At 45.2% G+C, this 143,390-nt stretch overlaps 27 non-coding genes across 27 annotated transcripts; 15 read left to right on the forward strand and 12 right to left on the reverse strand.

Moving 5' to 3' along the window:
- Nucleotides 1–48,587: 48,587 nt before the first annotated feature.
- On the reverse strand, nucleotides 48,588–48,661 carry trnan-guu (transfer RNA asparagine (anticodon GUU)). The gene has a single exon. It is a non-coding gene; the product is annotated as a tRNA-Asn (tRNA).
- Nucleotides 48,662–48,789: 128 nt separating this feature from the next.
- On the forward strand, nucleotides 48,790–48,871 carry trnas-aga (transfer RNA serine (anticodon AGA)). The gene has a single exon. It is a non-coding gene; the product is annotated as a tRNA-Ser (tRNA).
- A 1,703-nt stretch (nucleotides 48,872–50,574) lies between these two features.
- On the reverse strand, nucleotides 50,575–50,648 carry trnan-guu (transfer RNA asparagine (anticodon GUU)). Its single transcript has one exon. It is a non-coding gene; the product is annotated as a tRNA-Asn (tRNA).
- Nucleotides 50,649–52,561: 1,913 nt separating this feature from the next.
- trnan-guu (transfer RNA asparagine (anticodon GUU)) lies at nucleotides 52,562–52,635 on the reverse strand. Its single transcript has one exon. It is a non-coding gene; the product is annotated as a tRNA-Asn (tRNA).
- A 128-nt stretch (nucleotides 52,636–52,763) lies between these two features.
- On the forward strand, nucleotides 52,764–52,845 carry trnaf-aaa (transfer RNA phenylalanine (anticodon AAA)). The gene has a single exon. It is a non-coding gene; the product is annotated as a tRNA-Phe (tRNA).
- Nucleotides 52,846–54,750: 1,905 nt separating this feature from the next.
- Nucleotides 54,751–54,832, forward strand: trnas-aga (transfer RNA serine (anticodon AGA)). Its single transcript has one exon. It is a non-coding gene; the product is annotated as a tRNA-Ser (tRNA).
- A 1,703-nt stretch (nucleotides 54,833–56,535) lies between these two features.
- On the reverse strand, nucleotides 56,536–56,609 carry trnan-guu (transfer RNA asparagine (anticodon GUU)). Its single transcript has one exon. It is a non-coding gene; the product is annotated as a tRNA-Asn (tRNA).
- A 128-nt stretch (nucleotides 56,610–56,737) lies between these two features.
- On the forward strand, nucleotides 56,738–56,819 carry trnaf-aaa (transfer RNA phenylalanine (anticodon AAA)). The gene has a single exon. It is a non-coding gene; the product is annotated as a tRNA-Phe (tRNA).
- A 1,702-nt stretch (nucleotides 56,820–58,521) lies between these two features.
- trnan-guu (transfer RNA asparagine (anticodon GUU)) lies at nucleotides 58,522–58,595 on the reverse strand. Its single transcript has one exon. It is a non-coding gene; the product is annotated as a tRNA-Asn (tRNA).
- A 2,116-nt stretch (nucleotides 58,596–60,711) lies between these two features.
- Nucleotides 60,712–60,793, forward strand: trnas-aga (transfer RNA serine (anticodon AGA)). The gene has a single exon. It is a non-coding gene; the product is annotated as a tRNA-Ser (tRNA).
- Nucleotides 60,794–62,495: 1,702 nt separating this feature from the next.
- Nucleotides 62,496–62,569, reverse strand: trnan-guu (transfer RNA asparagine (anticodon GUU)). Its single transcript has one exon. It is a non-coding gene; the product is annotated as a tRNA-Asn (tRNA).
- Nucleotides 62,570–64,483: 1,914 nt separating this feature from the next.
- Nucleotides 64,484–64,557, reverse strand: trnan-guu (transfer RNA asparagine (anticodon GUU)). The gene has a single exon. It is a non-coding gene; the product is annotated as a tRNA-Asn (tRNA).
- Nucleotides 64,558–64,685: 128 nt separating this feature from the next.
- trnas-aga (transfer RNA serine (anticodon AGA)) lies at nucleotides 64,686–64,767 on the forward strand. The gene has a single exon. It is a non-coding gene; the product is annotated as a tRNA-Ser (tRNA).
- Nucleotides 64,768–66,470: 1,703 nt separating this feature from the next.
- trnan-guu (transfer RNA asparagine (anticodon GUU)) lies at nucleotides 66,471–66,544 on the reverse strand. Its single transcript has one exon. It is a non-coding gene; the product is annotated as a tRNA-Asn (tRNA).
- A 128-nt stretch (nucleotides 66,545–66,672) lies between these two features.
- On the forward strand, nucleotides 66,673–66,754 carry trnas-aga (transfer RNA serine (anticodon AGA)). The gene has a single exon. It is a non-coding gene; the product is annotated as a tRNA-Ser (tRNA).
- A 1,905-nt stretch (nucleotides 66,755–68,659) lies between these two features.
- On the forward strand, nucleotides 68,660–68,741 carry trnas-aga (transfer RNA serine (anticodon AGA)). The gene has a single exon. It is a non-coding gene; the product is annotated as a tRNA-Ser (tRNA).
- A 1,702-nt stretch (nucleotides 68,742–70,443) lies between these two features.
- On the reverse strand, nucleotides 70,444–70,517 carry trnan-guu (transfer RNA asparagine (anticodon GUU)). Its single transcript has one exon. It is a non-coding gene; the product is annotated as a tRNA-Asn (tRNA).
- A 128-nt stretch (nucleotides 70,518–70,645) lies between these two features.
- trnas-aga (transfer RNA serine (anticodon AGA)) lies at nucleotides 70,646–70,727 on the forward strand. Its single transcript has one exon. It is a non-coding gene; the product is annotated as a tRNA-Ser (tRNA).
- A 1,904-nt stretch (nucleotides 70,728–72,631) lies between these two features.
- trnas-aga (transfer RNA serine (anticodon AGA)) lies at nucleotides 72,632–72,713 on the forward strand. The gene has a single exon. It is a non-coding gene; the product is annotated as a tRNA-Ser (tRNA).
- Nucleotides 72,714–74,579: 1,866 nt separating this feature from the next.
- On the forward strand, nucleotides 74,580–74,661 carry trnas-aga (transfer RNA serine (anticodon AGA)). Its single transcript has one exon. It is a non-coding gene; the product is annotated as a tRNA-Ser (tRNA).
- A 1,905-nt stretch (nucleotides 74,662–76,566) lies between these two features.
- Nucleotides 76,567–76,648, forward strand: trnas-aga (transfer RNA serine (anticodon AGA)). Its single transcript has one exon. It is a non-coding gene; the product is annotated as a tRNA-Ser (tRNA).
- Nucleotides 76,649–78,559: 1,911 nt separating this feature from the next.
- trnas-gga (transfer RNA serine (anticodon GGA)) lies at nucleotides 78,560–78,641 on the forward strand. Its single transcript has one exon. It is a non-coding gene; the product is annotated as a tRNA-Ser (tRNA).
- A 1,703-nt stretch (nucleotides 78,642–80,344) lies between these two features.
- Nucleotides 80,345–80,418, reverse strand: trnan-auu (transfer RNA asparagine (anticodon AUU)). The gene has a single exon. It is a non-coding gene; the product is annotated as a tRNA-Asn (tRNA).
- Nucleotides 80,419–80,546: 128 nt separating this feature from the next.
- On the forward strand, nucleotides 80,547–80,628 carry trnas-gga (transfer RNA serine (anticodon GGA)). The gene has a single exon. It is a non-coding gene; the product is annotated as a tRNA-Ser (tRNA).
- Nucleotides 80,629–82,329: 1,701 nt separating this feature from the next.
- On the reverse strand, nucleotides 82,330–82,403 carry trnan-guu (transfer RNA asparagine (anticodon GUU)). Its single transcript has one exon. It is a non-coding gene; the product is annotated as a tRNA-Asn (tRNA).
- Nucleotides 82,404–82,531: 128 nt separating this feature from the next.
- Nucleotides 82,532–82,613, forward strand: trnas-aga (transfer RNA serine (anticodon AGA)). The gene has a single exon. It is a non-coding gene; the product is annotated as a tRNA-Ser (tRNA).
- Nucleotides 82,614–137,145: 54,532 nt separating this feature from the next.
- On the reverse strand, nucleotides 137,146–137,217 carry trnat-cgu (transfer RNA threonine (anticodon CGU)). Its single transcript has one exon. It is a non-coding gene; the product is annotated as a tRNA-Thr (tRNA).
- Between the last annotated feature and the right edge of the window lie 6,173 nt (nucleotides 137,218–143,390).

Consider the following 143,390-nt stretch of genomic DNA (forward strand, 5'->3'; position numbering starts at 1 on the left):
TGTAAAGTGTGATAAATAAAACCTGACGCATTGAGCCTGAAATGTATCATAATTATAAGAGGAGAGAACAATAGGAAAAGTTTGCCCAGCGAATCACAACTTCCTCAGACTAATGGTATGAAAAACACATCTGACTCACATCCTGAAGTCAGAGTCCAGATCCCACCCACCCTTTTTTTTACAGAATGGATCTTCTCTTAACCATGTCTTAATGTAACTTTCACTGTCTGGATAGGTTAGATTGAACAAAAGATACTCGTGTTACATTAATCGGATTGGAGCACAGGAGCAAATGGGAGGGGCTGTTGAGCCGGCAAGATTGGAAGGGCGAACGGGGAAACGACGGAGAGATGGTGGGTGCGAGTTTGACAGCAATGGGGGGCGCGGTCGGTAGATTGTAAGAAATGGAAGAAACTAAATTGTAAAAGTGGTGCATATCTGAATAAGTGAGAGGCAGCAGGTGTGGAGACGAGTGAGTGAACGAGCTGAATTCAGTTGGTTGGGTGGCGGTGTTTGTCGTGTTCGGGACGGTGTTCAGGCCAATTATGCACAAGCGGAAATTCTGCAATCAGATCTATCTGCCAATAACAACTGAAGGAAAATGTGACATAATACTGAACAAAACCGCCCTGCCTGCACGGTTTGCGGCTGTTGTCCAAGCGACGAAATTTACAAATGCCGGAATATCAGGCAGTAGTGGGATTCGAACCCTCGCCCCCGAAGAGACTGGAATCTTGATCCAGCGCCTTAGACCGCTCGGCCACGCTACCACATCAAAGCTCTCTGGAATCTGAAACTAGTGACTGGTGATTGAAAAGTGGCTTGGTCTTGTAAGTAAAAGGGGAAACAAAAGGAAATTAAATTCGTGATCGGCAATCTCTCTTCTGATGCAACCCACTAGATCAGAAGAAGCTACCTGTTCACAGGGCAACACTGACAAATAGATCTTTGTTGGAACACACCCTTTGTAAATTTAATTAATAATTTATCCCTGTTGTGTATTGCAAGCAGGAAGTTGTTGTAAGTAAAGTGTGATAAAATCAGTGCGATTTGATTGTGTGTAGCAAAAGAGGTTTTTATTGTTGGTGTAAATAAGAATGCTAATAGCAGAGGATGGTTTTGGTCCATCGATCACTCGGTTACTAGCCCAGCACGCTTCCGCTGCGCCACTCTGCTGTCGGCTGGTGCAGAATGCCGGCTGGTGTTTAGCTTCCGATGCCCCACGGTGCTGTGTGTTAGCGAGACAAATTTCAGCTTCCAGGCTGTGTTGAAAGCTACAGCATGGCCGTCAAACAGCCCAGAGACCCGGACCCCGCAGCACCCGTGTTGGCAGGCTCACATGGCTGCGTAATTTCACAAGGACACTCAGTATTACTCCACCGACAATGGGACAGACACAAAATGACACACAGAAAACTAGCAAGGGTCTTTCTCGCCACACAAAGGGAGGGATAGAGAAATACACTGAATAAACAAGAGAGAGAGAGAGAGAGAGAGACAGACCGAATAACACAAGGGAGAGACAGAGACTGGGGGAAATCCGAGACTTCGAGAGAAACAGAGAGGGTTTGTAGACAGACAGGGAAACGGAGACTGAGATGATGAGATAGACTTGCATGAAGGTGCTTTCTGCTGTGTAAAGAAATTCCCTGTTGTGTAAAGATGTTCCCCGTTATATAAAGTTGTTCACTGTTGCGTAAAGATGTTCTCTGTTGTGTAAAGTTTCTCCCTGTTGTTTAGAGATGCTGTCTGCTTTGTAAAGATGTCCGATATTGAGTAATGTGTTTCCTGTTGTGTAAAGGTTCTCCGTGTTGTGCAACGGTGTTCCGTCTTGTGTGAAGGTATTTCTTGTTGTGTAAAGGCCTAAGACCACCATCTGGTGCTGGAGAGGCGGCGCTGCAGGAATGCGTTGAGAGAAAGGGGAAGGCCAAGGCTGCTCCAAGTTTGCAGCATTTGCAGCTTATGTTGGTGCGAATAACGTGATTAGAAAGTTGTGTGGCAGATTCTTGTGTTTACTGCAAGAAGGAAGTTGCTGTAAGTAAAGTGTAAAGTGTGATAAATAAAACCTGACGCATTGAGCCTGAAATGTATCATAATTATAAGAGGAGAGAACAATAGGAAAAGTTTGCCCAGCGAATCACAACTTCCTCAGACTAATGGTATGAAAAACACATCTGACTCACATCCTGAAGTCAGAGTCCAGATCCCACCCACCCTTTTTATTACAGAATGGATCTTCTCTTAACCATGTCTTAATGTAACTTTCACTGTCTGGATAGGTTAGATTGAACAAAAGATACTCGTGTTACATTAATCGGATTGGAGCACAGGAGCAAATGGGAGGGGCTGTTGAGCCGGCAATATTGGAAGGGCGAACGGGGAAACGACGGAGAGATGGTGGGTGCGAGTTTGACAGCAATGGGGGGCGCGGTCGGTAGATTGTAAGAAATGGAAGAAACAAAATTGTAAAAGTGGTGCATATCTGAATAAGTGAGAGGCAGCAGGTGTGGAGACGAGTGAGTGAGCGAGCTGAATTCAGTTGGTTGGGTGGTGGTGTTTGTCGTGTTCGGGACGGTGTTCAGGCCAATTATGCACAAGCGGAAATTCTGCAATCAGATCTATCTGCCAAAAACAACTGAAGGAAAATGTGACATAATACTGAACAAAATCGCCCTGCCTGCACGGTTTGCGGCTGTTGTCCAAGCGACGAAATTTACCAATGCCGCAATATCAGGCAGTAGTGGGATTCGAATCCTCGCCCCCGAGGAGACTGGAATCTTGATCCAGCGCCTATAGACCGCTCGGCCACGCTACCACATCAAAGCTCTCTGGAATCTGAAACTAGTGACTGGTGATTGAAAAGTGGCTTGGTCTTGTAAGTAAAAGGGGAAACAAAAGGAAATTAAATTCGTGATCGGCAATCTCTCTTCTGATGCAACCCACTAGATCAGAAGAAGCTACCTGTTCACAGGGCAACACTGACAAACAGATCTTTGTTGGAACACACCCTTTGTAAATTTAATTAATAATTTATCCCTGTTGTGTATTGCAAGCAGGAAGTTGTTGTAAGTAAAGTGTGATAAAATCAGTGCGATTTGATTGTGTGTAGCAAAAGAGGTTTTTATTGTTGGTGTAAATAAGAATGCTAATAGCAGAGGATGGTTTTGGTCCATCGATCACTCGGTTACGGGCCCAGCACGCTTCCGCTGCGCCACTCTGCTGTCGGCTGGTGCAGAATGCCGGCTGGTGTTTAGCTTCCGATGCCCCACGGTGCTGTGTGTTAGCGAGACAAATTTCAGCTTCCAGGCTGTGTTGAAAGCTACAGCATGGCCGTCAAACAGCCCAGAGACCCGGACCCCGCAGCACCCGTGTTGGCAGGCTCACATGGCTGCGTAATTTCACAAGGACACTCAGTATTACTCCACCGACAATGGGACAGACACAAAATGGCACACAGAAAACTAGCAAGGGTCTTTCTCGCCACACAAAGGGAGGGATAGAGAAATACACTGAATAAACAAGAGAGAGAGAGAGAGAGAGAGACAGACCGAATAACACAAGGGAGAGACAGAGACTGGGGGAAATCCGAGACTTCGAGAGAAACAGAGAGGGTTTGTAGACAGACAGGGAAACGGAGACTGAGATGAAGAGATAGACTTGCATGAAGGTGCTTTCTGCTGTGTAAAGAAATTCCCTGTTGTGTAAAGATGTTCCCCGTTATATAAAGTTGTTTACTGTTGCGTAAATATGTTCTCTGTTGTGTAAAGGTTTTCCCTGTTGTTTAGAGATGCTGTCTGCTTTGTAAAGATGTCCGATATTGAGTAATGTGTTTCCTGTTGTGTAAAGGTTCTCCGTGTTGTGCAACGGTGTTCCGTCTTGTGTGAAGGTATTCCTTGTTGTGTAAAGGCCTAAGACCACCATCTGGTGCTGGAGAGGCGGCGCTGCAGGAATGCGTTGAGAGAAAGGGGAAGGCCAAGGCTGCTCCAAGTTTGCAGCATTTGCAGCTTATGTTGGTGCGAATAACGTGATTAGAAAGTTGTGTGGCAGATTCTTGTGTTTACTGCAAGAAGGAAGTTGCTGTAAGTAAAGTGTAAAGTGTGATAAATAAAACCTGACGCATTGAGCCTGAAATGTATCATAATTATAAGAGGAGAGAACAATAGGAAAAGTTTGCCCAGCGAATCACAACTTCCTCAGACTAATGGTATGAAAAACACATCTGACTCACATCCTGAAGTCAGAGTCCAGATCCCACCCACCCTTTTTATTACAGAATGGATCTTCTCTTAACCATGTCTTAATGTAACTTTCACTGTCTGGATAGGTTAGATTGAACAAAAGATACTCGTGTTACATTAATCGGATTGGAGCACAGGAGCAAATGGGAGGGGCTGTTGAGCCGGCAAGATTGGAAGGGCGAACGGGGAAACGACGGAGAGATGGTGGGTGCGAGTTTGACAGCAATGGGGGGCGCGGTCGGTAGATTGTAAGAAATGGAAGAAACAAAATTGTAAAAGTGGTGCATATCTGAATAAGTGAGAGGCAGCAGGTGTGGAGACGAGTGAGTGAACGAGCTGAATTCAGTTGGTTGGGTGGTGGTGTTTGTAGTGTTCGGGACGGTGTTCAGGCCAATTATGCACAAGCGGAAATTCTGCAATCAGATCTATCTGCCAAAAACAACTGAAGGAAAATGTGACATAATACTGAACAAAACCGCCCTGCCTGCACGGTTTGCGGCTGTTGTCCAAGGGACGAAATTTACCAATGCGCAATATCAGGCAGTAGTGGGATTCGAACCCTCGCCCCCGAAGAGACTGGAATCTTGATCCAGCGCCTTAGACCGCTCGCCCACGCTATCACATCAAAGCTCGCTGGAATCTGAAACTAGTGACTGGTGATTGAAAAGTGGCTTGGTCTTGTAAGTAAAAGGGGAAACAAAAGGAAATTAAATTCGTGATCGGCAATCTCTCTTCTGATGCAACCCACTAGATCAGAAGAAGCTACCTGTTTACAGGGCAACACTGACAAATAGATCTTTGTTGGAACACACCCTTTGTAAATTTAATTAATAATTTATCCCTGTTGTGTATTGCAAGCAGGAAGTTGTTGTAAGTAAAGTGTGATAAAATCAGTGCGATTTGATTGTGTGTAGCAAAAGAGGTTTTTATTGTTGGTGTAAATAAGAATGCTAATAGCAGAGGATGGTTTTGGTCCATCGATCACTCGGTTACGGGCCCAGCACGCTTCCGCTGCGCCACTCTGCTGTCGGCTGGTGCAGAATGCCGGCTGGTGTTTAGCTTCCGATGCCCCACGGTGCTGTGTGTTAGCGAGACACATTTCAGCTTCCAGGCTGTGTTGAAAGCTACAGCATGGCCGTCAAACAGCCCAGAGACCCGGACCCCGCAGCACCCGTGTTGGCAGGCTCACATGGCTGCGTAATTTCACAAGGACACTCAGTATTACTCCACCGACAATGGGACAGACACAAAATGACACACAGAAAACTAGCAAGGGTCTTTCTCGCCACACAAAGGGAGGGATAGAGAAATACACTGAATAAACAAGAGAGAGAGAGAGAGAGAGACAGACCGAATAACACAAGGGAGAGGCAGAGACTGGGGGAAATCCGAGACTTCGAGAGAAACAGAGAGGGTTTGTAGACAGACAGGGAAACGGAGACTGAGATGAAGAGATAGACTTGCATGAAGGTGCTTTCTGCTGTGTAAAGAAATTCCCTGTTGTGTAAAGATGTTCCCCGTTATATAAAGTTGTTCACTGTTGCGTAAAGATGTTCTCTGTTGTGTAAAGGTTTTCCCTGTTGTTTAGAGATGCTGTCTGCTTTGTAAAGATGTCCGATATTGAGTAATGTGTTTCCTGTTGTGTAAAGGTTCTCCGTGTTGTGCAACGGTGTTCCGTCTTGTGTGAAGGTATTCCTTGTTGTGTAAAGGCCTAAGACCACCATCTGGTGCTGGAGAGGCGGCGCTGCAGGAATGCGTTGAGAGAAAGGGGAAGGCCAAGGCTGCTCCAAGTTTGCAGCATTTGCAGCTTATGTTGGTGCGAATAACGTGATTAGAAAGTTGTGTGGCAGATTCTTGTGTTTACTGCAAGAAGGAAGTTGCTGTAAGTAAAGTGTAAAGTGTGATAAATAAAACCTGACGCATTGAGCCTGAAATGTATCATAATTATAAGAGGAGAGAACAATAGGAAAAGTTTGCCCAGCGAATCACAACTTCCTCAGACTAATGGTATGAAAAACACATCTGACTCACATCCTGAAGTCAGAGTCCAGATCCCACCCACCCTTTTTATTACAGAATGGATCTTCTCTTAACCATGTCTTAATGTAACTTTCACTGTCTGGATAGGTTAGATTGAACAAAAGATACTCGTGTTACATTAATCGGATTGGAGCACAGGAGCAAATGGGAGGGGCTGTTGAGCCGGCAAGATTGGAAGGGCGAACGGGGAAACGACGGAGAGATGGTGGGTGCGAGTTTGACAGCAATGGGGGGCGCGGTCGGTAGATTGTAAGAAATGGAAGAAACAAAATTGTAAAAGTGGTGCATATCTGAATAAGTGAGAGGCAGCAGGTGTGGAGACGAGTGAGTGAGCGAGCTGAATTCAGTTGGTTGGGTGGTGGTGTTTGTCGTGTTCGGGACGGTGTTCAGGCCAATTATGCACAAGCGGAAATTCTGCAATCAGATCTATCTGCCAAAAACAACTGAAGGAAAATGTGACATAATACTGAACAAAATCGCCCTGCCTGCACGGTTTGCGGCTGTTGTCCAAGCGACGAAATTTACCAATGCCGCAATATCAGGCAGTAGTGGGATTCGAACCCTCGCCCCCGAGGAGACTGGAATCTTGATCCAGCGCCTATAGACCGCTCGGCCACGCTACCACATCAAAGCTCTCTGGAATCTGAAACTAGTGACTGGTGATTGAAAAGTGGCTTGGTCTTGTAAGTAAAAGGGGAAACAAAAGGAAATTAAATTCGTGATCGGCAATCTCTCTTCTGATGCAACCCACTAGATCAGAAGAAGCTACCTGTTCACAGGGCAACACTGACAAATAGATCTTTGTTGGAACACACCCTTTGTAAATTTAATTAATAATTTATCCCTGTTGTGTATTGCAAGCAGGAAGTTGTTGTAAGTAAAGTGTGATAAATTCAGTGCGATTTGATTGTGTGTAGCAAAAGAGGTTTTTATTGTTGGTGTAAATAAGAATGCTAATAGCAGAGGATGGTTTTGGTCCATCGATCATTCGGTTACGGGCCCAGCACGCTTCCGCTGCGCCACTCTGCTGTCGGCTGGTGCAGAATGCCGGCTGGTGTTTAGCTTCCGATGCCCCACGGTGCTGTGTGTTAGCGAGACAAATTTCAGCTTCCAGGCTGTGTTGAAAGCTACAGCATGGCCGTCAAACAGCCCAGAGACCCGGACCCCGCAGCACCCGTGTTGGCAGGCTCACATGGCTGCGTAATTTCACAAGGACACTCAGTATTACTCCACCGACAATGGGACAGACACAAAATGACACACAGAAAACTAGCAAGGGTCTTTCTCGCCACACAAAGGGAGGGATAGAGAAATACACTGAATAAACAAGAGAGAGAGAGAGAGAGAGACAGACCGAATAACACAAGGGAGAGGCAGAGACTGGTGGAAATCCGAGACTTCGAGAGAAACAGAGAGGGTTTGTAGACAGACAGGGAAACGGAGACTGAGATGAAGAGATAGACTTGCATGAAGGTGCTTTCTGCTGTGTAAAGAAATTCCCTGTTGTGTAAAGATGTTCCCCGTTATATAAAGTTGTTCACTGTTGCGTAAAGATGTTCTCTGTTGTGTAAAGGTTTTCCCTGTTGTTTAGAGATGCTGTCTGCTTTGTAAAGATGTCCGATATTGAGTAATGTGTTTCCTGTTGTGTAAAGGTTCTCCGTGTTGTGCAACGGTGTTCCGTCTTGTGTGAAGGTATTCCTTGTTGTGTAAAGGCCTAAGACCACCATCTGGTGCTGGAGAGGCGGCGCTGCAGGAATGCGTTGAGAGAAAGGGGAAGGCCAAGGCTGCTCCAAGTTTGCAGCATTTGCAGCTTATGTTGGTGCGAATAACGTGATTAGAAAGTTGTGTGGCAGATTCTTGTGTTTACTGCAAGAAGGAAGTTGCTGTAAGTAAAGTGTAAAGTGTGATAAATAAAACCTGACGCATTGAGCCTGAAATGTATCATAATTATAAGAGGAGAGAACAATAGGAAAAGTTTGCCCAGCGAATCACAACTTCCTCAGACTAATGGTATGAAAAACACATCTGACTCACATCCTGAAGTCAGAGTCCAGATCCCACCCACCCTTTTTATTACAGAATGGATCTTCTCTTAACCATGTCTTAATGTAACTTTCACTGTCTGGATAGGTTAGATTGAACAAAAGATACTCGTGTTACATTAATCGGATTGGAGCACAGGAGCAAATGGGAGGGGCTGTTGAGCCGGCAAGATTGGAAGGGCGAACGGGGAAACGACGGAGAGATGGTGGGTGCGAGTTTGACAGCAATGGGGGGCGCGGTCGGTAGATTGTAAGAAATGGAAGAAACAAAATTGTAAAAGTGGTGCATATCTGAATAAGTGAGAGGCAGCAGGTGTGGAGACGAGTGAGTGAGCGAGCTGAATTCAGTTGGTTGGGTGGTGGTGTTTGTCGTGTTCGGGACGGTGTTCAGGCCAATTATGCACAAGCGGAAATTCTGCAATCAGATCTATCTGCCAAAAACAACTGAAGGAAAATGTGACATAATACTGAACAAAATCGCCCTGCCTGCACGGTTTGCGGCTGTTGTCCAAGCGACGAAATTTACCAATGCCGCAATATCAGGCAGTAGTGGGATTCGAACCCTCGCCCCCGAGGAGACTGGAATCTTGATCCAGCGCCTATAGACCGCTCGGCCACGCTACCACATCAAAGCTCTCTGGAATCTGAAACTAGTGACTGGTGATTGAAAAGTGGCTTGGTCTTGTAAGTAAAAGGGGAAACAAAAGGAAATTAAATTCGTGATCGGCAATCTCTCTTCTGATGCAACCCACTAGATCAGAAGAAGCTACCTGTTCACAGGGCAACACTGACAAATAGATCTTTGTTGGAACACACCCTTTGTAAATTTAATTAATAATTTATCCCTGTTGTGTATTGCAAGCAGGAAGTTGTTGTAAGTAAAGTGTGATAAATTCAGTGCGATTTGATTGTGTGTAGCAAAAGAGGTTTTTATTGTTGGTGTAAATAAGAATGCTAATAGCAGAGGATGGTTTTGGTCCATCGATCATTCGGTTACGGGCCCAGCACGCTTCCGCTGCGCCACTCTGCTGTCGGCTGGTGCAGAATGCCGGCTGGTGTTTAGCTTCCGATGCCCCACGGTGCTGTGTGTTAGCGAGACAAATTTCAGCTTCCAGGCTGTGTTGAAAGCTACAGCATGGCCGTCAAACAGCCCAGAGACCCGGACCCCGCAGCACCCGTGTTGGCAGGCTCACATGGCTGCGTAATTTCACAAGGACACTCAGTATTACTCCACCGACAATGGGACAGACACAAAATGACACACAGAAAACTAGCAAGGGTCTTTCTCGCCACACAAAGGGAGGGATAGAGAAATACACTGAATAAACAAGAGAGAGAGAGAGAGAGAGACAGACCGAATAACACAAGGGAGAGGCAGAGACTGGTGGAAATCCGAGACTTCGAGAGAAACAGAGAGGGTTTGTAGACAGACAGGGAAACGGAGACTGAGATGAAGAGATAGACTTGCATGAAGGTGCTTTCTGCTGTGTAAAGAAATTCCCTGTTGTGTAAAGATGTTCCCCGTTATATAAAGTTGTTCACTGTTGCGTAAAGATGTTCTCTGTTGTGTAAAGGTTTTCCCTGTTGTTTAGAGATGCTGTCTGCTTTGTAAAGATGTCCGATATTGAGTAATGTGTTTCCTGTTGTGTAAAGGTTCTCCGTGTTGTGCAACGGTGTTCCGTCTTGTGTGAAGGTATTCCTTGTTGTGTAAAGGCCTAAGACCACCATCTGGTGCTGGAGAGGCGGCGCTGCAGGAATGCGTTGAGAGAAAGGGGAAGGCCAAGGCTGCTCCAAGTTTGCAGCATTTGCAGCTTATGTTGGTGCGAATAACGTGATTAGAAAGTTGTGTGGCAGATTCTTGTGTTTACTGCAAGAAGGAAGTTGCTGTAAGTAAAGTGTAAAGTGTGATAAATAAAACCTGACGCATTGAGCCTGAAATGTATCATAATTATAAGAGGAGAGAACAATAGGAAAAGTTTGCCCAGCGAATCACAACTTCCTCAGACTAATGGTATGAAAAACACATCTGACTCACATCCTGAAGTCAGAGTCCAGATCCCACCCACCCTTTTTATTACAGAATGGATCTTCTCTTAACCATGTCTTAATGTAACTTTCACTGTCTGGATAGGTTAGATTGAACAAAAGATACTCGTGTTACATTAATCGGATTGGAGCACAGGAGCAAATGGGAGGGGCTGTTGAGCCGGCAAGATTGGAAGGGCGAACGGGGAAACGACGGAGAGATGGTGGGTGCGAGTTTGACAGCAATGGGGGGCGCGGTCGGTAGATTGTAAGAAATGGAAGAAACAAAATTGTAAAAGTGGTGCATATCTGAATAAGTGAGAGGCAGCAGGTGTGGAGACGTGTGAGTGAGCGAGCTGAATTCAGTTGGTTGGGTGGTGGTGTTTGTCGTGTTCGGGACGGTGTTCAGGCCAATTATGCACAAGCGGAAATTCTGCAATCAGATCTATCTGCCAAAAACAACTGAAGGAAAATGTGACATAATACTGAACAAAATCGCCCTGCCTGCACGGTTTGCGGCTGTTGTCCAAGCGACGAAATTTACCAATGCCGCAATATCAGGCAGTAGTGGGATTCGAACCCTCGCCCCCGAGGAGACTGGAATCTTGATCCAGCGCCTATAGACCGCTCGGCCACGCTACCACATCAAAGCTCTCTGGAATCTGAAACTAGTGACTGGTGATTGAAAAGTGGCTTGGTCTTGTAAGTAAAAGGGGAAACAAAAGGAAATTAAATTCGTGATCGGCAATCTCTCTTCTGATGCAACCCACTAGATCAGAAGAAGCTACCTGTTCACAGGGCAACACTGACAAATAGATCTTTGTTGGAACACACCCTTTGTAAATTTAATTAATAATTTATCCCTGTTGTGTATTGCAAGCAGGAAGTTGTTGTAAGTAAAGTGTGATAAAATCCGTGCGATTTGATTGTGTGTAGCAAAAGAGGTTTTTATTGTTGGTGTAAATAAGAATGCTAATAGCAGAGGATGGTTTTGGTCCATCGATCACTCGGTTACGGGCCCAGCACGCTTCCGCTGCGCCACTCTGCTGTCGGCTGGTGCAGAATGCCGGCTGGTGTTTAGCTTACGATGCCCCACGGTGCTGTGTGTTAGCGAGACAAATTTCAGCTTCCAGGCTGTGTTGAAAGCTACAGCATGGCCGTCAAACAGCCCAGAGACCCGGACCCCGCAGCACCCGTGTTGGCAGGCTCACATGGCTGCGTAATTTCACAAGGACACTCAGTATTACTCCACCGACAATGGGACAGACACAAAATGGCACACAGAAAACTAGCAAGGGTCTTTCTCGCCACACAAAGGGAGGGATAGAGAAATACACTGAATAAACAAGAGAGAGAGAGAGAGAGAGAGACAGACCGAATAACACAAGGGAGAGACAGAGACTGGGGGAAATCCGAGACTTCGAGAGAAACAGAGAGGGTTTGTAGACAGACAGGGAAACGGAGACTGAGATGAAGAGATAGACTTGCATGAAGGTGCTTTCTGCTGTGTAAAGAAATTCCCTGTTGTGTAAAGATGTTCCCCGTTATATAAAGTTGTTTACTGTTGCGTAAAGATGTTCTCTGTTGTGTAAAGGTTTTCCCTGTTGTTTAGAGATGCTGTCTGCTTTGTAAAGATGTCCGATATTGAGTAATGTGTTTCCTGTTGTGTAAAGGTTCTCCGTGTTGTGCAACGGTGTTCCGTCTTGTGTGAAGGTATTCCTTGTTGTGTAAAGGCCTAAGACCACCATCTGGTGCTGGAGAGGCGGCGCTGCAGGAATGCGTTGAGAGAAAGGGGAAGGCCAAGGCTGCTCCAAGTTTGCAGCATTTGCAGCTTATGTTGGTGCGAATAACGTGATTAGAAAGTTGTGTGGCAGATTCTTGTGTTTACTGCAAGAAGGAAGTTGCTGTAAGTAAAGTGTAAAGTGTGATAAATAAAACCTGACGCATTGAGCCTGAAATGTATCATAATTATAAGAGGAGAGAACAATAGGAAAAGTTTGCCCAGCGAATCACAACTTCCTCAGACTAATGGTATGAAAAACACATCTGACTCACATCCTGAAGTCAGAGTCCAGATCCCACCCACCCTTTTTATTACAGAATGGATCTTCTCTTAACCATGTCTTAATGTAACTTTCACTGTCTGGATAGGTTAGATTGAACAAAAGATACTCGTGTTACATTAATCGGATTGGAGCACAGGAGCAAATGGGAGGGGCTGTTGAGCCGGCAAGATTGGAAGGGCGAACGGGGAAACGACGGAGAGATGGTGGGTGCGAGTTTGACAGCAATGGGGGGCGCGGTCGGTAGATTGTAAGAAATGGAAGAAACAAAATTGTAAAAGTGGTGCATATCTGAATAAGTGAGAGGCAGCAGGTGTGGAGACGAGTGAGTGAGCGAGCTGAATTCAGTTGGTTGGGTGGTGGTGTTTGTCGTGTTCGGGACGGTGTTCAGGCCAATTATGCACAAGCGGAAATTCTGCAATCAGATCTATCTGCCAAAAACAACTGAAGGAAAATGTGACATAATACTGAACAAAATCGCCCTGCCTGCACGGTTTGCGGCTGTTGTCCAAGCGACGAAATTTACCAATGCCGCAATATCAGGCAGTAGTGGGATTCGAACCCTCGCCCCCGAGGAGACTGGAATCTTGATCCAGCGCCTATAGACCGCTCGGCCACGCTACCACATCAAAGCTCTCTGGAATCTGAAACTAGTGACTGGTGATTGAAAAGTGGCTTGGTCTTGTAAGTAAAAGGGGAAACAAAAGGAAATTAAATTCGTGATCGGCAATCTCTCTTCTGATGCAACCCACTAGATCAGAAGAAGCTACCTGTTCACAGGGCAACACTGACAAATAGATCTTTGTTGGAACACACCCTTTGTAAATTTAATTAATAATTTATCCCTGTTGTGTATTGCAAGCAGGAAGTTGTTGTAAGTAAAGTGTGATAAAATCCGTGCGATTTGATTGTGTGTAGCAAAAGAGGTTTTTATTGTTGGTGTAAATAAGAATGCTAATAGCAGAGGATGGTTTTGGTCCATCGATCACTCGGTTACGGGCCCAGCACGCTTCCGCTGCGCCACTCTGCTGTCGGCTGGTGCAGAATGCCGGCTGGTGTTTAGCTTCCGATGCCCCACGGTGCTGTGTGTTAGCGAGACAAATTTCAGCTTCCAGGCTGTGTTGAAAGCTACAGCATGGCCGTCAAACAGCCCAGAGACCCGGACCCCGCAGCACCCGTGTTGGCAGGCTCACATGGCTGCGTAATTTCACAAGGACACTCAGTATTACTCCACCGACAATGGGACAGACACAAAATGGCACACAGAAAACTAGCAAGGGTCTTTCTCGCCACACAAAGGGAGGGATAGAGAAATACACTGAATAAACAAGAGAGAGAGAGAGAGAGAGAGACAGACCGAATAACACAAGGGAGAGACAGAGACTGGGGGAAATCCGAGACTTCGAGAGAAACAGAGAGGGTTTGTAGACAGACAGGGAAACGGAGACTGAGATGAAGAGATAGACTTGCATGAAGGTGCTTTCTGCTGTGTAAAGAAATTCCCTGTTGTGTAAAGATGTTCCCCGTTATATAAAGTTGTTTACTGTTGCGTAAAGATGTTCTCTGTTGTGTAAAGGTTTTCCCTGTTGTTTAGAGATGCTGTCTGCTTTGTAAAGATGTCCGATATTGAGTAATGTGTTTCCTGTTGTGTAAAGGTTCTCCGTGTTGTGCAACGGTGTTCCGTCTTGTGTGAAGGTATTCCTTGTTGTGTAAAGGCCTAAGACCACCATCTGGTGCTGGAGAGGCGGCGCTGCAGGAATGCGTTGAGAGAAAGGGGAAGGCCAAGGCTGCTCCAAGTTTGCAGCATTTGCAGCTTATGTTGGTGCGAATAACGTGATTAGAAAGTTGTGTGGCAGATTCTTGTGTTTACTGCAAGAAGGAAGTTGCTGTAAGTAAAGTGTAAAGTGTGATAAATAAAACCTGACGCATTGAGCCTGAAATGTATCATAATTATAAGAGGAGAGAACAATAGGAAAAGTTTGCCCAGCGAATCACAACTTCCTCAGACTAATGGTATGAAAAACACATCTGACTCACATCCTGAAGTCAGAGTCCAGATCCCACCCACCCTTTTTTTTACAGAATGGATCTTCTCTTAACCATGTCTTAATGTAACTTTCACTGTCTGGATAGGTTAGATTGAACAAAAGATACTCGTGTTACATTAATCGGATTGGAGCACAGGAGCAAATGGGAGGGGCTGTTGAGCCGGCAAGATTGGAAGGGCGAACGGGGAAACGACGGAGAGATGGTGGGTGCGAGTTTGACAGCAATGGGGGGCGCGGTCGGTAGATTGTAAGAAATGGAAGAAACAAAATTGTAAAAGTGGTGCATATCTGAATAAGTGAGAGGCAGCAGGTGTGGAGACGAGTGAGTGAACGAGCTGAATTCAGTTGGTTGGGTGGTGGTGTTTGTCGTGTTCGGGACGGTGTTCAGGCCAATTATGCACAAGCGGAAATTCTGCAATCAGATCTATCTGCCAAAAACAACTGAAGGAAAATTGTGACATAATACTGAACAAAACCGCCCTGCCTGCACGGTTTGCGGCTGTTGTCCAAGCGACGAAATTTACCAATGCCGCAATATCAGGCAGTAGTGGGATTCGAACCCTCGCCCCCGAGGAGACTGGAATCTTGATCCAGCGCCTTAGACCGCTCGGCCACGCTACCACATCAAAGCTGGCTGGAATCTGAAACTAGTGGCTGGTGATTGAAAAGTGGCGTGGTCTTGTAAGTGAAAGGGGAAACAAAAGGAAATTAAATTCGTGATCGGCAATCTCTCTTCTGATGCAACCCACTAGATCAGAAGAAGCTACCTGTTCACAGGGCAACACTGACAAATAGATCTTTGTTGGAACACACCCTTTGTAAATTTAATTAATAATTTATCCCTGTTGTGTATTGCAAGCAGGAAGTTGTTGTAAGTAAAGTGTGATAAAATCAGTGCGATTTGATTGTGTGTAGCAAAAGAGGTTTTTATTGTTGGTGTAAATAAGAATGCTAATAGCAGAGGATGGTTTTGGTCCATCGATCACTCGGTTACGGGCCCAGCACGCTTCCGCTGCGCCACTCTGCTGTCGGCTGGTGCAGAATGCCGGCTGGTGTTTAGCTTCCGATGCCCCACGGTGCTGTGTGTTAGCGAGACAAATTTCAGCTTCCAGGCTGTGTTGAAAGCTACAGCATGGCCGTCAAACAGCCCAGAGACCCGAACCCCGCAGCACCCGTGTTGGCAGGCTCACATGGCTGCGTAATTTCACAAGGACACTCAGTATTACTCCACCGACAATGGGACAGACACAAAATGACACACAGAAAACTAGCAAGGGTCTTTCTCGCCACACAAAGGGAGGGATAGAGAAATACACTGAATAAACAAGAGAGAGAGAGAGAGAGACAGACCGAATAACACAAGGGAGAGGCAGAGACTGGGGGAAATCCGAGACTTCGAGAGAAACAGAGAGGGTTTGTAGACAGACAGGGAAACGGAGACTGAGATGAAGAGATAGACTTGCATGAAGGTGCTTTCTGCTGTGTAAAGAAATTCCCTGTTGTGTAAAGATGTTCCCCGTTATATAAAGTTGTTCACTGTTGCGTAAAGATGTTCTCTGCTGTGTAAAGGTTTTCCCTGTTGTTTAGAGATGCTGTCTGCTTTGTAAAGATGTCCGATATTGAGTAATGTGTTTCCTGTTGTGTAAAGGTTCTCCGTGTTGTGCAACGGTGTTCCGTCTTGTGTGAAGGTATTCCTTGTTGTGTAAAGGCCTAAGACCACCATCTGGTGCTGGAGAGGCGGCGCTGCAGGAATGCGTTGAGAGAAAGGGGAAGGCCAAGGCTGCTCCAAGTTTGCAGCATTTGCAGCTTATGTTGGTGCGAATAACGTGATTAGAAAGTTGTGTGGCAGATTCTTGTGTTTACTGCAAGAAGGAAGTTGCTGTAAGTAAAGTGTAAAGTGTGATAAATAAAACCTGACGCATTGAGCCTGAAATGTATCATAATTATAAGAGGAGAGAACAATAGGAAAAGTTTGCCCAGCGAATCACAACTTCCTCAGACTAATGGTATGAAAAACACATCTGACTCACATCCTGAAGTCAGAGTCCAGATCCCACCCACCCTTTTTTTTACAGAATGGATCTTCTCTTAACCATGTCTTAATGTAACTTTCACTGTCTGGATAGGTTAGATTGAACAAAAGATACTCGTGTTACATTAATCGGATTGGAGCACAGGAGCAAATGGGAGGGGCTGTTGAGCCGGCAAGATTGGAAGGGCGAACGGGGAAACGACGGAGAGATGGTGGGTGCGAGTTTGACAGCAATGGGGGGCGCGGTCGGTAGATTGTAAGAAATGGAAGAAACAAAATTGTAAAAGTGGTGCATATCTGAATAAGTGAGAGGCAGCAGGTGTGGAGACGAGTGAGTGAACGAGCTGAATTCAGTTGGTTGGGTGGTGGTGTTTGTCGTGTTCGGGACGGTGTTCAGGCCAATTATGCACAAGCGGAAATTCTGCAATCAGATCTATCTGCCAAAAACAACTGAAGGAAAATGTGACATAATACTGAACAAAACCGCCCTGCCTGCACGGTTTGCGGCTGTTGTCCAAGCGACGAAATTTACCAATGCCGCAATATCAGGCAGTAGTGGGATTCGAACACTCGCCCCCGAGGAGACTGGAATCTTGATCCAGCGCCTTAGACCGCTCGGCCACGCTACCACATCAAAGCTCGCTGGAATCTGAAACTAGTGGCTGGTGATTGAAAAGTGGCGTGGTCTTGTAAGTGAAAGGGGAAACAAAAGGAAATTAAATTCGTGATCGGCAATCTCTCTTCTGATGCAACCCACTAGATCAGAAGAAGCTACCTGTTCACAGGGCAACACTGACAAATAGATCTTTGTTGGAACACACCCTTTGTAAATTTAATTAATAATTTATTCCTGTTGTGTATTGCAAGCAGGAAGTTGTTGTAAGTAAAGTGTGATAAAATCAGTGCGATTTGATTGTGTGTAGCAAAAGAGGTTTTTATTGTTGGTGTAAATAAGAATGCTAATAGCAGAGGATGGTTTTGGTCCATCGATCACTCGGTTACGGGCCCAGCACGCTTCCGCTGCGCCACTCTGCTGTCGGCTGGTGCAGAATGCCGGCTGGTGTTTAGCTTCCGATGCCCCACGGTGCTGTGTGTTAGCGAGACAAATTTCAGCTTCCAGGCTGTGTTGAAAGCTACAGCATGGCCGTCAAACAGCCCAGAGACCCGGACCCCGCAGCACCCGTGTTGGCAGGCTCACATGGCTGCGTAATTTCACAAGGACACTCAGTATTACTCCACCGACAATGGGACAGACACAAAATGACACACAGAAAACTAGCAAGGGTCTTTCTCGCCACACAAAGGGAGGGATAGAGAAATACACTGAATAAACAAGAGAGAGAGAGAGAGAGACAGACCGAATAACACAAGGGAGAGGCAGAGACTGGGGGAAATCCGAGACTTCGAGAGAAACAGAGAGGGTTTGTAGACAGACAGGGAAACGGAGACTGAGATGAAGAGATAGACTTGCATGAAGGTGCTTTCTGCTGTGTAAAGAAATTCCCTGTTGTGTAAAGATGTTCCCCGTTATATAAAGTTGTTCACTGTTGCGTAAAGATGTTCTCTGTTGTGTAAAGTTTTTCCCTGTTGTTTAGAGATGCTGTCTGCTTTGTAAAGATGTCCGATATTGAGTAATGTGTTTCCTGTTGTGTAAAGGTTCTCCGTGTTGTGCAACGGTGTTCCGTCTTGTGTGAAGGTATTCCTTGTTGTGTAAAGGCCTAAGACCACCATCTGGTGCTGGAGAGGCGGCGCTGCAGGAATGCGTTGAGAGAAAGGGGAAGGCCAAGGCTGCTCCAAGTTTGCAGCATTTGCAGCTTATGTTGGTGCGAATAACGTGATTAGAAAGTTGTGTGGCAGATTCTTGTGTTTACTGCAAGAAGGAAGTTGCTGTAAGTAAAGTGTAAAGTGTGATAAATAAAACCTGACGCATTGAGCCTGAAATGTATCATAATTATAAGAGGAGAGAACAATAGGAAAAGTTTGCCCAGCGAATCACAACTTCCTCAGACTAATGGTATGAAAAACACATCTGACTCACATCTTGAAGTCAGAGTCCAGATCCCACCCACCCTTTTTTTTACAGAATGGATCTTCTCTTAACCATGTCTTAATGTAACTTTCACTGTCTGGATAGGTTAGATTGAACAAAAGATACTCGTGTTACATTAATCGGATTGGAGCACAGGAGCAAATGGGAGGGGCTGTTGAGCCGGCAAGATTGGAAGGGCGAACGGGGAAACGACGGAGAGATGGTGGGTGCGAGTTTGACAGCAATGGGGGGCGCGGTCGGTAGATTGTAAGAAATGGAAGAAACAAAATTGTAAAAGTGGTGCATATCTGAATAAGTGAGAGGCAGCAGGTGTGGAGACGAGTGAGTGAACGAGCTGAATTCAGTTGGTTGGGTGGTGGTGTTTGTCGTGTTCGGGACGGTGTTCAGGCCAATTATGCACAAGCGGAAATTCTGCAATCAGATCTATCTGCCAAAAACAATTGAAGGAAAATGTGACATAATACTGAACAAAACCGCCCTGCCTGCACGGTTTGCGGCTGTTGTCCAAGCGACGAAATTTACCAATGCGCAATATCAGGCAGTAGTGGGATTCGAACCCTCGCCCCCGAAAAGACTGGAATCTTGATCCAGCGCCTTAGACCGCTCGGCCACGCTACCACATCAAAGTTCTCTGGAATCTGAAACTAGTGACTGGTGATTGAAAAGTGGCTTGGTCTTGTAAGTAAAAGGGGAAACAAAAGGAAATTAAATTCGTGATCGGCAATCTCTCTTCTGATGCAACCCACTAGATCAGAAGAAGCTACCTGTTCACAGGGCAACACTGACAAATAGATCTTTGTTGGAACACACCCTTTGTAAATTTAATTAATAATTTATCCCTGTTGTGTATTGCAAGCAGGAAGTTGTTGTAAGTAAAGTGTGATAAAATCAGTGCGATTTGATTGTGTGTAGCAAAAGAGGTTTTTATTGTTGGTGTAAATAAGAATGCTAATAGCAGAGGATGGTTTTGGTCCATCGATCACTCGGTTACGGGCCCAGCACGCTTCCGCTGCGCCACTCTGCTGTCGGCTGGTGCAGAATGCCGGCTGGTGTTTAGCTTCCGATGCCCCACGGTGCTGTGTGTTAACGAGACAAATTTCAGCTTCCAGGCTGTGTTGAAAGCTACAGCATGGCCGTCAAAGAGCCCAGAGACCCGGACCCCGCAGCACCCGTGTTGGCAGGCTCACATGGCTGCGTAATTTCACAAGGACACTCAGTATTACTCCACCGACAATGGGACAGACACAAAATGACACACAGAAAACTAGCAAGGGTCTTTCTCGCCACACAAAGGGAGGGATAGAGAAATACACTGAATAAACAAGAGAGAGAGAGAGAGAGAGAGAGACAGACCGAATAACACAAGGGAGAGACAGAGACTGGGGGAAATCCGAGACTTCGAGAGAAACAGAGAGGGTTTGTAGACAGACAGGGAAACGGAGACTGAGATGATAAGATAGACTTGCATGAAGGTGCTTTCTGCTGTGTAAAGAAATTCCCTGTTGTGTAAAGATGTTCCCCGTTATATAAAGTTGTTCACTGTTGCGTAAAGATGTTCTCTGTTGTGTAAAGGTTTTCCCTGTTGTTTAGAGATGCTGTCTGCTTTGTAAAGATGTCCGATATTGAGTAATGTGTTTCCTGTTGTGTAAAGGTTCTCCGTGTTGTGCAACGGTGTTCCGTCTTGTGTGAAGGTATTCCTTGTTGTGTAAAGGCCTAAGACAACCATCTGGTGCTGGAGAGGCGGCGCTGCAGGAATGCGTTGAGAGAAAGGGGAAGGCCAAGGCTGCTCCAATTTTGCAGCATTTGCAGCTTATGTTGGTGCGAATAACGTGATTAGAAAGTTGTGTGGCAGATTCTTGTGTTTACTGCAAGAAGGAAGTTGCTGTAAGTAAAGTGTAAAGTGTGATAAATAAAACCTGACGCATTGAGCCTGAAATGTATCATAATTATAAGAGGAGAGAACAATAGGAAAAGTTTGCCCAGCGAATCACAACTTCCTCAGACTAATGGTATGAAAAACACATCTGACTCACATCCTGAAGTCAGAGTCCAGATCCCACCCACCCTTTTTATTACAGAATGGATCTTCTCTTAACCATGTCTTAACGTAACTTTCACTGTCTGGATAGGTTAGATTGAACAAAAGATACTCGTGTTACATTAATCGGATTGGAGCACAGGAGCCAATGGGAGGGGCTGTTGAGCCGGCAAGATTGGAAGGGCGAACGGGGAAACGACGGAGAGATGGTGGGTGCGAGTTTGACAGCAATGGGGGGCGCGGTCGGTAGATTGTAAGAAATGGAAGAAACAAAATTGTAAAAGTGGTGCATATCTGAATAAGTGAGAGGCAGCAGGTGTGGAGACGAGTGAATGAACGAGCTGAATTCAGTTGGTTGGGTGGCGGTGTTTGCAGTGTTCGGGACAGTGTTCAGGCCAATTATGCACAAGAGGAAATTCTGCAATCAGATCTATCTGCCAAAAACAACTGAAGGAAAATGTGACATAATACTGAACAAAACCGCCCTGCCTGCACGGTTTACGGCTGTTGGCCAAGCGACGAAATTTACGAATGCCGCAACATCAGACAGCAGTGGGATTCGAATCCTCGCCCCCCGAAAAGACTGGAATTTTGATCCAGCGCCTTAGACCGCTCGGCCACGCTACCACATCAAAGCTATCTGGAATCTGATACTAGTGACTGGTGATTGAAAAGTGGCTTGGTCGTGTAAGTGTAAGGGGAAACAAAAGGAAATTAAATTCGTGATCGGCAAACTCTCTTCTGATGCAACCCACTAGATCAGAAGAAGCTACCTGTTCACAGGGCAACACTGATAAATAGATCTTTGTTTGAGCACACCCTTTGTAAATTTAATTAATAATTTATCCCTGTTGTGTATTGCAAGCAGGAAGTTGTTGTAAGTAAAGTGTGATAAAATCAGTGCGATTTGATTGTGTGTAGCAAAAGAGGTTTTTATTGTTGGTGTAAATAAGAATGCTATTAGCAGAGGCTGGTTTTGATCCATCGATCTCTGGGTTACGGGCCCAGCACGCTCCCGCTGCGCCACTCTGCTGTCGGCTGGTGCAGAATGCCGGCTGGTGTTTAGCTTCCGATGCCCCACGGTGCTGCGTGTTAGCGAGACAAATTTCAGCATTCAGGCTGTGTTGAAAGCAACAGCATGGCCGTCAAACAGCCCAGAGACCCGGACCCCGCAGCACCCGTGTTGGCAGGCTCACATGGCTGCGTAATTTCACAAGGACACTCAGTTTTACTCCACCGACAATGGCACAGACACAAAATGACACACAGAAAACTAGCAAGGGTCTTTCTCGCCAGACAAAGGGAGGGATAGAGAAATACACTGAATAAACAAGAGAGAGAGAGAGAGAGAGACAGACCGAATAACACAAGGGAGAGACAGAGACTGAGGGAAATCCGGGACTTCGAGAGAAACAGAGAGGGTTTGTAAACAGACAGGGAAACGGAGACTGAGATGAGGAGATAGACTTGCATGAAGGTGCTTTCTGCTGTGTAAAGAAATTCCCTGTTGTGCAAAGATGTTCCCCGTTATATAAAGTTGTTCACTGTTGCGTAAAGATGTTCTCTGTTGTGTAAAGATTTTCCCTGTTGTTTAGAGATGTTGTCTGCTTTGTAAAGATGTCCGATATTGAGTAATGTGTTTCCTGTTGTGTAAAGGTTCTCCATGTTGTGCAACGGTGTTCCGTCTTGTGTGAAGGTATTCCTTGTTGTGTAAAGGCCTAAGACCACCATCTGGTGCTGGAGAGGCGGCGCTGCAGGAATGCGTTGAGAGAAAGGGGAAGGCCAAGGCTGCTCCAAGTTTGCAGCATTTGCAGCTTATGTTGGTGCGAATAACGTGATTAGGAAGTTGTGTGGCAGATTCTTGTGTTTACTGCAAGAAGGAAGTTGCTGTAAGTAAAGTGTAAAGTGTGATAAATAAAACCTGACGCATTGAGCCTGAAATGTATCATAATTATAAGAGGAGAGAACAATAGGAAAAGTTTGACCAGCGAATCACAACTTCCTCAGACTAATGGTATGAAAAACACATCTGACTCACATCCTGAAGTCAGAGTCCAGATCCCAACCACCCTTTTTTTTACAGAATGGATCTTCTCTTAACCATGTCTTAATGTAACTTTCACTGTCTGGATAGGTTAGATTGAACAAAAGATACTCGTGTTACATTAATCGGATTGGAGCACAGGAGCAAATGGGAGGGGCTGTTGAGCCGGCAAGATTGGAAGGGCGAACGGGGAAACGACGGAGAGATGGTGGGTGCGAGTTTGACAGCAATGGGGGGCGCGGTCGGTAGATTGTAAGAAATGGAAGAAACAAAATTGTAAAAGTGGTGCATATCTGAATAAGTGAGAGGCAGCAGGTGTGGAGACGAGTGAGTGAACGAGCTGAATTCAGTTGGTTGGGTGGCGGTGTTTGTAGTGTTCGGGACGGTGTTCAGGCCAATTATGCACAAGAGGAAATTCTGCAATCAGATTTATCTGCCAATAACAACTGAAGGAAAATGTGACATGATACTGAACAAAACCGCCGTGCCTGCACGGTTTACGGCTGCTGGCCAAGCGACGAAATTTACGAATGCCGCAATATCAGGCAGTAGTGGGATTCGAACTCTCGCCCCCGAAGAGAATGGAATCTTGATCCAGCGCCTTAGACCGCTCGGCCACGCCACCACATCAAAACTCTCTGGAGTCTGAAACTAGTGACTGGTGATTGAAAATTGGCTTGGTCTTGTAAGCAAAAGGGGAAACAAAAGGAAATTAAATTCGTGATCGGCAAACTCTCTTCTGATGCAACCCACTAGATCAGATGAAGCTACCTGTTCACAGGGCAACACTGATAAATAGATCTTTGTTGGAGCACACCCTTTGTAAATTTAATTAATAATTTATCCCTGTTGTGTATTGCAAGCAGGAAGTTGTTGTAAGTAAAGTGTGATAAAATCAGTGCGATTTGATTGTGTGTAGCAAAAGACGTTTTTATTGTTGGTGTAAATAAGAATGCTAATCGCAGAGGATGGTTTTGGTGCATCGATCACTCGGTTACGGGCTCAGCACGCCTCCGCTGCGCCACTCTGCTGGCGGCTGGTGCAGAATGCCGGCTGGTGTTTAGCTTCCGATGCCCCACGGTGCTGTGTGTTAGCGAGACAAATTTCAGCTTCCAGGCTGTGTTGAAAGCTACAGCATGGCCGTCAAACAGCCCAGTGACCCGGACCCCGCAGCACCCGTGTTGGCAGGCTCACATGGCTGCGTCATTTCACAAGGACACTCAGTATTACTCCACCGACAATGGGACAGACACAAAATGACACACAGAAAACTAGCAAGGGTCTTTCTCGCCACACAAAGGGAGGGATAGAGAAATACACTGAATAAACAAGAGAGACAGAGAGAGAGAGACAGACCGAATAACACAAGGGAGAGACAGAGACTGAGGGAAATCCGAGACTTCGAGAGAAACAGAGAGGGTATGTAGACAGAGAGGGAAACGGAGACTGAGATGAGGAGATAGACTTGCATGAAGGTGCTTTCTGCTGTGTAAAGAAATTCCCTGTTGTGTAAAGATGTTCCCCGTTATATAAAGTTGTTCACTGTTGCGTAAAGATGTTCTCTGTTGTGTAAACGTTTTCCCTGTTGTTTAGAGATGTTGTCTGCTTTGAAAAGATATCCGATATTGAGTAATGTGTTTCCTGTTGTGTGAAGGTTCTCCGTGTTGTGCAACGGTGTTCCGTCTTGTGTGAAGGTATTCCTTGTTGTGTAAAGGCCGAGACCACCATCTGGTGCTGGAGAGGCGGCGCTGCAGGAATGCGTTGAGAGAAAGGGGAAGGCCAAGTCTGCTCCAAGTTTGCAGCATTTGCAGCTTATGTTGCTGCGAATAACGTGATTAGAAAGTTGTGTGGCAGATTCTTGTGTTTACTGCAAGAAGGAAGTTGCTGTAAGTAAAGTGTAAAGTGTGATAAATAAAACCTGACGCATTGAGCCTGAAATGTATCATAATTATAAGAGGAGAGAACAATAGGAAAAGTTTGCCCAGCGAATCACAACTTCCTCAGACTAATGGTATGAAAAACACATCTGACTCACATCCTGAAGTCAGAGTCCAGATCCCACCCACCCTTTTTTTTACAGAATGGATCTTTTCTTAACCATGTCTTAATGTAACTTTCACTATCTGGATAGGTTAGGTTGAACAAAAGATACTCGTGTTACATTAATCGGATTGGAGCACAGGAGCAATTGGGAGGGGCTTTTGAACCGGCAAGATTGGAAGGGCGAACGGGGAAACGACGGAGAGATGGTGGGTGCGAGTTTGACAGCAATGGAGGCTCGCGGTCGGTAGATTGTAAGAAATGGAAGAAACAAAATTGTAAAAGTGGTGCATATCTGAATAAGTGAGAGGCAGCAGGTGTGGAGACGAGTGAGTGCACGAGCTGAATTCAGTTGGTTGGGTGGTGGTGTTTGTCGTGTTCGGGACGGTGTTCAGGCCAATTATGCACAAGCGGAAATTCTGCAATCAGATCTATCTGCCAAAAACAACTGAAGGAAAATGTGACATAATACTGAACAAAACCGCCCTGCCTGCACGGTTTACGGCTGTTGTCCAAGCGACGAAATTTACGAATGCCGCAACATCAGGCAGTAGTGTGATTCGAACCCTCGCCCCCGAAAAGACTGTAATTTTGATCCAGCGCCTTAGACCGCTCGGCCACGCTACCACATTAAAGCTATCTGGAATCTGAAACTAGTGACTGGTGATTGAAAAGTGGCTTGGTCGTGTAAGTAGAAGGGGAAACAAAAGGAAATTAAATTCGTGATCGGCAAACTCTCTTCTGATGCAACCCACTAGATCAGAAGAAGCTACCTGTTCACAGGGCAACACTGACAAATAGATCTTTGTTGGAGCACACCCTTTGTAAATTTAATTAATAATTTATCCCTGTTGTGTATTGCAAGCAGGAAGTTGTTGTAAGTAAAGTGTGATAAAATCAGTGCGATTTGATTGTGTGTAGCAAAAGAGGTTTTTATTGTTGGTGTAAATAAGAATGCTATTAGCAGAGGCTGGTTTTGATCCATCGATCTCTGGGTTACGGGCCCAGCACGCTCCCGCTGCGCCACTCTGCTGTCGGCTGGTGCAGAATGCCGGCTGGTGTTTAGCTTCCGATGCCCCACGGTGCTGCGTGTTAGCGAGACAAATTTCAGCATTCAGGCTGTGTTGAAAGCTAAAGCATGGCCGTCAAACAGCCCAGAGACCCGGACCCCGCAGGACCCGTGTTGGCAGGCTCACATGGCTGCGTAATTTCACAAGGACACTCAGTATTACTCCACCGACAATGGCACAGACACAAAATGACACACAGAAAACTAGCAAGGGTCTTTCTCGCCAGACAAAGGGAGGGATAGAGAAATAGACTGAATAAACAAGAGAGACAGAGAGAGAGAGACAGACCGAATAACACAAGGGAGAGACAGAGACTGAGGGAAATCCGAGACTTCGAGAGAAACAGAGAGGGTATGTAGACAGACAGGGAAACGGAGACTGAGATGAGGAGATAGACTTGCATGAAGGTGCTTTCTGCTGTGTAAAGAAATTCCCTGTTGTGTAAAGATGTTCCCCGTTATATAAAGTTGTTCACTGTTGCGTAAAATGTTCTCTGTTGTGTAAACGTTTTCCCTGTTGTTTAGAGATGTTGTCTGTTTGTAAAGATGTCCGATATTGAGTAATGTGTTTCCTGTTGTGTAAAGGTTCTCCGTGTTGTGCAACGGTGTTCCGTCTTGTGTGAAGGTATTCCTTGTTGTGTAAAGGCCAAGACCACCATCTGGTGCTGGAGAGGCGGCGCTGCAGGAATGCGTTGAGAGAAAGGGGAAGGCCAAGGCTGCTCCAAGTTTGCAGCATTTGCAGCTTATGTTGCTGCGAATAACGTGATTAGAAAGTTGTGTGGCAGATTCTTGTGTTTATGTCAGTTATACTATAGCTAAGCTTTGACCTTGTATATCACTTGGTCCACTTGTAGCTTACATCAATCGGCATAGTCGGCAGGATTGTAGACACTGGCCGATCCCACACGAAAGTTGAGCTAGAAAGGATGAGTACATTTAATTTACCACCCATAAATTCGAAAGCTCACAACGTCCTGTGAGAATCGGTAGGTCTGCGATTAAAAGCACATAGGTAGACAGACTCGAGAAAGGGGTGCAGTCTGATAAGCTTGGAAGGTGCAAAATCCACTAAGCCGGGGAGGCAGCAAAATCCTCTAAGCCGCGGAGGGGGCAAAATCCTTTAGGTCGGATAGGTGGCTAAGTGGCCGGTAAAGTCCTATGAATATTGAATCCTTGGGAGTCATGGGGTGATCGACATGGACAAGGATGGCTGCCTATCCCAAACCCCTAGCCTGAGCCCGAATTAAGAGGACATAGTCACACGTGATGGCCAGGATCATGTAGATGTAGGGAGCTAAACACACAACAGAATCATGATCCCGTGATGAGTGAGTGCGCAAAATAATTGTGTGTGGGTGAATGATAGAGAGACATAAGAACCATTGAGAAGTAGGTCAGAAGTTATATAGAATGCCTCAAATGGATGCAGAGATAGAGGAGGAGGGACTATCCCCTTGGGGAGATCCTGACTCCATCACTCACTATTTAGCGGACAAAGATCAAAAACTTATCGAAACTATGAAAAAAAAGGGTGGGATCCCGAAGACAGTGCAGAGAGCCAAAGGGCTTGGTGGAGAGGACAAACCAAAGATAAAGAGGGAAAAGGGTGAATGGGGAATCTTAGTTTGTTACCAGAAACAACGTAAGGAATTGAAACAGAAGGAAGAGATAAAGAAGTAAAAAGATATAATTTGCAGGCTAACGAATCTGAAAACTCAGCAAAGGAAGGGGAAAAAACACGGATTTGGAAAGCCAGGCAAAGCTGCTGAGTCACTGATTTAAAAAGGGGGAAAAAAAAGAGCGACTTAAATTTTTACCGACATGGAAGTTATTAACGTCTGTGCCGAGGCAAATAAAACCCAAGATTGCTGAGTGAAAGGAACCCTAAACAAATGCTGGAATTTCAGTTTGTATGCAAGTGTGTGTTAAAGTGTGACAATTTTCCTGACTGAATTTTTTAGAAATTACTGTATTTCATTGTCTGAAAGTCTGTCTTTAAATGAAAGATTCTGTTATGAGTGTTTTAGCTCCACCCACTTCTCTATTAAAAACGTTTAAAACTTTTGTCTTGTCTTGGATTTTGGAAGTTTTAAGACTGCGTGAATAAGATTGTGCCCCCAGAATTGAAAAAAACGATTACAATTTAAGATAAGCTGGTGTGTAAAAAACTGAGAAGAACAAAAAAAGTTTGATGAAGAAAAGATTAAATTTTAGTCGAAGATTTAACCTTGGAGTTGCGGCTGCTATGGTGAAAACTTCTAAAGCAGTTTGATTTGCTTAAATGTGAAAAACTAATTTTTCTCCAGTTATATTCAATTTTTTTTTACAGTATTTTGGAAAGACACCTGAAGAAAGGAAAATAAGAAATATGACGTAATTTACTGTTTTCTGCAAGAATGTGCTATTTTGTTTTGTTTTATCTGTTCACTGTTTTACAAAAGATAAGCTTCAGCCTTGAAGTTACAGTTGTCAATGTGCCTGGAAGAAAATGAATTTGAATATTTACAATGCATACGTGATTGCTTCTTTGTTAAAAATGGTTTCTTTCGTTCTTTTCCAAGTGATACTGATTGGTAAAATAAAATTGATCTGGATCAAATTGGAGTTATGAGGATAATTAAACTATTAATACCAGACTTTCATTGTGGCCAGGGTGAAATTCTAATTGGTATAAATTGGTGAAGTCCGAATTGAATAAGATAACTCCAGTTTGCAAGAACATCCGATATTGGCAGGTCCCGCTACAATACTTAATTGACTACGGTACTGGAAACCCTACAGAATGTGGGACTAAAGGTAAACTCTGGAAAGATACAGGTAGGGAAGGATGGAGTAATCTACCTAGGATACAAAGTATAATAAATTAAAACACACAAGAAGATTACTGACCAACACCAACAGGGCAATGCATGGGCAGCCAGGGCAGTCAAGCGGGCAGCTGAGAAAGGGAATCTGACCAATGAAGCCCAAGTGTTCGTGTTTAGTTAAAGTGTGAAAACACAACTGTCTATTTCGATCAGGAAAGTTTTCTTTAATTTATGTGAAGTGACGCAATTGCGTGCAGCTGAAAATGTTTCGCTCCAGCTTCTTAAAAATCTGCAAAGGAGTTAACCCTTTCCACAGACAGCTGTTTAAGTTCACCAAGCAACAACTTTAGTATGAACTTTAAAGATATTGGACATTATTAAATTTAAGTTTCTTATTTTTAAGCTGGTATTGCCCCAGTGACAGAAGGAAAATTATGATCTGATAAATTAACCCCTTAGGCTCTAAGAAGAGTCACAATGGATTATCTTCTTTCTTTTGTTATATGGAAGTTATCTTGTAAACTTATTGCTGCAACACCTCAAACGGAAGGAAGGCTGCTTGGGAGGCTGTCCTGTTAGCCAAAGATAAATCTATACAGATAGTTAGACATGAGCCAGAACCCCACATCTATGATAGGAATGGAAGGAGAGGAACACTGTTGCACCTGTGAAGAGGAACTAGAATATGCAGACAGGATCAAGGAATTACCTTTGACGGAAACGGACTTACAGCTATATGTGGATGGGTCTCCTAAATATGTTAACGGAACACCACAAACAGGTTGGGCTGTGGTGATGGGAAACGGCACCATCCGGAGGGAAGGAAGACTACCAGGGGATAGTTCAGCACAAGGTGCCGAGTTAACGGCATTGACAGAGGCATTAAAATTAGCAGCAGGAAAACGGGTGAATATCTATACCAATAGTCGCTATGTTAATATGCTTATATGGCTGCCTGGAGTAGATGGGGTACATCGCCTGGGGGGCAAACACTTACTGCATGAGGGCTTAGTAAAGAGATTGGTAGCCACCTCGGGGCTAACCACGGAAACGGCGGTAGTGAAGGTAAAATACCACCAGCGGGGGAATTCCCCCACAGAGAAGGGAAACAGAGCCGCCGATCCTGCAGCCAGAAATGTGGTACAGCAACAGATTGCAGCGGTAAACAAGAGTGAAACAGAACCAGAAATGCAAATAGACATAGCCGCTATTATTGCATTACCAGAGGATATAGACATAATTACATAAGGAAGTCTCCGAGGAGGAGAAGCAGCTGTGGGAACGAAGGGGTGCAAGAGAAAGGGCGGGGGGAATATGGAGGAAAGAGCAGCAAATATGTACACCAAGCTGTATACAACAAGAATGGATGAAAATGTACCATGCTAGACAACACACAGATATATCCAATATGTTAAACAACCTCCAGCGATGAAACAAGCTGTGGGCAGATTCTTTAGACACTGCCCCATATGTGCACAGCATAACATAGGGTAACCTGTCAATGTAAAGTGTGCACATCAGCCAAGACCAGGAGGCCCATGGGAGAAGTTGCAGATGGACTTTACTGGACCTCTACCAAAATCAAAGGGAAAAATATACTGCTTGGTAATAATAGATCAATTTAGTAGATGGGTTGAATCATTCGCCACTAGAGATTGTACAGAAACAACAGTAGCACGAATAATGGCAGAGCAGGTTGTACCACGATGGGGGGTCCCGTAGCAGATTGATTCAGACCAGGGAACACACTTTACAGGGACGGTTATAAAGGAAACATGCGCATTATTAGGTATCAGACAAAGGTTCCACACACCATACCACCCTCAGAGTTCAAGGATGGTGGAAAGGATGAATCGAACTTTCAAATTATCCTTAGATAAAGCAATAGAAAACACAGGAAAGGGATGGGCGGAGTTACTCCCGAGTATACTGGTGAGGCTTAGGGCAACCCCGAATACAACTACGGGGCTGACATCTTTTGAACTAATGACCGGACGAACAATGACACTGCCGGAAGGAGACACTACCGGGTGTGAGGATCCAGGGCCCCTGAAGGATAGAACTAGGAGATTTAATTAAAAATTGTGTACGAAATTACACGCTCTCAGAAATGAGGCCAGAGACCAACAGATTATATGAGATCTAGAACAGCATACACGGGACGACCAGAAGGAGGTTCCAGTAATAGGTAGCAAGGTAATGGCAAAACTAATCCCTGACAAAGCAGGGTTAGCACCAAGATGGTCAGGATCCTACGAGGCATTGATGAACAGTGACACATGCGCTTGTATATACGAGTCTGGAACAGGTAAAGGAAGGTGGAAACTTAGAAACATAGAAACATAGAAGATAGAAGCAGGAGTAGGCCATTCGGCCCCTCGAGCCTGCTCCACCATTCAATGCGATCATGGCTGATAATCCAAATCCCTGCTTTCTCCCCATAACCCTTGATCCCTTTAGCCTTAAGAATATATCTAACTCCTTCTTGAATATATTTAATGAATTGGCCTCTACTGCCTTCTGTGGTAGAGAATTCCACAGGTTCATCACTCTCTGGGTGAAGAAATTCCTCCTCATTTCTGTCGTAAATGGCTTACTCCTTATCGTTAGACTGTGACCCCTGGTTCTGAACTCCCCGACCATCGGGAACATCCTTCCAGTATCTAGTTTGCCTAGTCCTGTTCGAATTTTATAACTTTCAATGAGATCGCCTCTCATTCTTCTAAACTCCAGCGAGTATAAGCCCAATCGACCAAATCTCTCCTCATACGTCATTCCTGCCATCCGAGGTACCAGCCTGGTGAATCTTCGCTGAACTCCTTCCATGGCAAGAACATCCTTCCTCAGATAAGGCGACCAAAACTGCACACAATACTCAAGATGTGGTCTCACCAAGGCCCTGTACAACTGCAGCAAGACATCCTTGTTACTGTTCTCAAAACCTCTCGCTACACAGGCCAACATACCATTTGCCTCCTTAACCACCTGCTGCACCTGCATGCTTACCTTCAGCGATTAGTGCACAAGGACACCTCGGTCTCGTTGCACTTCCCCTTCTCACAATCTATTGCCATTCAGATAATAATCTGCCTTCCTGTTTTTGCAACCCAAAGTGGATAACCTCACATTTATCCACGTTATATTGCATCTGCCATGATTCTGCCCAATCACCGACCCTGTCCAAATCATCCTGGAGCTTCTCTGCATCCTCCTCACAGCACACACGCCCAACCAGCTTTGTGTCATCTGCAAACTTCGAGATATTACATCTAGTGCCCTTGTATAGATCATTAATATATATTGTGAATAGCTGGGGTCCACGGACCGATCCCTGCAGTACCCCACTAGTCACTGCCTGCCACTCAGAAAAAGACCCGTTTATTCCAACTCTTTGCTTTCTGTCTGCCAACCAGTTCTCTATCCAAGTCAATACCTTGCCCCCAATCCCATGTGCCTTATCTTTACACGCTAATCTCTTATGCGGGACCTTATCCAAAGCCTTCTGAATGTCCAAATACACAACATCCGCTGGTTCTCGCTTATTTGTTTTACCAGTTGCATCCTCAAAAAATTCCAATAGATTAGTCAAGCTCGATTATCCTTTTGTAAATCCATGTTGACTTTGTCCGATCCTGTCACTGTTTTCCAAGTGCTCTTCTATTACATCTTTTATAATGGACTCTAGCATTTTCCCCACTACCGATGTCAGGCTTACCAGTCTGTAATTCCCCGTTTTCTCCCTACCACTTTTTTGAATAATTGAATAATTGTAAAATTAGCTACCCTCCAATCCATGTGTTCTGTTCCAGAAGCTATCGAATGTTGGAAGATGATCAGCAATGCATCGACTATTTCTAGGGCCACTTCCTTAAGTACCCTAGGAAGTAGGTTATCAGGCCCTGGGGATTTATCGGCATTCAATCCCGTCAATTTCCCTTACGCCATTTCCCTACAAATACTGATTTCTTTCAGTTCCTCCCTTTCATCAGACCCTATGTTCCTGACATCTCTGGGATGTTATTTTTGTCCTTCTTTGTGAAGACAGAACCAAAATATGTTTTTAATTTGTACCATTTCTTTGTTCCCCATTATAAATTCCCCTGATTCTGACTGCAAGTGACCTACTGGAAGCACTGGACTCAGTTACAGGTATATAACAAGGACAATGATTAAGCCAGAGATGGTGCCTTTTGAGGAGAGTGAGGAATATGCTAGAATGTATAAAGAATGGAAGGGGATTAACTTCATATATCAATGATAGGGCTGTGCGTGATTTTAATATTATACACCGTGGTTTGCATCTTCAAGTATATCTGGAAACAGAGCCACAGACCAATAAATGAACAAGATGTACAACATCTCGAACTGACAAAGCAATTAAGAATAGAATAATTCTAACCAGCTTATGATGACTGGCCCCTTTGTCTATCATTACAGGAACGATAAACTCGTAGAAAGATGAAGTGGAACATCATTTGCGCGCTCATAGGGATTTTATGGCTAATTATAAGCGCTGAGTCTGTTGGGAATAAAGAGGGAGAGAGGCGCTGTCCAGCAGGATTTACAGTATGAAGTAACGAAATCTGTACATAAAATCAGAGTTGTAGGAGGACCAGATATGGTGACGGAGGATACAGGCTACCACCGGAGTGTTTGGTTAAGATGAGCACCGGACAATGGGGCACATGTTTAAATGGCACTTTCTGTGTGAAAAACATCCCGCCATCATCCACAACCCCACTACCTTGCCCGTCAATGGAAAAAGTAGCATGAGGGGGCTCAATCATGAGAAAAACACAAGATGAGGTGTATTTTAGTGTAACACATAGAGTTATTTAGCTTGCCATTAATATGTGTACTTTTGAGATGCCCGTGATGTGTAACAAGCATACAAAAGAATTATGGAACTCCCTGTGGGTAAAACAATCAGGGGGTCCACAGGGAAAATCTATCTTACAAAGACGTAAGAAACGGGGAATATTTGAAATGGCTGGAGCAGGGTATGCGGCCAGGTTAGCAACAGTTAATAGTTTTGACTTAGAAGGAGTAAACGAAGGAGTAGAGGAACCAGAAGCAAAAATGGACAAGTTACGAAAACAAGCCACCGGAAATAGCCAGCAAAGGCACTGGAAGGAAAACAAACGACAACAAAATTGTTCGGGTGGAAGGGATAGTAGCCTACTATGAAAAAACAATTAATAGATTTATTGATCAGATCAGCAATACATCACGCAAAACCCATAAGGAATTGATGTGTGCAAAGTATGGCTCATGGCTATGGTCGAATGCCCAGCATAACATGAAGCAAATAAATAATGGACAAATCCCTGACTGGATTACTAATGAGGATCTGGAAACTTGGTTTGACACAAATAAAAGCCTATGCAAAGGGCGTAAAATGGGACAAGTATACAGGGTAGGCAATTGTCTGACCCAATGGACTAAGGTGATTGGCTTTGTACTAGCCATCCCACAACTCCCAGAAGAGGGACAGCCCCTATGCGACGTGATTAACATAGGAGAGATTCAAAGGGAGAGTTTGGTTAAATATCATGATGTCCCTACCAAGGCAATTTGGAAAAGGGATGAAGATAATAACCAGAAGAATGGAACCTTAAGGGGGTGTTAATGGACGGGTGCCACCATAATGGAAGGACATGGGTGCGTACACACACCCCCACCGAAGGAGACACAGCCTAGTGCGGATTTACGAAAACCACCAATTGCACCCTTGAGCTACACCCACGAGGGATACACCAGACAACGGTAGCAACGAGGAACAATGGGCCATTTTGTGTCACCACAACTGAACAGAAATATGAATATCAAGATCTGACTTGTCGCATTCCCCAACCAAACTTTTGTTTCTATCCAAAGATATCTACACAGATAGGGCACCAATATATGCACCCACCAAGACCACAGCAAGGGAAAACCTGGTCGCTTGATAATATGGAACTTAATAAAGAGGTTGAAACTTATGTCATATCAGAGCCCAAGGCAATTCCTAAGTTAGAGGAAGAAAAAGCTTGGAAGAAATTAGAGCAGGAAACGAAGGAAATTTTAAAGTATTATCATTAAATAGAAGAAGACGTAAAGAAACAACAAAAAGACATTAGTAAAACGTTAGCAGAGACTCCTTGGTACAATAAGATCTGGAACTGGGGGCTAAATGTTGATATACACCCCTGGATAAGGATCATATCATACGTATTAGTAGTTGTGCAAGGCGCCGTATTAATGATCCTTTTGTTATTAATTTGTGGATATTGCCAGTGCAAAAGAACCGAAACTTAGCACAAGCCATAATCTAACAAATAATGAAGGAAGGAGGGAAAGAAAGATTGTTGCTAACCACCAACAAACAAGTGGTAGGGCGTGAGAAGAATGATTATGAAAACTGTGTTTAGGATTGTGGAAGTATGAGTACTAGACACCCTTGGCGATTCAAGCAGAAAATAAAACAAGCTCTTCACCCCATTATTACATCACAGCATCACGAGAGGCCTAGGCCACTGGAGAAATACTACATTATTTAATGCTCTTGAAACCGTGAAAGCAATTTTAACCATTGGAAATATTTATTTTGCAACCCATTGAAGAAAATGCACGTCGTCTGTGCAACCATCTTCCAGTTGATGCTGCTTCCTGCTGCGATGCTTATTTAATGAACTAAGCCAGACGAGCCACAGTTCTCAACCCTGCTGGCCAAGATCGGTACATGAGAATGTTGTATCCATGTGTTAATGGAGACACGGAATGCAGGAGTTGGTTTAACAGGTGTTTACTGGACAAAGTCTGGAGGTGAACTAACAGATACAAGACACTATACAGGCTTATATAGCCCGATGGGCCACTACCGGCATTACAGTACACAGGGGCACTTCAAGGCACATACACCACAATTCCTCCCATTTCAGACAACGAGTACATAACATTTTAAGTAATTGTTATTAACATGTGTACAAGAACAATAATCTAAACATTTGCTGCAGTAAATCAATTATAAGTCAGTCTCTCTGGAGGCTTCCTGACTCAGTCCGGATAACGCCTCGGTGGTGTAGTAGTTTTCGGTGGTGTAGTAGGTTCCTTTGGCAAGGTCGATTCGGCTTGAATGCCAGTGTCGGGTTCATCTGGTTCCAGTATCACCGGATCGGAGGTAGATACTATGGCTATCTCTGCTTCATCATTAGGTGTATAGAGTTGTGGTGTAGGTTGCCCCTTTTTGGATGACTCCATGATCTGGTCAGCATGGCGCCTTATTACGCTTTCTCCAATGTCCACGGTATACATCAGTGATCCTAGTCATGTGCAAATATTTCCAGGCTGCCATTTCTCGGTACGGTAGTCCCGGGACAAAACGTGTTGACCTATCTGGAAGGTTCTAGTTGGCCTTTCATTCATGCCTTGAAATTGCCGGTTCTCTACGTCCCTTCTGATGTTTGGCTTGATCAAATCCAGCCGGCATCTTAGTCTACTGTTGAAAAACATCATGGCGGGAGTTTGGTTTGTAACCATATGTGTTGCATTCCTGTAGGCAAACAAGAAGTTATCTACCTTATGCTGTAGATTAATGCCTTCATTACCCATAGCCTTTATGGCCTTCTTGAAGGTCTGGACAAACCTTTCAGCCAATCCATTGGTGGCGGGATGGTATGGGGTGGATGTATAGTGCTTAACCCCATTGTTTTTTAAGAACTTTCTGAATTCTTCGGACACAAATTGTGGTCCATTATCAGAACAGATCTGTTCAGGCAGCCCATTCCTGGCAAAAATGGTCCTTAATACTGTGATTTTTTTTTCCGTGGTGGGGGAGGACATCTTTATTACCTCCAGCCACTTGGAGTGTGCGTCAACCGCGATTAAGAACATTGAGTCCATAAATGGACCAGCAAAGTCGATGTGTACCCTTTGCCATGGAGTTGAGGACCACTCCCATGGATGTAGAGGGGCTTGTGGTGTGGCGTTTTGGACCTTCTGGCATCCTAGACAGCCCTTGGTCATTGTCTCCATCGAAACCTGGCCACCACACAAACGCTCTGGCTAGGTTCTTCATTTTCACTCCACATAGATGCCCCTCGTGAAGCTCCTTTAGCACTTTATCCTGGAGTTTGGGTGGAATCACCACTCTGGATCCACACATCTAGGTTCCTCGGCACACTGACAGCTGTTCCCTTGTTTGTGAGAATGCTGGCAACAGTGGTTCGCCATGTGCTGGCCATCCCTTTACCGTTAAATCGTAGACTAGTGAGAGAGTCGGGTCATTTCTCATTTCCTTTTCAATGGCAGAATTTGTTACTGGTAGACAATCTATTATGGTAGAGTGGAACATTTCCACTGGGTCCACTGTAGGTGCTTCTTCTACCATTGGCAACGGTAGACGCGATAAACCATCTGCATTTCAATGCTGTTTTGATCCTTTGTATTCTATGTCATATCGGTGTGCCCCTAGGAAAAGGGACCACCTCTGTTGCCTTTGTGCCGTCAAAATGGGAACGCCCTTTTTAGGGTTGACTATGGAGACGAGGGGTTGATGGTCAGTCAACAAGGTAACTTTTTGTCCGTGTAGGTAATGGTTGAATTTCTTCACTCCCCATACCAGGCTGAGTGCTTCCCTGTCGATCTGGGCATAGTTACGCTCAGCTGAGTTCAATGAGCGTGATGCAAAGCTATCGGCCGCTCTGAGCCATCAGGGAATCTATGCGATAATACCACTCCTACGCAGTAAGGGGATGCATCGCACGCCAGTCTGATTAGCAGTGATGGGTTTTAATGAGCCAAAACTTCCTTGGACGTGATCAATCCTTTACATTTATGGAAGGCACGTTTACAGTCCTCGTTCCATTCCCAAATTACTCCCGTTTGTAGCAGTTCGTTAAGAGGGTGCAGAACAGTTGACAAGTTCGGTAATAATTTATGATAGTAATTTATCAATCCCAGGAACGACCTTAATTGTGAGACATTTTCAGGTGCTGGGGCTTTTATGACCGCTTCAATTTTTTCAGGTGACTTATGCAACCCTTCTTCGTTAATTATGTGGCCACAATATGATATTTGTTTCTGGAAAAATTCGCACTTCGGGCGGTTTGCTCGTAGGCCCCGTTCTCTCAGCCTAGTGAGCACCTGCTCCAAATTGGCAAGGTTCTCGTTGTCGTTTTCTCCTGTTACAAGGATGTCGTCTAGGTAGCATTGAGTCCCAGGATTCCCTTTGCAGGACTTGTTCCATAGCTCTTTGCCAGATAGCTGAAGCTGATGCTACTCCGAAAACCAGTCGATTGTAGTGGTACAGGCCTTTGTGTGTGTTTATTGTGAGATGCTTTATAGAGGCCTCCTCAACCTCCATCTGTTGATATGCCTGTGCCAAGTCAATTTTTGTGAAACGTTTCCCTCCGGATAGTGAGGTGAAAATATCTTCTATCCTCGGTAGAGGTTACTGTACCGTGTGAAGGACCAGGTTTACAGTCACCTTGAAGTCCCCACAGATGCGAATTTTTCTTTCTTCTTCAGATTTATCATTATTCAAAGTTTTCTTCATGACTGGGACGATGGGTGTTGCCCACTCACTCCAATCTATCTTGGATGACACGCCTGTCCTTTCCAAATTCTCCAGCTCTGCCTCGACTGCTGGGCGAATTGCGTATGGCACCGGCCTTGCTTTAAAAAACTTGGGAATTGCCGCATCTTCCACCTTTATTGAGGCAGTGACGCCTTTCAAGGTTCCTAGTTCCTGTTGGAACACTTCTTTGGCGTTGGCCAAGTTGTCTTTCAATCGTTCAGGTATGATGTCATCATCATTTTTTTTCTTACTGGTCACCGTCAGTGCCTGAATGGAGTGCCAGTCTAAACGTATCTTTCTGATCCATTCACGTCCCAACAGCGGTGGACCACCATTTTGCAGAACGTATAAATACAACTTCTGTATTTCCTTGCCGTTGTATACAACAGGCACCCTTATTTTCCCTCTGGGGTATACTTTCTGCCCCATATATGTTTTTAAGATAATGGATGTGTCTTTCAAGGGTATATGCGGAAACAGTCGCTCGTAATCCTGTCGACTTATGACGGTCAGAGCTGATCCTGTATCCAGCTCCATTTTAACTGGGGACCCTGCTATCGTGAGGGTAACCCAAATGGTCTGGTAATCTTCTTTGGTAATTGCATTATTTAATTTGAGACAGCTTAGTCTCTTGTTTTCGGAGTCGCTATCGCTCTTCTGGTCTTCGGAGCTACTGTCCGTCATCATTTGTACCTTTTTGTACTTTTCTTTATTGATTTTTTTTTTGTCAGTGGACTTTTTGTTTCCAGATCGGCATACACGTGCAATGTGTCCCATCTTTCCACATTGCCTGCATGCTCTGTCCTTGAACCAGCAGTCCCTCTGGTCATGGGTGGATCTGCTGCACCGATAACATCTCTCGAAACCCTGTGTCATTTCATGGGTGCCGAAATCCTGTGGCTTTTGCTGTATCTCTGCAGCTCATCTCGCTGCTGCTTCGTATGATACAGCCATACTGAAAGCCTTGTCCAGTGTTAAATCTTTCTCAGAAAGTAGCCTTTTCTGTGTTCCTTCACTTAGGAGACCGCAGACGAATTTGTCTCGAAGAGAATCTGCCAGTCCTGCTCCGAATTGGCAGTGCTTTGATAGCTTCCTTAATTCGGTGAGGTAATCAGCATTACTTTCATTCTTGTGCTGATTCCTCCTGAAGAATTTGAACCATTCTGCTATCAGCAGCGGTGTTGGGTTTAAGTGTTCCTGTAGGGTATCAACAATTTCCTTAAAATTCTTGTCCATTGGTTTGGCTGGAGTGATTAAGTTTCGTAACAGCCCATATTCCTTTGCGCCCATTAGATTTAGGAGTATCGATGCCTTTTTATCATCCTCTATTTCATTTGCTGTGCAATATATCTCCACTCTTTCCACATATGTGGTCCAATCCTCTACATCACTATCGAAAATAATAATATTGCCAGTCTTAGGCATCCTGAAAAAAAATGGCGCCTCCCGCGCTTTCCTTTCTTCCTTGCTGAGAAAAGAAAAATGGCGCCTCCCACGCTTTCCCGCCGCTGTTGCTGCTGACAACGCTGTTCTCCGCGGTTTTTATTTATACAAATATTTTTTATAGTCGGAGACTTGTTCCCGCCGGACTCTCTGGGACTTTCCCCTCCCTCTGCATGGTACGAACGCCGACCTGCTTTGCAGAGCTGGCCTTCTCCCGAGTGCTCCACCCTTCGTCTCTGTTTGCCTGCGCCTTGACTGCTTGGCCCCGCTGTAGAGCCAGCCGATCGAGCCCCAGCCCGCCGCGCAGGAAGGATTATTCCAGTACCTGCCACCAGCCCGGCTAGCTGGTGATACCAGAGTTTTTTCTTTTTTTTTTCTTTTATTCTTCTTCCTTCGTCTGAGGAATCGATCTCCTTGAGGTGCTGCCGAATTGCAGGTAAGTCCGTTTCCAATTCGTCACCACTGTTGTATCTGTGTGTTAATGGAGACACGGAATGCAGGAGTTGGTTTACTGGTGTTTACTGGACAAACTCTGGAGGTGAACTAACAGATACCAGACACTATACAGGCTTATATAGCCCGAGTGGCCACTACCGGCATTACATTACACAGGGGCTCTTAAAGGCAAATACACCACAGAGAACTTAAGAAATAGGAGCAGAATTTGGCCATTCGGCCCTCGAGCCTGCTCCACCATTCATTAAGATCACGGCTGATCCTCTACCTCAACTGAAGCTTCCAGACCTAGCCCCATATACCTTGATACCCGTAATGTCCAAATCCATCTCAGTTAGGAATGTACTCAATGATTAAACAGCCACTGCCCTCTGCAGTAGAGAATTCCAAATATACACAACCCTTAGAATGAAGAAATTTCTCATTATCTCTATCCAAATTGGCCGGCCCCTTATTCTGAAACACTGAATGCTAGCTCTGGGCTCCAGAGCCAGGGCAAAATGGCTCTCATTATCCGCCCAGTCAAGCCCTGAAAGGATTTATATGTTCTTCCTTCGTACAATCTGCTGATTTCATTTCACCACAGAAAACAATGTTTAACTGGATGGACACGCAGCAGGAAATAGAATGCAGCTGCAGATTTATTCTCCAACCACTTTTTCTGGCACGCAGGTGGCCGTATAAAGCGAATAAAGCAGCACACGAGAGAAGAGGCGATTTCAATCCCTTTCGTAGTGTCGAATTGCCTCAATTTGGCCGAACACCATATGAAGCAGCAACTTGAATCAGACATTGCACTTCGTTTCAGTCTCAAAACTTTAAGCGATCACTCACTGAAAACTGCACGGAAAAACAAAAGCACACGGCCCATGCGAGTCAGTAAACCGCATTCAAATACAGCAACCAAATCATCTCGCGACAAAGATTTTGTGATTAGAAATTCATATCTCTTGCATTTGGCTGAAAACAAGAGATTGCAGGGGCTGCTCGCTTCTCGGCCGCGGCGCCAGCGACAGGAACAAGTCATCCGCTCACAGCCGAGTCCTCCAACGTACTGGAGCTGCTTGTGACGGAGCAGCTCAATCCTCAGGCCCTGATTGGACACATTCAATGGGGGCATTCTGGCGCCGCTGCATGTGATTGGTTGGTTGTTGCCACGTGATCAGGGTGCGGGCGATGCCAGGAAGCTAAAATTGTCTGGCAATTGTTATTGCTTCAAGCTGGTCGGGGAGTCCAGAACCAGGTGTCACAGTCTAAGGATAAGGGGTAAGCCATTTAGGACAGAAATGAGGAGGAATTTCTTCACCCAGAGAGTGGTGAACCTGTGGAATTCTCTACCACAGAAGGCAGTAGAGGCCAATACATTAAATATATTCAAGAAGGAGTTGGATATATTTCTTAAGGCTAAAGTGATCAAGGGGTATGCGGAGAAAGCAGGGATCGAGTACTGAATTTGGATGATCAGCCATGATCGCATTGAATGGCAAAGCAGGCTCGAGTGGCCGAATGGCCTACTGCTGCTCCTATCTTCTATGTTTCTATGTTTCCGTTCTTATCCATGTAAGTGTAAAACTAATGAGAGTGTAGGAAAGGGTTTTCAGAATGGATTATCTGAAGATGCAGGTGAGGATTTAAATGAATATTTGGCATCTGTGTTAAATATGGAGAAGGACGATATAGGCATAGAAATCAGGCAGAGGTATTTTGATATACTTGAACAAATTAGTATTGAGAAGGAGGAGGTACTCGCAGTTTTATCCGGCTTAAATGTGGTTAATCCCCAGTCCCAGACGAGTAGTATCCCAGTTTGCTGTTTGAGGCTAGGGAGCAGATTGCATGGGTTCGGAAACCAATTTTCAGAAACTCTCTGGCCACAAGGCAGGTGCCAGAGGACTGCGGGACAGCTAACATTGTACCATTATTCAAGAAGGGTAGTAGGGTTAAACCAGGGAATTAGAGGCCAGTGAGTCTAACACCAGTGGTAGGGAAAATATTTGAAAACATTCTGAGGGACAGAATTAGTCTCCACTTGAAGAGGCAACGATTAATCAAGGGTAGTCAGCATGGCTTTGTCAGGGGGAGATCATATCTAACCAATTTGATATAATTTTTCGAGGGGGTGACTATGTGTGTGGATGAGTGTAGTGTAGTTGATATAGTCTACATGGACTTCAGTAAGGCTTTTGACAAAGTCCCACATGGGAGACTGGTCAAGAAGGTAAGAGCCCCTATGATCCAGGGCAATTTGGCACATTGGATCCAAAATTGGCTTAGTGGCAGCAGGCAGAGTATGATGGCCGAAAATTGCTTTTGTGACTGGAAGTCTGTGTCCATTGGTGTACCGCAGGGATCTGTGTAAGTTGCTTTGCTGTTGTAGTGTACATTAATGATTTAGATATGAAGGTAGGAGGTACGATCATTAAGTTTACAGATGAGACGAAACTTGTTGGAGTGGTACATAGCGAGGAGGGAAGCCGCTGGCTACAGAACGATATAACCGGGATGTTTGGGTGGGCAGAACAGTGGCAAATTGAATTTAAGCCTGAAAATTGCGAGGTGATGCATTTTTGGAGGACTAAGAAGGCAATGTAACACAGAAAGAATGGTAGGACCCTAGGAAGGGCAGACGATCAGAAGGACGATGCATGTCATCTACCACTGAGCTACATCCACAACTGATGCTTTGCTGTAATGTAGTACAGAAGACCTGGCAGCCTTTTCTTTCTAATCACCCTTTGCTTTCTAAGTCTGTGCTGAAGAAGGAGCACCTGATGCAACTGTGGGTGAAGAGAAGAATTTTTTGGCCTCGTCACTCCAGGAACAGAGGAAGGAGAAATGAGAAGGAAATCTTCGGGAACTATTTGGCCTCTTCGCTCTAGGAAAAAAGTAGACTGAGAGGAGAGCTGACGTAGGCCTTTAACATTTTGGAGGAGTTAAAGTCATAGAATGTTACATTACAACAGGGGCCCTTTGGCCTGCCGTGCCTGTGCCGGCTCTTTGAAAGAGCTGTCCCATTTCGTCCCACACCCCAGCGTTTTCCCCACAAGCCTGCAGACTAGTTCTCTTCAAAAACATGTCCAATTGCCTTTTGAAGTTGCTTCGAATCTGAATACCTTTTAAGGTAATGCATTCCTGCACATAACAACCGTCTGTGCGCCAATATATATTACATCTTTGACCTCTGGTTACCATTCTAATTGTCAGGAAATAGTTTTCCTACTTGACCTATCAAATCACCTCAAGTTTTTGAATATATCTATTCAGCCTCCCCTTTACCGTCTCTGCTTTAAGGAGAACAATCCCAGGTTCGCCAAACTCTCCACAAACTAAATCTCTTAACCCTGGTACCATTCTAATAAATCTCCTCTGCACCATCGCCAAGGTCTTGCCATCCTTCCCAATGTGTATGCCCATAATTGAGCATAATACCCCCGCTGAGGCTAACCAGTGTTTTAGGAAGATTTAGCATAACTTCTTTACTTTTCTTCTCTATTTCTCTATTGATAAAGCCAAGCATCCTTTGTGCTTTTTAACAGCCGTGTCCTGCCACCTTCAAAGGTTTGTGCACATACACCTCCAGGTCTTTCTGTTCATGCACCCTTTGAAATTCTACTATTTCCTTCATATTGCCTCTCCTCATTCACCCTAACAAAATATATCAGGTCACACTTCTCTGCATTAACTTCCATCTGCCATGTGTTTTCCCATCCTTCTTGAAGGCGATCAGAGAGTCAGCACCCACAAAACCGGAGTGCAACGCATTACTGCTCTCTGGAAAAGTATCACCACCTAAAATCCAGTCTATTCCTCCCGCTGTGTCAGCTTGAGAATATATTCTTGATATATTGCTCGGAATGGAGCACAGGAGCAGATGGGAGGTGCTGTTCAACCGGTAAGTTTGGAAGGGCAAACAGGGAGGCCGCAGTGAGATGGTGGCAGCAAGGAGCAACAAAATTGTAAAAGTGGTGGAATCAGAGTTAATGAGATAGAGCCTGCGTGGAGATGTGTGAGTCAATAAATAGATGAATGTTTGAACACACCAATTGCAAATTTAATTCATTATTTATCCCTAAAGTAACATTATGAAGGAAAAGAGAGATATCTGGTCATTATCACATTGCTGCTTATGGGAGCTTGCTGTGCACATAATGACTGCGGCATTTCCAACATCACAACGGGAACTACACTTTAAAGAACTGCATTGGCTGTACAGCGCTTTGGGCCACTTCCAGATAAGAGAATTTAGTTCATGAATTCGAGCCAGTAGTGCTTCTCTGCCATGCGTTAGTGCCTCGGCAGGGATTCCATCTGCTCCTGAGGCCTTGCTGTTCTTCAGTTGTCAGATGGCCTTTTCAATCACATGCCGGTCTGGGGTTGAGCGGAAATGTTGGCAGGTAGCATGCTGCAGGGCGGAGTTGAGCACACTCACGTCAAAAAGTGTCTCGGTTAAGGAGATCTTCGAAGTGTTCCTTCCAGCGGGCACTGACTGCATCCCTGCCTTTGATGAGTACCTCTCTATTCTTGGCCCGCAGTGGGATAGGACCTTGTGTGCTTGGGCCATAAGTGGTCTTGACTGCGCTAAAGAATCCACGCACGTCGTGGTTGTAAGAAATGGAAGAAACGATAATGTATAAGTGTTGGATATCTGAATAAGTGAGCCACAGCAGCTGTGGAGACGAGTGAGTGAACGGTTTGAATTTAGTTGGTTGGATGACGGTGTTTGTAGTGTCCGGTGCTGGATTCAGGCCAATTATGGACCAGAGGGAATTCTGCAAATCTTTTCAGCCTGTCAGTAACAACTGAATGGAAAGGATAGCATGGACATCCACGAGCAAATGGTGAAGAAGTGACATGATAATTTGCAGAACCGCTCACCCTGCACGGTTTACTGCTGTTGGTGAAGCGACGAAATGTATGACTGTTCAATTATGGGTGTACACCTTGGGAATGATGGCAAGGCCCTGGCGTGGGTGCAGAGGAGATCTACTAGAATGGTACCAGGGTTATTGGATTTATGTTATGTGGTTAATCCTACCGCTGCCAGATATTGTGGCTTTTGTAAATTTCGTCGCTAAAAGCATTAAACTGTGCAGGCTGGCCAGCTTTGACAGTGTTTATGCCACTCTTTAACTTTCAATGCTGACATTTCAATTCACTCACACATCTCCACACACGCTGTGTCTCACGTCCTCAGAGATTCCACCACTTGTACAATTTTGTTGCTTACATTTCTTAAAACCCATCGACCACACCCTCCTTGCTGCCACTCTCACGCCCACCATCTCACCGCCACTCCCCCGTTCACCCTTCCAAACTTACCGGTGGGACAGCACCTCCCACTTGCGCCTGCACTCGAATCCAATCAATATAACAAGAATATATTCTCAGCGTGACACAGAGGGAGGAATAGACTGGATTTTAGGCGGTGTTACTGTTCCCAGAGAGCGTTGAGCCTCAGGAATGCTTTGCCAGTCGGTGTTGTGGGTGCTGAATCTCTGATCGCCTTCAAGAAGGATGGGAAAACACATGGCAGATGGAAGTTAATGCAAAGAAGTGTGACGTGATATATTTTGGAAGGACGAATATGGAGAGGAAATATGAAAGAAATAGTACAATTTTAAACGGGTGCATGAACAGAGAGACCTGGATGTGCATGTGCCAAATCTTTGCTGGTGGCAGGATACGATTAGAGGACTGTTAAAAAGCATATGGGATGCTTGGCTTTTTCAATAGAGCAATAGAGAAGAAAAGTAAAGAAGTTATGCTAAACCTTCTTAAAACACTAGTTAGTCTCAGCTGGAGTATTGTTTTCAATTATGGACATACACTTTGGCCAGAATTGCAAGGCCTTGAAGGGAGCGCAGAGAAGATTTACTAGGATGGTACCAGGGTTAAGGGATTTCAGTTATGTGGAGAGATTGGAGAACCTCGGATTGTTCTCCTGGAGCAGAGACGTTTAAGTGGAGGCTTAATAGAGATATTCAATAACATGAGGGGGTATGATAGAGCATGTGGGGATACTCTGACAAGTGGAATGGTAACCAGAGGTAAAGGGTGTAATATATATTGGCGCACAGGCGGTTGTTAAGAGCAGGACCACTTTACCTAAAATGGCAGTGGAGTCAGATTCGACAGAAACTTCAAAAGGCAATTGGACATTTACTTGAAGATAACTCGCAGGGTGGTGGGAAGAACGCTGGGTTATTGGATGAAATTGGACAGCTCTTTCAAAGAGCTGGCACAGGCACGACAGGCCGAATGGCCCCTGTTGTGATGTAATACTTTAACCCCTCCATAATGTTAAAGGCCTATATGAGGTCTCCTCTCAGTCTACTTTTTCCTTGAGGGAAGATGCACATCAATGCCGCAAGTCATCCTTCTCATTTCCCCTTTCTCTGTTCCTGGAGTGATGAGGCCAGAATTCTTCTCTTCACCTACTTCAGCACAGACTTGGAACACAAAGGGAGATTAGAAAAATAATACTGCCGGTCCTTCTGTCCTACATCACAGCAAAACATCTGCTGAGGCTGTAACTCAGTGATAGAGTGCATGCATGTATGAATTCTTGGGTTCAATACCCCGCATTTCCAAATATTGTTTTTAACACCGTCATTTTCAGCAAAACGTTATTTTATGAGTTCCAGCGTCTCAGGCCTCGGTTAAACATTTCTTCCATTATTTACAATCTATTGACCGCGCCATGCTTGCTGCCACTCTCAAACCCACCATCTCTCAGCCGCTTCCCCATTCGCCCTACCAAACTTCCCGGTTGAACAGCGGATCCCATCTGCTCCTGCACTCCAATCGGTTCAATATTACAAGAATATATTCTCAACCTGACCTAGCAAGACAGTGAACTTTACATTAAGACAAGGTTAAGGGAATATTCATTATCTATAAACAGGTGGTGAGCTGGTCTCCATGATCAGGATGAGGGTCAGATGTTGTTTAAATTCCATTAGTCTGAGGAACTTTTGATTAGGAGGGCAAATATCCCCTAATATTCTCTCCTCTTATACTAATGGTAAATTTCAATCTCAATGCGGCAGGAATAGTTCAGTTGTGAGAGCAGTAGAAGGAAGATCAAATGTGCCGGCTATGCTCTGAATTTTATTATAACAATTGGCAACATTCTGCAATATGTCCCTATGGAAATGATTATCTTTCTTTCTACCATTTTTTATTTCTTCCCTCAAACATGACATCTTTCCTCTCACTGACATTCTGCCGACGGTTGTCATGATATTATTTGTTGTCAACTTGCAATGTTTCCCCTCATGCTCGCACGCTCTGATCAGACTTGCATTGCCTTAGTGCCTTTCAGCTCCTCAAGATGTCCCAGAGCGCTTTACAACCAATGAAGCATTTTGAAGCGAAGTTATTGTTGTGATGTTGGAAAGGCTGCAGCCTAGTTGCGCATAAAATGTCCCACAAGCAACAATGTGTTAATGATCTGTTTTATTCGTGCTGTTGATTTTGGGATAAATTATTAATTAAATTTACAATCGGTGTGTTCCAAGAATCATCGGTCTCCAGCTTATTGCAGTTTTGACGAAGGGTCTTCAACCTGAAACGTTAACACTGTTTCTCTCTCTACAGATTCTGCCTGAACTGCTGAGTATTTCCAGCATTTTCTTTTTTTATTTCAGATTTCCATCATCCACAGTATTTTCCTTTTGTATCTATTTATTAATGTTCAAACACAGTAAACAAACCAGCTCGCGTCCAAGATTTTGTGACAAGCACGGGGCCATACAAAGGGACAAAAGCAGCACAAGAGAGAAAAGGCGATTTGAATCCCATTCGTAGTGTCGAATTTCCTCAATTTGACCGAAAGCCATATGAAACAAGAATTTGAATCAGAGATTGCATTTAATTTCAGTCTCAAAATGTTAAGCAATCACACACTGCAAACCGTACAAAAAAGAAAATCACAAGGCCCGTGCGAGGCACTAAACCGCATTCAAATACAGCAAACAAATCAGTTAGCGTCAAAGATTTTGTCATTAGAAATTCATAGCTCTAGCATTTGGCTGAAAACAAGAGATTGCAGGGGCTGCTCGCTTCTCGGCCGTGGCGCCAGCGACAGGAACAAGTCATCCGCTCACAGCTGAGTCCTCCAACGTACTGGAGCTGCTTGTGACAGAGCAGTTCAATCCTCAGGCCCTGATTGGACACATTCAATGGGGGTGTTCTCGCGCCGCTCTATGTGATTGGTTGGTTGTTGTCACGTGATCAGGGTGCAGAGCGATGCAAAGAAGCTGAAGTTCTCTGGCAATTGTTATAGTTTCAAGCTTTCCATTCTAATCCATGTATGTGTAAAACTGAGGAAAGTGTAGAAAAGGTTATTCAGAATGGATTATCCACTGTGGCCGATTTTTCTGCTAGATTTTAATGCAAGAACGCTGCACTTGGTATATTGGTATATAAGGGAAGCAGAAAATCCAGGCTGCCTGGCAGAAGACTGATCGATGAAGCGATTGTTCCCATTGGAAGCAGGAAGGCAGCAGCAGTATGCTCACCACTGTTCATTTCACGGAATCAAAGACTCCATTTTTAAACAATAGATGAGTTTGCAAAAATTAAAAGTTACTCACGTCTCTGGGTGGGCTCGAACCACCAACCTTTCAGTTAACAGCCGAACGCGCTGGCCCATTGTGCCACAGAGACAGACACGCAAATGTTTGCAATTGGAATTATTCCACATGAACCCATGTGATTATGTGCCAGAGTGTTCACAGCAGAGGCACCGATTTCGAAGCAAATGAGAAGCTGCGTGGGTCCAAACCACCGTCAGGGTAGTCGTGGCCGAGTGGTTAAGGCGATGGACTAGAAATCCATTGGGGTTTCCCCGCGCAGGTTCGAATCCTGCCGACTACGGCACCGAGGACGTCGTCCCAAATGTTTGGTTTTTAAGTAATTTGAACTGCTGCCTTTCGGTTCCTCTGCCGAGATTTAATGCCACAATCAAACAAAGTTTCAAGCAGAAAGTATAACAAGCACTTCACCCCATTATGACATTACGAGAGGCCTTAGCCAAAGGAGAATACTGCGTTATTTAACGCTCTTGAAACCGTCAAAGCAATTTTAACCGTCGAAAATATTTTATTTTGCAACCCATTGAAGAAAATGCACGTCTTCCGCGCAGCCATCTTCCAGTTGATGCTGCTTCCTACTGCGATGCTTATTTAATGAACTAAGGCAGACGAGCCACAGTTCTCAACACCGCCGGCCTAAATCGGTACATTAGATCATAAGAAATAGGAGCAGGATTTGGCCATGCGGCCCTCGATCATGCTCCGCCATTCAATAAGATCATGGCTGATCCTCTACCTCAACTGAAAATTACCGACCTAGCCCCATATACATTGATTTCCGTAATGTACATATCCATCTCAGTTAATAATGTACTCAACGACTGAACCACCACAGCCCTCTGCGTTAGAAAACTCCAAAGATACACAACCCTTACAATGAAGCAATTTCTCCTCATCTCAATCTTAAATGGCCGGCCCCTTATTCTGAAACTTTGACCCCTAGTTCGGGCTCCACAGCCAGGGTAAACAACCTCTCAGAATCCGCCCAGTCAAGCCATGAAAGAATTTATATGTTCTTCCTTCGTAGCGTCTGCTGAATTCATTTCACCACAGAAAACTATGTTTAGCTGGATGGACAACCAGCAGGAAAAACAATGCAGCCAAAGATTTATTCTCCAACCACATTCCCTGAGGCACGCGGCCACACAAAGGGACAAAAGCAGCACACAAGAGAAAAGGCGATTTGAATCCCGTTCGTAGTGTCGAATTTCCTCAATTTGACCGAACGCCATATGAAGCAACAATTTGAATCAGATATTGCATTTAATTTCAGTCGCAAAATGTTAAGCGATCACACACTGCAAACCGTACGCAAAAAGAAAATCACAAGGCCCGTGCGAGGCACTAAACCGCATTCAAATACAGCAACCAAATCAGTTAGCGTCAAAGATTTTGTCATTAGAAATTCATACCTCTAGCATTTGGCTGAAAACAAGAGATTGCAGGGGCTGCTCGCTTCTCGGCCGCGGCGCTAGCGACAGCAACAAGTCATCCGCTCACAGCTGAGTCGTCCAACGTACTGGAGCTGCATGTGACAGAGCAGTTCAATCCTCAGGCCCTGATTGGACACATTCAATGGGGGTGTTCTCGCGCCGCTCTATGTGATTGGTTGGTTGTTGTCATGTGATCAGGGTGCAGAGCGATGCAAGGAAGCTGCAGTTCTCTGGCAATTGTAATAGTTGCAAGCTTTCCATTCTAATCCATGTATGTGCAAACCTGAGGAAAGTGTAGAAAAGGGTTTTCAGAATGGATTATCCACTGTGGCCGATTCTCCTGCTGGATTTTAATGCAAGAACGCTGCACTTGGAGTATTGGTATAAGGGATGTAGAATATCCATGCTGCCTGGCAGAAGACTGATCGATGAAGCGATTGTTCCCATTGGAAACAGGAAGGCAGCAGCAGTATGCTCACCACTGTTCATTTCACGGAATCAAAGACTCCATTTTTAAACAATAGATGAGTTTGCAAAAATTAAAAGTTACTCACGTCTCTGGGTGGGCTCGAACCACCAACCTTTCAGTTAACAGCCGAACGCGCTGGCCCATTGCGCCACAGAGACAGACACGAAAATGTTTGCAATTGGAATTATTCCACATGAACCCATGTGATTATGTGCCAGAGTGTTAACAGCAGAGGCACCGATTTCGAAGCAAATGAGAAGCTGCGTGGGCCCAAACCACCGTCAGGGTAGTCGTGGCCGAGTGGTTAAGGCGATGGACTAGAAATCCATTGGGGTTTCCCTGCGCAGGTTCGAATGCTGCCGACTACGGCACCGAGGAGGTCGTCCCAAATGATTGCTTTTTACTTAATTTGAACTGCTGCCTTTCGGTTCCTCTGCCGAGATTCAAAGCTACAATCAAACAAAGTTTCAAGCAGAAAGTATAACAAGCACTTCACCCCATTATGACATTACGAGAGGCCTAAGCCAAAGGAGAATACTACGTTATTTAACGCTCTTGGAACCGTCAAAGCAATTTTAACCGTCGAAAATATTTTATTTTGCAACCCATTGAAGAAAATGCACGTCTTCCGCGCAGCCATCTTCCAGTTGATGCTGCTTCCTACTGCGATGCTTATTTAATGAACTAAGGCAGACGAGCCACAGTTCTCAACACCGCCGGCCTAAATCGCTACATTAGATCATAAGAAATAGGAGCAGGATTTGGCCATGCGGCCCTCGATCATGCTCCGCCATTCAATAAGATCATGGCTGATCCTCTACCTCAACTGAAAGTTACCGACCTTGCCCCATATACCTTGATTTCCGTAATGTACATATCCATCTCAGTTAGGAATGTACTCAACGACTGAACCACCACAGCCCTCTGCGTTAGAAAACTCCAAAGATACACAACCCTTACAATGAAGCAATTTCTCCTCATCTCAATCTTAAATGGCCGGCCCCTTATTCTGAAACTTTGACCCCTAGTTCGGGCTCCACAGCCAGGGTAAACAACCTCTCAGAATCCGCCCAGTCAAGCCATGAAAGAATTTATATGTTCTTCCTTCGTAGCGTCTGCTGAATTCATTTCACCACAGAAAACTATGTTTAGCTGGATGGACAACCAGCAGGAAAAACAATGCAGCCAAAGATTTATTCTCCAACCACATTCCCTGAGGCACGCGGCCATACAAAGGGACAAAAGCAGCACACAAGAGAAAAGGCGATTTGAATCCCGTTCGTAGTGTCGAATTTCCTCAATTTGACCGAACGCCATATGAAGCAACAATTTGAATCAGATATTGCATTTAATTTCAGTCGCAAAATGTTAAGCGATCACACACTGCAAACCGCACGCAAAAAGAAAATCACAAGGCCCGTGCGAGGCACTAAACCGCATTCAAATACAGCAACCAAATCAGTTAGCGTCAAAGATTTTGTCATTAGAAATTCATACCTCTAGCATTTGGCTGAAAACAAGAGATTGCAGGGGCTGCTCGCTTCTCGGCCGCGGCGCTAGCGACAGCAACAAGTCATCCGGTCACAGCTGAGTCCTCCAACTTACTGGAACTGCATGTGACAGAGCAGTTCAATCCTCAGGCCCTGATTGGACACATTCAATGGGGGTGTTCTCGCGCCGCTCTATGTGATTGGTTGGTTGTTGTCATGTGATCAGGGTGCAGGGCGATGCAAGGAAGCTGCAGTTCTCTGGCAATTGTAATAGTTGCAAGCTTTCCATTCTAATCCAAGTATGTGTAAACCTGAGGAAAGTGTAGAAAAGGGTTTTCAGAATGGATTATCCACTGTGGCCGATTTTCCTGCTGGATTTTAATGCAAGAACGCTGCACTTGGAGTATTGGTATAAGGGATGTAGAATATCCATGCTGCCTGGCAGAAGACTGATCGATGAAGCGATTGTTCCCATTAGAAACAGGAAGGCAGCAGCAGTATGCTCACCACTGTTCATTTCACGGAATCAAAGACTCCATTTTTAAACAATAGATGAGTTTGCAAAAATTAAAAGTTACTCACGTCTCTGGGTGGGCTCGAACCACCAACCTTTCAGTTAACAGCCGAACGCGCTGGCCCATTGCGCCACAGAGACAGACACGAAAATGTTTGCAATTGGAATTATTCCACATGAACCCATGTGATTATGTGCCAGAGTGTTCACAGCAGAGGCACCGATTTCGAAGCAAATGAGAAGCTGCGTGGGTCCAAACCACTGTCAGGGTAGTCGTGGCCGAGTGGTTAAGGCGATGGACTAAAAATCCATCGGGGTTTACCCGCGCAGGTTCGAATCCTGCCGACTGCGGCACCGAGGACGTCGTCCCAAATGATCGGTTTTTACTTAATTTGAACTGCTGCCTTTTGGTTTCTCTGCCGAGATTCAAAGCTGCAATCAAACAAAGTTTCAAGCAGAAAGTATAACAAGCACTTCACCCCATTATGACATTACGAGAGGCCTAAGCCAAAGGAGAATACTACGTTATTTAACGCTCTTGGAACCGTCAAAGCAATTTTAACCGTCGAAAATATTTTATTTTGCAACCCATTGAAGAAAATGCACGTCTTCCGCGCAGCCATCTTCCAGTTGATGCTGCTTCCTACTGCGATGCTTATTTAATGAACTAAGGCAGACGAGCCACAGTTCTCAACACCGCCGGCCTAAATCGCTACATTAGATCATAAGAAATAGGAGCAGGATTTGGCCATGCGGCCCTCGATCATGCTCCGCCATTCAATAAGATCATGGCTGATCCTCTACCTCAACTGAAAGTTACCGACCTTGCCCCATATACCTTGATTTCCGTAATGTACATATCCATCTCAGTTAGGAATGTACTCAACGACTGAACCACCACAGCCCTCTGCGTTAGAAAACTCCAAAGATACACAACCCTTACAATGAAGCAATTTCTCCTCATCTCAATCTTAAATGGCCGGCCCCTTATTCTGAAACTTTGACCCCTAGTTCGGGCTCCACAGCCAGGGTAAACAACCTCTCAGAATCCGCCCAGTCAAGCCATGAAAGAATTTATATGTTCTTCCTTCGTAGCGTCTGCTGAATTCATTTCACCACAGAAAACTATGTTTAGCTGGATGGACAACCAGCAGGAAAAACAATGCAGCCAAAGATTTATTCTCCAACCACATTCCCTGAGGCACGCGGCCATACAAAGGGACAAAAGCAGCACACAAGAGAAAAGGCGATTTGAATCCCGTTCGTAGTGTCGAATTTCCTCAATTTGACCGAACGCCATATGAAGCAACAATTTGAATCAGATATTGCATTTAATTTCAGTCGCAAAATGTTAAGCGATCACACACTGCAAACCGCACGCAAAAAGAAAATCACAAGGCCCGTGCGAGGCACTAAACCGCATTCAAATACATCAACCAAATCAGTTAGCTTCAAAGATTTTGTCATTAGAAATTCATACCTCTAGCATTTGGCTGAAAACAAGAGATTGCAGGGGCTGCTCGCTTCTCGGCCGCGGCGCTAGCGACAGCAACAAGTCATCCGGTCACAGCTGAGTCCTCCAACTTACTGGAACAGCATGTGACAGAGCAGTTCAATCCTCAGGCCCTGATTGGACACATTCAATGGGGGTGTTCTCGCGCCGCTCTATGTGATTGGTTGGTTGTTGTCATGTGATCAGGGTGCAGGGCGATGCAAGGAAGCTGCAGTTCTCTGGCAATTGTAATAGTTGCAAGCTTTCCATTCTAATCCAAGTATGTGTAAACCTGAGGAAAGTGTAGAAAAGGGTTTTCAGAATGGATTATCCACTGTGGCCGATTTTCCTGCTGGATTTTAATGCAAGAACGCTGCACTTGGAGTATTGGTATAAGGGATGTAGAATATCCATGCTGCCTGGCAGAAGACTGATCGATGAAGCGATTGTTCCCATTGGAAACAGGAAGGCAGCAGCAGTATGCTCACCACTGTTCATTTCACGGAATCAAAGACTCCATTTTTAAACAATAGATGAGTTTGCAAAAATTTAAAGTTACTCACGTCTCTGGGTGGGCTCGAACCACCAACCTTTCAGTTAACAGCCGAATGCGCTGGCCCATTGCGCCACAGAGCCAGACACGAAAATGTTTGCAATTGGAATTATTCCACATGAACCCATGTGATTATGTGCCAGAGTGTTCACAGCAGAGGCACCGATTTCGAAGCAAATGAGAAGCTGCGTGGGTCCAAACCACTGTCAGGGTAGTCGTGGCCGAGTGGTTAAGGCGATGGACTAGAAATCCATTGGGGTTTACCCGCGCAGGTTCGAATCCTGCCGACTGCGGCACCGAGGACGTCGTCCCAAATGATCAGTTTTTACTTAATTTGAACTGCTGCCTTTCGGTTCCTCTGCCGAGATTCAAAGCTGCAATCAAACAAAGTTTCAAGCAGAAAGTATAACAAGCACTTCACCCCATTATGACATTACGAGAGGCCTAAGCCAAAGGAGAATACTACGTTATTTAACGCTCTTGGAACCGTCAAAGCAATTTTAACCGTCGAAAATATTTTATTTTGCAACCCATTGAAGAAAATGCACGTCTTCCGCGCAGCCATCTTCCAGTTGATGCTGCTTCCTACTGCGATGCTTATTTAATGAACTAAGGCAGACGAGCCACAGTTCTCAACACCGCCGGCCTAAATCGCTACATTAGATCATAAGAAATAGGAGCAGGATTTGGCCATGCGGCCCTCGATCATGCTCCGCCATTCAATAAGATCATGGCTGATCCTCTACCTCAACTGAAAGTTACCGACCTTGCCCCATATACCTTGATTTCCGTAATGTACATATCCATCTCAGTTAGGAATGTACTCAACGACTGAACCACCACAGCCCTCTGCGTTAGAAAACTCCAAAGATACACAACCCTTACAATGAAGCAATTTCTCCTCATCTCAATCTTAAATGGCCGGCCCCTTATTCTGAAACTTTGACCCCTAGTTCGGGCTCCACAGCCAGGGTAAACAACCTCTCAGAATCCGCCCAGTCAAGCCATGAAAGAATTTATATGTTCTTCCTTCGTAGCATCTGCTGAATTCATTTCACCACAGAAAACTATGTTTAGCTGGATGGACAACCAGCAGGAAAAACAATGCAGCCAAAGATTTATTCTCCAACCACATTCCCTGAGGCACGCGGCCATACAAAGGGACAAAAGCAGCACACAAGAGAAAAGGCGATTTGAATCCCGTTCGTAGTGTCGAATTTCCTCAATTTGACCGAACGCCATATGAAGCAACAATTTGAATCAGATATTGCATTTAATTTCAGTCGCAAAATGTTAAGCGATCACACACTGCAAACCGCACGCAAAAAGAAAATCACAAGGCCCGTGCGAGGCACTAAACCGCATTCAAATACAGCAACCAAATCAGTTAGCGTCAAAGATTTTGTCATTAGAAATTCATACCTCTAGCATTTGGCTGAAAACAAGAGATTGCAGGGGCTGCTCGCTTCTCGGCCGCGGCGCTAGCGACAGCAACAAGTCATCCGGTCACAGCTGAGTCCTCCAACTTACTGGAACTGCATGTGACAGAGCAGTTCAATCCTCAGGCCCTGATTGGACACATTCAATGGGGGTGTTCTCGCGCCGCTCTATGTGATTGGTTGGTTGTTGTCATGTGATCAGGGTGCAGGGCGATGCAAGGAAGCTGCAGTTCTCTGGCAATTGTAATAGTTGCAAGCTTTCCATTCTAATCCAAGTATGTGTAAACCTGAGGAAAGTGTAGAAAAGGGTTTTCAGAATGGATTATCCACTGTGGCCGATTTTCCTGCTGGATTTTAATGCAAGAACGCTGCACTTGGAGTATTGGTATAAGGGATGTAGAATATCCATGCTGCCTGGCAGAAGACTGATCGATGAAGCGATTGTTCCCATTGGAAACAGGAAGGCAGCAGCAGTATGCTCACCACTGTTCATTTCACGGAATCAAAGACTCCATTTTTAAACAATAGATGAGTTTGCAAAAATTAAAAGTTACTCACGTCTCTGGGTGGGCTCGAACCACCAACCTTTCAGTTAACAGCCGAACGCGCTGGCCCATTGCGCCACAGAGACAGACACGAAAATGTTTGCAATTGGAATTATTCCACATGAACCCATGTGATTATGTGCCAGAGTGTTCACAGCAGAGGCACCGATTTCGAAGCAAATGAGAAGCTGCGTGGGTCCAAACCACTGTCAGGGTAGTCGTGGCCGAGTGGTTAAGGCGATGGACTAAAAATCCATCGGGGTTTACCCGCGCAGGTTCGAATCCTGCCGACTGCGGCACCGAGGACGTCGTCCCAAATGATCGATTTTTACTTAATTTGAACTGCTGCCTTTCGGTTTCTCTGCCGAGATTCAAAGCTGCAATCAAACAAAGTTTCAAGCAGAAAGTATAACAAGCACTTCACCCCATTATGACATTACGAGAGGCCTAAGCCAAAGGAGAATACTACGTTATTTAACGCTCTTGGAACCGTCAAAGCAATTTTAACCGTCGAAAATATTTTATTTTGCAACCCATTGAAGAAAATGCACGTCTTCCGCGCAGCCATCTTCCAGTTGATGCTGCTTCCTACTGCGATGCTTATTTAATGAACTAAGGCAGACGAGCCACAGTTCTCAACACCGCCGGCCTAAATCGCTACATTAGATCATAAGAAATAGGAGCAGGATTTGGCCATGCGGCCCTCGATCATGCTCCGCCATTCAATAAGATCATGGCTGATCCTCTACCTCAACTGAAAGTTACCGACCTTGCCCCATATACCTTGATTTCCGTAATGTACATATCCATCTCAGTTAGGAATGTACTCAACGACTGAACCACCACAGCCCTCTGCGTTAGAAAACTCCAAAGATACACAACCCTTACAATGAAGCAATTTCTCCTCATTTCAATCTTAAATGGCCGGCCCCTTATTCTGAAACTTTGACCCCTAGTTCGGCTCCACAGCCAGGGTAAACAACCTCTCAGAATCCGCCCAGTCAAGCCATGAAAGAATTTATATGTTCTTCCTTCGTAGCGTCTGCTGAATTCATTTCACCACAGAAAACTATGTTTAGCTGGATGGACAACCAGCAGGAAAAACAATGCAGCCAAAGATTTATTCTCCAACCACATTCCCTGAGGCACGCGGCCATACAAAGGGACAAAAGCAGCACACAAGAGAAAAGGCGATTTGAATCCCGTTCGTAGTGTCGAATTTCCTCAATTTGACCGAACGCCATATGAAGCAACAATTTGAATCAGATATTGCATTTAATTTCAGTCGCAAAATGTTAAGCGATCACACACTGCAAACCGCACGCAAAAAGAAAATCACAAGGCCCGTGCGAGGCACTAAACCGCATTCAAATACAGCAACCAAATCAGTTAGCGTCAAAGATTTTGTCATTAGAAATTCATACCTCTAGCATTTGGCTGAAAACAAGAGATTGCAGGGGCTGCTCGCTTCTCGGCCGCGGCGCTAGCGACAGCAACAAGTCATCCGGTCACAGCTGAGTCCTCCAACTTACTGGAACTGCATGTGACAGAGCAGTTCAATCCTCAGGCCCTGATTGGACACATTCAATGGGGGTGTTCTCGCGCCGCTCTATGTGATTGGTTGGTTGTTGTCATGTGATCAGGGTGCAGGGCGATGCAAGGAAGCTGCAGTTCTCTGGCAATTGTAATAGTTGCAAGCTTTCCATTCTAATCCATGTATGTGTAAACCTGAGGAAAGTGTAGAAAAGGGTTTTCAGAATGGATTATCCACTGTGGCCGATTTTCCTGCTGGATTTTAATGCAAGAACGCTGCACTTGGAGTATTGGTATAAGGGATGTAGAATATCCATGCTGCCTGGCAGAAGACTGATCGATGAAGCGATTGTTCCCATTCGAAACAGGAAGGCAGCAGCAGTATGCTCACCACTGTTCATTTCACGGAATCAAAGACTCCATTTTTAAACAATAGATGAGTTTGCAAAGATTAAAAGTTACTCACGTCTCTGGGTGGGCTCGAACCACCAACCTTTCAGTTAACAGCCGAACGCGCTGGCCCATTGCACCACAGAGACAGACACGAAAATGTTTGCAATTGGAATTATTCCACATGAACCCATGTGATTATGCGCCAGAGTGTTCACAGCAGAGGCACCGATTTCGAAGCAAATGAGAAGCAGCGTGGGTCCAAACCACTGTCAAGGTAGTCGTGGCCGAGTGGTTAAGGCGATAAACTAGAAATCCATTGTGGTTTCTCCGCGCAGATTCGAATTCTACCGACTGCGGCACCGAGGACGTCGTCCCAAATGATCGCTTTTTACTTAATTTGAACTGCTGCCTTTCGGTTCCTCTGCCGAGATTCAAAGCCACAATCAAACAAAGTTTCAAGCAGGAAGTATAAAAAGCACTTCACCCCATTATGACATTACGAGAGGCCTAAGCCAAAGGAGAATACTACGTTATTTAACGCTCTTGGAACCGTCAAAGCAATTTTAACCGTCGAAAATATTTTATTTTGCAACCCATTGAAGAAAATGCACGTCTTCCGCGCAGCCATCTTCCAGTTGATGCTGCTTCCTACTGCGATGCTTATTTAATGAACTAAGGCAGATGAGCCACAGTTCTCAACACCGCCGGCCTAAATCGCTACATTAGATCATAAGAAATAGGAGCAGGATTTGGCCATGCGGCCCTCGATCATGCTCCGCCATTCAATAAGATCATGGCTGATCCTCTACCTCATCTGAAAGTTACCGACCTTGCCCCATATACCTTGATTTCCGTAATGTACATATCCATCTCAGTTAGGAATGTACTCAACGACTGAACCACCACAGCCCTCTGCGTTAGAAAGCTCCAAAGATACACAACCCTTACAATGAAGCAATTTCTCCTCATCTCAATCTTAAATGGCCGGCCCCTTATTCTGAAACTTTGACCCCTAGTTCGGGCTCCACAGCCAGGGTAAACAACCTCTCAGAATCCGCCCAGTCAAGCCATGAAAGAATTTATATGTTCTTCCTTCGTAGCGTCTGCTGAATTCATTTCACCACAGAAAACTATGTTTAGCTGGATGGACAACCAGCAGGAAAAACAATGCAGCCAAAGATTTATTCTCCAACCACATTCCCTGAGGCACGCGGCCATACAAAGGGACAAAAGCAGCACACAAGAGAAAAGGCGATTTGAATCCCGTTCGTAGTGTCGAATTTCCTCAATTTGACCGAACGCCATATGAAGCAACAATTTGAATCAGATATTGCATTTAATTTCAGTCGCAAAATGTTAAGCGATCACACACTGCAAACCGCACGCAAAAAGAAAATCACAAGGCCCGTTGCTTGCCACTAAACCGCATTCAAATACAGCAACCAAATCAGTTAGCGTCAAAGATTTTGTCATTAGAAATTCATACCTCTAGCATTTGGCTGAAAACAAGAGATTGCAGGGGCTGCTCGCTTCTCGGCCGCGGCGCTAGCGACAGCAACAAGTCATCCGGTCACAGCTGAGTCCTCCAACTTACTGGAACTGCATGTGACAGAGCAGTTCAATCCACAGGCCCTGATTGGACACATTCAATGGGGGTGTTCTCGCGCCGCTCTATGTGATTGGTTGGTTGTTGTCATGTGATCAGGGTGCAGGGCGATGCAAGGAAGCTGCAGTTCTCTGGCAATTGTAATAGTTGCAAGCTTTCCATTCTAATCCATGTATGTGTAAACCTGAGGAAAGTGTAGAAAAGGGTTTTCAGAATGGATTATCCACTGTGGCCGATTTTCCTGCTGGATTTTAATGCAAGAACGCTGCACTTGGAGTATTGGTATAAGGGATGTAGAATATCCATGCTGCCTGGCAGAAGACTGATCGATGAAGCGATTGTTCCCATTGGAAACAGGAAGGCAGCAGCAGTATGCTCACCACTGTTCATTTCACGGAATCAAAGACTCCATTTTTAAACAATAGATGAGTTTGCAAAAATTAAAAGTTACTCACGTCTCTGGGTGGGCTCGAACCACCAACCTTTCAGTTAACAGCCGAACGCGCTGGCCCATTGTTCCACAGAGACAGACACGAAAATGTTTGCAATTGGAATTATTCCATATGAACCCATGTGATTATGTGCCAGAGTGTTCACAGCAGAGGCACCGATTTCGAAGCAAATGAGAAGCTGCGTGGGTCCAAACCACTGTCAGGGTAGTCGTGGCCGAGTGGTTAAGGCGATGGACTAGAAATCCATTGGGGTTTCCCCGCGCAGGTTCGAATCCTGCCGACTACGGCACCGAGGAAGTCGTCCCAAATGATCGCTTTTTACTTAATTTGAACTGCTGCCTTTCGGTTCCTCTGCCGAGATTCAAAGCTGCAATCAAACAAAGTTTCAAGCAGAAAGAAAACAAGCACTTCACCCCATTATGACATTACGAGAGGCCTAAGCCAAAGGAGAATACTACGTTATTTAACGCTCTTGAAACCGTCAAAGCAATTTTAACCGTCGAAAATATTTTATTTTGCAACCCATTGAAGAAAATGCACGTCTTCCGCGCAGCCATCTTCCAGTTGATGCTGCTTCCTACTGCGATGCTTATTTAATGAACTAAGGCAGACGAGCCACAGTTCTCAACACCGCCGGCCTAAATCGCTACATTAGATCATAAGAAATAGGAGCAGGATTTGGCCATGCGGCCCTCGATCATGCTCCGCCATTCAATAAGATCATGGCTGATCCTCTACCTCAACTGAAAGTTACCGACCTTGCCCCATATACCTTGATTTCCGTAATGTACATATCCATCTCAGTTAGGAATGTACTCAACGACTGAACCACCACAGCCCTCTGCGTTAGAAAACTCCAAAGATACAGAACCCTTACAATGAAGCAATTTCTCCTCATCTCAATCTTAAATGGCCGGCCCCTTATTCTGAAACTTTGACCCCTAGTTCGGGCTCCACAGCCAGGGTAAACAACCTCTCAGAATCCGCCCAGTCAAGCCATGAAAACATTTATATGTTCTTCCTTCGTAGCGTCTGCTGAATTCATTTCACCACAGAAAACTATGTTTAGCTGGATGGACAACCAGCAGGAAAAACAATGCAGCCAAAGATTTATTCTCCAACCACATTCCCTGAGGCACGCGGCCATACAAAGGGACAAAAGCAGCACACAAGAGAAAAGGCGATTTGAATCCCGTTCGTAGTGTCGAATTTCCTCAATTTGACCGAACGCCATATGAAGCAACAATTTGAATCAGATATTGCATTTAACTTCAGTCGCAAAATGTTAAGCGATCACACACTGCAAACCGCACGCAAAAAGCAAATCACAAGGCCCGTGCGAGGCACTAAACCGCATTCAAATACAGCAACCAAATCAGTTAGCGTCAAAGATTTTGTCATTAGAAATTCATACCTCTAGCATTTGGCTGAAAGCAAGAGATTGCAGGGGCTGCTCGCTTCTCGGCCGCGGCGCTAGCGACAGCAACAAGTCATCCGGTCACAGCTGAGTCCTCCAACTTACTGGAACTGCATGTGACAGAGCAGTTCAATCCTCAGGCCCTGATTGGACACATTCAATGGGGGTGTTCTCGCGCTGCTCTATGTGATTGGTTGGTTGTTGTCATGTGATCAGGGTGCAGGGCGATGCAAGGAAGCTGCAGTTCTCTGGCAATTGTAATAGTTGCAAGCTTTCCATTCTAATCCATGTATGTGTAAACCTGAGGAAAGTGTAGAAAAGGGTTTTCAGAATGGATTATCCACTGTGGCCGATTTTCCTGCTGGATTTTAATGCAAGAACGCTGCACTTGGAGTATTGGTATAAGGGATGTAGAATATCCATGCTGCCTGGCAGAAGACTGATCGATGAAGCGATTGTTCCCATTGGAAACAGGAAGGCAGCAGCAGTAAGCTCACCACTGTTCATTTCACGGAATCAAAGACTCCATTTTTAAACAATAGATGAGTTTGCAAAAATTAAAAGTTACTCACGTCTCTGGGTGGGCTCGAACCACCAACCTTTCAGTTAACAGCCGAACGCGCTGGCCCATTGCGCCACAGAGACAGACACGAAAATGTTTGCAATTGGAATTATTCCACATGAACCCATGTGATTATGTGCCAGAGTGTTCACAGCAGAGGCACCGATTTCGAAGCAAATGAGAAGCTGCGTGGGTCCAAACCACTGTCAGGGTAGTCGTGGCCGAGTGGTTAAGGCGATGGACTAGATAATCCATTGGGGTTTCCCCGCGAAGGTTCGAATCCTGCCGACTACAGCACCGAGGACGTCGTCCCAAATGATCGCTTTTTACTTAATTTGAACTGCTGCCTTTCGGTTCCTCTGCCGAGATTCAAAGCTACAATCAAACAAAGTTTCAAGCAGAAAGGATAACAAGCACTTCACCCCATTATGACATTACGAGAGGCCTAAGCCAAAGGAGAATACTACGTTATTTAACGCTCTTGAAACCGTCAAAGCAATTTTAACCGTCGAAAATATTTTATTTTGCAACCCATTGAAGAAAACGCACGTCTTCCGCGCAGCCATCTTCCAGTTGATGCTGCTTCCTACTGCGATGCTTATTTAATGAACTAAGGCAGACGAGCCACAGTTCTCAACACCGCCGGCCTAAATCGCTGCATTAGATCATAAGAAATAGGAGCAGGATTTGGCCATGCGGCCCTCGATCATGCTCCGCCATTTAATAAGATCATGGCTGATCCTCTACCTCAACTGAAAGTTACCGACCTTGCCCCATATACCTTGATTTCCGTAATGTACATATCCATCTCAGTTAGGAGTGTACTCAACGACTGAACCACCACAGCCCTCTGCGTTAGAAAACTCCAAAGATACACAACCCTTACAATGAAGCAATTTCTCCTCATCTCAATCTTAAATGGCCGGCCCCTTATTCTGAAACTTTGACCCCTAGTTCGGGCTCCACAGCCAGGGTAAACAACCTCTCAGAATCCGCCCAGTCAAGCCATGAAAGAATTTATATGTTCTTCCTTCGTAGCGTCTGCTGAATTCATTTCACCACAGAAAACTATGTTTAGCTGGATGGACAACCAGCAGGAAAAACAATGCAGCCAAAGATTTATTCTCCAACCACATTCCCTGAGGCACGCGGCCATACAAAGGGACAAAAGCAGCACACAAGAGAAAAGGCGATTTGAATCCCGTTCGTAGTGTCGAATTTCCTCAATTTGACCGAACGCCATATGAAGCAACAATTTGAATCAGATATTGCATTTAATTTCAGTCGCAAAATGTTAAGCGATCACACACTGCAAACCGCACGCAAAAAGAAAATCACAAGGCCCGTGCGAGGCACTAAACCGCATTCAAATACAGCAACCAAATCAGTTAGCGTCAAAGATTTTGTCATTAGAAATTCATACCTCTAGCATTTGGCTGAAAACAAGAGATTGCAGGGGCTGCTCGCTTCTCGGCCGCGGCGCTAGCGACAGCAACAAGTCATCCGGTCACAGCTGAGTCCTCCAACTTACTGGAACTGCATGTGACAGAGCAGTTCAATCCTCAGGCCCTGATTGGACACATTCAATGGGGGTGTTCTCGCGCTGCTCTATGTGATTGGTTGGTTGTTGTCATGTGATCAGGGTGCAGGGCGATGCAAGGAAGCTGCAGTTCTCTGGCAATTGTAATAGTTGCAAGCTTTCCATTCTAATCCATGTATGTGTAAACCTGAGGAAAGTGTAGAAAAGGGTTTTCAGAATGGATTATCCACTGTGGCCGATTTTCCTGCTGGATTTTAATGCAAGAACGCTGCACTTGGAGTATTGGTATAAGGGATGTAGAATATCCATGCTGCCTGGCAGAAGACTGATCGATGAAGCGATTGTTCCCATTGGAAACAGGAAGGCAGCAGCAGTATGCTCACCACTGTTCATTTCACGGAATCAAAGACTCCATTTTTAAACAATAGATGAGTTTGCAAAAATTAAAAGTTACTCACGTCTCTGGGTGGGCTCGAACCACCAACCTTTCAGTTAACAGCCGAATGCGCTGGCCCATTGCGCCACAGAGACAGACACGAAAATGTTTGCAATTGCAATTATTCCACATGAACCCATGTGATTATGTGCCAGAGTGTTCACAGCAGAGGCACCGATTTCGAAGCAAATGAGAAGCTGCGTGGGTCCAAACCACTGTCAGGGTAGTCGTGGCCGAGTGGTTAAGGCGATGGACTAGAAATCCATTGGGGTTTCCCCGCGCAGGTTCAAATCTTGCCGACTACGGCACCGAGGACGTCGTCCCAAATGATCGCTTTTTACTTAATTTGAACTGCTGCCTTTCGGTTCCTCTGCCGAGATTCAAAGCTGCAATCAAACAAAGTTTCAAGCAGAAAGTATAACAAGCACTTCACCCCATTATGACATTACGAGAGGCCTAAGCCAAAGGAGAATACTACGTTATTTAACGCTCTTGAAACAGTCAAAGCAATTTTAACCGTCGAAAATCTTTTATTTTGCAACCCATTGAAGAAAAAGCACGTCTTCCGCGCAGCCATCTTCCAGTTGATGCTGCTTCCTACTGCGATGCTTATTTAATGAACTAAGGCAGACGAGCCACAGTTGTCAACACCGCCGGCCTAAATCGCTACATTAGATCATAAGAAATAGGAGCAGGATTAGGCCATGCGGCCCTCGATCATGCTCCGCCATTCAATAAGATCATGGCTGATCCTCTACCTCAACTGAAAATTACCGACCTTGCCCCATATACCTTGATTTCCGTAATGTACATATCCATCTCAGTTAGGAATGTACTCAACGACTGAACCACCACAGCCCTCTGCGTTAGAAAACTCCAAAGATACACAACCCTTACAATGAAGCAATTTCTCCTCATCTCAATCTTAAATGGCCGGCCCCTTATTCTGAAACTTTGACCCCTAGTTCGGGCTCCACAGCCAGGGTAAACAACCTCTCAGAATCCGCCCAGTCAAGCCATGAAAGAATTTATATGTTCTTCCTTCGTAGCATCTGCTGAATTCATTTCACCACAGAAAACTATGTTTAGCTGGATGGACAACCAGCAGGAAAAACAATGCAGCCAAAGATTTATTCTCCAACCACATTCCCTGAGGCACGCGGCCATACAAAGGGACAAAAGCAGCACACAAGAGAAAAGGCGATTTGAATCCCGTTCGTAGTGTCGAATTTCCTCAATTTGACCGAACGCCATATGAAGCAACAATTTGAATCAGATATTGCATTTAATTTCAGTCGCAAAATGTTAAGCGATCACACACTGCAAACCGCACGCAAAAAGAAAATCACAAGGCCCGTGCGAGGCACTAAACCGCATTCAAATACAGCAACCAAATCAGTTAGCGTCAAAGATTTTGTCATTAGAAATTCATACCTCTAGCATTTGGCTGAAAACAAGAGATTGCAGGGGCTGCTCGCTTCTCGGCCGCGGCGCTAGCGACAGCAACAAGTCATCCGGTCACAGCTGAGTCCTCCAACTTACTGGAACTGCATGTGACAGAGCAGTTCAATCCTCAGGCCCTGATTGGACACATTCAATGGGGGTGTTCTCGCGCCGCTCTATGTGATTGGTTGGTTGTTGTCATGTGATCAGGGTGCAGGGCGATGCAAGGAAGCTGCAGTTCTCTGGCAATTGTAATAGTTGCAAGCTTTCCATTCTAATCCATGTCTGTGTAAACCTGAGGAAAGTGTGGAAAAGGGTTTTCAGAATGGATTATCCACTGTGGCCGATTTTCCTGCTGGATTTTAATGCAAGAACGCTGCACTTGGAGTATTGGTATAAGGGATGTAGAATATCCATGCTGCCTGGCAGAAGACTGATCGATGAAGCGATTGTTCCCATTGGAAACAGGAAGGCAGCAGCAGTATGCTCACCACTGTTCATTTCACGGAATCAAAGACTCCATTTTTAAACAATAGATGAGTTTGCAAAAATTAAAAGTTACTCACGTCTCTGGGTGGGCTCGAACCACCAACCTTTCAGTTAACAGCCGAACGCGCTGGCCCATTGCGCCACAGAGACAGACACGAAAATGTTTGCAATTGCAATTATTCCACATGAACCCATGTGATTATGTGCCAGAGTGTTCACAGCAGAGGCACCGATTTCGAAGCAAATGAGAAGCTGCGTGGGTCCAAACCACTGTCAGGGTAGTCGTGGCCGAGTGGTTAAGACGATGGACTAGAAATCCATTGGGGTTTCCCCGCGCAGGTTCGAATCCTGCCGACTACGGCACCGAGGACGTCGTCCCAAATGATTGCTTTTTACTTAATTTGAACTGCTGCCTTTCGGTTCCTCTGCCGAGATTCAAAGCTGCAATCAAACAAAGTTTCAAGCAGAAAGTATAACAAGCACTTCACCCCATTATGACATTACGAGAGGCCTAAGCCAAAGGAGAATACTACGTTATTTAACGCTCTTGAAACCGTCAAAGCAATTTTAACCGTCGAAAATATTTTATTTTGCAACCCATTGAAGAAAATGCACGTCTTCCGCGCAGCCATCTTCCAGTTGATGCTGCTTCCTACTGCGATGCTTATTTAATGAACTAAGGCAGACGAGCCACAGTTCTCAACACCGCCGGCCTAAATCGCTACATTAGATCATAAGAAATAGGAGCAGGATTTGGCCATGCGGCCCTCGATCATGCTCCGCCATTCAATAAGATCATGGCTGATCCTCTACCTCAACTGAAAGTTACCGACCTTGCCCCATATACCTTGATTTCCGTAATGTACATATCCATCTCAGTTAGGAATGTACTCAACAACTGAACCACCACAGCCCTCTGCGTTAGAAAACTCCAAAGATACACAACCCTTACAATGAAGCAATTTCTCCTCATCTCAATCTTAAATGGCCGGCCCCTTATTCTGAAACTTTGACCCCTAGTTCGGGCTCCACAGCCAGGGTAAACAACCTCTCAGAATCCGCCCAGTCAAGCCATGAAAGAATTTATATGTTCTTCCTTCGTAGCGTCTGCTGAATTCATTTCACCACAGAAAACTATGTTTAGCTGGATGGACAACCAGCAGGAAAAACAATGCAGCCAAAGATTTATTCTCCAACCACATTCCCTGAGGCACGCGGCCATACAAAGGGACAAAAGCAGGACACAAGAGAAAAGGCGATTTGAATCCCGTTCGTAGTGTCGAATTTCCTCAATTTGACCGAACGCCATATGAAGCAACAATTTGAATCAGATATTGCATTTAATTTCAGTCGCAAAATGTTAAGCGATCACACACTGCAAACCGCACGCAAAAAGAAAATCACAAGGCCCGTGCGAGGCACTAAACCGCATTCAAATACAGCAACCAAATCAGTTAGCGTCAAAGATTTTGTCATTAGAAATTCATACCTCTAGCATTTGGCTGAAAACAAGAGATTGCAGGGGCTGCTCGCTTCTCGGCCGCGGCGCTAGCGACAGCAACAAGTCATCCGGTCACAGCTGAGTCCTCCAACTTACTGGAACTGCATGTGACAGAGCAGTTCAATCCTCAGGCCCTGATTGGACACATTCAATGGGGGTGTTCTCGCGCCGCTCTATGTGATTGGTTGGTTGTTGTCATGTGATCAGGGTGCAGGGCGATGCAAGGAAGCTGCAGTTCTCTGGCAATTGTAATAGTTGCAAGCTTTCCATTCTAATCCATGTATGTGTAAACCTGAGGAAAGTGTAGAAAAGGGTTTTCAGAATGGATTATCCACTGTGGCCGATTTTCCTGCTGGATTTTAATGCAAGAACGCTGCACTTGGAGTATTGGTATAAGGGATGTAGAATATCCATGCTGCCTGGCAGAAGACTGATCGATGAAGCGATTGTTCCCATTGGAAACAGGAAGGCAGCAGCAGTATGCTCACCACTGTTCATTTCACGGAATCAAAGACTCCATTTTTAAACAATAGATGAGTTTGCAAAAATTAAAAGTTACTTACGTCTCTGGGTGGGCTCGAACCACCAACCTTTCAGTTAACAGCCGAACTCGCTGGCCCCTTGCACCACAAAGACAGACACGAAAATGTTTGCAATTGGAATTATTCCACATGAACCCATGTGATTATGTGCCAGAGTTTTCACAGCAGAGGCACCGATTTCGAAGCAAATGAGAAGCTGCGTGGGTCCAAACCACTGTCAGGGTAGTCGTGGCCGAGTGGTTAAGGCGATGGACTAGAAATCCATTGGGGTTTCCCCGCGCAGGTTCGAATCCTGCCGATTACGGCACCGAGGCAGTCGTCCCAAATGATCGCTTTTTACTTAATTTGAACTGCTGCCTTTCGGTTCCTCTGCCGAGATTCAAAGCTACAATCAAACAAAGTTTCAAGCAGAAAGAAAACAAGCACTTCACCCCATTATGACATTACGAGAGGCCTAAGCCAAAGGAGAATACTACGTTATTTAACGCTCTTGAAACCGTCAAAGCAATTTTAACCGTCGAAAATATTTTATTTTGCAACCCATTGAAGAAAATGCACGTCTTCCGCGCAGCCATCTTCCAGTTGATGCTGCTTCCTACTGCGATGCTTATTTAATGAACTAAGGCAGACGAGCCACAGTTCTCAACACCGCCGGCCTAAATCGCTACATTAGATCATAAGAAATAGGAGCAGGATTTGGCCATGCGGCCCTCGATCATGCTCCGCCATTCAATAAGATCATGGCTGATCCTCTACCTCAACTGAAAGTTACCGACCTTGCCCCATATACCTTGATTTCCGTAATGTACATATCCATCTCAGTTAGGAATGTACTCAACGACTGAACCACCACAGCCCTCTGCGTTAGAAAACTCCAAAGATACACAATCCTTACAATGAAGCAATTTCTCCTCATCTCAATCTTAAATGGCCGGCCCCTTATTCTGAAACTTTGACCATTAGTTCGGGCTCCACAGCCAGGGTAAACAACCTCTCAGAATCCGCCCAGTCAAGCCATGAAAGAATTTCTATGTTCTTCCTTCGTAGCGTCTGCTGAATTCATTTCACCACAGAAAACTATGTTTAGCTGGATGGACAACCAGCAGGAAAAACAATGCAGCCAAAGATTTATTCTCCAACCACATTCCCTGAGGCACGCGGCCATACAAAGGGACAAAAGCAGCACACAAGAGAAAAGGCGATTTGAATCCCGTTCGTAGTGTCGAATTTCCTCAATTTGACCGAACGCCATATGAAGCAACAATTTGAATCAGATATTGCATTTAATTTCAGTCGCAAAATGTTAAGCGATCACACACTGCAAACCGCACGCAAAAAGAAAATCACAAGGCCCGTGCGAGGCACTAAACCGCATTCAAATACAGCAACCAAATCCGTTAGCGTCAAAGATTTTGTCATTAGAAATTCATACCTCTAGCATTTGGCTGAAAACAAGAGATTGCAGGGGCTGCTCGCTTCTCGGCCGCGGCGCTAGCGACAGCAACAAGTCATCCGGTCACAGCTGAGTCCTCCAACTGACTGGAACTGCATGTGACAGAGCAGTTCAATCCTCAGGCCCTGATTGGACACATTCAATGGGGGTGTTCTCGCGCCGCTCTATGTGATTGGTTGGTTGTTGTCATGTGATCAGGGTGCAGGGCGATGCAAGGAAGCTGCAGTTCTCTGGCAATTGTAATAGTTGCAAGCTTTCCATTCTAATCCATGTCTGTGTAAACCTGAGGAAAGTGTAGAAAAGGGTTTTCAGAATGGATTATCCACTGTGGCCGATTTTCCTGCTGGATTTTAATGCAAGAACGCTGCACTTGGAGTATTGGTATAAGAGATGTAGAATATCCATGCTGCCTGGCAGAAGACTGATCGATGAAGCGATTGTTCCCATTGGAAACAGGAAGGCAGCAGCAGTATGCTCACCACTGTTCATTTCACGGAATCAAAGACTCCATTTTTAAACAATAGATGAGTTTGCAAAAATTAAAAGTTACTCACGTCTCTGGGTGGGCTCGAACCACCAACCTTTCAGTTAACAGCCGAACGCGCTGGCCCATTGCGCCACAGAGACAGACACGAAAATGTTTGCAATTGCAATTATTCCACATGAACCCATGTGATTATGTGCCAGAGTGTTCACAGCAGAGGCACCGATTTCGAAGCAAATGAGAAGCTGCGTGGGTCCAAACCACTGTCAGGGTAGTCGTGGCCGAGTGGTTAAGGCGATGGACTAGAAATCCATTGGGGTTTCCCCGCGCAGGTTCGAATCCTGCCGACTACGGCACCGTGGACGTCGTCCCAAATGATTGCTTTTTACTTAATTTGAACTGCTGCCTTTCGGTTCCTCTGCCGAGATTCAAAGCTACAATCAAACAAAGTTTCAAGCAGAAAGAAAACAAGCACTTCACCCCATTATGACATTACGAGAGGCCTAAGCCAAAGGAGAATACTACGTTATTTAACGCTCTTGAAACCGTCAAAGCAATTTTAACCGTCGAAAATATTTTATTTTGCAACCCATTGAAGAAAATGCACGTCTTCCGCGCAGCCATCTTCCAGTTGATGCTGCTTCCTACTGCGATGCTTATTTAATGAACTAAGGCAGACGAGCCACAGTTCTCAACACCGCCGGCCTAAATCGCTACATTAGATCATAAGAAATAGGAGCAGGATTTGGCCATGCGGCCCTCGATCATGCTCCGCCATTCAATAAGATCATGGCTGATCCTCTACCTCAACTGAAAGTTACCGACCTTGCCCCATATACCTTGATTTCCGTAATGTACATATCCATCTCAGTTAGGAATGTACTCAACGACTGAACCACCACAGCCCTCTGCGTTAGAAAACTCCAAAGATACACAATCCTTACAATGAAGCAATTTCTCCTCATCTCAATCTTAAATGGCCGGCCCCTTATTCTGAAACTTTGACCACTAGTTCGGGCTCCACAGCCAGGGTAAACAACCTCTCAGAATCCGCCCAGTCAAGCCATGAAAGAATTTCTATGTTCTTCCTTCGTAGCGTCTGCTGAATTCATTTCACCACAGAAAACTATGTTTAGCTGGATGGACAACCAGCAGGAAAAACAATGCAGCCAAAGATTTATTCTCCAACCACATTCCCTGAGGCACGCGGCCATACAAAGGGACAAAAGCAGCACACAAGAGAAAAGGCGATTTGAATCCCGTTCGTAGTGTCGAATTTCCTCAATTTGACCGAACGCCATATGAAGCAACAATTTGAATCAGATATTGCATTTAATTTCAGTCGCAAAATGTTAAGCGATCACACACTGCAAACCGCACGCAAAAAGAAAATCACAAGGCCCGTGCGAGGCACTAAACCGCATTCAAATACAGCAACCAAATCCGTTAGCGTCAAAGATTTTGTCATTAGAAATTCATACCTCTAGCATTTGGCTGAAAACAAGAGATTGCAGGGGCTGCTCGCTTCTCGGCCGCGGCGCTAGCGACAGCAACAAGTCATCCGGTCACAGCTGAGTCCTCCAACTGACTGGAACTGCATGTGACAGAGCAGTTCAATCCTCAGGCCCTGATTGGACACATTCAATGGGGGTGTTCTCGCGCCGCTCTATGTGATTGGTTGGTTGTTGTCATGTGATCAGGGTGCAGGGCGATGCAAGGAAGCTGCAGTTCTCTGGCAATTGTAATAGTTGCAAGCTTTCCATTCTAATCCATGTCTGTGTAAACCTGAGGAAAGTGTAGAAAAGGGTTTTCAGAATGGATTATCCACTGTGGCCGATTTTCCTGCTGGATTTTAATGCAAGAACGCTGCACTTGGAGTATTGGTATAAGGGATGTAGAATATCCATGCTGCCTGGCAGAAGACTGATCGATGAAGCGATTGTTCCCATTGGAAACAGGAAGGCAGCAGCAGTATGCTCACCACTGTTCATTTCACGGAATCAAAGACTCCATTTTTAAACAATAGATGAGTTTGCAAAAATTAAAAGTTACTCACGTCTCTGGGTAGGCTCGAACCACCAACCTTTCAGTTAACAGCCGAACGCACTGGCCCATTGTGCCACAGAGACAGACACGAAAATGTTTGCAATTGGAATTATTCCACATGAACCCATGTGATTATGTGCCAGAGTGTTCACAGCAGAGGCACCGATTCCGAAGCAAATGAGAAGCTGCGTGGGTCCAAACCACTGTCAGGGTAGTCGTGGCCGAGTGGTTAAGGCGATGGACTAGAAATCCATTGGGGTTTCCCCGCGAAGGTTCGAATCCTGCCGACTACAGCACCGAGGACGTCGTCCCAAATGATCGCTTTCTCCTTAATTTGAACTGCTGCCTTTCGGTTCCTCTGCCGAGATTCAAAGCTACAATCAGACAAAGTTTCAAGCAGAAAGGATAACAAGCACTTCACCCCATTATGACATTACGAGAGGCCTAAGCCAAAAGCAATTTTAACCGTCGAAAATATTTTATTTTGCAACCCATTGAAGAAAACGCACGTCTTCCGCGCAGCCATCTTCCAGTTGATGCTGCTTCCTACTGCGATGCTTATTGAATGAACTAAGGCAGACGAGCCACAGTTCTCAACACCGCCGGCCTAAATCGGTGCATTAGATCATAAGAAATAGGAGCAGGATTTGGCCATGCGGCCCTCGATCATGCTCCGCCATTCAATAAGATCATGGCTGATCCTCTACCTCAACTGAAAATTACCGACTTAGCCCCATATACCTTGATTTCCGTAATGTACATATCCATCTCAGTTAGGAATGTACTCAACGACTGAACCACCACATCCCTCTGCGTTAGAAAACTCCAAAGATACACAACCCTTACAATGAAGCAATTTCTCCTCATCTCAATCTTAAATGGCCGGCCCCTTATTCTGAAAGTTTGACCCCTAGTTCGGGCTCCACAGCCAGGGTAAACAACCTCTCAGAATCCGCCCAGTGAAGCCATGAAAGAATTTATATGTTCTTCCTTCGTAGCGTCTGCTGAATTGATTTCACCACAGAAAACTATGTTTAGCTGAATGGACAACCAGCAGGAAAAACAATGCAGCCATAGATTTATTCTCCAACCACATTTCCTGAGGCACGCGGCCATACAAAGGGACAAAAGCAGCACACAAGAGAAAAGGCGATTTGAATCCCGTTCGTAGTGTCGAATTTGCTCAATTTGACCGAACGCCATATGAAGCAACAATTTGAATCAGATATTGCATTTAATTTCAGTCGCAAAATGTTAAGCGATCACACACTGCAAACCGTACGCAAAAAGAAAATCACAAGGCCCGTGCGAGGCACTAAACCGCATTCAAATACAGCAACCAAATCAGTTAGCGTCAAAGATTTTGTCATTAGAAATTCATACCTCTAACATTTGGCTGAAAACAAGAGATTGCAGGGGCTGCTCGCTTCTCGGCCGCGGCGCGAGCGACAGCAACAAGTCATCCGCTCACAGCTGAGTCCTCCAACTTCCTGGAACTGCATGTGACAGAGCAGTTCAATCCTCAGGCCCTGATTGGACACATTCAATGGGGGTGTTCTCGCGCCGCTCTATGTGATTGGTTGGTTGTTGTCATGTGATCAGGGTGCAGGGCGATGCAAGGAAGCTGCAGTTCTCTGGCAATTGTAATAGTTGCAAGCTTTCCATTCTAATCCATGTATGTGTAAACCTGAGGAAAGTGTAGAAAAGGGTTTTCAGAATGGATTATCCACTGTGGCCGATTTTCCTGCTGGATTTTAATGCAAGAACGCTGCACTTGGAGTATTGGTATAAGGGATGTAGAATATCCATGCTGCCTGGCAGAAGACTGATCGATGAAGCGATTGTTCCCATTGGAAACAGGAAGGCAGCAGCAGTATGCTCACCACTGTTCATTTCACGGAATCAAAGACTCCATTTTTAAACAATAGATGAGTTTGCAAAAATTAAAAGTTACTCACGTCTCTGGGTGGGCTCGAACAACCAACCTTTCAGTTAACAGCCGAACGCGCTGGCCCATTGCGCCACAGAGACAGACACGAAAATGTTTGCAATTGGAATTATTCCACATGAACCCATGTGATTATGTGCCAGAGTGTTCACAGCAGAGGCACCGATTTCGAAGCAAATGAGAAGCTGCGTGGGTCCAAACCACTGTCAGGGTAGTCGTGGCCGAGTGGTTAAGGCGATGGACTAGAAATCCATTGGGGTTTCCCCGCGAAGGTTCGAATCCTGCCGACTACAGCACCGAGGACGTCGTCCCAAATGATTGCTTTTTACTTAATTTGAACTGCTGCCTTTCGGTTCCTCTGCCGAGATTCAAAGCTACAATCAAACAAAGTTTCAAGCAGAAAGTATAACAAGCACCTCACCCCATTATGACATTACGAGAGGCCTAAGCCAAAGGAGAATACTACGTTATTTAACGCTCTTGAAACCGTCAAAGCAATTTTAACCGTCGAAAATATTTTATTTTGCAACCCATTGAAGAAAACGCACGTCTTCCACGCAGCCATCTTGCAGTTGATGCTGCTTCCTACTGCGATGCTTATTGAATGAACTAAGGCAGACGAGCCACAGTTCTCAACACCGCCGGCCTAAATCGGTGCATTAGATCATAAGAAATAGGAGCAGGATTTGGCCATGCGGCCCTCGATCATGCTCCGCCATTCAATAAGATCATGGCTGATCCTCTACCTCAACTGAAAGTTACCGACCTAGCCCGATACACATTGATTTCCGTAATGTACATATCCATCCCAGTTAATAATGTACTCAACGACTGAACCACCACAGCCCTCTGCGTTAGAAAACTCCAAAGATACACAACCCTTACAATGAAGCAATTTCTCCTCATCTCAATCTTAAATGGCCGGCCCCTTATTCTGAAACTTTGACCCCTAGTTCGGGCTCCACAGCCAGGGTAAACAACCTCTCAGAATCCGCCCAGTCAAGCCATGAAAGAATTTATATGTTCTTCCTTCGTAGCGTCTGCTGAATTCATTTCACCACAGAAAACTATGTTTAGCTGGATGGACAACCAGCAGGAAAAACAATGCAGCCAAAGATTTATTCTCCAACCACATTCCCTGAGGCACGCGGCCATACAAAGGGACAAAAGCAGCACACAAGAGAAAAGGCGATTTGAATCCCGTTCGTAGTGTCGAATTTCCTCAATTTGACCGAACGCCATATGAAGCAACAATTTGAATCAGATATTGCATTTAATTTCAGTCGCAAAATGTTAAGCGATCACACACTGCAAACCGCACGCAAAAAGAAAATCACAAGGCCCGTGCGAAGCACTAAACCGCATTCAAATACAGCAACCAAATCAGTTAGCGTCAAAGATTTTGTCATTAGAAATTCATACCTCTAGCATTTGGCTGAAAACAAGAGATTGCAGGGGCTGCTCGCTTCTCGGCCGCGGCGCTAGCGACAGCAACAAGTCATCCGGTCACAACTGAGTCCTCCAACTTACTGGAACTGCATGTGACAGAGCAGTTCAATCCTCAGGCCCTGATTGGACACATTCAATGGGGGTGTTCTCGCGCCGCTCTATGTGATTGGTTGGTTGTTGTCATGTGATCAGGGTGCAGGGCGATGCAAGGAAGCTGCAGTTCTCTGGCAATTGTAATAGTTGCAAGCTTTCCATTCTAATCCAAGTATGTGTAAACCTGAGGAAAGTGTAGAAAAGGGTTTTCAGAATGGATTATCCACTGTGGCCGATTTTCCTGCTGGATTTTAATGCAAGAACGCTGCACTTGGCGTATTGGTATAAGGGATGTAGAATATCCATGCTGCCTGGCAGAAGACTGATCGATGAAGCGATTGTTCCCATTGGAAACAGGAAGGCAGCAGCAGTATGCTCACCACTGTTCATTTCACGGAATCAAAGACTCCATTTTTAAACAATAGATGAGTTTGCAAAAATTAAAAGTTACTTACGTCACTGGGTGGGCTCGAACCACCAACCTTTCAGTTAACAGCCGAACGCGCTGGCCCATTGCACCACAGAGACAGACACGAAAATGTTTGCAATTGGAATTATTCCACATGAACCCATGTGATTATGTGCCAGAGTGTTCACAGCAGAGGCACCGATTTCGAAGCAAATGAGAAGCTGCGTGGGTCCAAACCACTGTCAGGGTAGTCGTGGCCGAGTGGTTAAGGCGATGGACTAGAAATCCATCGGGGTTTACCCGCGCAGGTTTGAATCCTGCCGACTGCGGCACCGAGGACGTCGTCCCAAATGATCGGTTTTTACTTAATTTGAACTGCTGCCTTTCGGTTTCTCTGCCGAGATTCAAAGCTACAATCAAACAAAGTTTCAAGCAGAAAGTATAACAAGCACTTCACCCCATTATGACATTACGAGAGGCCTAAGCCAAAGGAGAATACTACGTTATTTAACGCTCTTGGAACCGTCAAAGCAATTTTAACCGTCGAAAATATTTTATTTTGCAACCCATTGAAGAAAATGCACGTCTTCCGCGCAGCCATCTTCCAGTTGATGCTGCTTCCTACTGCGATGCTTCTTTAATGAACTAAGGCAGACGAGCCACAGTTCTCAACACCGCCGGCCTAAATCGCTACATTAGATCATAAGAAATAGGAGCAGGATTTGGCCATGCGGCCCTCGATCATGCTCCGCCATTCAATAAGATCATGGCTGATCCTCTACCTCAACTGAAAGTTACCGACCTTGCCCCATATACCTTGATTTCCGTAATGTACATATCCATCTCAGTTAGGAATGTACTCAACGACTGAACCACCACAGCCCTCTGCGTTAGAAAACTCCAAAGATACACAACCCTTACAATGAAGCAATTTCTCCTCATTTCAATCTTAAATGGCCGGCCCCTTATTCTGAAACTTTGACCCCTAGTTCGGGCTCCACAGCCAGGGTAAACAACCTCTCAGAATCCGCCCAGTCAAGCCATGAAAGAATTTATATGTTCTTCCTTCGTAGCATCTGCTGAATTCATTTCACCACAGAAAACTATGTTTAGCTGGATGGACAACCAGCAGGAAAAACAATGCAGCCAAAGATTTATTCTCCAACCACATTCCCTGAGGCACGCGGCCATATAAAAAGGGACAAAAGCAGCACACAAGCGAAAAGGCGATTTGAATTCCGTTCGTAGTGTCGAATTTCCTCAATTTGACCGAACGCCATATGAAGCAACAATTTGAATCAGATATTGCATTTAATTTCAGTCGCAAAATGTTAAGTGATCACACACTGCAAACCGTACGCAAAAAGAAAATCACAAGGCCCGTGCGAGGCACTAAACCGCATTCAAATACAGCAACCAAATCAGTTAGCGTCAAAGATTTTTTGTCGTTAGAAATTCATACCTCTAGCATTTGGCTGAAAACAAGAGATTTGCAGGGGCTGCTCGCTTCTCGGCCGCGGCGCTAGCGACAGCAACATGTCATCCGCTCACAGCTGAGTCCTCCAACGTCCTGGAACTGCATGTGACAGAGCAGTTCAATCCTCAGGCCCTGATTGGACACATTCAATGGGGGTGTTCTCGCGCCGCTCTATGTGATTGGTTGGTTGTTGTCATGTGATCAGGGTGCAGAGCGATGCAAGGAAGCTGCAGTTCTCTGGCAATTGTAATAGTTGCAAGCTTTCCATTCTAATCCATGTATGTGCAAACCTGAGGAAAGTGTAGAAAAGGGTTTTCAGAATGGATTATCCACTGTGGCCGATTTTCCTGCTGGATTTTAATGCAAGAACGCTGCACTTGGAGTATTGGTATAAGGGATGTAGAATGTCCATGCTGCCTGGCAGAAGACTGCTCGATGAAGCGATTGTTCCCATTGGAAACAGGAAGGGAGCAGCAGTATGCTTACCACTGTTCATTTCACGGAATCAAAGACTCCATTTTTAAACAATAGATGAGTTTGCAAAAATTAAAAGATACTCACGTCTACTGGTTGGGTTCGAACCACCAACTTTTCAGTTAACAGCCGAACGCGCTGGCCCATTGCGCCACGGAAACAGACACAAACATGCTTGCAATTGGAATTATTCCACATGAACCCATGTGATTATGTGCCAGAGTGTTCACAGCAGAGGCACCGATTTCGAAGCAAATGAGAAGCTGCCTGGGTCCAAACCACCATCAGGGTAGTCGTGGCCCAGGGGTTAAGGCGATGGACTGGAAATCCATTCGGGTTTCCCCGCGCAGGTTCGAATCGTGCTGACGACGGCACCGAGGACGTCGTCCCAAATGATCGGTTTTTACTTAATTTGAACTGCTGCCTTTCGGTTCCTCTGCCGAGATTCAAAGCTGCAATCAAACAAAGTTTCAAGCAGAAAGTATAACAAGCACTTCACCCCATTATGACATTACGAGAGGCCTAAGCCAAAGGAGAATACTACGTTATTTAACGCTCTTGAAACCGTCAAAGCAATTTTAACCGTCGAAAATATTTTATTTTGCAACCCATTGAAGAAAATGCACGTCTTCCGCGCAGCCATCTTCCAGTTGATGCTGCTTCCAACTGCGATGCTTATTTAATGAACTAAGGCAGACGAGCCACAGTTCTCAACACCGCCGGCCTAAATCGGTACATTAGATCATAAGAAATAGGAGCAGGATTTGGCCATGCGGCCCTCGATCATGCTCCGCCATTCAATAAGATCATGGCTGATCCTCTACCTCAACTGAAAATTACCGACCTAGCCCCATATACCTTGATTTCCGTAATGTACATATCCATCTCAGTTAGGAATGTACTCAACGACTGAACCACCACAGCCCTCTGCGTTAGAAAACTCCAAAGATACACAACCCTTACAATGAAGCAATTTCTCCTCATCTCAATCTTAAATGGCCGGCCCCTTATTCTGAAACTTTGACCCCTAGTTCGGGCTCCACAGCCAGGGTAAACAACCTCTCAGAATCCGCCCAGTCAAGCCATGAAAGAATTTATATGTTCTTCCTTCGTAGCGTCTGCTGAATTCATTTCACCACAGAAAACTATGTTTAGCTGGATGGACAACCAGCAGGAAAAACAATGCAGCCAAAGATTTATTCTCCAACCACATTCCCTGAGGCACGCGGCCATACAAAGGGACAAAAGCAGCACACAAGCGAAAAGGCGATTTGAATTCCGTTCGTAGTGTAGAATTTCCTCAATTTGACCGAACGCCATATGAAGCAACAATTTGAATCAGATATTGCATTTAATTTCAGCCGCAAAATGTTAAGCGATCACACACTGCAAACCGTACGCAAAAAGAAAATCACAAGGCCCGTGCGAGGCACTAAACCGCATTCAAATACAGCAACCAAATCAGTTAGCGTCAAAGATTTTGTCATTAGAAATTCAAACCTCTAGAATTTGGCTGAAAACAAGAGATTGCAGGGGCTGCTCGCTTCTCGGCCGCGGCGCTAGCGACAGCAACAAGTCATCCGCTCACAGCTGAGTCCTCCAACGTACTGGAACTGCATGTGACAGAGCAGTTCAATCCTCAGGCCCTGATTGGACACATTCAATGGGGGTGTTCTCGCGCCGCTCTATGTGATTGGTTGGTTGTTGTCATGTGATCAGGTTGCAGAGCGATGCAAGGAAGCTGCAGTTCTCTGGCAATTGTAATAGTTGCAAGCTTTCCATTCTAATCCATGTATGTGTAAACCTGAGGAAAGTGTAGAAAAGGGTTTTCAGAATGGATTATCCACTGTGGCCGATTTTCCTGCTGGATTTTAATGCAAGAACGCTGCACTTGGAGTATTGGTATAAGGGATGTAGAATATCCATGCTGCCTGGCAGAAGACTGATCGATGAAGCGATTGTTCCCATTGGAAACAGGAAGGCAGCAGCAGTATGCTCACCACTGTTCATTTCACGGAATCAAAGACTCCATTTTTAAACAATAGATGAGTTTGCAAAAATTAAAAGTTACTCACGTCTCTGGGTGGGATCGAACCACCAGCCTTTCAGTTAATAGCCGAACGCGCTGGCCCATTGCGCCACAGAGACAAACACGAAAATGTTTGCAATTGGAATTATTCCACATGAACCCATGTGATTATGTGCCAGAGTGTTCACAGCAGAGGCACCGATTTCGAAGCAAATGAGAAGCTGCGTGGGTCCAAACCACCGTCAGGGTAGTCGTGGCCGAATGGTTAAGGCGATGGACTGGAAATCCATTGTGGTTTCCCCGCGCAGGCTCGAATTCTGCCGACTACGGCACCGAGGACGTCGTCCCAAATGATCGGTTTAACTTAATTTAAACTGCTGCCTTTCGGTTCCTCTGCCGAGATTCAAAGCTGCAACCAAACAAAGTTTCAAGCAGAAAGTATAACAAGCACTTCACCCCGTTATGACATTACAAGAGGCCTAAGTCAAAGGAGAATACTACGTTATTTAACGCTCTTGAAACCGTCAAAGCAATTTTAACCGTCGAAAATATTTTATTTGCAATCCATTGAAGAAAATGCACGTCTTCCGCGCAGCCATCTTCCAGTTGATGCTGCTTCCTACTGCGATGCTAACTTAATGAACTAAGGCAGACGAGCCACAGTTCTCAACACCGCCGGCCTAAATCGGTACATTAGATCATAAGAAATAGGAGCAGGATTTAGCCATGCGGCCCTCGATCATGCTCCGCCATTCAATAAGATCATGGCTGATCCTCTACCTCAACTGAAAATTACCGACCTAGCCCCATATACCTTGATTTCCGTAATGTACATATCCATCTCAGTTAGGAATGTACTCAACGACTGAACCACCACAGCCCTCTGCGTTAGAAAACTCCAAAGATACACAACCCTTACAATGAAGCAATTTCTCCTCATCTCAATCTTAAATGGCCGGCCCCTTATTCTGAAACTTTGACCCCTAGTTCGGGCTCCACAGCCAGGGTAAACAACCTCTCAGAATCCGCCCAGTCAAGCCATGAAAGAATTTATATGTTCTTCCTTCGTAGCGTCTGCTGAATTCATTTCACCACAGAAAACTATGTTTAGCTGGATGGACAACCAGCAGGAAAAACAATGCAGCCAAAGATTTATTCTCCAACCACATTCCCTGAGGCACGCGGCCATACAAAGGGACAAAATCAGCACACAAGAGAAAAGGCGATTTGAATCCCGTTCGTAGCGTCGAATTTCCTCAATTTGACCGAACGCCATATGAAGCAACAATTTGAATCAGATATTGCATTTAATTTCAGTCGCAAAATGTTAAGCGATCACACACTGCAAACCGTACGCAAAAAGAAAATCACAAGGCGCGTGCGAGGCACTAAACCGCATTCAAATACAGCAACCAAATCAGTTAGCGTCAAAGATTTTGTCATTAGAAATTCATACCTCCAGCATTTGGCTGAAAACAAGAGATTGCAGGGGCTGCTCGCTTCTCGGCCGCAGCGCTAGCGACAGCAACAAGTCTTCCGCTCACAGCTGAGTCCTCCAACGTACTGGAACTGCATGTGACAGAGCAGTTCAATCCTCAGGCCCTGATTGGACACATTCAATGGGGGTGTTCTCGCGCCGCTCTATGTGATTGGTTGGTTGTTGTCATGTGATCAGGGTGCAGAGCGATGCAAGGAAGCTGAAGTTCTCCGGCAATTGTAATAGTTGCAAGCTTTCCATTCTAATCCATGTATGTGTAAACCTGAGGAAAGTGTAGAAAAGGGTTTTCAGAATGGATTATCCACTGTGGCCGATTTTCCTGCTGGATTTTAATGCAAGAACGCTGCACTTGGAGCATTGGTATAAGGGATGTAGAATATCCATGCTGCCTGGCAGAAGACTGATCGATGAAGCGATTGTTCCCATTGGAAACAGGAAGGCAGCAGCAGTATGCTCACCACTGTTCATTTCACGGAATCAAAGACTCCATTTTTATACAACAGATGAGTTTGCAAAAATTAAATGTTACTCACGTCTCTGGGTGGGCTCGAACCACCAACCTTTCAGTTAACAGCCGAACGCGCTGGCCCATTGCGCCACAGAGACAGACACGAAAATGTTTGCAATTGGAATTATTCCACATGAGCCCATGTGATTATGTGCCAGAGTGTTCACAGCAGAGGCACCGATTTCGAAGCAAATGAGAAGCTGCGTGGGTCCAAACCACCGTCAGGGTAGTCGTGGCCGAGTGGTTAAGGCGATGGACTAGAAATCCATCGGGGTTTCCCCGCGCAGGTTCGAATCCTGTCGACTGCGGCACCGAGAACGTCGTCCCAAATGATCGGTTTTTACTTCATTTGAACTGCTGCCTTTCGGTTCCTCTGCCGAGATTCAAAGCTGCAATCAAACAATGTTTCAAGCAGAAAGTATAACAAGCACTTCACCCCATTATGACATTACGAGAGGCCTAATCCAAAGGAGAATACTACGTTATTTAACGCTCTTGAAACCGTCAAAGCAATTTTAACCGTCGAAAATATTTTATTTTGCAACCCATTGAAGAAAATGCACGTCTTCCGCGCAGCCATCTTCCAGTTGATGCTGCTTCCTACTGCGATGCTTATTTAATGAACTAAGGCAGACGAGCCACAGTTCTCAACACCGCCGGCCTAAATCGGTACATTAGATCATAAGAAATAGGAGCAGGATTTGGCCATGCGGCCCTCGATCATGCTCCGCCATTCAATAAGATCATGGCTGATCCTCTACCTCAACTGAAAATTACCGACCTAGCCCCATATACCTTGATTTCCGTAATGTACATATCCATCTCAGTTAGGAATGTACTCAACGACTGAACCACCACAGCCCTCTGCGTTAGAAAACTCCAAAGATACACAACCCTTACAATGAAGCAATTTCTCCTCATCTCAATCTTAAATGGCCGGCCCCTTATTCTGAAACTTTGACCCCTAGTTCGGGCTCCACAGCCAGGGTAAACAACCTCTCAGAATCCGCCCAGTCAAGCCATGAAAGAATTTATATGTTCTTCCTTCGTAGCGTCTGCTGAATTCATTTCACCACAGAAAACTATGTTTAGCTGGATGGACAACCAGCAGGAAAAACAATGCAGCCAAAGATTTATTCTCCAACCACATTCCCTGAGGCACGCGGCCATACAAAGGGACAAAAGCAGCACACAAGAGAAAAGGCGATTTGAATCCCGTTCGTAGTGTCGAATTTCCTCAATTTGACCGAACGCCATATGAAGCAACAATTTGAATCAGATATTGCATTTAATTTCAGTCGCAAAATGTTAAGCGATCACACACTGCTAACCGTACGCAAAAAGAAAATCACAAGGCCCGTGCGAGGCACTAAACCGCATTCAAATACAGCAACCTAATCAGTTAGCATCAAAGGTTTTGTCATTAGAAATTCATACCTGTAGCATTTGGCTGAAAACAAGAGATTGCAGGGGCTGCTCGCTTCTCGGCCGCGGCGCCAGCGACAGCAACAAATCATCCGCTCACAGCTGAGTCCTCCAATGTACTGGAACTGCATGTGACAGAGCAGTTCAATCCTCAGGCCCTGATTGGACAGATATAATGGGGGCGTTCTCGAACCGCTGTATGTGATTTGTTGGTTGTTGTCTCATGATCGGGGTGCGGGGAGATGCAAGTAAGCTGCCGTTCTCTGGCAATTGTTATTGCTTCAAATCTTTCCGTTCTTATCAATGAAATTGATAAACTGAGGAAAGTGTAGAAAATGATGTTCAGAATGGATTATCTACTGTGGCCGATTTTCCAGGTGGATTTTAATGGCAAGAAAGCCGCACTTGGCATATTGGTAAAAGGGAAGTAGATTATCCAGTGTGCCAGGCATGAGACTGATCGCTGAAGCGATTGTTCACATTGGAAGCAAGAAGGCAGCAGCAGTATGCTCACCACTGTCCATTTCACGGAAACAAGAACTCCATTTTTATACAATCGATAATAGGAAATATTTGCTCTCACAATCACAAGTTCCTCAGACTAATGGAATGAAAAACAAAGCTAACCCTCATCCTGAACAGACAGTCCAGCTCGCCACCTGTGTATTTTCACCTATCGTTGTCTTAATGTAACGTTCCCTGTGTTGATTGGACAGGTTGATAATATATTCAGAGAATCACAGAAATCCCACAGTGCAGATAAAGGCCATTTCGGCCCATTGAGCCCGCACCGACACATATCCCACCCTATCCCTTTAACCCCACGTATTTAATCCCCCAAATATTAAGGGTCAATTTATCATAGCCAATCAACCTGACCCGCACATGTTTTGGACTGTGGGAGAAAACCGGAGCACCCGGAGAAAACCCACACAAACACGGGCAGAATGTGCAAACTCTACACAGACAGTCACGTGAGGTCGGATTCGAACCTGGATTATCTGACGCTGTGAGGTAATAGGTGCTAACCACTATGCCACCGTGCTGCCCTGGTTCTTGTTATTCTTGTTATATTAAACGGATTGGAGCACAGGAGCAGATGAGATGCGCTTTTCAACAGGGAAGTCTTTCAGGGCAAACGGGGAAGTGGCTGTGAGATGGTGGTTGCGAGAGTGGCAGCATGAGTGGCGCGGTCGATAGATTTTAAGGACTGGAAAACATGTTTAACCGAGGCCTCAGATTCTGGAACGCCTAAAACAACATTTTGCAGAAAACAACATTTGGGGATGCTGGGTAGTGAACCTAGAATTTCATACATGCGAAGCATATACTCTGCCACTGAGCTATATCCCCTACTGGTACCATCTTGTAATGCAGTACAGAAGACCTGGCAACCTTTTCTTTCTGATCTCCCTGTGTTTTCTCAGTATGTGCTGAAGAAGGAGCTCCTGAAGCAACTGTGGGTGAAGAGAAGAATTCTGGCATCGTCAGGAACAGTGGAAGGGGAAATGAGAAGGAAGTCTTCTGGAAATATTTGGCCTCGTCCCTATAGGAAAAATAGTAGACTGAGAGTAGAGCGCATGTAGTTCTTTAACATTATGGAGGAGTTAAAGTCATAGACTGTCATGCCTGTGCCGGCTCTTCGAAAGAACTGTCAAATTTCATCCCACACCCCAGCGTTTTTCCCACAAGCCTGCAGATTATTGCAGTTCAAAAACATGTCCAATTGCCTTTTGAGGTTGCTTTAAATCTGACTCCACTACCATTTTAGGTAATGTGTTCCTGCACTTAACAAGTGCCTGCGCGCCAGTATATATTACATCTATTATCTCTGGTTACCTTTCCAATTGTCAGAGGAAATAGTTTTCCTACTGGCAGGATCTGGCCAAATTGGACTGGGAGCAGCTACTTATAGGAAAATCCGCATCAAAACAGTGGGAGACTTTCAGAAGGGAAATAGAGAGAGTACAACGCCAACATGTTCCTGTAAAGGTCAAGGGTGGGACCAACAAGCAAAGGGAACCTTGGATGACAAGGGATATACAAAAATGCATTAGAAATAAAAGGGGGGCTTTTGGCAGTTACAAAAGACTAAAGACGGAAGAAGCCCTAGAGGAGTATAAAAAATGCAGGGGTATACTTAAAAAAAGAAATTAGGAGGGCGAAGAGGGGCCATGAAATAACACTGGCGAGCAAAATAAAGGAAAATCCTAAGATGTTTTATAAGTATATTAAGGGCAAGAGGATAACCAGGGAAAGGGTAGGGCCCATTAGGGACCAAAGTGGCAATCTGTGTGTAGAGCCAGATGATGTAGGCGGGGTTTTAAATGAATTTTTTGCATCTGTGTTCACTATGGAGAAAGACGATGCAGACATAGAAATCGGGCAAGGGGGCTGTGACATACTTGAACATATTAGCATCGAGAGGGAGGAGGTGCTAGCGGTTTTAGCAGGCCAAAAAGTGGATAAATCCCCAGGCCCAGACGAGATGTATCCCAGGCTGCTGTGGGAGGCAAAGGAGGAGATTGCAGGGGCTCTGACACAAATTTTCAGAACCTCTCTGGCCACAGGTGATGTACCAGAGGACTGGAGAACAGCTAACGTTGTACCATTATTCAAGAAGGGTAGCAGGGATAAACCAGGGAATTACAGGCCAGTGAGCCTAACATCTGTGGTAGGGAAATTATTGGAAAAAATTCTGAGGGACAAAATTAGTCTCCACTTGGAGAGGCAAGGATTAATCGGGGATAGTCAGCATGGCTTTGTCAAGGGTAAATCATGTCTGACAAATCTGATTGAATTTTTCGAGGGGGTGACTAGGGGGGTGGATGAGGGAAATGCTGTGGATGTGGTTTACATGGACTTCAGTAAAGCTTTTGACAAAGTCCCGCATAGGAGACTGGTCAAGAAGGTAAGAGCCCATGGGATCCAGGGTGCCTTGGCGCGTTGGATCATAAACTGGCTGAGTGGCAGGAGGCAGAGGGTGATGGTCGAAGGTTGCTTTTGTGACTGGAAGCCTGTGTCCAGTGGGGTACCTCAGGGATCGGTGCTGGGTCCCTTGTTGTTTGTGATCTACATAAATGATTTGGATGAGAATGTAAAAGGTATGATCAGTAAGTTCGCAGATGACACGAAAATTGGTGGGGTGGTAAATTGCGAGGAGGAAAGCCTCAGGCTACAGGACGATATAAACGAGTTGGTCAGATGGGCGGAAAAGTGGCAAATGGAATTTAACCCTGAAAAGTGCGAGGTGATGCATTTTGGACGGACAAATAAGGCAAGGGAATACACAATGAGTGGTAGGACCCTAGGAAGTACAGAGGGTCAGAGGGACCTTGGTGTACATGTACATAGATCCCTGAAGGCAGCGGAACAGGTAGATAAGGTGGTTAAAAAGGCATATGGGATACTTGCCTTCATTAGCCGAGGCATAGAATATAAGAGCAGGGAGGTTATGATGGAGCTGTACAAAACGCTGGTGAGGCCACAGCTGGAGTACTGTGTGCAGTTCTGGTCACCTCACTATAGGAAGGATGTGATTGCTTTGGAGAGGTTGCAGAGAAGCTTCACCAGGATGTTACCTGGGATGGAGCGCCTCAGCTATGAAGAGAGGCTGGACAGGCTGGGGTTGTTTTCCTTGGAGCAAAGAAGGCTGAGGGGGGACCTGATTGAGGTGTACAAAATGATGAGGGGCATAGATAGGGTAGACAAAGAGGAACTTTTCCCCTTAGTAGGGGGGTCAATAACAAGGGGGCATAGATTCAGGGTAAGGGGCAGGAGATTTAGAGGGGATTTGAGGAGGAACTTTTTCACCCAGAGGGTGGTTGGAATGTGGAACTCAATGCCTGAAAGGGTGGTAGAGGCAGGAACCCTCACAACATTCAAGAACCATTTGGATGAGCACTTGAAATGCCATTGCATACAAGGCTATGGACCAAATGCTGGAAAATGGGATTAGACTGGACAGGGATGGATGGGCGGCGCAGACACGATGGGCCGAAGGGCCTCTTTCTGTGCTGTAAAACTCTATGACTCTATGACTCTATGACTTGACCTATCACACCACTTCAAGTTTTTGAAAATCTCTACCGTTTCTGCTTTAAGGAGAACAATCCCAGGTTCTCCAATCTCTCCACATAACTTGGTACCATTCTAGAAATCTGCCCTGCACCCTCTCCAAGGCCTAGCCATCCTTCCCAAAGTGTATGCCATAATTGAACACAATAGTCCCGCTGAGGGTAACCAGTGTTTTAGGAAGATTTAGCATAACTTCTTTAGTTTTCTTCTCTATTCCTCTATTGATAAAGCCAAGGTTCCCATGTGCTTCTTAACAGCCGTTTAGAAGGGCGAACAGGGAAGCGGCGGTGAGATGGTGGCAGCAAGGAGCAAAAAAATTGTAAAAAGTGGTGGAATCTGAGTAAGTGAGATACAGCGCACGTGGAGACGTGTGCGTGAACAGAAATGATAGCATCGAAAGTTTAAGAAGTGATATAGATATTGGCAAAACTGTCTGGCCTGCATAGTATAACGCTTTCTGTGAAACGAAATTTATAAATTCAACCATAACTGGCAGCGGTGAGATTCTGAAGCGCGCCTCCAAAGAGACGAGAACCATGAATCCAGCGCCTTAGACCGCTCGGCCACGCTACCACAGCAATCGGTTGAGGAATCTGAAAATAGTAACTGGTGAATGAAATGAGGCTTGGTCTTTTAAATAAAAGGGGAAACAAAAGGAAATTAAATTCGTGGTCGGCAACTCTCTTCTGATGCAACCCACCAGATCAGAAGAAGCTACCTGTTCACAGGGCAACACTAATTAATAGATCTTTGTTGGAACACACCCAATATAAATTTAATTCATAATTTATCCGTGTTGTGTATTGCAAGCAGGAAGTTGGTGTAAGTAAAGTGTGATAAGAATAAGTGTGATTTGATTGTGTGCAGCAATAGAGGTTTTTATTGTTGGTGTAAATAAGACTGCTAATAGCAGAGGATGGCTTCGATCTATCGACCTCTGGGTTATGGGCCCAGCACGCTTCCGCTGCGCCGCTCTGCTGTCGGTTGGTGCCGAATCCCGGCCGGTGTTTCGGTTCCGATGGCGCAGGGTGCTGTGTGTTAGCGAGACCAATTTCAGCATCCAGGCTGTGTTGAAAGCTACAGCATGGCCCTCAAACAGCCCAGAGACCCGGACCCCGCAACACCCGTGCTGCGAAGCTCACATGGCTGAACAATGTCACAAGGGCACTCAGTATTACTCCACCCACAATGGGACAGACACAGAATGCCACACAGAAAACTAGCAAGGGTCTTTCTGGCCACACAAAGGGAGGGACAGAGAAAGACACTGAAGAAACCAGAGAGAGAGAGACAGGCCTAATAAAGCGAGGGAGAGATAGAGACGGAGGGAAAACCGAGCAAGCGACAGAAACAGAGAGGGTTTGTAGACAGACAGGACAACGGAGACTGAGATGAAGAGAGAGAGAGAGACTTGCATGAAGGAGCTTTCTGCAGGGTAAAGATGTTCCCTGTTGTGTAAAGATGTTTCCTATTGTGTGAAGATGTTCTCTGTTGTGTAAAGGTTTTCCCTGTTGTTTAGAGATGTTGTCTGCTTTGTAAAGATGTCCGATATTGAGTAATGTGTTTCCTGTTGTGTAAAGGTTCTCCGTGTTGTGCAACGGTGTTCCGTCTTGTGTGAAGGTATTCCTTGTTGTGTAAAGGCCAAGAGCACCATCTGGTGTTGGAGAGGCGGCGCTGCAGGAATGCGTTGAGAGAAAGGGGAAGGCCAAGGCTGCTCCAAGTTTGCAGCATTTGCAGCTTATGTTGGTGCGAGAAAAGTGTTTTGAAAGTTTTGTTGCAGGTTCTTGTGTTTATTGCAAGAAGGAAGTTGCTGTAAGTGAAGCGGAAAGTGCGATAAAAATACCTGCCGCAATGAGCCTGAAAGTTACCATAATTATAAGAGGAGGGAATAATAGGAAATATTTGCCTCCGAATCACATTTCCTCAGACTAATGGTTTGAAAAGCACATCTGACTCTCATCCTGAACATAGAGTCCACATCCCCTCCAAGTTTTTTTTTGCATTACAGAATGGATCTTCTCTTAACCATGTCTTAATGTAACTTTCGCTGTCTGGATAGGTTTGATTGAACAAAAGATGCTCGTGTTACATTAATTGGATTGGAGCACAGGAGCAAATGGGAGGGGCTGTTGAACTGGCAAGTTTGGAAGGGCGAACGGGGAAACGACGGAGAGATGGTGGGTGCGAGAGTGACAGCAATGGGCGGCGCGATCGATAGATTGTAAGAAATGCAAGAAACACAAATGTAAAAGTGCTGTATATCTGAATAAGTGAGAGGCAGCAATTAGTGAGAGATGTGAGTGAACGGTCTGAATTCAGTTGGTTGGGTAACGATGGTTGCAGTTTCCAATGCTGGTTTCCGGCCAATTGTGGACCAGACGAAATTCTGTAAACCGTATCTGCCTGTCAACAACAACTGAAGGAAAAAGTGATATGATAGTGAACAAAACCAGCCAGCCTGCACTGTTTACGACGCAATTTATGAGCGCTGCAACATGTGGCAGCGGTGGGATTCGAACTTCAAGCTCCCGGCGAAATTGGAGAATAAATCCAACGCCGTTGACCGCTCAGCCCCGCTACCACAGCACACGGCGATTTCTGAAACACGTAACTGGTGATTGAAAGGTGGCTTGGTATGTAAAATAAAAAGTGGAAACAAAAGGAAATTATATTCGTGGACGGCAAACTCACTTCTGATGCAACCCACTGGATCAGAAGAAGCAACGTGTTCGCATGGCAACACTAATAAATAGATGTTTGTGAAACACACCTATTGTAAATTGAATTCATAATTTATCCCTGTTGTGTATTACAAGCAGGACGTTGGAGTAAGTCAATTGTAAACAGTGGTAAAAAATTAAGTGCGATGTGATTGTGGGCAGCAATGGAGCTTTTTATTGTTGGTATAAGTAAGAATGCAAATAGCAGAAGATGGTTTCGAGCCATCGACCGCTAGAGTTATGGGCCCAGCACGCTTCCACTGCGCCGTTTTGCTGTTGGCCGGTGTAACCTGCCGGCTGGTGTTTAGTTTCAGATGCCGCACGGTGCTGTCTGTTAGCGAGACAAATTTCAGCATCCAAGCTGTGTTCAAAGCTGCAGCATGGCCTTCAAACAGCCCAGAGACCGGGACCCCGCAGCACCCGTGTTGGCAGGCTCACATGGCTGCATAATGTCACAAGGACACTCAGTATTACTCCACCGACAATGGGACAGACACAGAGTGACACACAGCAAACTAGCAAGTGTCTTTCTGGCCAAACAAAGGGAGGGACAGAGAAAGACAATGAAGAAACCAGAGAGAGAGATAGAGAGAGAGACAGACAGACCGAATAACACGAGGGAGAGACAGAGACGGAGGGAAAACAGAGACTGCGAGAGAAACAGAGAGGGTTTGTAGACAGACAGGGAAACGGAGACTGAGATGAAGAGAGAGACTTGCATGAAGGTGCTTTCTGCTGTGTAAAGAAATTCCCGGTTGTGTAAAGATGTTCCCTGTTATATAAAGTTGTTCCCTGTTGTGTGAAGATGTTCTCTGTTGTGTAAAGATTTTCCCTGTTGTTTAGAGATTTTGTCTGCTTTGTAAAGATGTCCGATATTGAGTAATGTGTTTCCTGTTGTGTAAAGGTTCTCCGTGTTGTGTAACGGTGTTCCGTCTTGTGTGAAGGTATTCCCTGTTGTGTAAAGGCCAAGAGCACCATCTGGTGCTGGAGAGGCGGCGCTGCAGGAATGCGTTGAGAGAAAGGGACAGCCCAAGGCTGCTGCAAGTTTGCATCATTTGTAGCTTATGTTGGTGTGAATAAGCTGATTTGAAAGTTGTGTTGCAGGTTCTTGTGTTTATTGCAAGAAGTAAGTTGCTGTAAGTAAAGCAACCATACGCATTGAGCCTGAAATTTATCATAATTATAAGAGGAGAGAATAGTAGGGAATATTTGCCCTCCTAATCACAAATTCCTCAGACTAATGGCATGAAAAACACATCCGACTAACATCCTGAACACAGAGTCCAGATCCCCCCATGTTCTTTTTTTAATGTACAAAATTGAAAAAACATCTTCGTGTTATATTAATCTGATTGGAGCACAGAAGCCAATGGGAGCTGCTGTTCAACCGGCAGGTTTGGAAGAGCGAACTGGGAAACGACGGAGAGATGGTGGGTGCGACATTGACAGCAGGGCAATGATGGACCAGATGAAATTCTGCAATCAGATCTGTCTGCCAATAACAACTGAAGGAAAAGGTGACATAATACTGAACAAAACCGCCATGCCTGTCACGGTTTACGGCTGTTAGTCAAGCAACGAAATTTACGAATGCCGCAATATCTTGCAGCGGTGGGTTTCGAACTCTCGCACCCCGAAAAAACTGGAGCCTTAATCCAGCACCTTAGACCGCTCGGCCACGCTACCACAGCAATGCTCAGTGGAATCTGAAACTAGTGACTGGTGATTGAAAAGTGGCTTGGTCTTCGAAGTAAAAGGGGACACAAAAGGAAATTAAATTCGTGATCGGCAAACTCTCTTCTGATGCAACCCAGTAGATCAGAAGAAGTTACCTGTTCACAGGGCAACACTGATAAATAGATCTTTGTTGGAAAACACCCTTTGTAAATTTAATTAATAATTTATCCCTGTTGTGTATTGCAAGCAGGAAGTTGTTGCAAGTAAAGTGTGATAAAATCAGTGCGATTTGATTGTGTGTAGCAAAAGGGGTTTTTATTGTTGGTGTAAATAAGAATGCTAATAGCAGAGAGTGGTTTTGATCCATCGATTTCTGTATTACGAGCCCAGCACGCTTCCGCTGCGTCACTCTGCTATCGGCTGGTGCTGTATGCCGGCTGGTGCTTAGCTTCCGATGCCCCACGGTGCTGTGTGTTAGCGAGACAAATTTCAGCATCCAGGCTGTGTTGAAAGCTACAGCATGGCCGTCAAACAGCCCAGAGACCCGGACCCCGCAGCACCCGTGTTGGCAGGCTCACATGGCTGCGTAATTTCACAAGGACACTCAGTATTACTCCACCGACAATGGGACAGACACAAAATGACACACAGAAAACTAGCAAGGGTCTTTCTCGCCACACAAAGGGAGGGATAGAGAAATACACTGAATAAACAAGAGAGAGAGAGAGAGAGAGACAGACCGAATAACACAAGGGAGAGACAGAGACTGAGGGAAATCCGAGACTTCGAGAGAAACAGAGAGGGTTTGTAGACAGACAGGGAAACGGGGACTGAGATGAGGAGATAGACTTGCATGAAGGTGCTTTCTGCTGTGTAAAGAAATTCCCTGTTGTGTAAAGATGTTCCCCGTTATATAAAGTTGTTCACTTTTGCGTAAAGATGTTATCTGTTGTGTTAAGGTTTTCCCTGTTGTTTAGAGATGTTGTCTGCTTTGTAAAGATGTCCGATATTGAGTAATGTGTTTCCTGTTGTGTAAAGTTTCTCCGTGTTGTGCAACGGTGTTCCGTCTTGTGTGAAGGTATTCCTTGTTGTGTAAAGGCCAAGACCACCATCTGGTGCTGGAGAGGCGGCGCTGCAGGAATGCGTTGAGAGAAAGGGGAAGGCCAAGGCTGCTCCAAGTTTGCAGCATTTGCAGCTAATATTGTCGCGAATAAACTTATTTGAAAGTTGTGTGGAAGGTTCTTGTGTTTACTGAAGAAGGAAGTTGCTGTAAGTAAAGCGTAAAGTGTGATCAATAAAACCTGACGCATTGAGCCTGAAATGTATCATAATTATAAGAGGAGAGAACAATAGGAAAAGTTTGCCCAGCGAATAAAACTTCCTCAGACTAATGGTATGAAAAACACATCTGACTCACATCCTGAAGTCAGAGTCCAGATCCCACCCACCCTTTTTTTTACAGAATGGATCTTCTCTTAACCATGTCTTAATGTAACTTTCACTGCCTGGATAGGTTAGATTGAACAAAAGATACTCGTGTTACATTAATCGGATTGGAGCACAGGAGCAAATGGGAGGAGCTGTTGAACCGGCAAGATTGGAAGGGCGAACGGGGAAACGACGGAGAGATGGTGGGTGCGAGTTTGACAGCAATGGAGGGCGCGGTCGGTAGATTGTAAGAAATGGAAGAAACAAAATTGTAAAAGTGGTGCATATCTGAATAAGTGAGAGGCAGCAGGTGTGGAGACGAGTGAGTGAACGAGCTGAATTCAGTTGGTTGAGTGGCGGTGTTTGTCGTGTTCGGGACGGTGTTCAGGCCAATTATGGACCAGAGGAAATTCTGCAATCAGATCTGTCTGCCAATAACAACTGAAGGAAAATGTGACATAATACTGAACAAGACCGACACCGCTGCACGGTTTACGGCTGTTGTCCAAGCGACGAAATTTGCAATATCGGGTTGCGGTGGGATTCGCACTCTCGCATCCCGAAAAAACTAGACGTTTAATCCAGCGCATTAGACCGCTCGGCCACGCTACCACATCAAAACTATCTGGAATCTGAAACTAGTGACTGGTGATTGAAAAGTGGCTTGGTCTTGTAAGTAAAAGGGGAAACAAAAGGAAATTAAATTCGTGATCGTCAACTCTCTTCTGATGCAACCCACTAGATCAGAAGAAGCTACCTGTTCACAGGGCAACACTAATAAATAGATCTTTGTTGGAAAACACCCTTTGTAAATTTAATTAATAATTTATCCCTGTTGTGTATTGCAAGCAGGAAGTTGTTGTAAGTAAAGTGTGATAAAATCAGTGCGATTTGATTGTGTGTAGCAAAAGAGGTTTTTATTGTTGGTGTAAATAAGAATGCTGATAGTAGAGGATAGTTTTGATCCATCGATCTTTGGGTTGCGGGCCCAGCACGCCTCCGCTGCGCCACTCTGCTATCGGTTGGTGCAGAATGCCGTCTGGTGCTTAGCTTCCGATGCCCCACGGTGCTGTGTGTTAGCGAGACAAATTTCAGCATCCAGGCTATGTTGAAAGCTACAGCATGGCCGTCAAACAGCCCAGAGACCCGGACCCCGCAGCACCCGTGTTGGCAGGCTCACATGGCTGCGTAATTTCACAAGGACACTCAGTATTACTCCACCGACAATGGGACAGACACAAAATGACACACAGAAAACTAGCAAGTGTCTTTCTCGCCACACAAAGGGAGGCATAGAGAAATACACTAAATAAACAAGAGAGAGAGAGAGAGAGAGACAGACCGAATAACACAAGGGAGAGACAGAGACTGAGGGAAATCCGAGACTTCGAGAGAAACAGAGAGGGTTTGTAGACAGGGAAACGGGGACTGAGATGAGGAGATAGACTTGCATGAAGGTGCTTTCTGCTGTGTAAAGAAATTCCCTGTTGTGTAAAGATGTTCCCCGTTATATAAAGTTGTTCACTGTTGCGTAAAGATGTTCTCTGTTGTGTTAAGGTTTTCCCTGTTATTTAGAGATGTTGTCTGCTTTGTAAAGATGTCCGATATTGAGTAATGTGTTTCCTGTTGTGTAAAGGTTCTCCGTGTTGTGCAACGGTGTTCCGTCTTGTGTGAAGGTATTCCTTGTTGTGTAAAGGCCTAAGACCACCATCAGGTGCTGGAGAGGCGGCGCTGCAGGAATGCGTTGAGAGAAAGGGGAAGGCCAAGGCTGCTCCAAGTTTGCAGCATTTGCAGCTAATATTGTCGCGAACAAAGTTATTTGAAAGTTGTGTGGAAGGTTCTTGTGTTTACTGAAGAAGGAAGTTGCTGTAAGTAAAGCGTAAAGTGTGATCAATAAAACCTGACGCATTGAGCCTGAAATGTATCACAATTATAAGAGGAGAGAACAATAGGAAAAGTTTGCCCAGCGAATCACAACTTCCTCAGACTAATGGTATGAAAATCACATCTGACTCACATCCTGAAGTCAGAGTCCAGATCCCACCCACCCTTTTTATTACAGAATGGATCTTCTCTTAACCATGTCTTAATGTAACTTTCACTGTCTGGATAGGTTAGATTGAACAAAAGATACTCGTGTTACATTAATCGGATTGGAGCACAGGAGCAAATGGGAGGGGCTGTTGAACCGGCAAGGTTGGAAGGGCGAACGGGGAAACGACGGAGAGATGGTGGGTGCGAGATTGACAGCAATGGGGGGCGCGGTCGACAGGTTGCAAAAAATGGAAATAACAAAATTGTAAAAGTGGTGCATATCCGAATAAGTGAGAGGCAGCAGGTGTGGAGACGAGTGAGTGAACGAGCTGAATTCAGTTGGTTGAGTGGCGGTGTTTGTAGTGTTCGGGAAGGTGTTCAGGCCAATTATGGACCAGAGGAAATTGTGCAATCAGATCTGTCTGCCAATAACAACTGAAGGAAAAGGTGACATAATACTGAACAAGACCGACACCCCTGCACGGTTTACGGCTGTTGTCCAAGTGACGAAATTTGCGAATGCTGCAATATCGGGCAGCGGTGGAACGCGCACCCTCGCATCCCGAAAAAACTGGACGTTTAATCCAGCGCATTAGACCATGGCCACGCTACCACATCACTACTCTGCGGAATCTGAAACTAGTGACTGGTGATTGAAAAGTGGCTTGGTCTTGTAAGTAAAAGGGGAAACAAAAGGAAATTAAATTCGTGATCGTCAACTCTCTTCTGATGCAACCCACTAGATCAGAAGAAGCTACCTGTTCACAGGGCAACACTAATAAATAGATCTTTGTTGGAACACACCCATTGTAAATTTAATTAATAATTTATCCCTGTTGTGTATTGCAAGCAGGAAGTTGGTGTAAGTAAAGTGTGATTTGATTGTGTGTAGCAATAGAGGTTTTTATTGTTGGTGTAAATAAGAATGCAAATAGCAGAGAATGGATTTCGATCCTTCGACATCTGGGTTATGGGCCCAGCACGTTTCCGCGGTGCCGCTCGGCTGTCGACTGGTGCAGGATCCCGGCTGGTGTTTAAGTTCCGATGCCTCACGGTGCTGTCTGTTAGCGAGACAAATTTAAGCATCCAGGCTGTGTTGTACGATATAGCATAGCCGTCAAACAGCCCAGAGACCCGGACCCCGCCACACCGTGTTGGCAGGCTCACATGGCTGCATAATGTCACAAGGACACTCAGTATTACTCCACCGACAATGGGACAGTCACAAAATGACACACAGCAAACCAGCAAGGGTCTTTCTGGCCACACAATGGGAGGGACTGAGAAAGACACTGAAGAAACCAGAGAGAGAGAGAGAGACAGACAGACCGAATAACACGAGGGAGAGACAGAGACTGAGGGAAAACCGAGACTGCGAGAGAAACAGAGAGTGAGGTAGGCAGACAGGGAAACGGGGACTGAGATGAAGAGGGACTTGCATGAAGGTGCTTTCTGCTGTGTAAAGAAATTCCCGGTTGTGTAAAGATGTTCCCTGTTATATAAAGTTGTTCCCTTTTGTTTAAAGATGTTCTATGTTGTGTAAAGGTTTTCCCTGTTGTTTAGAGATGTTGTCTGCTTTGTAAAGATATCCCATATTGAGTAATGTGTTTCCTGTTGTGTAAAGGTTCTCCGTGTTGTGTAAGCTGTGTTTTTATGCATCTCTCCACTTCACCTGACGAAGGAGCAGTGCTCCGAAAGCTTGTGATTTCAAATAAATCTGTTGGACTATAACCTGGTGTTGTGTGAATTCTTACATTTGTCCACCCAAGTCCAACTCCGGCATCTCCACACCGGGGGTCATAGTCTAAGGATAAGGGGTAAGCCATTTAGGACAGAAATGAGGAGGAATTTCTTCACCCAGGGAGTGGTGAACCTGTGGAATTCTCTGCCACAGAGGGCGGTGGAGGCCAGTTCATTAAATATATTCAAGATAGATTTGGATATATTTCTTGAGGCTAAAGGGATCAAGGGATATGGGGAGAAGGCAGGGACAGGGTACTGAATTTGGATGATTAGCCATGATCTCATTGAATGGCGGAGCAGACTCGAAGGGCCGAATGGCCCACTCCTGCTCCTATCCTCTATGTTTCTATGCTTCTATGACAGGCATGCAGTGACACAAAGACAGTGACAGAGAGAAGGAGACAGAGACAGATAGCCAGAGGGACAAAGAGACCACGACAGAGGGAGACAGAGGGAGACAGAGAGTGATAGAGAGTGACAGAGAGTGACAGAGAGTGAAAGAGAGTGACAGCCAGAGAGCGTCAGAAAATGGCCAGCCGATAGCCAGAAGAGAGACAGAGAGACAGAGACAGCAAGACAGAGAGGCAGAAACAGAGAGACAGAGAGATAGAGAGACACAGACAGAGACAGACAAATCCAGGGACCGGTACAAACAAGTGAAAGTGGCAGCCAGAGAAGCAGAGGCTGACATACAGAGACAGACAGAGACAGGCATGAAGATACACAAAGGCAGAGACAGAGAGAAGGAGACTGATAGATAGAGAGATACAGGAAGAGAGACAGAGATAGACAGAGACAGACAGAGAAACTGAAAGAGAGAGACAGAGAGAAACAGAGAGAGACAGAGAGAGACAGAGAAGACTGAGAGAGAGAGAGAGACAGACAGAGAGAGAGAGAGAGATGGAGAGAGAGAGAGGTGGTCAGAGAGAGAGATGGAGAGAGAGAGATGGAGAGAGAGAAAAGGAGAGAGAGAGACAGACATGTAGACAGAGACAGACACACAAACTTAGAGACAGATACAATCAAAGTGTAAGAGGCAAACTTACAGAGACAGACAACAGTCCGACAGACAGACAGTCAGAGACAAACAAAAACAGATTCACATAGTCACAGAGGCTCAGAAATACAGAAACACAGAAACAGAGAGAGAGACAGGCAGACAGAGAGACAGCGACATACAGACAGACAAACAGACAGACAGAGGCAGGCAGACAGAGATATACAGACAGAGAGAAAGAAAGAGAGACAAAGAAAGACAGAGACAGAGAGCTAGTAAGACAGGCAGGCAGAGAGGCAGAAAGAGAGACAGGCAGAGAGAGAGAGACAGGCAGACAGACAGAGAGACAGGCAGACAGAGAGACAGGCAGGCAGAGACATGCAGAGGCAGAGAGATGGAGAGACAGAGAGACATACAGACAGAGACAGGCACAGAGACACAGACAGCCAGAGACAGACAGAGACAGAGAGACAGAGAGAAACAGAGAAAAACAGAGACACAGAGACACAGATATAGAGAGACAGATACAGGGAGGCAGAGATAAACAAACAGACAGAGAGACAGGCAGACAGTCATACAAAATCAGGCTGACAGACAGAGACAGACACAGTTAGAAACCTACAGACTGACAGATAGAAACAGAAACAGACACACTTAGAGACAAATACAAACAGAGTGAAAGAAGCAGCCTGAGAGAGAGAGACAGACATAGAGAGACACATAGGCACACAGATGGAAGACAGACACACAAAGTGTGGAAGACAGACTGAGAGGCAAACAGCGATTTAAAGGGAGAGGCAGACAGAGACACAGAAAAACAGAGTGAGACAGACCGAGAAACAGTCAGAGGTTGACATTGAGAGGGAGATCAGACAGAGATATACAGAGAGATAGAGACAGACTGGCAGATAGTGACAGAGGCATACACGCAATACTGAGACTGACAATGACAGAACATGCAGAGTGTGACAGACAGACAAGGACATACAGAGACAGTCATACAGAGACAAATTGAGTCAGACTCAGACAGAAGAGACTGATAGAAACAGTCTCACAGAGACAGAGAGAGCAGAGAGAGAAAGAGCGATAATCAGACAGACATACAGATGGAAATAGACAGACATAGAGAGAGACAGGCAGGCAGAGAGACAGACAGACATCAGATATACAGAGACCCAGGGAGAAAAATCCTCTGACTGACTGTGTCAGACATAGGTAGACAGAGAGTCAGAGACAGTCAGACAAAGACCTACAGACAAGACAATGACGAAGACAGACAGAGGCACAGTCAGCAACAGAAAGTGAGAGAGAGAGACAGAGAGAGAGAGACAGAGAGTGAGACAGGGAGAGAGAGTCAGAGAGAGAGTCAGAGAGCCAGAGAGAGTTAGAGAGGGCCAGAGAGGGCCCGCGAGGGCCATCGAGGGCCATCGAGGGCCAGAGAGGGCCAGAGAATGTCAGAGAGAGACAGCGAGCGACAGCAGATGGGCAGAAGATGGGAAGAAGAGGGGCAGGAGACAGAGACAGAAACAGACAGTCAGCCAACGTCAGACAGACAGAGACCGATATACAAACACAGATAGATGAATATAGGGATAGAGACAGTCGGAGACAAACAATGCCAAAGACAGAGAGACAGAGAGATAGAGCCAGAGAAACATAGACAGAGAGACAGAGCCAGAGAGCCAGAAATCCAGAGCCAGAGAGATAGAGCGGCAGAGAGAGGCAGAGAGAGACAGAGAGAGGCAGAAAGAGGCAGAGAGAGACACAGAGAGACACAGCGAGAGACAGAAAGACACAGAGAGAGACAGGGTGAGAAAGGGTGAGACAGGGTGAGACAGGGAGAGAGACAGAGTGCGACAGGGAGAGAGACAGACAGGGTGAGACAGAGAGACAGACAGACAGGTTGAGATATAGAGAGAGACAGACAGGGTGAGACAGAGAGAGAGACAGACAGAGTGAGACAGAGGGACAGACAGGGTGAGACGGACTCAGAGAAAAACAGAGACAGAGCAGGTAGACATGAACAGACATACAGTGACATACAAACAGAGATAGAGACAGAGGGAGAGAGGCAGAGAGCGTAATTGAAAAACAGATTGAATGAGACAGAGACATACAGACAAACTATACCAGACAGAGACAGACAGACAAAATCAGACAGAGAAAAAAACAGACGGACATAGATAGACAGAGACAGACAAACTATGGTGGACAGACAGAGTCTGACATACAAAGACAACAAAGAGACATAGAGTGTCAGACATAAAGAGACAGACACATGGAAACATGCATCCAGAGACAGACACACCGAGACAGGCATCCGGAGACAGAGACAGATGTAGATGGAGAAGGAGAGATACAGACACAGAAGGACAGAGAGAGAGAAAGTGAGGACAGAGAGAGAGTGACAAAGACAGAGACAGCGAGAGTCAGATAGAGATACAGACAGGGAAAAAAACAGAGAGACAGGCAGCAGTAGAGAGACAGAGAGAGATGGAAACAAAGAAAAAAACCTCGACGGAGACACAGACAGATAGACGGAGACACAGTCAGACAGAAAGGAACAGACAGGTGAATCTGGTGTCATTAACGTATATGTAAGAGCTGGTGCCATATCTGCCGCTGGAAGCTTCAACGGGAGGCATGTAGAAGAGGAATAAATGAGGGCTAGGATAGATCCTTGGGATTCTTCACAGGGAATAGTGCTTCGGAGGGTGGGGGAGGGGAGAGAAGCCATTGCTGGAGATTCTCTGGCTCCAATCAGATAGGTAAACGTGGATACGAGAAGCGGAAGTCCCACCAAATGGTCAATGCAAGAGGAATGAAGAGGCGACTGATTGGAGGAGAGGACCTTGTGTCTGCAGCTGGTAAATGCCTGATTCAGGGTTTGAGGGCCAGATGGGCAAAGGTATTGAGAGAGGCCAGCGATATTATGGTGGTGGAGGAACGGCCAGATATGATGGAGAGGGTATGAGGCAGGATTGTCATGTCAGTTACGTATAGGGATCAGAGGTCACAAACGTAATATGCAGCCTGAGATAACAGCGAGAAAGGCGGATGGAATCGGTGACCTGCGTATGGAGATTGTGTTGTAGCCAAAGATAATGGCTTTGGTCTTTCCAATGTTTAATTGGAGAAAATAGCAGACCCTGCAAAAGAGTCTGATAATGCAGAGGGAGTGAAGGGTGGAGAGAGATGGTGGAGAGCTGGAGCTGGGTGTTGTCAGCAGACATGTGGAGTAATGGAGGGTGGAGAGAGATGGTGGAGAGCTGGAGCTGGGTGTTGTCAGCAGACAGGTGGAGTAGTGGAGCGTGGAGAGAGATGGTGGAGAGCTGGAGCTGGGTGTTGTCAGCAGACATGCGGAGTAGTGGAGGGTGGAGAGAGATGGTGGAGAGCTGGAGCTGGGTGTTGTCAGCAGACATGTGGAGTAGTGGAGGGTGGAGAGAGATGGTGGAGAGCTGGAGCTGTGTGTTGTCAGCAGACATGTGGAGTAGTGGAGGGTGGAGAGAGATGGTGGAGAGCAGGAGCTGGGTGTTGTCAGCAGACATGTGGAGTAGTGGAGGGTGGAGAGAGATGGTGGAGAGCTGGAGCTGAGTGTTGTCAGCAGACATGTGGAGTAGTGGAGGGTGGAGAGAGATGGTGGAGAGCTGGAGCTGGGTGTTGTCAGCAGACATGTGGAGTAGTGGAGGGTGGAGAGAGATGGTGGTGAGCTGGAGCTGGGTGTTGTCAGCAGACATGTGGAGTAGTGGAGGGTGGAGAGAGATGGTGGAGAGCTGGAGCTGGGCGTTGTCAGTAGACATGTGGAGTAGTGGAGGGTGGAGAGAGATGGTGGAGAGCTGGAGCTGGGTGTTGTCAGCAGACATGTGGAGTAGTGGAGGATGGAGGGAGATGGTGGAGAGCTGGAGCTGGGTGTTGTCAGCAGAAATGTGGAGTAGTGGAGGGTGGAGAGAGAGGGTGGAGAGCTGGAGCTGGGTGTTGTCAGCAGACATGTGCTGTAGTGGAGGGTGGTGACAGATGTCGGAGAGCTGGAGCTGGGTGTTGTCAGCAGACATGTGGAGTAGTGGAGGGTGGAGAGAGATGGTGGAGAGCTGGAGCTGGTTGTTGTCAGCAGACATGTGGAGTAGTGTAGGGTGGAGAGAGATGGTGGAGAGCTGGAGCTGGGTGTTGTCAGCAGACATGTGGAGTAGTGGATGGTGGAGAGAGATGGTGGAGAACTGGAGCTGGGTGATGTCAGCAGACATGTGGAGTAGTGGAGGGAGGGGAGAGATGGTGGAGAGCTGGAGCTGGGTGTTGTCAGCAGACATGTGGAGTAGTGGATGGTGGAGAGAGATGTTGGAGAGCTGGAGCTGGGTGTTGTCAGCAGACATGTGGAGTAGTGGAGGATGGAGAGAGATAGTGGAGAGCTGGAGCTGGGTGTTGTCAGCAGACATGTGGAGTAGTGGAGGGTGGAGAGAGATAGTGGAGAGCTGGAGCTGGGTGTTGTCAGCAGACATGTGGAGTAGTGCAGGGTGGGGAGAGATAGTGGAGAGCTGGAGCTGGGTGTTGTCAGCAGTCATGTGGAGTAGTGGAGGGTGGAGAGAGATGGTGAAGAGCTGGAGCTGGGTGTTGTCAGCAGACATGTGGAGTAGTGGAGGGTGGAGAGAGATGGTGGGGAGCTGGAGCTGGGTGTTGTCAGCAGACATGTGGAAGCTGACCCCATGTCTGTAGATGATATCACAAAGGGCAGCATGTAGATGAGGAAGAGGAGGGACAAGAATGGAAAGTTCAGAGACTCGAGAAAGAACGGTGCTGGTGTGGGAAGAGAAGTCATTGCTGGAGGTGCTCTGGCTGCCATCAGATCAGTAAGACTGGAACCAAGTGAGGGCAGTCCCACCGAAAGAGGCCAGTGACAGAGGCGTGGAGAGATCACAGGTGGGTTTACTGCAATGTTGGAGGAGAGGGTGGAGAGGGCGAGGGGTGAAGCCATGGAGGGATATAACCCAAGGGTAAGAATTTTTAATTTAATACTTTGGCGGATTGAGAGACACGGAGGCTCAGTGAGGGAGAAGGTGATGGGCGAAAGGAACTTGTGGAGGGCTGCACATGGACAGCAGAGTTTAGGATCAGTTGACATTGTTGGAAGGTGGAGGTTGGGTGACCTGCCTGAGTGAACTGGATGAATGGAGTCAGGAGGTGGGACAGTTCTAATGTTACTGGAACCGTTAACCTATGTAGAATAAAAAGGTAAACATCTGCAGTAAAATAGCGGAGAGAGGAATGTCAATGGGGCTCGTTCAATGATCGCCCCCTAATATCACCCACGGTAATTTCTGGGATCCTATCCTGAAACATGCCCTTTAACTGTCCCTGTCTCAGAGAAAGCAACACATTTCAACGGGGAAACTGCAGGGACAGAGAGAAACGTGGCTGTTTCTGTTCCTTGATTCAATGTACACTGCGGAGAAATCGGTAAAATGTATAACTCAATTGGCAGGTGTTATCATGGTCGATACAAATACATGAAAACTGTAAATGAAGCCGTTCATTATCGTTGGATCGGTCCTGTATGAGCCCAGCTTTCAGTCTTATTCCCGAAAGAGCTCTGATTAAGATAATGTCCTGAACTTTGAGATATTTGTGTTTTATTCAACACATGATTTACATCGGTGTCAAAGGTCCTGATGTAATGTGTTTGTTCAAGTGACTGGAACTAAGAGCAATGCTCAGAGGTATAACCTGTCAGTGTCAGTGGAGACTTATCCCCAGTATAAATCAGGGCCCAATGGAATGGATCAGCTCAGAGTGCCTGCCGGAGCTTTGGGTTCCACTTCAACAGAAGTCGCTGCTTCTCACAGAAATGGGCAATCCAGTAATCTTTCAGATACAAGACATTTACTTTCCTGTTATTGCAGCTGTTGGAGTTACTGGTAAGTGGGTATCTCAGCTGTCAATAGCATAAATGTCTGTTAATTGTGCTGTAGAGCTTGGAAATGTTTAACTCGGTGAATGTTTTCCACAGCCGGCTGTTCTGTTCCAGCAGGTGCTTGATGGGATGTCCTCAGTCTCTGCCCTTGTGGTCTTGCAGGAGTTTTATTATATCTGTAATAGTCGTTGTGGATCCACCCTGACATTGTTACTGGATCATTTTCTGTACTGAATGTACTGGAATCAGGTTTATCAGGAGTCTGGGCTCAGAGCAGGTATCAGACCATCAGGAGCTGTTGTGCAATTTATGTTGTGGCACTCACCTGTCCTCGAATATTTTTTCATAAATGTGCTTTCATTGATTGAAAATGAGACAGCTCACGGTCTCGGTGTCCTCCCTCCCAGTAACATGGTTCAGATTATCTTGGATTTAAATGTGTGATTGATTATCACTGTTGTAAAATATTATTTCACTGTGTGTGTATCTGACGCCGCTTCAGAGGTCTGGCGACTGAATTACATTTGTTGCTGGCGCTTTCACATCTCCTTCTCTACTTCAGTGTGGGTGGATTCACTTGGTGACACTGGACTTCAGTGTAAAATGAAATGTTTTGAGGTTATATTGTAACAGTTTGCACTGTACCTGTTGGAATCAGGAGCCCTTATGGAGATTATAATTAGCAGCGGTGATTTTGGTGTTCTGTTAATTGAACAATCGCGTCATCTAACGCTGGACTTTATAATTACAGCAGAAGGAACTTAAATTATTGTCAGCTCTTTCTGGAAGAGATATTCGGTTCTGCTTATTGTATGCACTGCAGATCAATGTAGGTGATCAGGTGAAGACTTGGGTGATCTGTAGGAACACCAACCTATTCAAAGAAGCCTAGATGCAGGGACCGAGTGCAATGTACCCAAGTTTTCTGAATGTACAAATCTAGGTGGGACAGTAAGCTGTGAGGAGAATACAAAGAGTCTGCAAAGGGATATAGATAGACAAAGTGAGTCGGCCGTAAGGTGGGAGATGGAGTATAATGTCAGGAAATGTGAGGTTTTTCCACTTTGGTAGCAAGAATAGAAAAACGGAATTTTTTTAAATGGTGAGAAACTTTCCAGTGTTGGTGTTCAGAGAGATTTGGGTCTCCCCGTGCAAGAAACACAGAAAGCTAGCACACAGGTAGAGCAAGCAATAAGGAAGGGTAATGGCATATTGTCCTTTATTGCAAGGGGGTTGGAGTATAGGAGTAAGGAAGTCTTGCTACAATTGTACAGGGCCTTGGTGAGACCACACCTGGAGTACTGGGCACAGTTTTGGTCTCCTTATCTAAGGAAGGATATACTTTCCTTGGAGGCGGTGCAACGAAGGTTCACTAGATTGATTCCTGGGATGAGAGGGCTGTCCTATGAGGAGATTGTGTAGAATGGGCTGATACTCTCTGGAGTTTCGAAGAATCAGAGGTGCTCGCATTGAAACATGCAACATTCTGAAGGGGATTGACAGGGTAGATGCTGAGAGGTTGGTTCCCCCTGGCTGGAGTGTCTAAAACCAGGGCGCATATTCTCAGGATAAGTGGTCGGCCATTTAAGACCGAGGTGAGGAGGAATTTCTTCACTCAGATGGTTGTGAATCTTTGGAATTCTCTGCCACAGCGGGTTTTGAATGCTGAGTTTATGAGTATATTCCAGGCTGAGATAGATAGATTTTTGGCCGCTAGGGGAATCAAGGGATATGGAGATCGGGCGGGAAAGTGGACTTGACTTCAATGATCAGCCATGATGTTAATGAATGGCAGAGCAGGCTCGAGGGCCGTAAGACCTACTCCTGCTCTTACTTCTTATGTTCTTATGTTGAAGAGATCACCAGCCCTGCCCCTAACTGTGGCCATTTTGCTGTTGTCACTTCCTGACGGCAGTGGTCATTATTCATGTGGCCACCAGGCCCGAACCCCCCCCCCCCCGCGCCCCACAGCGACCAAATTGATAATGTCACCTCCTGGTAGTGGTGGCCATTTTTCATATGGTACCCAGCCCCACCCACTACTGCCATTTTGATGATGGCACATCCTGGCGGAGGTGGCCATTTTTCAGCTCAGATCCTGTCAAACTGCTAATTTGTCTCCAATCTGATCAGTAATTTCTCTGCTTCCTTTCATTTCTCTTACACTTAACCTGGTGGCGATTGTGATCCTGTCCCGAGGAAAGTGCGGTCTCTCCAAATGTATCACTCGCTACCTGGTGGGAATGGCCGTGGCCGATCTCCTGGCCGTCATCACTGATCCCATATTGAGGCAGATTGGTTGGAGTTATTTAACAGGTTCATTCCTCTTCATTACTCCCGTGTGTAGACTCATTACCTTCCTGGTGTTTGCAACCACAGAGGTTTCTGTCTGGCTCACAGTCGCTTTCACCTTTGATCGATTTGTGGCCATTTGTTGGGAGAAGCTGAAAACAAAATATTGCACCGAGAAAACGGCCACTGTGGTTATCGGAACAGTGAGTGTGCTGGGCTTTTTAGAGTCTGTCCCCTGGTAATTTACATATGAACCTGTCTATATAATTGATAATGTTCCCTGGCATTGTGTCACTAAACCGAGCTTCGACACTTCCCCCTCGTGGGCCGCGTTTGATTTGTTTCACCGAATTTTAACCCCTTGTATCCCGTTCTTTCTGATTTTGATGCTCAATGTTCTGACGGTCATACGTATTTTAGCGGCCAGTAGAGTCCGCAGGGGACTCCGGGGCTGCAGCGCTGGAGAGAATCACAAGGACCCAGAGATGGAGAACCGAAAGAAATCCATCGTTATACTCTTCAGTATAACCGGCAGTTTTATATTGTAATGGGTGACCAGGTTGTATTTGTCATCTATCAGCGAATGACAGATATTAGTCCTTCCTCCGCCACTGACCCTCTTTATATCACAGACCACACAGCAGCAATGCTTCAGGTTCTCAGTTCCTGCACCAACACGTGTATTTACGCTGTGACCCAGACTAAGTTCAGAGAGGAGCTGAAGAACGCGCTGAAAAACCGACTCAATCTAATTGTTAAATTAGTTAAAGCATAGAAAGAGCTGAAGGGTTTGCAGCACCAGAACTGCAGTACTTTTCATCCCCCATCTCATGCACTACACACTTGACAGACAGTCCATTTGACATTAGCAGCACCGAGCCCCGAGATGATTTATATCTCATTTTGATGTCAGATTTTATTGAAAATCCCACCTATTGAGGCGGGTCACCTTTGCAGACGACACATGAATTGTTTCTCCAAAGGGCGGCGCTAAATAGCTCAGCTGGACTTCAACTGAGAAAGCTGCTGTTAACCCGCGGACAGAATGACAGAGGAAGGCAGAGAAAATACCAAAAGCTGCTGTTAACCCGCGGACAGAATGACAGAGGAAGGCAGAGAAAATACCAAAAGCTGCTGTTCACCCGCGGACAGAATGACAGAGGAAGGCAGAGAAAATACCAAAAGCTGCTGTTAACCCGCGGACAGAATGACAGAGGAAGGCAGAGAAAATACCAAAAGCTGCTGTTCACCCGCGGACAGAATGACAGAGGAAGGCAGAGAAAATACCAAAAGCTACTGTTCACCCACGGACAGAATGACAGAGGAAGGCAGAGAAAATACCAAAAGCTGCTGTTCACCCGTGGACAGAATGACAGAGGAAGGCAGAGAAAATACCAAAAGCGACAGACAGTAGCTGAATAGCAAAAAGGAGCAGAAGTAAAATAGAAATAAGAAGGGGCAGAGGCACAATAACGTGACAAGCTCATAAATGCACAAAGAAGCAGAGATTGAAACATGTAGAGTCAGAAAAAGACAGCGACATCCATGAAGAGCAAATGGATAGAGAGAAAGAGGCAGAAAGTGAGAGAAAGAGAGAAAGAAAGAAAGAAAGAAAAAAGGAAGGTAAGAAAGAAAGAAGGAAGGAACGACAGAAAGACAGCTGCCTTGAACCTAATTATGGGAATACCCACCCTAAACTTCTCTGCATCTCTAGCACTCTCTGCTTCTTAAAACCATCCTCTTTCACCAAGCTTTTGGACATCTGTCCTGATATCTCCTTCTGTGACTCGGTGTTATAAAGTGTTTTATTGAAATCGCTCTTGTTAAACTCCTTGGGGCATTTTACTACGTTAAATGCGCTATATAAATGTAACTTGTTGTTGGGGGAAGGATAGAAACATATACACGGAAAATCAAGAAAGAGGTGGACAAGTCTTGGTCCACAATACAATACTTTCTTTAATTTGCATTCATACAGCCTCTTTTATTTCGACATATCTCCAAACACTTCATACATTGAATGATACAATGAATTGTGGTGCCAGTTATGTAGCTAATGTCTTAATGGATAAAGAATAGCAATATACTGTGGCTACCAGACATGTCTTCCTTTTTCCTCAACCGAGGATTCCCCTCTACCGTGATTGACATGGCCCTTGACCATGTCCATTCTATTTCCCGCACGTTTGCTCTCACCCCTGCCCCTCCCTCCCAGAACCACGATAGAGTTCCCCTTGTCCTCACCTTTCACCCCACCAGCCTCCACATTCAACGGATCATCCTCCACCATTTCCGCCACCTCCAACGTGATCCCACTACCAAACACATCTTCCCCTCACCTCCACTTTCAGCATTCCAAAGGGACTGCTCCCTCCGTGACACCCTGGTCCAGTCCTCAATCACCCCCAACAGCCCTGCTCCTTCACCTGGCACATTCCCATGCAAGCGCAGGAGATGCAACACATGCCCTTTTACGTCCTCCCTTCCCAGTGTCCAGGGCCCCAAACACCCCTTCCAGGTGAAACAGCGATTTACTTGTACTTCTTGCAATTTAATATAATGTATTCGCTGCTCACGATGCGGTCTCCTCTACATTGGGGAGACCAAACGCAGATTGGTCGACCGCTTTGCAGAACACCTCCATTCAGTCCGTACGGGTGACCCTGAGCTTCCGGTCACCTGTCACTTTAATTCACCGCTTCACTCCCACTCTGATCTCTCTGTCCTCGGGCTATTGCATTGTTCCAATGAAGCTCAATGTAAGCTCGAGGAACAGCACCCCATCTTTCGATTGGTCACTTTGCAGCCTTCCAGACTCAACATTGAGTTCAACAATTTCAGATAATTATCCCTGCCCCCATTTTTCATGCAGTATGATGTTTGCCACTCCCATTTGCAACATTTTATCTTTCCTGCCTCTTACAAAAGTACAGGATGTTCATTCTATTCGGTCCTCCCCTCCTAACCCCCCCCCCCGCCTCTGCACCTGCTTAATATCTGTTACATCTCCAGCTTTTTCTAGTTCTGATGAAGGGTCCCAGACCTGAAACGTTAACTCTGTATCTCTCTCCACGGATGCTGCCTGGCCTGCTGAGTTTTTCCAGCATTTTCTGTTGTTATTTCAGATTTCCAGCATCCACAGTATTTTGCAATTATGACCTAATCTTGTTGCTGCTTGAAAACCAAGGATGTCGAAACGCGACTAAAGTCGCACCACAACCATCAAAAGCTCAATCATGAACGAGCTTTGGGGTAGGAGCTAGACTGCTTTAACCATCAACAATCCAAGGCAACGCAGCAGGATTCAGGAAAAAGGAACACACACACGTGTCAGTTGTATTCAATTTGATAGCGGGTTTAGCAGATATCAAGTTACATGGAATCAATGTGACAGTCGCTGAAGGATCACTGTTCTAATCATACAGTCCTCAATCTCTTACAGGTATCATAGAAAGGGGGAGTTTGCTGTAAGGAAATTGGAGACTTCTCACCTCCAATAATGGCCGAGTCCAAGAAGGAGAGGGCGAAATAAATAACAGCTCCAAACTTTAACGAAAATGAAGGAGTATTTTCTTGGATGTTGTGGTTTGAATATTACGTCCAAAAGCACACCTGGGCAGGACTTTTTGAGAAGTGTGCAGTCACCAAATTAATATCATACTTTAGTTTATGTAAGAATATGTAAAATGTATCACCAGTGTACAGGGTGGACGTCGTGAATTACTTCATACCCTGAGTTAAATGGTAGATAGGTCTGTATTATGTATTTATCCACCTAAACTCTAAAGACAAATACCGAGATGATGGGAAATTAAACTGCGAAGCCAGCTGCAGAGTTTGGCTTGTGGGAAGATTGGGGAGGTTGCCTATTCGGCCAGGCAGGATAGCACGCATAAAAGATAACATACATAAGAATTGCGTTTTCCTTCAGCGACTGTCACGTTACTTCGCTTGTTTGTGAAGCGACAACATGGTTCACTAAAAGACAAAATGGCTTACATCAAAGTCTGGTGGAACTAATTACACATATGCTTGCCCTGCAGAAGTAACATGAGCAGGTTACAAGGTCAGAATCTGTGCATTGCAGTGATGGTTTGGACAAGTAGGCCGATTGAACAAGAACTGTCATCTTATGAAAACATGTTACTGAGCCGCACCATCTGGCAGAGACAATGGACGACTGTGGCTCCAGGCTACAAGAGTAGATAAGAAGAAGGCCACGGTGATAGAGGAGTTGGAATAAGTCAAGCAAGCAACAAACATGATTAACTGCGGGATATGGGGAGAAGCATAAAAATGTCACGCGGTAGAAGCAATGGAATAATAGAGACTATGATTAATAGATTTGTACCTGCCCCTAGGGCAGGATGTGACTGATAAGATTATGTATAAGAATGTAACTCACTAAACTATCGGATCTGAGAAGGGTCTCAGAAGGTTCTCGCCAGGCCTGTGAATAAAGACCGTTTTGAACCACGGATCGAATTCTGTCAGTTATACTATAGCTAAGCGTCGACCTTGTATATCACTTGGTCCACTTGTAGCTTACATCAATCGGCATAGTCGGCAGGATTGTAGACACTGGCCGATCCCACACGAAAGTTGAGCTAGAAAGGATGAGTACATTTAAATTACCACCCATAAATTCGAAAGCTCACAACGTCCTGTGAGAATCGGTAGGTCTGCGATTAAAAGCACATAGGTAGACAGACTCGAGAAAGGGGTGCAGTCTGATAAGCTGGGAAGGTGCAAAATCCACTAAGCCGAGGAGGCAGCAAAATCCTCTAAGCCACGGAGGGGGCAAAATCCTTTAGGTCGGATAGGTGGCTAAATGGCCGGTAAAGTCCTATGAATATTGAATCCTTGGGAGTCATGGGGTGATCGACATGGACAAGGATGGCTGCCTATCCCAAACACCTAGCCTGAGCCCGAATTAAGAGGACATAGTCCCACGTGATGGCCAGGATCATGTAGATGTAGGGAACTAAACACACAACAGAATCGTGATCCCGTGATGAGTGAGTGCGCAAATTAATTGTGTGTGGGTGAATGATAGAGTGACATAAGAACCATTGAGAAGTAGGTCAGAAGTTATATAGAATGCCTCAAAAGGATGCAGAGATAGAGGAGGAGGGACTATCCCCTTGGGGAGATCCTGACTCCATCACTCACTATTTAGCGGACAAAGATCAAAAACTTATCGAAACTATGAAAAAAAAGGGTGGGATCCCGAAGACAGTGCAGAGAGCCAAAGGGATTGGTGGAGAGGACAAACCAAAGATAAAGAGGGAAAAGGGTGAATGGGGAATCTTAGATTGTTACCAGAAACAACGTAAGGAATTGAAACTGAAGGAAGAGATAAAGAAGTAAAAAGATATAATTTGCAGGGTAACGAATCTGAAAACTCAGCAAAGGAAAAGGAAAAAACACGGATTTGGAAAGCCAGGCAAAGCTGCTGAGTCACTGATTTAAAATGGGGGAAAAAAAAGAGCGACTTAAATATTTACCGACATGGAAGTTATTAACGTCTGTGCCGAGACAAATAAAACCCAAGATTGCTGAGTGAAAGGAACCTTAAACAAATGCTGGAATTTCAGTTTGTATGCAAGTGTGTGTTAAAGTGTGACATTTTTCCTGACTGAACTTTTTAGAAGTTACTGTATTTCATTGTCTGAAAGTCTGTCTTTAAATGAAAGATTCTGTTATGAGTGTTTTAGCTCCACCCACTTCTCTATTAAAAACGTTTAAAACTTTTGTCTTGTCTTGGATTTTGGAAGTTTTAAGACTGCGTGAATAAGATTGTGCCCCCAGAATTGAAAAAAACTACTGCAATTTAAGTTAAGCTGGTGTGTAAAAAACTGAGAAGAACAAAAAAAGTTTGATTAACAAAAGATTAAATTTCAGTCGAAGATTTAACCTTGGAGTTGCGGTTGCTATGGTGAAAACTTCTAAAGCAGTTTGATTTGCTTAAATGTGAAAAACTAATTTTTCTCCAGCTATATTCAATGTTTTTTTTACAGTAGTTTGGAAAGACATCTGAAGAAAGGACAATAAGAAATATGACGTAATTTACTGTTTTCTGCAAGAATGTGCTATTTTGTTTTGTTTTATCTGTTCACTGTTTTACAAAAGATAAGCTTCAGCCTTGAAGTTACAGTTGTCAATGTGCCTGGAAGAAAATGAATTTGAATATTTACAATGCATACGTGATTGCTTCTTTGTTAAAAATGGTTTCTTTCTTTCTTTTCCAAGTGATACTGATTGGTAAAATAAAATTGATCTGGATCAAATTGGAGTTATGAGGATAATTAAACTATTAATACCAGACTTTCATTGTGGCCAGGGTGAAATTCTAATTGGTATAAATTGGTGTAGTCCGAATTGAATAAGATAACTCCAGTTTGCAAGAACATCCGATATTGGCAGGTCCCGCTACAATACTTAATTGACTATGGTACTGGAAACCCTACAGAATGTGGGACTAAAGATGAACTCTGGAAAGATACAGGTAGGGAAGGATGGAGTAATCTACCTAGGATACAAAGTATAATAAATTAAAACACACAAGAAGATTACTGACCAACACCAACAGGGCAATGCATGGGCAGCCAGGGCAGTCAAGCGGGCAGCTGAGAAAGGGAATCTGACCAATGAAGCCCAAGTGTTCGTGTTTAGTTAAAGTGTGAAAACACAACTGTCTATTTCGATCAGGAAAGTTTTCTTTAATTTATGTGAAGTGACGCAATTGCGTGCAGCTGAAAATGTTTCGCTCCAGCTTCTTAAAAATCTGCAAAGGAGTTAACCCTTTCCACAGACAGCTGTTTAAGTTCACCAAGCAACAACTTTAGTATGAACTTTAAAGATATTGGACATTATTAAATTTAAGTTTCTTAATTTTAAGCTGGTATTGCCCCAGTGACAGAAGGAACATTATGATCTGATAAATTAACCCCTTAGGCTCTAAGAAGAGTCACAATGGATTATCTTCTTTCTTTTGTTATATGGAAGTTATCTTGTAAACTTATTGCTGCAACACCTCAAACGGCAGGAAGGCTGCTTGGGAGGCTGTCCTGTTAGCCAAAGATAAATCTATACAGATAGTTAGACATGAGCCAGAACCCCACATCTATGATGGGAATGGAAGGAGAGGAACACTGTTGCACCTGTGAAGAGGAACTAGAATATGCAGACAGGATCAAGAAATTACCTTTGACGGAAACGGACTTACAGATATATGTGGATGGGTCTCCTAAATATGTTAACGGAACACCACAAACAGGTTGGGCTGTGGTGATGGGAAACGGCACCATCCAGAGGGAAGGAAGACTACCAGGGGATAGTTCAGCACAAGGTGCCGAGTTAACGGCATTGACAGAGGCATTAAAATTAGCAGCAGGAAAACGGGTGAATATCTATACCAATAGTCGCTATGTTAATGGCATAGTTCATGCTTATATGGCTGCCTGGAGTAGATGGGGTACATCGCCTGGGGGGCAAACACTTACTGCATGAGGGCTTAGTAAAGAGATTGGTAGCCACCTCGGGGCTAAGCACGGAAACGGCGGTAGTGCAGGTAAAATACCACCAGCGGGGGAATTCCCCCACAGAGAAGGGAAACAGAGCCGCCGATCCTGCAGCCAGAAATGTGGTACAGCAACAGATTGCAGCGGTAAACAAGAGTGAAACAGAACCAGAAATGCAAATAGACATAGCCGCTATTATTGCATTACCAGAGGATATAGACATAATTACATAAGGAAGTCTCCTAGGAGGAGAAGCAGCTGTGGGAACGAAGGGGTGCAAGAGAAAGGGCGGGGGGAATATGGAGGAAAGAGCAGCAAATATGTACACCAAGCTGTATACAACAAGAATGGATGAAAATGTACCATGCTAGACAACACACAGATATATCCAATATGTTAAACAACCTCCAGCGATGAAACAAGCTGTGGGCAGATTCTTTAGACACTGCCGCATATGTGCACAGCATAACATAGGGTAACCTGTCAATGTAAAGTGTGCACATCAGCCAAGACCAGGAGGCCCATGGGAGAAGTTGCAGATGGACTTTACTGGACCTCTACCAAAATCAAAGGGAAAAATATACTGCTTGGTAATAATAGATCAATTTAGTAGATGGGTTGAATCATTCGCCACTAGAGATTGTACAGAAACAACAATAGCACGAATAATGGCAGAGCAGGTAGTACCACGATGGGGCTCCCGCTGCAGATTGATTCAGACCAGGGAACACATTTTACAGGGAAGGTTATAAAGGAAACATGCGCATTATTAGGTATCAGACAAAGGTTCCACACACCATACCACCCTCAGAGTTCAAGGATGGTGGAAAGGATGAATCGAACTTTCAAATTATCCTTAGATAAAGCAATAGAAGACACAGGAAAGGGATGGGCGGAGTTACTCCTGAGTATACTGGTGAGGCTTAGGGCAACCACGAATAGAACTACGGGGCTGACATCTTTTGAACTAATGACCGGACGAACAATGACACTGCCGGAAGGAGACACTACCGGGTGTGAGGATGCAGGGCCCCTGAAGGATAGAACTAGGAGATTTAATAAAAAATTGTGTACGCAATTACACGCTCTCAGAAATGAGGCCAGAGACCAACAGATTATATGAGATCTAGAACAGCATACACGGGACGACCAGAAGGAGGTTCCAGTAATAGGTAGCAAGGTAATGGCAAAACTAATCCCTGACAAACCAGGGTTAGCACCTAGATGGTCAGGACCCTACGAGGTATTGATGAACATGCGCTTGTATATACGAGTCTGGAACAGGTAAAGGAAGGTGGAAACTTCGAAACATAGAAACATAGAAGATAGAAGCAGGAGTAGGCCATTCGGCCCCTCGAGCCTGTTCCACCATTCAATGCGATCATGGCTGATCATCCAAATCCCTGCTTTCTCCCCATAACCCTTGATCCCTTTAGCCTTAAGAAATATATCTAACTCCTTCTTGAATATATTTAATGCATTGGCCTCTACTGCCTTCTGTGGTAGAGAATTCCACAGGTTCATCACTCTCTGGGTGAAGAAATTCCTCCTCATTTCTGTCGTAAATGGCTTACTCCTTATCGTTAGACTGTGACCCCTGGTTCTGAACTCCCCGACCATCGGGAACATCCTTCCAGTATCTAGTTTGTCTCGTCCTGATCGAATTTTATAACTTTCAATGAGATCGCCTCTCATTCTTCTAAACTCCAGCGAGTATAAGCCCAATCGACCAAATCTCTCCTCATACGTCATTCCTGCCATCCGAGGTACCAGCCTGGTGAATCTTCGCTGAACTCCTTCCATGGCAAGAACATCCTTCCTCAGATAAGGCGACCAAAACTGCACACAATACTCAAGATGTGGTCTCACCAAGGCCCTGTACAACTGCAGCAAGACATCCTTGTTACTGTTCTCAAAACCTCTCGCTACACAGGCCAACATACCATTTGCCTCCTTAACCACCTGCTGCACCTGCATGCTTACCTTCAGCGATTAGTGCACAAGGACACCTAGGTCTCGTTGCACTTCCCCTTCTCACAATCTATTGCCATTCAGATAATAATCTGCCTTCCTGTTTTTGCAACCCAAAGTGGATAACCTCACATTTATCCACGTTATATTGCATCTGCCATGATTCTGCCCAATCACCGACACTGTCCAAATCATCCTGGAGCTTCTCTGCATCCTCCTCACAGCACACACGCCCAACCAGCTTTGTGTCATCTGCAAACTTCGAGATATTACATCTAGTGCCCTTGTATAGATCATTAATATATATTGTGAATAGCTGGGGTCCAAGGACCGATCCCTGCAGTACCCCACTAGTCACTGCCTGCCACTCAGAAAAAGACCCGTTTATTCCAACTCTTTGCTTTCTGTCTGCCAACCAGTTCTCTATCCAAGTCAATACCTTGCCCCCAATCCCATGTGCCTTATCTTTACACGCTAATCTCTTATGCGGGACCTTATCCAAAGCCTCCTGAATGTCCAAATACACAACATCCGCTGGTTCTCGCTTATTTGTTTTACCAGTTGCATCCTCAAAAAATTCCAATAGATTAGTCAAGCTCGATTATCCTTTTGTAAATCCATGTTGACTTTGTCCGATCCTGTCACTGTTTTCCAAGTGCTCTTCTATTACATCGTTTATAATGGACTCTAGCATTTTCCCCACTACCGATGTCAGGCTTACCAGTCTGTAATTCCCTGTTTTCTCCCTACCACTTTTTTGAATAATTGAATAATTGTAAAATTAGCTACCCTCCAATCCATGTGTTCTGTTCCAGAAGCTATCGAATGTTGGAAGATGATCAGCAATGCATCGACTATTTCTAGGGCCACTTCCTTAAGTACCCTAGGAAGTAGGTTATCAGGCCCTGGGGATTTATCGGCATTCAATCCCGTCAATTTCCCTTACGCCATTTCCCTACAAATACTGATTTCTTTCGGTTCCTCCCTTTCATCAGACCCTATGTTCCCGACATCTCTGGGATGTTATTTTTGTCCTTCTTTGTGAAGACAGAACCAAAATATGTTTTTAATTTGTCTTCCATTTCTTTGTTCCCCATTATAAATTCCCCTGATTCTGACTGCAAGTGACCTACTGGAAGCACTGGACTCAGTTACAGGTATATAACAAGGACAATGATTAAGCCAGAGATGGTGCCTTTTGAGGAGAGTGAGGAATATGCTAGAATGTATAAAGAATGGAAGGGGATTAACTTCATATATCAATGATAGGGCTGTGCGTGATTTTAATATTATACACCGTGGTTTGCATCTTCAAGTATATCTGGAAACAGAGCCATAGACCAATAAATGAACAAGATGTCCAACATCTCGAACTGACAAAGCAATTAAGAATAGAATAATTCTAACCAGCTTATGATGACTGGCCCCTTTGTCTATCATTACAGGAACGATAAACTCGTAGAAAGATGAAGTGGAACATCATTTGCGCGCTCATAGGGATTTTATGCCTAATTATAAGCGCTGAGTCTGTTGGGAATAAAGAGGGAGAGAGGCGCTGTCCAGCAGGATTTACAGTATGAAGTAACGAAATCTGTACATAAAATCAGAGTGGTAGGAGGACCAGATATGGTGACGGAGGATACAGGCTACCACCGGAGTGTTTGGTTAAGATGAGCACCGGACAATGGGGCACATGTTTAATTGGCACTTTCTGTGTGAAAAACATCCCGCCATCATCCACAACCCCACTACCTTGCCCGTCAATGGAAAAAGTAGCATGAGGGGGTTCAATCATAAGAAAAACACAAGATGAGGTGTATTTTAGTGCAACACATAGAGTTATTTAGCTTGCCATTAATATGTGTACTTTTGAGATGCCCGTGATGTGTAACAAGCATTCAAAAGAATTATGGAACTCCCTGTGGGTAAAACAATCAGGGGGTCCACAGGGAAAATCTATCTTACAAAGACGTAAGAAACGGGGAATATTTGAAATGGCTGGAGCAGGGTATGCGTCCAGGTTAGCAACAGTTAATAGTTTTGACTTAGAAGGAGTAAACGAAGGAGTAGAGGAACCAGAAGCAAAAATGGACAAGTTACTAAAACAAGCCACCGGAAATAGCCAGCAAAGGCACTGGAAGGAAAACAAATGACAACAAAATTGTTCGGGTGGAAGGGATAGTAGCCTACTATGAAAAAACAATTAATAGATTTATTGATCAGATCAGCAATACATCACGCAAAACCCATAAGGAATTGATATGTGCAAAGTATGGCTCATGGCTATGGTCGAATGCTCAGCATAACATGAAGCAAATAAATAATGGACAAATCCCTGACTGGATTACTAATGAGGATCTGGAAACTTGGATTGACACAAATAAAAGCCTATGCAAAGGGCGTAAAATGGGACAAGTATACAGGGTAGGCAATTGTCTGACCCAATGGACTAAGGTGATTGGCTTTGTACTAGCCATCCCACAACTCCCAGAAGAGGGACAGCCCCTATGCGACGTGATTAACATAGGAGAGATTCAAAGGGAGAGTTTGGTTAAATATCATGATGTCCCTACCAAGGCAATTTGGAAAAGGGATGAAGATAATAACCAGAAGAATGGAACCTTAAGGGGGTGTTAATGGACGGGTGCCACCATAATGGAAGGACATGGGTGCGTACACACACCCCCACCGAAGGAGACACAGCTGAGTGCGGATTTACGAAAACCACCAATTTCACCCTTGAGCTACACCCACGAGGGATACACCGGACAACGGTAGCAACGAGGAACAATGGGCCATTTTGTGTCACCACAACTGAACAGAAATATGAATATCAAGATCTGACTTGTCGCCTTCCCCAACCAAACTTTTGTTTCTATCCAAAGATATCTACACAGATAGGGCACCAATATATACACCCACCAAGACCACAGCAAGGGAAAACCTGGTCGCTTGATAATATGGGACTTAATAAAGAGGTTGAAACTTATGTCACATCAGAGCCCAAGGCAATTCCTAAGTTAGAGGAAGAAAAAGCTTGGAAGAAATTAGAGCAGGAAACGAAGGAAATTTTAAAGTATTATCATTAAATAGAAGAAGACGTAAAGAAACAACAAAAAGACATTAGTAAAACGTTAGCAGAGACTCCTTGGTACAATAAGATCTGGAACTGGGTGCTAAATGTTGATATACACCCTTGGATAAGGATCATATCATACGTATTAGTAGTTGTGCAAGGTGCCGTATTAATGATCCTTTTGTTATTAATTTGTGGATATTGCCAGTGCAAAAGAACCGAAACATAGCACAAGCCATAATCTAACAAATAACGAAGGAAGGAGGGAAAGAAAGACTGTTGCTAACCACCAACAAACAAGTGGTAGGGCGTGAGAAGAATGATTATGAAAACTGTGTTTAGGATTGTGGAAGTATGAGTACTAGACACCCTTGGCGATTCAAGCAGAAAATAAAACAAGCTCTTCACCCCATTATTACATCACAGCATCACGAGAGGCCTAGGCCACTGGAGAAATACTACATTATTTAATGCTCTTGAAACCGTGAAAGCAATTTTAACCATTGGAAATATTTATTTTGCAACCCATTGAAGAAAATGCACGTCGTCTGTGCAACCATCTTCCAGTTGATGCTGCTTCCTGCTGCGATGCTTATTTAATGAACTAAGCCAGACGAGCCACAGTTCTCAACCCTGCTGGCCAAGATCGGTACATGAGAATGTTGTATCCGTGTGTTAATGCAGACACGGAATGCAGGAGTTGGTTTAACAGGTGTTTACTGGACAAAGTCTGGAGGTGAACTAACAGATACAAGACACTATACAGGCTTATATAGCCAGAGTGGCCACTACCGGCATTACAGTACACAGGGGCACTTAAAGGCACATACACCACAATTCCTCCCATTTCAGACAACCAGTACATAACATTTTAAGTAATTGTTATTAACATGTGTACAAGAACAATAATCTAAACATTTGCTGCAGTTAATCAATTATAAGTCAGTCTCTCTGGAGGCTTCCTGGCTCAGTCCGGATAACGCCTCGGTGGTGTAGTAGTTTTCGGTGGTGTAGTAGGTTCCTTTGGCAAGGTCGATTCGGCTTGAATGCCAGTGTCGGGTTCATCTGGTTCCAGTATCACCGGATCGGAGGTAGATACTATGGCTATCTCTGCTTCATCATTAGGTGTATAGAGTTGTGGTGTAGGTTGTCCCTTTTTGGATGACTCCATGATCTGGTCAGCATGGCGCCTTATTGTGCTTTCTCCAATGTCCACGGTATACATCAGTGATCCCAGTCGTGTGCAAATATTTCCAGGCTGCCATTTCTTGGTACGGTAGTCCCGGGCCAAAACGTGTTGACCTATCTGGAAGGTTCTAGTTGGCCTTTCATTCATGCCTTGAAATTGCCGGTTCTCTACGTCCCTTCTGATGTTTGGCTTGATCAAATCCAGCCGGCATCTTAGTCTATGATTGAAAAACATCATGGCGGGAGTTTGGTTTGTAACCATATGTGTTGCATTCCTGTAGGCAAACAAGAAGTTATCTACCTTATGCTGCAGATTAATGCCTTCATTACCCATAGCCTTTATGGCCTTCTTGAAGGTCTGGACAAAGCTTTCAGCCAATCCATTGGTGGCGGGATGGTATGGGGCGGATGTATTGTGCTTAACCCCATTGTTTTTTAAGAACTTTCTGAATTCTTCGGACACAAATTGTGGTCCATTATCAGAACAGATCTGTTCAGGCAGCCCATTCCTGGCAAAAATGGTCCTTAATACTGTGATGTTTTTTTCCGTGGTGGGGGAGGACATCTTTATTACCTCCAGCCACTTGGAGTGTGCGTCAACCGCGATTAAGAACATTGAGTCCATAAATGGACCAGCAAAGTCGATGTGTACCCTTTGCCATGGAGTTGAGGACCACTCCCATGGATGTAGAGGGGCTTGTGGTGGGGCGTTTTGGACCTTCTGGCATCCTAGACAGCCCTTGGTCATTGTCTCCATCGAAACCTGGCCACCACACAAACGCTCTGGCTAGGTTCTTCATTTTCACTCCACACAGATGCCCCTCGTGAAGCTCCTTTAGCACTTTATCCTGGAGTTTGGGTGGAATCACCACTCTGGATCCACACATCAAGGTTCCTCGGCACACTGACAGCTGTTCCCTTGTTTGTGAGAATGCTGGCAACAGTGGTTCGCCATGTGCTGGCCATCCCTTTACCGTTAAATCGTAGACTCGTGAGAGAGTCGGGTCATTTCTCGTTTCCTTTTCAATGGCAGAATTTGTTACTGGTAGACAATCTACTATGGTAGAGTGGAACATTTCCACTGGGTCAACTGTAGGTGCTTCTTCTACCATTGGCAACGGTAGACGCGATAAACCATCTGCATTTCAATGCTGTTTTGATCCTTTGTATTCTATGTCATATCGGTGTGCCCCTAGGAAAAGGGATCACCTCTGTTGCCTTTGTGCCGTCAAAATGGGAACGCCCTTTTTAGGGTTGACTATGGAGACGAGGGGTTGATGGTCAGTCAACAACGTAACTTTTTGTCCGTGTAGGTAATGGTTGAATTTCTTCACTCCCCATACCAGGCTGAGTGCTTCCCTGTCGATCTGGGCATAGTTACGCTCAGCTGAGTTCAATGAGCGTGATGCAAAAGCTATCGGCCGCTCTGAGCCATCAGGGAATCTATGCGATAATACCACTCCTACGCAGTAAGGGGATGCATCGCACGCCAGTCTGATTAGCAGTGATGGGTTTTAATGAGGCAAAACTTCCTTGGACGTGATCAATCCTTTACATTTATGGAAGGCACGTTTACAGTCCTCGTTCCATTCCCAAATTACTCCCATTTGTAGCAGTTCGTTAAGAGGGTGCAGAACAGTTGACAAGTTCGGTAATAATTTATGATAGTAATTTATCAACCCAGGAACGACCTTAATTGTGAGACATTTTCAGGTGCTGGGGCTTTTATGACCGCTTCAATTTTTTCAGGTGACTTATGCAACCCTTCTTCGTTAATTATGTGGCCACAATATGATATTTGTTTCTGGAAAAATTTGCACTTCGGGCGGTTTGCTCGTAGGCCCCGTTCTCTCAGCCTCGTGAGCACCTGCTCCAAATTGGCAAGGTTCTCGTTGTCGTTTTCTCCTGTTACAAGGATGTCGTCTAGGTAGCATTGAGTCCCAGGATTCCCTTGCAGGACTTGTTCCATAGCTCTTTGCCAGATAGCTGAAGCTGATGCTACTCCGAAAACCAGTCGATTGTAGTGGTACAGGCCTTTGTGTGTGTTTATTGTGAGATACTTTTGAGAGGCCTCCTCAACCTCCATCTGTTGATATGCCTGTGCCAAGTCAATTTTTGTGAAACGTTTCCCTCCGGATAGTGAGGTGAAAATATCTTCTATCCTCGGTAGAGGTTACTGTACCGTGTGAAGGACCAGGTTTACAGTCACCTTGAAGTCCCCACAGATGCGAATTTTTCTTTCTTCTTCAGATTTATCATTATTCAAAGTTTTCTTCATGACCGGGACGATGGGTGTTGCCCACTCACTCGAATCTATCATGGATAACACGCCTGTCCTTTCCAAATTCTCCAACTCTGCCTCGACTGCTGGGCGAATTGCGTATGGCACCGGCCTTGCTTTAAAAAACTTGGGAATTGCCGCATCTTCCACCTTTATTGAGGCGGTGACGCCTTTCAAGGTTCCTAGTTCCTGTTGGAACACTTCTTTGGCGTTGGCCAAGTTGTCTTTCAATCGTTCAGGTATGATGTCATCATCATTTTTTTTCTTACTGGTCACCGTCAGTGCCTGAATGGAGTGCCAGTCTAAACGTATCTTTCTGATCCATTCACGTCCCAACAGCGGTGGACCACCATTTTGCAGAATGTATAAATACAACATCTGTATTTCCTTGCCGTTGTATACAACAGGCACCCTTATTTTCCCTCTGGGGTATACTTTCTGCCCCATATATGTTTTTAAGATAATGGATGTGTCTTTCAAGGGTATATGCGGAAACAGTCGCTCGTAATCCTGTCGACTTATGACGGTCAGAGCTGATCCTGTATCCAGCTCCATTTTAACTGGGGACCCTGCTATCGTGAGGGTAACCCAAATGGTCTGGTAATCTTCTTTGGTAATTGCATTATTTAATTTGAGACAGCTTAGTCTCTTGTTTTCGGAGTCGCTATCACTCTTCTGGTCTTCGGAGCTACTGTCCGTCATCATTTGTACCTTTTTGTACTTTTCTTTATTGATTTTTTTTTTGTCAGTGTATTTTTTGTTTCCAGATCGGCATACACGTGCAATGTGTCCCATCTTTCCACATTGCCTGCATGCTCTGTCCTTGAACCAGCAGTCCCTCTGGTCATGGGTGGATCTGCCGCACCGATAACATCTCTCGAAATCCTGTGTCATTTCATGGGTGCCGAAATCCTGTGGCTTTTGCTGTATCTCTGCAGCTCATATCGCTGCTGCTTCGTATGATACAGCCATACTGAAAGCCTTGTCCAGTGTTAAATCTTTCTCAGAAAGTAGCCTTTTCTGTGTTCCTTCACTTAGGAGACCGCAGACGAATTTGTCTCGAAGAGAATCTGCCAGTCCTGCTCCGAATTGGCATTGCTTTGATAGCTTCCTTAATTTGGTGAGGTAATCAGCATTACTTTCATTCTTGTGCTGATTCCTCCTGAAGAATTTGAACCATTCTGCTTTCAGCAGCGGTGTTGGGTTTAAGTGTTCCTGTAGGGTAGCAACAATTTCCTTAAAATTCTTGTCCATTGGTTTGGCTGGAGTGATTAAGTTTCGTAACAGCCCATATTCCTTTGTGCCCATTAGATTTAGGAGTATCGATGCCTTTTTATCATCCTCTATTTCATTTGCTGTGCAATATATCTCCACTCTTTCCACATATGTGGTCCAATCCTCTACATCACTATCGAAAATAATAATATTGCCAGTCTTAGGCATCCTGAAAAAAAATGGCGCCTCCCGCGCTTTCCTTTCTTCCTTGCTGAGAAAAGAAAAATGGCGCCTCCCACGCTTTGCCGCCGCTGTTGCTGCTGACAACGCTGTTCTCCGAGGTTTTTATTTATACAAATATTTTTTATAGTCGGAGACTTGTTCCAGCCGGACTCTCTGGGACTTTCCCCTCCCTCTGCATGGTCCGAACGCCGACCTGCTTTGCAGAGCTGGCCTTCTCCCGAGTGCTCCACCCTTCGTCTCTGTTTGCCTGCGCCTTGACTGCTTGGCCCCGCTGTAGAGCCAGCCGATCGAGCCCCAGCCCGCCGCGCAGGAAGGATTATTGCAGTACCTGCCACCAGCCCGGCTAGCTGGTGATACCACAGTTTTTTCTTTTTTTTTTCTTTTATTCTTCTTCCTTCGTCTGAGGAATCGATCTCCTTGAGGTGCTGCCGAATTGCAGGTAAGTCCGTTTCCAATTCGTCACCACTGTTGTATCTGTGTGTTAATGGAGACACGGAATGCAGGACTTGGTTTACAGGTGTTTACTGGACAAACTCTGGAGGTGAACGAACAGATACAAGACACTATGCAGGCTTATATAGCCCGAGTGGCCACTACCGGCATTACAGTACACAGGGGCTCTTAAGGGCAAATACACCACAGAGAACATAAGAAATAGGAGCAGAATTTGGCCATTCGGCCCTCGAGCCTGCTCCACCATTCATTAAGATCACGGCTGATCCTCTACCTCAACTGAAGCTTCCAAACTTAGCCCCATATACCTTGATACCCGTAATGTCCAAATCCATCTCAGTTAGGAATGTACTCAATGATTAAACAGCCACTGCCCTCTGCAGTAGAGAATTCCAAATATACACAACCCTTAGAATGAAGAAATTTCTCATTATCTCTATCCAAATTGGCCGGCCCCTTATTCTGAAACACTGAATGCTAGCTCTGGGCTCCAGAGCCAGGGCAAAATGGCTCTCATTATCCGCCCAGTCAAGCCCTGAAAGAATTTATATGCTCTTCCTTCGTACAATCTGCTGATTTCATTTCACCACAGAAAACAATGTTTAACTGGATGGACACGCAGCAGGAAATAAAATGCAGCTGCAGATTTATTCTCCAACCACTTTTTCTGGCACGCAGGTGGCCGTATAAAGTGAAAAAAGCAGCACACGAGAGAAGAGGCGATTTCAATCCCTTTCGTAGTGTCGAATTGCCTCAATTTGGCCGAACACCATATGAAGCAGCAACTTGAATCAGACATTGCACTTCGTTTCAGTCTCAAAACTTAAAGCGATCACTCACCGAAAACTGCACGGAAAAACAAAAGCACACGGCCCATGCGAGTCAGTAAATCGCATTCAAATACAGCAACCAAATCATCTCGTGACAAAGATTTTGTGATTAGAAATTCATATCTCTTGCATTTGGCTGAAAACAAGAGATTGCAGGGGCTGCTCGCTTCTCGGCCGCGGCGCCAGTGACAGGAACAAGTCATCCGCTCACAGCCGAGTCCTCCAACGTACTGGAGCTGCTTGTGACGGAGCAGCTCAATCCTCAGGCCCTGATTGGACACACTCAATGGGGGCATTCTGGCGCCGCTGCATGTGATTGGTTGGTTGTTGCCACGTGATCAGGGTGCGGGCGATGCCAGGAAGCTAAAATTATCTGGCAATTGTTATTGCTTCAAGCTGGTCGGGGAGTCCAGAACCAGGTGTCACAGTCTAAGGATAAGGGGTAAGCCATTTAGGACAGAAATGAGGAGGAATTTCTTCACCCAGAGAGTGGTGAACCTGTGGAATTCTCTACCACAGAAGGCAGTAGAGGCCAATACATTAAATATATTCAAGAAGGAGTTGGATATATTTCTTAAGGCTAAAGTGATCAAGGGGTATGCGGAGAAAGCAGGGATCGAGTACTGAATTTGGATGATCTGCCATGATCGCATTGAATGGCAAAGCAGGCTCGAGTGGCCGAATGTCCTACTGCTGCTCCTATCTTCTATGTTTCTATGTTTCCGTTCTTATCCATGTAAGTGTAAAACTAATGAGAGTGTCGGAAAGGGTTTTCAGAATGGATTGTCTGAAGATGCAGGTGAGGATTTAAATGAATATTTGGCATCTGTGTTAAATATGGAGAAGGACGATATAGGCATAGAAATCAGGCAGAGGTATTTTGATATACTTGAACAAATTAGTATTGAGAAGGAGGAGGTACTCGCAGTTTTATCCAGCTTCAATGTGGTTAATCCCCAGTCCCAGACGAGTAGTATCCCAGTTTGCTGTTTGAGGCTAGGGAGCAGATTGCATGGGGTCGGAAACCAATTTTCAGAAACTCTCTGGCCACAAGGCAGGTGCCAGAGGACTGCGGGACAGCTAACATTGTACCATTATTCAAGAAGGGTAGTAGGGTTAAACCAGGGAATTAGAGGCCAGTGAGTCTAACACCAGTGGTAGGGAAAATATTTGAAAACATTCTGAGGGACAGAATTAGTCTCCACTTGAAGAGGCAACGATTAATCAAGGGTAGTCAGCATGGCTTTGTCAGGGGGAGATCATATCTAACCAATTTGATATAATTGTTCGAGGGGGTGACGAGGTGTGTGGATGAGTGTAGTGTAGTTGCTATAGTCTACATGGACTTCAGTAAGGCTTTTGACAAAGTCCCACATGGGAGACTGGTCAAGAAGGTAAGAGCCCCTATGATCCAGGGCAATTTGGCACATTGGATCCAAAATTGGCTTAGTGGCAGCAGGCAGAGTATGATGGCCGAAAATTGCTTTTGTGACTGGAAGTCTGTGTCCATTGGTGTACCGCAGGGATCTGTGTAAGTTCCTTTGCTGTTGTAGTGTACATTAATGATTTAGATATGAAGGTAGGAGGTATGATCGTTAAGTTTACAGATGAGACGAAACTTGTTGGAGTGGTACATAGCGAGGATGGAAGCCGCTGGCTACAGAACGATATAAACGGGATGTTTAGGTGGGCAGAACAGTGGCAAATTGAATTTAAGCCTGAAAATTGCGAGGTGATGCATATTTGGAGGACTAAGAAGGCAATGTAACACAGAAAGAATGGTAGGACCCTAGGAAGGACAGACGATCAGAAGGACGATGCATGTCATCTACCACTGAGCTACATCCACAACTGATGCTTTGCTGTAATGTAGTACAGAAGACCTGGCAGCATTTTCTTTCTAATCACCCTTTGCTTTCTAAGTCTGTGCTGAAGAAGCAGCACCTGATGCAACTGTGGGTGAAGAGAAGAATGTTTTGGCCTCGTCACTCCAGGAACAGAGGAAGGAGAAATGAGAAGGAAATCTTCGGGAACTATTTGGCCTCTTCGCTCTAGGAAAAAAGTAGACTGAGAGGAGAGCTGACGTAGGCCTTTAACATTTTGGAGGAGTTAAAGTCATAGAATGTTACATTATAACAGGGGCCCTTTGGCCTGTCGTGCCTGTGCCGGCTCTTTGAAAGAGCTGTCCCATTTCGTCCCACACCCCAGCGTTTTCCCCACAAGCCTGCAGACTAGTTCTCTTCAAAAACATGTCCAATTGCCTTTTGAAGTTGCTTCGAATCTGACTACCTTTTGAGGTAATGCATTCCTGCACATAACAACCGTCTGTGCGCCAATATATATTACATCTTTGACCTCTGGTTACCATTCTAATTGTCAGGAAATAGTTTTCCTACTTGACCTATCAAATCACCTCAAGTTTTGAATATATCTATTCAGCCTCCCCTTTACCGTCTCTGCTTTAAGGAGAACAATCCCAGGTTCGCCAAACTCTCCACAAACTAAATCTCTTAACCCTGGTACCATTCTAATAAATCTCCTCTGCACCATCGCCAAGGTCTTGCCATCCTTCCCAATGTGTATGCCCATAATTGAGCATAATACCCCCGCTGAGGCTAACCAGTGTTTTAGGAAGATTTAGCATAACTTTTCTTCTCTATTTCTCCATTGATAAAGCCAAGCATCCTCTGTGCTTTTTAACAGCCGTGTCCTGCCACCTTCAAAGGTTTGTGCACATACACCTCCAGGTCTTTCTGTTCATGCACCCTTTGAAATTCTACTATTTCCTTCATATTGCCTCTCCTCATTCACCCTAACAAAATATATCACGTCACACTTCTCTGCATTAATTTCCATCTGACATGTGTTTTCCCATCCTTCTTGAAGGCGATCAGAGAGTCAGCACCCACAAAACCGGAGTGCAACGCATTACTTCTCTCTGGAAAAGTATCACCGCCTAAAATCCAGTCTATTCCTCCCGCTGTGTCAGCTTGAGAATATATTCTTGATATATTACTCGGAATGGAGCACAGGAGCAGATGGGAGGTGCTGTTCAACCGGTAAGTTTGGAAGGGCGAACAGGGAGGCCGCGGTGAGTTGGTGGCAGCAAGGAGCAACAAAATAGTAAAAGTGGTGGAATCAGAGTTAGTGAGATAGAGCGCGAGAGGAGATGTGTGAGTCAATAAATAGATGAATGTTTGAACACACCAATTGCAAATTTAATTCATTATTTATCCCTAAAGTAACATTATGAAGGAAAAGAGAGATATCTGGTCATTATCACATTGCTGCTTATGGGAGCTTGCTGTGCACAAAATGACTGCGGCATTTCCAACATCACAACGGGAACTACACTTAAAAGAACTTCATTGGCTGTGCAGCGCTTTGGGCCACTTCCAGATAAGAGAATTTAGTTCATGAATTCGAGCCAGTAGTGCTTCTCTGCCATGCTTTAGTGCATCGGCAGGGATTCCATCTGCTCCTGAGGCCTTGCTGTTCTTCAGTTGTCAGATGGCCTTTTCAATCACATGCCGGTCTGGGGTTGAGCGGAAATGTTGGCAGGTAGCATGCTGCAGGGCGGAGTTGAGCACACTCGCGTCAAAAAGTGTCTCGGTTAAGGAGATGTTCGAAGTGTTCCTTCCAGCGGGCACTGACTGCATCCCTGCCTTTGATGAGTACCTCTCTATTCTTGGCCCGCAGTGGGATAGGACCTTGTGTGCTTGGGCCACAGGTGGTCTTGACTGCGCTAAAGAATCCACACACGTCGTGGTTGTAAGAAATGGAAGAAACGATAATGTATAAGTGTTGGATATCTGAATAAGTGAGCCACACGGCTGTGGAGACGAGTGAGTGAACGGTCTGAATTTAGTTGGTTGGATGATGGTGTTTGTAGTGTCCGGTACTGGATTCAGGCCAATTATGGACCAGAGGAAATTCTGCAAATCTTTTCAGCCTGTCAGTAACAACTGAATGGAAAGGATAGCATGGACATCCACGAGCAAATGGTGAAGAAGTGATATGATAATTTGCAGAACCGCTCACCCTGCGCGGTTTACTGCTGCTGGTGAAGCGACGAAATGTATGACTGTTCAATTATGGGTGTACACCTTGGGAATGATGGCAAGGCCCTGGCGTGGGTGCAGAGGAGATCTACTAGAATGGTACCAGGGTTATTGGATTTATGTTATGTGGTTAATCCTACCGCTGCCAGATATTGTGGCTTTTGTAAATTTCGTCGCTAAAAGCATTAAACTGTGCAGGCTGGCCAGCTTTGACAGTGTTTATGCCACTCTTTAACTTTCAATGCTGACATTTCAATTCACTCACACATCTCCACACACGCTGTGTCTCACGTCCTCAGAGATTCCACCACTTGTACAATTTTGTTGCTTACATTTCTTAAAACCCATCGACCACACCCTCCTTGCTGCCACTCTCACGCCCACCATCTCACCGCCACTTCCCCGTTCACCCTTCCAAACTTACCGGTGGAACAGCACCTCCCACTTGCGCCTGCACTCGAATCCAATCAATATAACAAGAATATATTCTCAGCGTGACACAGAGGGAGGAATAGACTGGATTTTAGGCGGTGTTACTTTTCCCAGAGAGCGTTGAGCCTCAGGAATGCTTTGCCAGTCGGTGTTGTGGGTGCTGACTCTCTGATCGCCTTCAAGAAGGATGGGAAAACACATGGCAGATGGAAGTTAATGCAAAGAAGTGTGACGTGATATATTTTGGAAGGACGAATATGGAGAGGAAATATGAAAGAAATAGTACAATTTTAAACGGGTGCATGAACAGAGAGACCTGGATGTGCATGTGCACAAATCTTTGCTGGTGGCAGGATACGATCAGAGGACTGTTAAAAAGCATATGGGATGCTTGGCTTTTTCAATAGAGCAATAGAGAAGAAAAGTAAAGAAGTTATGCTAAACCTTCTTAAAACACTAGTTAGTCTCAGCTGGAGTATTGTTTTCAATTATGGACATACACTTTGGCCAGAATTGCAAGGCCTTGAAGGGAGCGCAGAGAAGATTTACTAGGATGGTACCAGGGTTAAGGGATTTCAGTTATGTGGAGAGATTGGAGAACCTCGGATTGTTCTCCTGGAGCAGAGACGTTTAAGTGGAGGCTTAATAGAGATATTCAATAACATGAGGGGGTATGATAGAGCATGTGGGGATACTCTGACAAGTGGAATGGTAACCAGAGGTAATGGGTGTAATATATATTGGCGCACAGGCGGTTGTTAAGAGCAGGACCACTTTACCTAAAATGGCAGTGGAGTCAGATTCGACAGAAACTTCAAAAGGCAATTGGACATTTACTTGAAGATAACTCGCAGGGTGGTGGGAAGAACGCTGGGTTATTGGATGAAATTGGACAGCTCTTTCAAGGAGCTGGCACAGGCACGATAGGCCGAATGGCCCCTGTTGTGATGTAATATTCTATTACTTTAACCCCTCCATAATGTTAAAGTCCTATATGAGGTCTCCTCTCAGTCTACTTTTTCCTTGAGGGAAGATGCACATTAATGCCGCAAGTCTTCCTTCTCATTTCCCCTTTCTCTGTTCCTGGAGTGATGAGGCCAGAATTCTTCTCTTCACCTACTTCAGCACAGACTTGGAACACAAAGGGAGATTAGAAAAATAATACTGCCGGTCCTTCTGTCCTACATCACAGCAAAACATCTGCTGAGGCTGTAACTCATTGATAGAGTGCATGCATGTATGAATTCTTGGGTTCAATCCCCCGCATTTCCAAATATTGTTTTTAACACCGTCATTTTCAGCAAAACGTTATTTTATGAGTTCCAGCGTCTCAGGCCTCGGTTAAACATTTCTTCCATTATTTACAATCTATCGACCGCGCCACGCTTGCTGCCGCTCTCAAACCCACCATCTCTCAGCCGCTTCCCCGTTCGCCCTACCAAACTTCCCGGTTGAACAGCGGATCCCATCTGCTCCTGCACTCCAATCGGTTCAATATTACAAGAATATATTCTCAACCTGACCTAGCAAGACAGTGAACTTTACATTAAGACAAGGTTAAGGGAATATTCATTCTCTATAAACAGGTGGTGAGCTGGTCTCCATGATCAGGATGAGGGTCAGATGTTGTTTAAATTCCATTAGTCTGAGGAACTTTTGATAGGAGCGCAAATATCCCCTAATATTCTCTCCTCTTATACTAATGGTAAATTTCAATCTCAATGCGGCAGGAATAGTTCAGTTGTGAGAGCAGTAGAAGGAAGATCAAATGTGCCGGCTATGCTCTGAATTTTATTAAAACAATTGGCAACATTCTGCAATATGTCCCTATGGAAATGATTATCTTTCTTTCTACCATTTTTTATTTCTTCCCTCAAACACGATATCTTTCCTCTCACTGACATTCTGCCGATGGTTGTCATGATATTATTTGTTGTCAACTTGCAATATTTCCCCTCATGCTCGCACGCTCTGATCAGACTTGCATTGCCTTAGTGCCTTTCAGCTCCTCAAGATGTCCCAGAGCGCTTTACAACCAATGAAGCATTTTGAAGCGAAGTTATTGTTGTAATGTTGGAAAGGCTGCAGCCTAGTTGCGCATAAAATGTCCCACAAGCAACAATGTGTTAATGATCTGTTTTATTCGTGCTGTTGATTTTGGGATAAATTATTAATTAAATTTACAATCGGTGTGTTCCAAGAAACATCGGTCTCCAGCTTATTTGCAGTTCTGACGAAGGGTCTTCAACCTGAAACGTTAACACTGTTTCTCTCTCCACAGATTCTGCCTGAACTGCTGAGTATTTCCAGCATTTTCTATTTTTATTTCAGATTTCCATCATCCACAGTATTTTCCTTTTGTATCTATTTATTAATGTTCAAACACAGTCACCAAACCAGCTCGCGTCCAAGATTTTGTGACAAGCACGGGGCCGTACAAAAGGACAAAAGCAGCACAAGAGAGAAAAGGCGATTAGAAACCCATTCGTCGTGTCGAATTTCCTCAATTTGACCGAAAGCCATATGAAACAACAATTTGAATCAGAGATTGCATTTAATTTCAGTCTCAAAATGTTAAGCAATCACACACTGCAAACCGTATGAAGCAATTTCTCCTCATCTCAATCTTAAATGGCCGGCCCCTTATTCTGAAACTTTGACCCCTAGTTCGGGCTCCACAGCCAGGGTAAACAACCTCTCAGAATCCGCCCAGTCAAGCCATGAAAGAATTTATATGTTCTTCCTTCGTAGCGTCTGCTGAATTCATTTCACCACAGAAAACTATATTTAGCTGGATGGACAAGCAGCAGGAAAAACAATGCAGCCAAAGATTTATTCTCCAACCGCATTCCCTGAGGCACGCGGCCATACAAAGGGACAAAAGCAGCACACAAGAGAAAAGGCGATTTGAATCCCGTTCGTAGTGTCGAATTTCCTCAATTTGACCGAACGCCATATGAAGCAACAATTTGAATCAGATATTGCATTTAATTTCAGTCGCAAAATTTTAAGCGATCACACACTGCAAACCGTACGCAAAAAGAAAATCACAAGGCCCGTACGAGGCACTAAACCGCATTCAAATACAGCAACCAAATCAGTTAGCGTCAAAGATTTTGTCATTAGAAATTCATACCTCTAGCATTTGGCTGAAAACAAGAGATTGCAGGGGCTGCTCGCTTCTCGGCCACGGCGCCAGCGACAGCAACAAGTCATCCGCTCACAGCTGAGTCCTCCAACGTCCTGGAACTGCATGTGACGGATCATCTCAATCCTCAGGCCCGGATTGGACAGATGTAATGAGGGCGTTCTCTAACCGCTGTATGTGATTTGTTGGTTGTTGTCTCATGATCGGGGTGCGGGGCGATGCAAGGAAGCTGACGTTCTCTGGCAATTGTTGTTGCTTCAAATCTTTCCGTTCTTATCAATGAAATTGATAAACTGAGGAAAGTGTAGAAAATGATGTTCAGAATGGATTATCTACTGTCGCCGATTTTCCAGGTGTATTTTAATGGCAAGAAAGCCGCACTTGGAATATTGGTAAAAGGGAAGTAAATTATCCAGGGTGCCAGGCATGAGACTGATCGCTGAAGCGATTGTTCCCATTGGAAGCAAGAAGGCAGCAGCAGTCTGCTCACCACTGTCCATTTCACGGAAACAAGAACTCCATTTTTATACAATAGATAATAGGAAATATTTGCTCTCACAATCACAAGTTCCTCAGACTAAAGGAATGAAAAACAAAGCTAAACCTCATCCTGAACAGACAGTCCAGCTCGCCACCTGTGTAATTTCTCCTATCGTTGTCTTAAAGTAACGTTCCCTGTGTAGATTTGACAGGTTGATAATATATTTAGAAAATCACAGAAACCCCACAGTGCAGATAAAGGCCATTTCGGCCCATTGAGCCCGCACCGGCACATATCCCACCCTATCCCTGTAACCCCACGTATTTAATCCCCCTCACATTAAGGGTCAATTTATCATAGCCAATCAATCTAACCCGCACATCTTTTGGACTGTGGGAGAAAACCGGAGCACCCGGAGAAAACCCACACAAACACGGGCAGAATGTGTAAACTCTACACAGAACAGTCACATGAGGCCGAATTCGAAACTGGATTTTCTGACGCTGTGATGTAACAGGTGCTAACCACTATGCCACCGTGCTGCCCTGGTTCTTGTTATTCTTGTTATATTAAACGGATTGGAGCACAGGAGCAGATGAGATGCGCTTTTCAACAGGGAAGTCGGTCAGGGCAAACGGGGAAGTGGATGTGAGATGGTGGTTGCGAGAGTGGCAGCATGAGTGGTGCGGTCGATAGATTTTAAGGACTGGAAAAAATGTTTAACCGAGGCCTCAGATTCTGGAACGCCTAAAACAACATTTTGCAGAAAACAACATTTAGGAGATGCTGGGAAGTGAACTGAGAATTTCATACATGCGAAGCATACACTCTACCACTGAGCTATATCCCCTACTGGTACCATATTGTAATGCAGTAGAGAAGACCTGGCAGCCTTTTCTTTCTGATCTCCCTGTGTTTTCTCAGTATGTGCTGAAGAAGGAGCTCCTGAAGCAACTGTGGGTGAAGAGAAGAATTCTGGCATCGTCAGGAACAGTGGAAGGGGAAATGAGAAGGACGTCTTCTGGAAATATTTGGCCTCGTCCCTATAGGAAAAATAGTAGACTGAGAGTAGAGCGCATGTAGTCCTTTAACCTTATGGAGGAGTTAAAGTCATAGACTGTCATGCCTGTGCCGGCTCTTCGAAAGAACTGTCAAATTTCATCCCACACCCCACCGTTTTTCCCACAAGCCTGCAGTTCAAAAACATGTCCAATTGCCTTTTGAAGTTGCTTTGAATCCGACTCCACTACCATTTTAGGTAATGTGTTCCTGCACTTAACAAGCGCCTGCACGCCAGTATATATTACATCTATTATCTCTGGTTACCTTTCCAATTGTCAGAGGAAATAGTTTTCCTACTTGACCTATCACACCACTTCAAGTTTTTGAAAATCTCTACCGTTTCTGCTTTAAGGAGAACAATCCCAGGTGCTCCAATCTCTCCACATAACTTGGTACCATTCTAGAAATCTGCTCTGCACCCTCTCCAAGGCCTAGCCATCCTTCCCAAAGTGTATGCCATAATTGAACACAATAGTCCCGCTGAGGGTAACCAGTGTTTTAGGAAGATTTAGCATAACTTCTTTAGTTTTCTTCTCTATTCCTCTATTGATAAAGCCAAGGTTCCCATGTGCTTTTTAACAGCCGTGTCCTGCCAGCATCAAAGATTTGTGCACATACACCGCCGGGTCTCTCTGTTCATGCACCCGTCTGAAATTCTACCATTTCGTTGATTTTGCCTCTCCTCATTCGTCCTAACAAAATATATTACGTCACACTTCTCTGCATTAACTTCCATCTGCCATGTTTTTTCCCATCCTTCTTGAAGGCGAACAGAGAGTCAGCTCCCACATAACCGGAGTGCAACGCATTACTGCTCTCTGGAAAAATAAAACCGCCTAAAATCCAGTCTATTTCTCCCTCTGTGTCAGCTTGAGAATATATTCGTGATATAATAATCGGAATGGAGCGCAGGAGCAGAGGGGAGGTGCTGTTCAACCGGGAAGTTTAGAAGGGCGAACAGGGAAGCGGCGGTGAGATGGTGGCAGCAAGGAGCAACAAAATTGTAAGAAGTGGTGGAATCTGAGTAAGTGAGATACAGCGCACGTGGAGACGTGTGCGTGAACAGAAATGATAGCATCGAAAGTTTTAGAAATGATATAGATATTGGCAAAACTGTCTGGCCTGCATAGAAAAACGCTTTCTGTGAAACGAAATTTATAAATTCAACCATAACTGGCAGCGGTGGGATTCTGAACCGCGCCTCCGAAGAGACAGAAACCTAAATCCAACGCCTTAGACCGCTCGGCCACGCTACCACAGCAATTGGTTGAGGAATCTGAAAATAGTAACTGGTGAATGAAATGAGGCTTGGTCTTTTAAATAAAAGGGGAAACAAAAGGAAATTGAACTCGTGGTCGGCAACTCTCTTCTGATGCAACCCACTGTGTTGCAAGGCTGTGTTGTTGCGAATAAAGTTATTTGTAAGTTGTGTGACAGGTTCTTGTTTTTACTGCAAGAAGGAAGTTGTTGTAAGTAAAGCGTAAAGTGTGATAAATAAAACCTGACGCACTGAGCCTGAAATATTTCGTAATTATGAGGAGAGAACAATAGGAAAAGTTTGCCCAGCGAATCACAACTTCCTCAGACTAATGGTATGAAAAACACATCTGACTCACATCCTGAAGTCAGAGTCCAGATCCCACCCACCCTTTTTTTTACAGAATGGATCTTCTCTTAACCATGCCTCAATGTAACTTTCACTGTCTGGATAGGTTAGATTGAACAAAAGATACTCGTGTTACATTAATCGGATTGGAGCACAGGAACAAATGGGAGGGGCTGTTGAGCCGGCAAGATTGGAAGGGCGAACGGGGAAACGACGGAGAGATGGTGGGTGCGAGTTTGACAGCAATGGGGGGCGCGGTCGGTAGATTGTAAGAAATGGAAGAAACAAAATTGTAAAAGTGGTGCATATCTGAATAAGTGAGAGGCAGCAGGTGTGGAGACGAGTGAGTGAACGAGCTGAATTCAGTTGGTTGGGTGGCGGTGTTTGTAGTGTTCGGGACGGTGTTCAGGCCAATTATGCACAAGAGGAAATTCTGCAATCAGATCTATCTGCCAATAACAACTGAAGGAAAATGTGACAAAATACTGAACAAAACCGCCGTGCCTGCACGGTTTACGGCTGTTGGCCAAGCGACGAAATTTACGAATGCATCAATATCAGGCAGTAGTGGGATTCGAACCCTCGCCCCCGAACAGACTGGAATCTTGCTCCAGCGCCTTAGACCGCTCGGCCACGCTACCACATCGACTATATCTGGAATCTGAAACTAGTGACTGGTGATTGAAAAGTGGCTTGGTCTTGCAAATAAAAGGGGAAACAAAAGGAAATTAAATTCGTGATCGGCAAACTCTCTTCTGATGCAACCCACTAGATCAGAAGAAGCTACCTGTTCACAGGGCAACACTGACAAATAGATCTTTGTTGGAACACACCCTTTGTAAATTTAATTAATAATTTATCCCTGTTGTGCATTGCAAGCAGGAAGATGTTGTAAGTAAAGTGTGATAAAATCAGTGCGATTTGATTGTGTGTAGCAAAAGAGGTTTTTATTGTTGGTGTAAATAAGAATGTTAATAGCAGAGGATGGTTTTGATCCATCGATCTCTGGGTTACGGGCCCAGCACGCTTCCGCTGCGCCACTCTGCTGTCGGCTGGTGCAAACTGCCGGCTGGTGTTTAGCTTCCGATGCCCCACGGTGCTGTGTGTCAGCGAGACAAATTTCAGCATCCAGGCTGTGTTGAAAGCTACAGCATGGCCGTCAAACAGCCCAGAGACCCGGACCCCGCAGCACCCGTGTTGGCAGGCTCACATGGCTGCGTAATTTCACAAGGACACTCAGTATTACTCCACCGACAATGGGACAGACACAAAATGACACACAGAAAATTGCAAGGGTCTTTCTCGCCACACAAAGGGAGGGATAGAGAAATACACTGGATAAACAAGAGAGAGAGAGAGAGAGAGACAGACCGAATAACACAAGGGAGAGACAGAGACTGAGAGAAATCCGAGACTTCGAGAGAAACAGAGAGGGTTTGTAGACAGACAGGGAAACGGAGACTGAGATGAGGAGATAGACTTGCATGAAGGTGCTTTCTGCTTTGTAAAGAAATTCCCTGTTGTGTTCCCCGTCATATAAAGTTGTTCACTGTTGCGTAAAGATGTTCTCTGTTGTGTAAAGGTTTTCCCTGTTGTTTAGAGATGTTGTCTGCTTTGTAAAGATGTCCGATATTTAGTAATGTGTTTCCTGTTGTGTAAAGGTTCTCCGTGTTGTGCAACGGTGTTCCGTCTTGTGTGAAGGTATTCCTTGTTGTGTAAAGGCCAAGACCACCATCTGGTACTGGAGAGGCGGCGCTGCAGGAATGCGTTGAGAGAAAGGGGAAGGCCAAGGCTGCTCCAAGTTTGCAGCATTTGCAGCTTATGTTGGTGCGAATAACGTGATTAGAAAGTTGTGTGGCAGATTCTTGTGTTTACTGCAAGAAGGAAGTTGCTGTAAGTAAAGTGTAAAGTGTGATAAATAAAACCTGACGCATTGAGCCTGAAATGTATCATAATTATAAGAGGAGAGAACAATAGGAAAAGTTTGCCCAGCGAATCACAACTTCCTCAGACTAATGATATGAAAAACACATCTGACTCACATCCTGAAGTCAGAGTCCAGATCCCACCCAGCCTTTTTTTTACAGAATGGATCTTCTCTTGTCTTAATGTAACATTCACTGTCTGGATAGGTTAGATTGAACAAAAGATACTCGTGTTACATTAATCGGATTGGAGCACAGGAGCAAATGGGAGGGGCTGTTGAGCCGGCAAGATTGGAAGGGCGAAAGGGGAAACGACGGAGAGATGGTGGGTGCGAGTTTGACAGCAATGGGGGGCGCGGTCGGTAGATTGTAAGAAATGGAAGAAACAAAATTGTAAAAGAGGTGCATATCTGAATAAGTGAGAGGCAGCAGGTGTGGAGACGAGTGAGTGAACGAGCTGAATTCAGTTGGTTGGGTGGCGGTGTTTGTAGTGTTCGGGACGGTGTTCGTAGTGTTCGGGACGGTGCTCAGGCCAATTATTCACAAGAGGAAATTCTGCAATCAGATCTATCTGCCAATAACAACTGAAGGAAAATGTGACATAATACTGAACAAAACCGCCGTGCCTGCACGGTTTACGGCTGTTGGCCAAGCGACGAAATTTACGAATGCCGCAATATCAGGCAGTAGGGGGATTCGAACCCTCGCCCCAGAACAGACTGGAATCTTGATCCAGCGCCTTAGACCGCTCGGCCATGCTACCACATCGAGTATATCTGGAATCTGAAACTAGTGACTGGTGATTGAAAAGTGGCTTGGTCTTGTAAGTAAAAGGGGAAACAAAAGGAAATTAAATTCGTGATCGGCAAACTCTCTTCTGATGCAACCCACTAGATCAGAAGAAGCTACCTGTTCACAGGGCAACACTGACAAATAGATCTTTGTTGGAACACATCCTTTGTAAATTTAATTAATAATTTATCCCTGTTGTGTATTGCAAGCAGGAAGTTGTTGTAAGTAAAGTGTGATAAAATCAGTGCGATTTGATTGTGTGTAGCAAAAGAGGTTTTTATTGTTGGTGTAAATAAGAATGCTAATAGCAGAGGATGGTTTTGATCCATCGATCATCTGGGTTACGGGCCCAGCACGCTTCCGCTGCGCCACTCTGCTGTCGGCTGGCGCAGAATGCCGGCTGGTGTTTAGCTTCCGATGCCCCACGGTGCTGTGTGTTAGCGAGACAAATTTCAGCATCCAGGCTGTGTTGAAAGCTGCAGCATGGCCGTCAAACAGCTCAGAGACCCGGACCCCGCAGCACCCGCGTTGGCAGGCTCACATGGCTGCGTAATTTCACAAGGACACTCAGTATTACTCCACCGACAATGGGACAGACACAAAATGACACACAGAAAACTAGCAAGGGTCTTTCTCGCCACACAAAGGGAGGGATAGAGAAATACACTGAATAAACAAGAGAGAGAGAGAGAGACAGACCGAATAACACAAGGGAGAGACAGAGACTGAGGGAAATCCGAGACTTCGAGAGAAACAGAGAGGGTTTGTAGACAGACAGGGAAACGGAGACTGAGATGAAGAGATAGACTTGCATGCAGGTGCTTTCTGCTGTGTAAAGAAATTCCCTGTTGTGTAAAGATGTTCCCCGTTATATAAAGTTGTTCACTGTTGCGTAAAGATGTTCTCTGTTGTGTAAAGATTTTCCCTGTTGTTTAGAGATGCTGTCTGCTTTGTAAAGATGTCCGATATTGAGTAATGTGTTTCCTGTTGTGTAAAGGTTCTCCGTGTTGTGCAACGGTGTTCCGTCTTGTGTGAAGGTATTCCTTGTTGTGTAAAGGCCTAAGACCACCATCTGGTGCTGGAGAGGCGGCGCTGCAGGAATGCGTTGAGAGAAAGGCTGCTCCAAGTTTGCAGCATTTGCAGCTGATGTTGGTGCGAATAACGTGATTAGAAAGTTGTGTGGCAGATTCTTGTGTTTACTGCAAGAAGGAAGTTGCTGTAAGTAAAGTGTAAAGTGTGATAAATAAAACCTGACGCATTGAGCCTGAAATGTATCATAATTATAAGAGGAGAGAACAATAGGAAAAGTTTGCCCAGCGAATGACAACTTCCTCAGACTAATGATATGAAAAACACATCTGACTCACATCCTGAAGTCAGAGTCCAGATCCCACCCGGCCTTTTTTTTACAGAATGGATCCTCTCCTAACCATGTCTTAATGTAACTTTCACTGTCTGGATAGGTTAGATTGAACAAAAGATACTCGTGTTACATTAATCGGATTGGAGCACAGGAGCAAATGGGAGGGGCTGTTGAGCCGGCAAGATTGGAAGGGCGAACGGGGAAACGACGGAGAGATGGTGGGTGCGAGTTTGACAGCAATGGGGGGCGCGGTCGGTAGATTGTAAGAAATGGAAGAAACAAAATTGTAAAAGTGGTGCATATCTGAATAAGTGAGAGGCAGCAGGTGTGGAGACGAGTGAGTGAACGAGCTGAATTCAGTTGGTTGGGTGGCGGTGTTTGTCGTGTTCGGGACGATGTTCAGGCCAATTATGCACAAGCGGAAACTCTGCAATCAGATCTATCTGCCAATAACAACTGAAGGAAAATGTGACATAATACTGAACAAAACCGCCGTGCCTGCACGGTTTACGGCTGTTGGCCAAGCGACGAAATTTACGAATGCCGCAATATCAGGAAGTAGTGGGAATTCGAACCCTCGCCCCCGAAGAGACTGTAATCTTGATCCAGCGCCTTAGACCGGTTGGCCACGCTACCACATCAAAGCTATCTGGAATCTGAAACTAGTGACTGGTGATTGAAAAGTGGCTTGGTCTTGTAAGTAAAAGGGGAAACAAAAGGAAATTTAATTCGTGATCGGCAAACTCTCTTCTGATGCAACCCACTAGAACAGAAGAAGCTACCTGTTCACAGGGCAACACTGACAAATAGATCTTTGTTGGAACACACCCTTTGTAAATTTAATTAATAATTTATCCCTGTTGTGTATTGCAAGCAGGAAGTTGTTGTAAGTAAAGTGTGATAAAATCAGTGCGATTTGATTGTGTGTAGCAAAAGAGGTTTTTATTGTTGGTGTAAATAAGAATGCTAATAGCAGAGGATGGTTTTGGTCCATCGATCACTCGGTTACGGGCCCAGCACGCTTCCGCTGCGCCACCCTGCTGTCGGCTGGTGCAGAATGCCGGCTGGTGTTTAGCTTCCGATGCCCCACGGTGCTGTGTGTTAGCGAGACAAATTTCAGCTTCCAGGGTGTGTTGAAAGCTACAGCATGGCCGTCAAACAGCCCAGAGACCCGGACCCAGCAGCACCCGTGTTGGCAGGCTCACATGGCTGCGTAATTTCACAAGGACACTCAGTATTACTCCACCGACAATGGGACAGACACAAAATGACACACAGAAAACTAGCAAGGGTCTTTCTCGCCACACAAAGGGAGGGATAGAGAAATACACTGAATAAACAAGAGAGAGAGAGAGAGAGAGACAGACCGAATAACACAAGGGAGAGACAGAGACTGAGGGAAATCCGAGACTTCGAGAGAAACAGAGAGGGTTTGTAGACAGACAGGGAAACGGAGACTGAGATGAGGAGATAGACTTGCATGAAGGTGCTTTCTGCTGTGTAAAGAAATTCCCTGTTGTGTTCCCCGTCATATAAAGTTGTTCACTGTTGCGTAAAGATGTTCTCTGTTGTGTAAACGTTTTCCCTCTTGTTTAGAGATGTTGTCTGCTTTGTAAAGATGTCCGATATTTAGTAATGTGTTTCCTGTTGTGTAAAGGTTCTCCGTGTTGTGCAACGGTGTTCCGTCTTGTGTGAAGGTATTCCTTGTTGTGTAAAGGCCAAGACCACCATCTGGTACTGGAGAGGCGGCGCTGCAGGAATGCGTTGAGAGAAAGGGGAAGGCCAAGGCTGCTCCAAGTTTGCAGCATTTGCAGCTTATGTTGGTGCGAATAACGTGATTAGAAAGTTGTATGGCAGATTCTTGTGTTTACTGCAAGAAGGAAGTTGCTGTAAGTAAAGTGTAAAGTGTGATAAATAAAAACCGACGCATTGAGCCTGAAATGTATCATAATTATAAGAGGAGAGAACAATAGGAAAAGTTTGCCCAGCGAATCACAACTTCCTCAGACTAATGATATGAAAAACACATCTGACTCACATCCTGAAGTCAGAGTCCAGATCCCACCCAGCCTTTTTTTTACAGAATGGATCTTCTCTTAACCATGTCTTAATGTAACATTCACTGTCTGGATAGGTTAGATTGAACAAAAGATACTCGTGTTACATTAATCGGATTGGAGCACAGGAGCAAATGGGAGGGGCTGTTGAGCCGGCAAGATTGGAAGGGCGAACGGGGAAAAACGGGGAGATGGTGGGTGCGAGTTTGACAGCAATGGGGGGCGCGGTCGGTAGATTGTAAGAAATGGAAGAAACAAAATTGTAAAAGTGGTGCATATCTGAATAAGTGAGAGGCAGCAGGTGTGGAGACGAGTGAGTGAACGAGCTGAATTCAGTTGGTTGGGTGGCGGTGTTTGTAGTGTTCGGGACAATTATTCACAAGAGGAAATTCTGCAATCAGATCTATCTGCCAATAACAACTGAAGGAAAATGTGACATAATACTGAACAAAACCACCGTGCCTGCACGGTTTACGGCTGTTGGCCAAGCAACGAAATTTACGAATGCCGCAATATCAGGCAGTAGTGGGATTCGACCCCTCGCCCCCGAACAGACTGGAATCTTGATCCAGCGCCTTAGACCGCTCGGCCACGCTACCACATCGAATATATCTGGAATCTGAAACTAGTGACTGGTGATTGAAAAGTGGCTTGGTCTTGTAAGTAAAAGGGGAAACAAAAGGAAATTAAATTCGTGATCGGCAAACTCTCTTCTGATGCAACCCACTAGATCAGAAGAAGCTACCTGTTCACAGGGCAACACTGACAAATAGATCTTTGTTGGAACACACCCTTTGTAAATTTAATTAATAATTTATCCCTGTTGTGTATTGCAAGCAGGAAGTTGTTGTAAGTAAAGTGTGATAAAATCAGTGCGATTTGATTGTGTGTAGCAAAAGAGGTTTTTATTGTTGGTGTAAATAAGAATGCTAATAGCAGAGGATGGTTTTGATCCATCGATCATCTGGGTTACAGGCCCAGCACGCTTCCGCTGCGCCACTCTGCTGTCGGCTGGCGCAGAATGCCGGCTGGTGTTTAGCTTCCGATGCCCCACGGTGCTGTGTGTTAGCGAGACAAATTTCA

This window comes from Somniosus microcephalus, unplaced genomic scaffold (genome assembly GCF_052327205.1).
Source record: "Somniosus microcephalus isolate GS21.2 unplaced genomic scaffold, FLI_Smic_1.0 unresolved_chr9, whole genome shotgun sequence".
NCBI lineage: Eukaryota > Metazoa > Chordata > Chondrichthyes > Squaliformes > Somniosidae > Somniosus > Somniosus microcephalus.